The sequence below is a fragment of the Notamacropus eugenii genome, chromosome 4 (genome assembly GCF_028372415.1).
Source record: "Notamacropus eugenii isolate mMacEug1 chromosome 4, mMacEug1.pri_v2, whole genome shotgun sequence".
Lineage (NCBI taxonomy): Eukaryota > Metazoa > Chordata > Mammalia > Diprotodontia > Macropodidae > Notamacropus > Notamacropus eugenii.
Window position 1 is genome coordinate 135,931,087 of NC_092875.1, and position 144,179 is coordinate 136,075,265.

The following is a 144,179-nucleotide window of genomic DNA, read 5'->3' on the forward strand; positions in this document are numbered from 1 at the left end:
CCACCTAGCTGCAATGAAACACATGTGTAGGACATGAAATTAGACTTTCAGCCAATAGAACTAAAGGTGAGGAAGCTAGGTCAGTCTGATTCCATTTGAAGAGTATGTTGCAGCCAGCTGGTAAAATAAATTGGCAAACACTATGAAGAAGGATTTATATTTTTTTTGTTTTATTGATTGTCTAGACAATATGATGGTTTAAATATTAATAATGCAGATTAAACACAAAAATGCATGTTTTTTTTAGTTTTGATTTGCTTTTTTTTCCTTTTGCACCTCTCATTGCTATAATTTATTAGGACATGATTATTGGATTTGGACAAGATTAGACATTCTGCGTCACCCTAGTGTCAATACACACGCACACATATACACCCACACCCACACACACACCCCCCAAACACACACCTTAATACATACAAACTTCACTGTCACAAAATAGAAACCAATTAAATGTTTAGCTTTTTCCAAATAATCTGATCACTACTGTACAAAGACAATTTTGGTAAGAATATGGTAGATGGTTTCGGAAGGATTGTTCTAGAATCTGGGGTTCTTAACCTGAAGTCAATAAACTCAAAAAAAAAAAAAAACCCTGGTAACTTTTTCAAAATATCCAGTTTTCTTTATATATAATTAAGTTAAACATATGACACAAAAAGGATTCCATAGCATTCACAGGGTAGTCAACTGGTTCCATAAAACAAAAATAATTGAGAAGCCCTGGCTGAGATATCTGAAGTCCTTTCTAGTTCTGGTATTCTGAGATTCCATTATTTCACCTTCAGTTTATTCCAGATCAAAACAGCTAATGTTTTCATGTTCAGTCCATGTCTTCTGCCTTTCCTTCACACAGACAATTTTGCTTTGCCCCATATTTTGTATTTTCTAATGTTTCAAATTTATCACTGGTGCTATTACATTGATCCAAATTGTGCTTTGTTCTACTACTGAAGCATTTGGTCTGAATTGAAACTTGATGCCTTGTAGATGCCAAGCTCAGTTTGTTAGTTTGATGAATGACACACAAGCTTTATTGATATTCCTTCCTAATTCTCATAGTAAATCACTTGACCATATGCTTCCATGATAGCAGATTTTAGGGATGGTTATACCTCTGTACTACCAATGTAGTTTTATCATTATGTCCAGCTGGGCTTATTTTGCAACATCTTGCTCAATAACAGAAGAATTGTCAATGCCCCCATGGCTCTCAATAATGAGCTATTTAGCCTTGTAATACAGTATGTGTGTATAAGAATAAAGTCAATATTATCATCAGCCACAACATAGCATTAGTGTGGTGGTTAATTCCTCATTTGAGGAGAGAATATGATTTGAACTATTTAGTAGTTAATGAAGTTTAGCTTCAAGTTTTTATGATGTTGTTCAATATTCCATTGTTTATGGGTCCATTTTTAGATGTTAGGATGGAATAGACAAATTAATTTAGCATGGAATAAAATTCCATGTAATATATTAGGATTTTTAAAATATTAATAATTTAGTATTAATATTTTAATGTTAAATAATTTAACATTATTCAATATTAATATTCAATGTTATTTTAATAATTTAAATATTAATTTTTAATATTAAAAGATGGTGACATTGTATATCCATAAAATCTTTGTGTATGGTTATTGTGTAAGAAGAAAAACATCAATATAATGTTTTTAATTATATGATGAAAATATAATGAAAATATATTTATATAATATATTGAAATATAATGAATATATTTATTCATTATAATATAATATAATGAAAATAAATCAGTAAATCATTATGTAATTAGACATCATTGCATAGCCTAAAATTCCTATGCTTCAGTTATTTTGCCTTTATAAGAAAATTTGTAGCATTTAAAATGAGAAAACTTAGTTAAAGATGAGAGATAGTCAATTCAGTTCAATAAGCATTTTTAAAATTCCTATTATAAACAAGGTTTTGTGAGCACCTGTGACATAAAAAAGTTTAAAATCTATCACGAGTTATAATGTTATGGATAATCATCTGTTTAAACTTCAAAAATTGCATCATGTTGCAATGATAGGAAGTTGCTATTTAATTAAAATTATTTAATATTGCCTTGTAGACAGGTGTCAGGCCTAAAGGCCTAAGGGCTACCCGAGTCTTACCTTACCTATCCCAGGTCTTCGGCTGGCCAAACCGGATAAACGCATGAGAGAAGAGACTTTCCAGAGTCGAACAAGGGTTAAGCTTTATTCAGGGTCTTGGTTACATGTGCAGGGGGAATTCTTCCTTAGGAGAGATGAATCCTCTTCCCAAGGAGGCAAAGATCTTAAGAGAATGGAATTGGAAGTGGAAGTGGAAGAGGGAGAGAGGGAAGAGGGGAGAGGGAAGAGGGGAGAGAGAAGGGAGAGGGGCCTTCTGTCCTCTAAGGGCCCCTCAGTGCTAAGAGCCCTTCAGGCTTTCCTGACCCTACTTAAGCTCTCCCACCCCATAGTTTGCACCTGAATATCGTGCCTGTTAGACAACAATAGGTGTGCTCAGACCCCGGGCCAATCTCGAGGGCGGGGATGATCTCTCCCAGCACGTTTCCCACAGGGAGAGGCGGAAATGCATGAGATAGCCCGGTCTCACACCTCAATTCCCTGCTGTTCCCTGGGGGGCCTCATGAGAACTCTAAGGTTTAGAAGTCCTCACCTTTACCTGCCTGAGACTGTCCACATGGAACTGAGCTTACACCCCCAACAGACAGGTTTTCAAAATCATCTGAACTGCAATATTTTCAGAATCCCCCTTCATTCACTAGGTGCTATGTGATTTGAGCCTTAGGCTGAACACATATTCTCATATCTACTCATTAGCAGAATTATAGAAGGTAGGGATGCAGGGAAATCATTTTCTTATGCACAAGCACATTCACATATCACATCATTTCAAGTTTAGTGCAAGAAAAAACAAAAAGTACCTTGCAAGTTAAATAAAAAAAAAAATAAATCTGGCAAATGTAGTGCAAGGAATTTGTACCTTAGTAATTATAAGTAAGCTATATGTCATGAATTCCACTAGAAGGCAACTGCTGGTGATTTAAACTGAAGTCATGCCCTTCTACAAATTTAGAATAAGAGCATGACCATAGGATGCAATGTACTAGCATGTATCAAGTATGGTTTTTGTCTGGCGCTCTGACATTGCTCCTAGAGATAGAGGTAATTCCCCATGCAACATTCCTAAGCCCTACCCAATAAACATTGAGAAAACAATGTCTGAAAAGGTGTGCATTTGTTTCTCTTGAGGGTTGATACTATCATCAGGAGAAGGAGAATTGGAAGCACTTTTGTTAGGAGGGGACAAGAGAAAAGAAGGAAGCTGGTAAATAAGAAGAAAGAAGTTGTGTCCAATATGTGTTATTCAGGAATTCAAGTGGGTAAGTCACCTCAGACAAGTACCATCCAAGGAGTTAATGAAGAGAGAAGTTTCTAAGGAGGTGAGGAGTGTTCCCTGCAAGAGCTACCAGCAAAAGCAACAAAGGATTTAAGATTATGGAGGACACAAAGATATTTGTAGAGTATGAATCTTTATGGCCAAGAAATTGTTACTTATGCATCTCAAAAAATTGCTTCCCTACTATTCATGCTATCAGGACAAAAGGACACTTAACACAGGCAAAGAAGTTCAATATGAAAATACAGAAGAAAAAAGATATGAAGAGTGAGTCCTGATGACTGTCAGGAGACTAGAAGATGAAAGGAAGCAATACTGAGGAGAGAGAGAAGGACCATTGAACACTTGGAGCTAGTAGACCTAAGATTCTTCTCAAAAAGGAAAGAGCTGGATCCTTAGAGAAGAAAAGAATTTCTGCACTTGTCCTACAAGGAATGATTAGCAGATCAACAGGTGCTATCACATGAAAAGTCATCCAATAAGGGTCAGAAGAAGACATAAAGTAGTGGTGGTTGGTGGTACCCTGATAGTGGATACTGATGCAGCCATTTGGTTGACCTGTCTTCATTTGTCCAGGATGTGACAAATTGCAAAAATTTCTTTAGCTTGAAAATAACTCTGTACCCACTTCTCTTGCCTTTGAACAACTGATACTGTTTTGACTAATCTCATTGCCTTTTAAACTCTTCTTTAAATTGGTTGGTAAAGGAATACAACATATGTGCATTACATAAATTTTAACAAAGCACTTTACAAACCTTCACATGTTATTCTTGTGGAGAAATTGGTCAATTGTGAGCAGAAAATTGTACAGTTAGATGAATTTATAATTTATTGAATGACTGGACCTAATTTGGCAGGATTTCTTGAGCAAAGTGCCCCAGGAATCTATTCTTATCTCAGTGTTGTTTGTTATTTATGTCAATGACTTCTGCAAAGGAATCAATGGCACGTTTACCAAAATTTCAGATGAAGAAAAAGCTGAGTGAGATAGTCAGATACAGAAATATCTTTAAAGGTTGGAAAATTGGTCTGAACCTGGTCAGATAATGTTATATTTCATAGGAAAATAAGTAAAATCTTGGGTTAAAGAAATCAACCTCATAAGTACAAAATGGCAAAGACATGAATAGGCAATAATTTGGAGTGGGGGAAGATTTAGTAATTCAGTGCTCACCAACTTCAATGTGACTCAGCAGTGTAATATAGCAACAAAAACCAAATCTAATCTTAGTCTGCTTTAAGAAAGGTGTAGGGCACAGGAGCTGTGAGGTCATCATCCTGTTGCATTCTGCTCTGGTATTAGTACATCTAGAGTAATGTCTGCTGCAGATATGGACAGAGCATTTAAAGAAGGACATTAGGCTGTGAGCTCTTTGAGAGCAGAGACTTGTTTTGCTTTTCCTTTTATCCCCAAAATTTAGCACAGTTTTTGGCACATAGAAGGTGCTTAATGAATATTAATTCACTGATGAGCCAAAGATCACCCAACGAGTGATTAAAATGATAGAGTTGATCAGTAATGTTTGCTCTATGCTAGGTATTGTTACAGATATCTGCCCAAAGGACAACAAAATAGGCCCCACTCTTAAGGAGTTCACATTTAAATGGGAGACATGCAAATATATAGCTGAACGCTAGGTGGCACAATGGATTGCAAGATGGGTCTGGTGTCAGAAAGACCTGAGTTCCTTACCAACTTTCACCCCTTGCTAGCTTTGTGATCCTAGAGAAGACACTTAACTCTATTTGCCTCAGTTTCCTTATCTGTAAAATGAGTTGGAGAAAGAAATGACAAACCACTCCAGTATCTTTGCCAAGAAAACCCCAAATGGGGTCACAAAGAGTTTGACAAGACTGAAACAACTGAACAACAACAAAAATATATAGATACAAACAAGACACGTACAGAATAGATGCAAGATAATCTGAAAGGAGGAGATAAGAGTTAGATGAACCAGGAAAATCCTTTCTTAAGATCTTCCACTTGAAGCTTTGTTAAAAATTGAGCCAAATATTTCAGTAAGTCAGACAATTAGACCCATTGCCTTTAGAGCAGTAGTTGGAACAGAGCATGCAAGCCACAGCCGATGACTGTCTCCTGAAGCAAGAGTTAGAAAATCCAAGATTTATGTCATTACATTCCATGACACCTGTGCTGGTACTCTGAAGGACTTCTGGCATCCCATTAGCATGAATTCCATTCACAGGATAGTCTGAACAGGGTAAGATGACTCTTAAAATGTATTGTTATTTTTTTTAAACTCATATTGTCATTTAAACTTTCAAATCACATAAAAACACAGATACAATAAATTCTAAGCTGTATGTCTCCTGGTGTCTTATAGACAATAGTAAACACTCAGGAAGCACTTTAAAAATATTTTATTTTCCATTCAGGGAACAAATAAGCATTTCTATAACATAGTGCAATTAAAAAGATGATTGCACATGAAATTGTCAATCTACCATGTACAACTTGCTATTCCCTCCAAATATATAACAGAGTTATCAGGAAAATTTTTTTTTTTCCTTTCCCCCTACCCTGCCCTAGGAATGGCTACCATTAGACACATACATGTATATGCACACACACACATAAGTATAATATATGTATATATATACATCCACCCAACCATGTAAATGTGTGTACATATGTACACACATATATAGAGAGATCTTTATCAATATACCTGGATATAGATCTATAGGTATAGATCTATATCTAGATTTATCTATCTATATATAAGATTATTCTATATATACTTCTATTTATCAGTTCTTACTCTGGATAATTATAGTAAGTGATTTTTTTAAAAATATGAATTCGAGGATTGTTTCTTGCTTAGTAATTGCATTCATGATCTCATTCCATATATTTAAAAGTCAAATGGAAAGAAGGTGATTCTCATCCTTCACCACTATTCTTCCCATGGGCTAGAGAGGTTGAAGTCTAGTACTGAGGGTAATATGAGGGAAAAGGTATAAGGAACAACAGATTGACCTTTCCATATGGACCACTATTCTTACTATCATCCTGCTGTTATTCCTCTAGGTTGGTATCAATTGAAATAAGGTGTGTAAGGAAATGTTGCCAAACAGACCCTGGAGAATAACTCCCACTGTCTCCTCTGTCACCTCTGTTTCTCTCCTGAGGATCTCTGAAATAGAAGTTATAAAAATAGTACAATTGAGCATAGACTCATAAAACAGTGGATTTGCTGATGCCAAAAGCCTCTAGGCAGCAAACCCCAAGAGGCTGTTTTTAGTGAAAGGAGATGGTTCGGATACAGCTTTATTAACTTCAATGCAGTACAAGGCAATTAGTCCCCAAGTGGCTTCCTCCAGGTCATCCCTTTTCAGCTATCAGTCACTGATACCTATTAAAACCTAACTAAGGCAGGTAGCCCTGACCCACAAACTTCCTGCAGAAGAGAAAGACTACAAATGAACCATCATGTCTTCTAGTGAGGACCTTTTCTATCTTCTCTTATCTCTCCCCCAATCTTTTCCCCCTGTCATTGTATCTGGCATCTTGTCCTTCACTTACTGAATCTCAGTTAGTTTGAAAATATTCTAAAAGTTTTTAGACTCTCTTTCTAAGGATGCATTGTATAAGAAAAAAATCACAGTAATGACATTTGAAAGATCTATTTCTATTTTCCTTTGAAATGTGTTACCTGACTTTCCACAGACTCATAATAAGTCTCCAACCATCCTTCTTCTGTCTCCATGTTGCCAGTTGAAAAAGTAAATTGGTTGCTATGGAATTAAGTTGACAGGAGACTGCCTATGGTCTGGTCACTGGCTTGTCAGTTATTGACAGGGAAAGAATGGCTTAAAATGCACAAAATTCCTATTAGACAAAAGACAATTTGTATATAGCATGTAAAAGATGTGTATTACTGGACATGCTTTTGGATGCTGAGAAATATTTGTTATTCAGAAAGCTTTCCCCCTCCTTTCTACTGAAATAAAGAATAAAGAGATAGGAAGTCCTCACATAAGAATATAGGAAACAATCTTTCCAACAGGGATTGATTAGAAAAGATTTTTATTTTATTTGGTCCTGGGCTTCTAAGTTTTTCCACGTATGAAATCATCACAGTTTTTTTCTTGATACAAAGACGTCAATCATGTCTTTGTATTGGATAAATCCTAGATTTATCTAAACTGAAATTGTTGTCTCACAGCTTGACACAAGTATTTGATTTGGAATCATGGATATCTAGATTCAAGTGTCATTTCAAGTACTGACTATTTGACCCTAGGTAAGCAGCTTAACTTGTATGAGACTCAGTTTCTTCATCTCTGAAGTGATAGTAATGAAACCTGTGCCATTTATTTTACCAGATTATGAGAATAAAATGGAATAATGCTTTGTAAACTTTAAAGTGCTCTATATATGTTCACAATTTTTATTATTATCTATCAATCTAAGGATGGATGAAGCATACCCAGAATTTCTCTCTCTTACAGTAATTTGAAGAAGTAATTGACTTTTTAAGAGTCCTTTAATGTTGCCAAACCACTTGATAAGCATTAGGTGATTTGAATCTCACCACAACCCTCTTACATAAGTACTTAGGACATTATTATTCATACTTAATAGATGAAGAACTTGAGATTCAGAGGAAATGGTTCTTGCGCTGAATTGCCTTAAATTCTAATGTGGGGTGGTGGAGATCAAGGAGTGGGGTTCTGCCTCCCAGGCAAAGGTTTGCCAAGACTGGATTTTGTTTAATCTCTGAACAGAAATTAGGTCTTTCAGTTGGGTGAGGTCCCACCCAAGAAAGGAGTGTGTGCCTTGAGGACTAGGAAAATCTCATCAGTCATCCATGCCCTTCAGAGGCTGACTAACTTTTTTCAGGAGCTGGACCTTAGCAGAAATAGGAAGAAAAGGGTAGATCACAAGCTAATATTTAGTTATCAGTATAATAGTATGAGGTTAATTTCTCTCAGGCATTAAGAGATAGTCTCTCCATTGAAAGATTTAATGATTCTAGAGAAACCTGAACTAAGAAACTGGGTTATAGGATGGTCAAGGTATTACAAAATGAGGAAAGGTGAGAGAAGAAAAATAATCAGGATCAAGAGCTGCATTTCTCTCTCTCTCTCTCTCTCTGTCTCTCTCTCTCTGTCTCTCTCCCTCTCATTTTCATTCTCTCTGTTTCTCTCTCACTCTCTTTCCCTCTGTCTCTCTCTCCCTGTCTCTGTCTCTCTCTTTCTTTAAAGTTTATGACACTATAAACAAAATATCTTGACTTCCAGTCAAGACTGAATTTAGTTTTTTTTTTTTTTCTCTTTTTAAAGGTTGAGTTCAATCAAAGGGCTGGAGTGGGAGAGGTCAGGGAGTAAGCTGATCAAGTCTGATTGTCTGCATCATACCAAAAACAGGTTTGAAAGAATACTTCACTATTCATTGTGACAGTGGCTCAGATTTTCTGGTATTTTTTAAAGGTCACCTACTTTAAAATTGTGACTATGTGTTGAATAAAGATATCTTTTCACACTGTCAATTTTTTTTCTCTTTTTTTTTTTTTTTTGCAGAGTAATATTAAGATCTCATGGTAACCCCAAAGTGGACATGTTAGCTAAAATGATACCCATCTGTTGTCCCATGATGCTAACAGACAATTTCTCAGCAGGTATTAAATTTCTTGCAATGTTGTATATAAAGACCATAGGCAGGAAAATGTATTTCATATTCTTTCCACTTGGATTTTTTTTTTAATTGTGACTTAATTGTAGGGAATTTAAACCTTGAAAAAGAATGATTTTACTTTGGGTTCTTTTGAATTGAAACAACGGTTTTGTTTTGAAGTCAATTGTTGACTTAATTATCACTTTCCAGGTCTAGAAATTTCATATTAGGCATTAAAAGGTAATTTTGATATGAGGACATAAGGAGGAAGAATTGGACAGAATGGTAGGAAGAAATAGAGGAAGAAGATGAAACTGTGTCCTCATTGTTCTCAAGTAAGATATATGACCTTGGGCCATGAGAAATGTGTGGAGAAAACCACAGACATCTTCCCTGAAGCAGTTTGGTGCTGGAGTGGATAGAGGCTGGGTCTGAGGAGAGAGGTGGGGCAGCAAGACTTGGAATTGAACCCATGTCTTCAATGCAATGGTAAGAATGTCAGAGTACAGTAAACAAAGTTACCACTTTAGAGTCAGAAGACTCATAGGATTGCTTTGTGAAGAATAAATGGGAAGGCTGAGGCTAATAAGCACATCCTCATTCAAGGTCCCTCGGTATCTCTAAAGACTATAAGAACCAACTCTTCTCCAATCTGATTTCAAATTCAGAGTTAAGACGCTCATTAACTGTGTTACCCTGGTCAAGTCATTTAATCTAGATGTCTCAGTTTCCTCAGCTATAAAATGGGAATAATTATAGCACCTTCCTCCCAGTGTTGTAATAAGGTTAGATTGAGGTAATATTTTTAAAGTGCTTAGCATGGTGCTTGGCATATATTAGGCGTTTATTCCTTTCTCCTCCCATGTTCAGGTTCAGTTTTATAGAATCATAGATTCATAATTTTTTTTAAAGTTGAAAGGAGTCTATGAAGTCATGTAGAGAGCAGAGAGTTTGTCTTATTGGTTTTTAGATTTACCCTACCACTGAGCAGCTCTGTTTAGCACATAGTAGTAACTTGATATTTGTTAAATGAATTAGTAGGTGAATTAAGCCCAAATTTGTATTTAGTTTATGAATCTAAGATATGAATGCAATATTTATTAAGGCAGAAAAACAATCCTAGCCCTCAAGGAACATATAGTTTACAATCTCTATGACAAAGGACAAATCGTTATGTACCTAAATACCTCACTGACTAGAAATTCATTATCAAAGATGCCATTCATTTTATTTTGTGACAGTCTATTAACATTTATTAAGTACCTACTATTTACCAGATCCTATCCTAAACACTGTGGTTACAAAAAAATACCAAAAAAAATCCCTGTGCTCAAGAATCTCATAGTCTAAAAGATGAGACAACATAGAAAGAATTATACACCAAAATGACATATCTGCAAGATACCTTGGGAGTAATTCCTTTCCAGAGGGAAGATATTAAGATTTTAAGATTAAAGAGGAATGGGAAAAGTTTCTTACAGGAGATGGGACTTTAGTTGAGATGACAGAAGCTGGAAAATGTAGGAGGTGGAGATGAGGAAGGGAAAGTTTTTGAGACGTGGGTGACAAAGTGAAAATGTTCTGAAGTTCGCATGTAAAAAGTGTCATGTTTGAGAAATAGCAAGGAGGCCAGTGTCACTGCCTCACAGAGAAAATAATTGAGGGGAATACTGTGGTAAGGGGGCAGCTAGATGGTGCAGTAGACAGAATACTGGGCTTGCAATCAGGAAGATGCAACTTCGTGAGTTCAAATCTCTCTTCCAACTTCTTTTTGTCCTTCTCAAAGAGGACCATGACATCAAGATGATGACATGACTTGCAGTTGACTTTGATTTGAGTGAGGGGCATCTGTGCAAGGTCACCAGCCTCATTTTCTCCTACAGAGCCATCTGGGTCCAGTGGCCAGATATTCATCAGGATGACTAGAGATAGCCCAGGGTGCAAAGGGAGACTTTGGCCATTTTAGGCTAAGGTCTTCTCAGATTCTCACTTTGGGTGAGATACACCTATTCAATGAATAGACCTCTTTAAGTAGTTACTCAAGGGATGATGTCCTTAATAAAAAAAAAAATCAAATCAAACTGGGAAGGGAAGACCCTTAGGGTTCCTGGATAAAAGAGAAACAGTTACTGTTTAGTAGCTACTAAGTACTAAATCTCTTCAAACTCTAGCTATATTATCCTGAGCATGTCACTTAATCCCATTTGCCTCAGTTCCTTATCTGTAAAATGGGCTAGAAAAGAAAATGGCAAACTACTCCAGTACTCTTTCTAAGAAAGTCCCAAGTGGGGTCATGAAAAGTTGGACATCAACAATAAAATCTGGTAAGTCAGTAAGGGATCCAGTTTTAAAGAGTTTTGAAAGTCATAAAGGATTTTATGTTTGATCCTTGAAATAACAATGAGCCACTGGGCTTTACTGAATAGTTTAGATCAATATTTTAGGAAGATCAACTTGACAGCTGAATGGAGGATAGACTGAAGGAAGGAGAAACTTCAAGACATAGAATTCAGCCAGCAGGCTATTTTAATAATCCTGGCTTACTGGGATGAGATGTGTGCCAAAGTAGTTACAGGGAAAGGGTAAAAAATGGATTACATGAGATATGTTACAAAGTTAGAAAAGATAGAAATTGATCAATCATTTAATAGAGAGATGGGAGAGAGCAAGGAGACCAGGATGATAACTAAAATGTAAGCCGGCATGACATGGATTATGATGACATCCTTGACAATAACAGGGCAGTAAAGAAAAGGGGAGGATTTGGAGAGGAAAATAATGTGTTCAGAAATCAAAATTTAGAGTGAAGAGGTCTCTAGTATATCTGGTTCAAGATGTTTAAAAGGAAGTTGGAGTTGCATGAAAGACTGGAGGTAAAGAGAGAGAGGTTAGGACTGGATAAATAGGTATGACATTAATTTTCATAAACATAATAACTGAGTTATAGTTATGGAGAAGTTCCTTCTTATACTAAACCTTTCCTCTTTGCAACTTCAATCAATTGGTTAAAGTTCTTTTCTTTGAAACTATAAAAAACAATTCTAATAATTCTACCTTGAGCCAACACTTTGAATATCTCAAGATAGCTGTCTTTATGGCCTTTACTAATTATATGTACTCCTTGGTGTCATGTGACACAAAATGCTCTCATGAATGCAGTACCATATGCAACTTTACAACAAATTTATGATAATATTTAATGGTGAAAAAATGATACAAATAAGTAGTCAAGACAGATTTAGCTTTGTGGGAGGCAAAATTAATTACTGGAGTGACTTCTGCTATATTGTTTTGTGTTCGTCCTTCATTTTCAAAGAGGACTATGACATCAGAGAAATGAAGATATGACTTGCAGTTAACTTTGTTTTGCGTGAGGGAGGGCTGTGCAAGGTCACCAGTCTCACTTTCTATTCCTCAGCCATCTGGATCCAGTGACCAGATAGATACTCATCAGGATGACTGGAGATGGCCCAGGATGCAATAGGAAACCTTGGCCTTTAAGGCTAAGGACTTTTCAGGTAGTCATTTAAAGTGAGGTAATGTCCATTCAGTGAATAGGCCTCTTTAAAAAGTAGTCAGGGGATGACCCCTTTAAATAGAAAAGAAAAATCAATCAATCAATCAACCAGTCAAGTTGGGAGGAAAAAGAGCCTCAGTATTGTCACTTTGACCAGAAACAGTTACTATTGATATTCACTGTAAGCCAGGAGAGTCCAAAAACAACCATTGTTGTTCAATCTAGGAAGGAAGAAAGGAAGAAAAAGAGAGAAAAAAAAGAAATCTAGCTAGTAAACTCTAAGCTAACTGGGCAGATTTTGGCCCTCAAAATTTGCCTTCTTTTGGAGAAAAGAAGGAAGAGGAGAGGGAGAGGTTGAAAGAGAGGATGAATTGAATTACCCAACTAACTGGGTCCCCATTCAGCACTCTCAGTCTACTCACAGGTTGTGTTCATCCTTTGTTTTTGAAGAGGACCATGACATCAGAGAAATGATGACATGACTTCCACTTGACTTTGTTTTGAGGGAGGGAGGGCTGTGCAAGGTCACCAGTCTCACTTTCTCCTCCTGAGCCATTGATTTGCAGATAAAACTCCCTGAGAAAGCCACCTACAATTGGAGTTTCCACTTTTTTCTTAATTCTCTATAGTCTGGCTTCTGAACTAACCATTCAACTGAAACTATTCTATTCAAAGTTACAAAAATCTCTCAGTTCGCAATCTGATGGCCTTTTTTCAACCCTCCTTCTCTTCAAACTCTGACACTTTCAGTCACCCTCTCTCCTCCTTGATACTCTCCTCTCTAGATTTTCAGGATACTAGTCTTTTTTGGTTCTAAGCAGAGGAACAATGTAATATGTTTTTTCTGTCTTTTACATTCTAGTGCCTTGTGCAAATTCCTATCCACTCTCCTCTAGATTCAGGGCTTGCCTACTTTTAAATTTTCCTTTTCCTCCTTGCTAACATTGTCCCATCCTGTTCTTACATAAAATTACGCAGTTGTAGAGAATTCCTGACAAGCAACATTAATGTGAATATATCTCGGTCTATGTGTTACATCTCTCTATGGCTGTTCAAGGAGAAGACATATTCTCTTTCTCTGTACCTATTCCCTTGGAGGAGAATAATCTTTTAAAAAGACACTGTATATTTTGTTCACTTCCTTTGGAGGATACTGATATTTGACTATGACTGGAATCAATGAATGTGGATGGTCACTGTGGAACCATTATTTTTTCCCTCACTGATATCAGGGGAAATCTGCCTTCCAATTAGAATTTACAGTCATACTGCATTGGTCTGAATTAGGAAATAAGTATTGTGTCTGTCTATTAAAATCTTATCCTATTGTTTCATTGTGACATGGAGGGTGATTCTGGCTAAAGTCCTAGAAGATTTCATAGCTGAAACATTATTAATTCTGGTGGGGTTTATCAAACTGGAAAGACTGTAAATACAAGGCTAGCAAATGATTATATATCTTTTGTTACAGGACCAACCCAGATAACATTGGAGGGTCTAATAACCATCTGGGTTGTAGGGTGATTAATTTCATTCAGCTGCAGTAATTGAACTCTATCTAGTAAGTTAGACAAGGACTGTGACCTGTGTTGGTCAAGGAATACCCATGCTGAAAATATTACAAATTTTTGACATGGTAATTTCTATGTAGTTGTTGAGGAACTTATTTTCAGTTATTTTAATGACTTTAAAAATAGTCAATTAAAGAGTACAAAAATTAAATGTTGGGATAAAAGAAGTCTTCCATTCACTGTTTGCTAATACTGACTATATATCCCATAAAATATTTTTTAAACTAAATGAGGGAAATTAATCATACAACATTAATAGGAAGACTAAAACGTGACTTTGTGTGTTATTGACATTTAAGCCATTAAATTATTGAAATTCAAAAAAAATGGGGACAGGTAGGTGGCATGGTGAACAGAGTCAGGAGGACTTGAGTTCAAACGTGGCCTCAGACACTTGATACCTGGCCAAGTCACTTGACCCCAATTATCCCCTGCCCAAAAAAAAACAATTAACAACCCTCCTAACAATAACAACAACAACAAAAAAACAATTCAAAACTGCATTTTATTTGACATCTACATTTTTAAATAATATATTTAATAAAGTACATTCATATATCATAAAAATAGTCAATCACATTTTTTTATTTCCTCCATGTAAAAAATAACAGTGTTTTACAAACTGCATAGAGTTTTATACACATTGTCTCATTTCATGCTCATAACAATCCTAGGAAGTAAGTGCTACAGTTATTATGCCCATTTTAGAGATTAGCAAATGAGGCCTAAAAAACCGACTTGCCCAGGAAAACCCAGCTAGCCAAGGTCTGTGTTAATTGAACCTAAGCTTTCCTGATTCCAATTCTGGTGCTGTATGAACTATGCCATTCCACCTCTTAAAATGCATGCACATTTGCAGTTTCTAATTCAAAAAGCATTTCAGTGCGTAGTTGTCAGGTATCATGCTGAATATTATGGATACAAATATGAACAAATTCATTTTTGCCACCAGGAAGCAGGCAATCTCTCAGGGAGGGGTGTAGCTATATGGATAAGCAATTATGAAATATATACATGTAGTGCTTTTATCCATACCTCCCGAAGGAGTCACCAAGGAGATTAAGAGAGTGGAGATGGAAATCTGTTGGTTTGATCAGAAACTTCCCAATATGCCAATCACTGATCCCACCTGGGGAAGTTTTTTCTGGTCTTGGGGCTGGCAGAGGATGGAATTTGACCTATAAGCCTGCCTTTCCATCTTTTGGACTTGGGAAATGAAGGAGAGGAACTGAGAAATGAGCAGAAGCAACAAAGAAGATCTGATGTAGGAATACCAAAATCATGAAATAACCATGCATCAAAAAAAACAAAAAATAAAAAACCCGCATCTTAGCATATCTTCTTCTTCAGTAATTTCTAGCTCTTCATGATCCCTTTTGGAGCTTTCTTGGCAAAGACACTGGAGTGGTTTGCTATTTCCTTCTCCAGCTCATTTCAATGGATGAGGAACTGAGGTAGAATTACAACTGTAAAATTGTAAAGCTAGTAAGAAGTGTCCGAGGCTAGATTTGAACTCAGGAAGATGAGTCTTCCTGACTCCATGCCCAGCACTCTATTCACTGTACCACCTAGCTATTTGTCAATGGATCTTACACTGTGGAAATCCACTCAGTTTAGGGGCCAGGGATAATGATCTTCATCTTTCTGCCTTCCCTCAACTGCCACTTTCATTTCCCTCTTTTTTCTTGAGAAGGTCAGTGCCTACTTTTTAGAACAGAGTTTCCTCAGTACTTGGGAGTCATTTACCTTTGTTTCAAAAAATCACTTTCAGTTCTTAAATCAGTAAATGTGAGAAAATTGTTTGTCACAAAGATCTAAGCAGTGTGTTCTCTTCACTGGATGAAGTGTTAAAAGGGGTAATTAGGAACAGCCTGAGAGGTAAGAGATACTTAAAACTGCTGCCTTTGCCAGAGTGAGATATCCTCCAGGGCTTGGAATTAGAGGTAAGGATATTTTTTCTTCTTTTGAATTTCACAGGACAGTAGGAAAAGATTCACCTGAGTTTTCTCTGGGCAAATGAACCAGCAACAGTAACTGGGTAGGTAATGGGCTAGCTATCCAGGTAGGCATTTGATATTACCATGGCCTGCTTTGGAAGGAAAATGATTCACCCAGAAGGGAAGACTGCCAAGGGATTGACCAGAGGAAAATCTGTGCTCCCAAGGGAAGTAGATCAGTCCACCATTGGTGGGGTTTTGGAAGAGCGTCTGATACCCCTTACCAATTGAACATAGAAATCACTACGGCCACAAGTCAGAGGTTATCTAAGGATATTTTTCTCTTAGAAATTTTTTATTTTATCTTTTGAGATTTTTGAATATGATTTTTTCCTTAATATTTCTTTCTAGATTATTTTTTTCCAGCATTATTTCTATGCTTATTGGAGGGCCTGTCTCCTTGAAAATTTTGTTTTAAAAATATTTTACTTTGTTTCATTTTTTTTTGTATTTTGAATTTTCAACCAAATTTAGTTTAGCCTTTCTTTGCAAAAATGGTAGAAGAAATTTTATAATTTTTATTCAGCATTTTTTGAAGCAATTTAGTTCCTTTGTTACTGACGTTTTGCAGCCTTCAAGAAGTTCTTGTTTCTATTTTGGGTTTTCCTCAATATTGGTTTAAGTTTTGTTTTATATTTTTTTTCTAGAGTTCCATAGGTAATTCTCTTTATCCCCTTTCATGTTCTGCATTCCTAAGACAAATATAAATGCCTGCTTTTCAATGCTACTAATTGAATAATTCAATAAGCATTTGCTAAATATACATAATCAATGAAAGGTCTAGAATACGTGAATGAATGATAAAGATAACTCATATCTGAGATATTTCCAAAGAAGTCTGAAATTCCATATGAGGAGAGTATCTACTATGTGTCAGCAACTATGCAAAATACTTTGCAAATATTAGTCAGCACTGAATTTAATTAAATGTAATTTATTAGAAATATTTGCATGGTATTGCATGAATCATGTTATGAGTTGAGACTCCTAATCTGTACACCTTGATCATCTTTGTAGATGTTATAGGAACCTAAAGGAGTTCAGACCAATTGAGAAGAGTGAACATAGAGGCAACATCTTTTCTGCTTAGAATTTCAGTTGACACTCATGTTATACAAAAACCCTCAAGGGAATATTAACAGTGATCAAGTTTGGATTTAGGAATATGAGACTAGAGTTCTGATTATGACTACAATTAGCATTTATATAGCACCTAGTATGTGCCAGGCACTATGTTATGCATTCTAAAAATATTACCTCATTTGTTGCTTATGATAATCCTGGGAAGTAGGTACTATTCTTATCTCCATTTTGAAATTGAGGAAACTGAGGCAAGCAGGTTAATTGTTTTGCTCAATGTCACACAGCTACTGAGTACCTACGGAAAAATTTGTTCTCAGTTCTTCCTGACCCCAAGTCTGGTGTAATATCCAATGTACTGCCTAGCTGCCAATAATGAGTTCATACCAACATCTTACTCTAGTATAAGCACAGAGAGCGTAGTTGGTCAGAAGAAAGCTCAATATGTTCAACCTAACATGCTACTGTAGAGAAAACTGAATACGTTGTTAAATGTAGCCAGATAGCAAAATTAGTATTTGATCATGTAATTTGTCTTTTGAATATACTTACATATTTCATTAATGTACATCCTTATTACTCTGAATTTTGAATATTCTTGTATTTTGTAATTGAGTTGTTGATAGTGATGTGCTAGTATAATGCATGTATATTGATTTGTATATACACTGATCCACAAGACTATTGTGCTGCTGCTTTGTTCTGCTCTTATGTTATTTGTTTGCATTGCGTAAGTATACTTATACTGATGTAAATTATGTTTGTAGTGATACAGCAAGGATTTATAAACTACTTATTGTGTGCTAGCACTGGGTTAATCTCTGAGAAAAGTGCATGTACACACACACACACACACTCCTTGTCCTCTTGAAGGGCATATATTCTAATGAATACTGATACTGAAACAGCCTACTAAAGTGATCATTTATACTCTGCTACACCAAGTGCATGAACTGCTGATGTAAACTGTGAATGTCATTCTGCAATTATTACTTTGGGTATTATGTTAATTCTTCTTCATTTAACTGTTGGTGTTTATTTTGATGTTGTTAAATATTCAAAGATTTCAACTATGCTACAGTTGATTTTGCAAAGGATTGAAATATTTGTGGCACCATTGAAGTATGCTGTGTAGCCTTCATCACATTTCCTGAAAAAGATCAGAAAGTTAGACATGCACTCCTGCTAGTTTGTGTAGAAATTTCCAGGTATCTTCCTCCACTCCTTTCTTTGAGAATTTGGCCATGACCTTGGGACTGCAAGCTTGATACCTTTGACCACTAGTAGTGGGAAGAAGAAGAGTGATTGAAGGGACTCCAGAGTGAAAGTAGTGTGGAAAATCATGCAGGAGAAACGGAAGTTTGAATTTTTATCTGTGTGCTTTTGAAATGTTTACCTTTGTTTTAAAAATTTGCTTTATTTTTTAAACTGACCAGTATGGACAAGCTGCTACTAAATTGTTAAATAATTTGTACTATTATTTAGAAATGCTATAATTTAAAAATTAGGAATATTATTAGAAATGCTATTTTTGACATTTAGAGGGGATAATTAATAATGGCAATAACTTTCAGGGAATTGTGGGTGATGAAGAAATAATGATACCCTAGAGTATCAAACTTCTCTTGGGGTTTATTGAGTTCACTAGCAATGGAGGTCCATCTGCATGGGCAGAGAGTTCCCAAAGTTTACATGGGGCTCGCATACACTTGAGCTAAAAAGGGGAGCGAGGTCTCATGCAAAAGGAGATGGGAGGGGATGTTGCAAGAGCTGACTCATTAGAGAAGATACCCTTACCTGAATGTCCAAGCTGATTCCTGAAATCAGCGAACATTTGAAGTCTCCTTGAACAGATGTTGTCATACAGGATGTTCTTGTGGAGGGATTGTTGGGGTGGGGAACATGGCAAGGAGGGTCTGCAATTGGTGAGCTTGTGCTTAACAGAAGATTGAGGGAGCTGTGCCCAGTTCATCAAGATGAAGGGAGTTGTGTTCAGGTTGTGATTCAAAAAATGTAGATTTAAAACTGTTCCATTCGCCAGAGAAACATCAGCCCGGGGGGCTCAGGGCTAAAAGAATTATTGATTTATTTTTTTTTAACTTCCCAGGGCAAAGAGAATGTTTATCAGGGGTTTTTCCAGGTAAAAGAATCAGCAATAGTGGTAAGATGGCATATTTGCTATTATCACGCTTCTGTTCAAAAGGAAAATCACTCTACTTAAAAGGAAGATTGCCAAGGGAGTGACTAGAAGAAAAGCTCTATCCCAGGAGAAGTAGAATGTCCTGCAACAGGTAGGGGAGAGAGTGTAAATGACTGTCCTATATTTTTACCAGCTCAGCACAGCAAACACCTTATTCATGGTAACTTTGAGACATGAAGCACTGGCCATTTCAGTTCTCAATATCCACATAAGTAAGTTAAAGCTCAAAGAAATCTTTGAAATAATCTCATTCTTGTCATTTAACTAGGTTCTAGGGAGATGAACTAATTTGTATGAGGTCAAATGATTTTATTATATTAGACATGTTCAGGAATAGAACACAGGCCTCTCACTTTCTTCCTTCATATTTGAAAGTCAGGTTTAAATAATACCTCTTCATATTCCTTCCCACCTCAACTAACTCATTTCCATAGTTTGACTTCAACTATCTCTTGAATGATCATTCCTATTACTACTACTATCAGCCTATCTTAAGACTATGTCAACTTCTGTCTTGGACTATTACAATGGCATCCTAAACAGTTTCCATATATCCTTTAATCTAAAATTTCTCTTAATGCTTTTTCTCTTCATACTTTGATGTCATAGTAATATTTGAGAGTGATAATTCTGACTAAGTAACTCCCTTAATCAAAATTGTAAATAGCTCTTTGCTATCCACCAGATAATCTCCAGACTTTTTAGCCAGGTACAAAACATTCAGTTATTCTGTTTCACAACTCTGGAAATGCAGGACTACTCATCATTCCTTAAATTGAATCTACCTTCTGTAACTTTTTTTTTTTACAAATTACCCTTCACTATGAATGGTTTCCCTTGTTGTTCTACTTTCTTTTGTTGAAATCCTAGTCATTCTTCAAGCTCACATTCCTCAAGAAATGACTCCCCTCATCCCTTTAGTAAAAGTGATGGCATTTTTCTCTTTTGAGTTCTTGTTTGTGTATATCTAGTATAATTGTGTGTGTATACGTGTGTGTGCATGCACATGTACACACATATACTTGTCTGCATGGCTTATTTATTTATTTTTAGTTTTCAACATTCACTTCTATAAGATTTTGAATTCTAAATTTTCTTCCACTCTCTCCTTTCCCTCTCCCCAAGATGGCATGCAATCTCATATAGTCTATACATGTACAATCATATAAAAAATATTTTTATATTAGTCATGTTGTAAAGAAGAATTAGAGCCAAAGAGAAAACCACAAGAGAAAAAAAGAAACAAAAGAGAGAAAATAGAATACTTTGATCTGCATTCAGATTCCCTAGTTCTTTTCTGGATGTGGATTTTCCATCATCAGTCTTTAAGAATTGTCTTAGGTCCTTTAAGTCTATCAAAGTTGGTCACTGAACAATGTAACTGTTATTATGTACAATGTTCTCCTGGTTCTGCTCACTTCACTCAGCATCAGTTCATGTAACTCTTTCTAGATTTTTCTGAAATCTACCTGCTCATTATTTCTTATGCAATTTCATTACACTCGTACTACAACTTGTTCAGCCATTCCCTCGTTGATGGGCATACCCTCAATTTCTAATTCTCTGCAACCAAAAAAGAACTGCTGTAAAAATTTTTGTACATGTGGGTCATTTTTATGATCTCTTTGGATGTAGATCTAGAAGTGAGATTGCTGGATCAAAGGGTATGCACAGGTTTATAGTCCTTTAGCAATATTGGCCTCTAGACCAATTGGTCTCTAGAGAGACCTAGAGAGGTTAGATCAGTTCACAATACCAACAATGCAGTAGTGTTCCAATTTTCCCACTTCTCCAATATCCATAATTTTCCCTTTATGGCATAATAGTCAATCTGATAGACATGAGGTGGTACATCAGAGTTGTTTTAATTTGTATTTCTCTAATCAATAGTGATTTAGGACATTTTTCATATGACTATAGATAGCTTTAATTTCTCCATCTGAAAACTGATTATTCATATCCTTTGACCATCGATCAATTGGGGAATGAGTTGTATACTTAAAAATTTGACTCAGTTCTCTATATATTTTAGAAATGAGACCTTTACAAGATACACCGGTTGTAAAAAAATTTTTCCCATCTTTCTGCTTGCTTTTAATCTTGGTTGCAATGGCTTTGTTTGTACAAAATATTTTAATTCAATGCAATCAAATTATCCATTTTGCATTTCCTAATGTTCTCTATCTCATGTTTAGTCATAAATTCTTCCCTTCTCCAAAGAGCTCTGACAGGTAAACTATTCTTTGCTCTCTTAATTTGCTTATAGTATCACCCTTCATGTCTAAATCATGTCCCCATTTTAACTTTATCTTGGTACAGGGTGTAAGATGTTGGTCTATGCCTAGTTTCTGCTATGCTATTTTCTAGTTTTCCCAGTAGTTTTTATCAAACTACTTATTCTAGTGATTTCTTATCCTAGAGGCTAGAGTCTTCAGGTTTATCAAATAGTAGATTACTATGGTTATTGTCTATTGTGATGTGTACCTAACCAATTCCATTGATCCACCACTCTATTTCTTAGTCAGTACCAAGTAGTTTTGATGATTGTTACTTTATAATACAGTTTTAGGTTTGGTATGGCTAGGTCACCTTCCCTTGCATTTATTTCATTAATTTCCTTAATATTCTCTACCTTTTATTCTTCCAGATGAATTTAGTCATCATTTTTTCTTAGCTCTATAAAATAAAATTTTGGTAGTTTAACCAGTAGGGCACTGAAAAAGTACGTTAACTTAGGTAGAATTGTCATTTTTATCATATTAGCTCTGCCTACCCATGAGCAACTGATATTTTTCTGACTTTATTTGTGTTAAAAGTGTTTTGTAATTGTATTCATATAGCTCCCAAATTTATTTTGGCAAGTAGTCTATTGTCTACAGTTACTTTAAGTGGAATCTTTCTTTGTATCTCTTGCTGTATACAAATGCCAGTGGTTTATGTGGGTTGTTTAATATTCTGCAAATTTGCTAAAACTGTTAATTATTTCAAGTAGTTTTTTTTTTTATTTCATTCTGTAGGATTCTCTAAATATACCATTCTCTCTGCAAAGAGAGATAACTTTATTTATTCTTACCTATTCTAATTCCTTCAATTTCTTTTTCTTTTCTTAGTACTAAAGCTAACATTTTCTAGTACACTATTGAATAACAGTGTTGATAATAGACATTCTAGTTTCACTTCTGATCTTATTGAAAATGTTTCTAATTTATCCCCATTGCATATAATGCTTGGATATGGTTTTAGGTAGATACTATTTATCATTTTAATGAAAACTTTATTTATTCCTATACTCTCTAATGTGTTTGATAGGAATAGGTGCTATATTTTGTCAAAAGTATTTTTAGCATGCATTTAGATAATCATATGACTTCTGTTAATTTTGTTATTGATGTGGTCAATTATGCTGATAATTTTCCTAATATTGAATGAGCCCTGTATTCCTGGTGTAAATCCCACCTGGGGGTGTATTGTCCTCAAGATAAGTTGCTGTAATTATTTTGCTAAAATTTTACTTAAAATTTTTTGCATCTATATTCACTAGGGATATTGTTCTGTAGTTTTCTTTCCCTATTTTGACTTTTCCTGATTTAGGGATCAGTGCCATATTTACATTACAAAAAGATTTTGGTAGGCATCCTTCACTTATTTTTCCAAATAATTTATTCTTTAATTTGTTCTTTAAATGTTTGATAGAATTAAATTGTAAATCCATCTGGCCCTGGAGAGTTTTTCTTAGGGATTGCATTGATGGGTAGTTCAGTTTCTTCATCTGAAATGGAGTTAAGTATTTTATTTCCTCTTCTATTAATCTAGGAAATTTATATATATTTTTGTAAATATTCATCCATTTCTCTGATTGTCAAATTTATTGGCATAAATTGGGTTAAAAAAACCCTGATTATGCAAGACTTCTATTAATTTATAAATTCCATGGGGGTGAGGAACTATCTCTTGTTTATCTTTCCATTTCACTCAGTCCTTATAACTATTATATAACCATAGTAGAGAAGCCCTCATTTTTACTGAATTGTGTTAGTTAATTGCTTTATCAACTACAATGGTAGAATAGGCAATCTTGCAATTAAGTTTTGGGTTGTTAAATGAAGAGCATATTCCTTATGCGTCCCATCACATCATTGTCACTGTCTCACTGGATTACTACAATAATTGACGAATACAATTACTCATAACTATAAAATTATTTGTAAGTTGGGGAAAATTATATCATTTTAAACATATGCCACTTAGTCTACACCCCCACTTCTTCCACTACACTTACTCTATGATCCAGTAACATTGACCTACTTACAATTCCTTAGCAAGACATTCCATCTCTTGTTTTACCTGACTTTATATTAGTTGTCCTCCATGCCTGGGATGTTCTCAATTCTTATATCTCACTTATGTCTCCTTTAAGACTCCCTATTTAGCACAGTGCTTGTTACATAGTGAGTTCTTAATAAATTCTTGTTAACTGACCCCATCAATAAACCATGTCTAGCACTTCATAATTTTGGAGATAATAGGGAAAGCCCAATTGCTTGTGATTTAACTGTACTGGTGTCCTCATTCTGGTTTTCAAAATTTATAATGATTCCGTCTATAGTCTTTAAGTTGAGTTTGAATAGAATAAATGGCGTTTTCTATACTTAGATCTTGACTCTTAAATTAATCTCTTGATTCTAATGAGGCATGATTTTATCAGTCCCAGGGTAGAGCACACAATCTACATCTTTTGACCAGTCTACTCAGCTGGGTGAGAATATAATTTAAAATTCTTTCAGGATCTGTTTTATGAAATTATGCCCCTAATGCCTCATGGGGATCGTGTTAAAGTGACTGAATCATGAAGTCCTCTGAGCTCTTAGCAAGGAAAGAGTGGGGAAAGTTAAGTTCAAAACATTATTATTAACAAGCCCAGCAAGGAATAATAAATCTGAAGTAGACATTCATTCTACTTTTCTTAAGGCTGTTGACTATTGTGCAATATACAACTACAACTATCCATTTTCAGCATGTTGTCAGCTGACTTATTTTTGGTTACCTGCAGGGGAAATCCTCAACAACACAGTCTTTGAAATAGCACATTTTGCTCTTAGCTTCTTAAGATAATGGAAGAGAAGAGTCAGCTTTGCTGTGGCCTTAACAATGTCTTTTCATTTCTTTTTTCTTTCTTTTTTTTTCTTTAAGACAGAAATGTAAGATTGCAAGTGGAACTTGGGGACTTTCACTATTCATACTTTTACTATCCATTACTATCCATAATAGAACTAACAAGCTGAAAAGACATACCCAGTGCAACTTTGGTCCAAGCTCTTTAGGAAACTATCTCCACGTATGTTAAGCTGGAAAATAATTTTTGATGTTCTAGCCAGACTGTTAAATATTATTTTTCTCCTCTATCATGTAAGTCTTCAAAAAGGATTTAGAATCATAGGGTCTGGGTTCTAATCCCAGCCTTCCCACTTATTACTTGTTTGGCCTTTGGCAAGTCACTTAACTTCTTTGGTCTCTGCTTTCTCATAAAAATGATGGGGTTGGATTAGATGTCCTATAAGGCTTCTCCTGATTCTATGATCCTACATGATCCTATGATCCTGAAATTAAGGGGCAGCAATTTTTATTCAAAGCACTAGGTCTAAGAATTATTTCTTTTGGTATATAGCTATAAATATGTCTACATCTCACTAGGAACTTCATCAGGGCCAGCTTTACAAATGGGTATAATAGATTGCAATCTTCAGGTCCTTGTGCCTGGAGTTCTTTCACTGTAATCAATTGAAATGGTTCCTTTAGTCTTCCCAGTTAACTTGGATCACCATTTCTTCAAACTATTCACAAGACTTCACTTCTGCTTCCCTTAAACTTTTATGTCCTAATTTGTATTGTGAGCTGCATTTTCATGCGTATATTATTATTGTTTTTTAAAATTTATTTATTTTCAGTTTTTGGCATTCATTTCCACAACATTTTGAGTTGAAAATTTTCTTCCCATCTCTCCCCTCCTCCCACCCCAAGGTACTGTGTGTTCAGATTACCTTTTCCTTCATTCTGCTCTCCCTTCTACCACACCCCTCCCTTCCCCTATCCCCTTCTTCTATCTTTTCTTGTAGGGCAAGATTGATCGCTATATCCTATTACCTTGTATTTCTTATTTCCCAGTTGCATGCAAAAACAATTCTCAACATTCATTCCTAAAACTTTGAGTTCCAACTTCTCTCCCTTCCTCCATTCATACCCATCCCAACTAAGAAGGCAAGCAATTAAACATAGACTATACATGTGTAGTTATGCAAAGGACTTCCATAAAAGTCATGTTGTGAAAGACTAACTATATTTCATTCCATCCTATCATACCCTCCATTTATTCTATTCTCAATGTTGATCTTGTTTTTCCCCAAAAGTGTTTGCTTCTAATTATTCCCTCCTCCCATTTGCCCTCCCTTCTGTCATGCCCCTAAACCCCACTTCTCCCCTTCTCTCCTACTTTCCTATAGTGTAAGATAGATTTTCATACCAAATTGAATGTGCATGTTATTCCCTCCTTAAAACAACTGTGATGTAAGCTTAACTTTTTCCCTCTCACCTCCCCTCTTTTCCCCTCCATTGTAAAATCTTTTTCTTATCTCTTTTATGAGAGATAATTTGCCCCATTCTATTTCTCCCTTTCTCCTCCCAATATATTCTTCTCTCACCTCTTAATTTTTTTTAGATATCATCCCTTTCTATTCAACTCACCTTGTGCCCTCTGTCTATATGTATATAATCCCTCTAACTATCCAAATACTGATAAAAGCCTCAAGAGTTACAAATATTATCTTTCATTGTAGGAATGTAAACAGTTCAACTTTAGTAAGTCCCTTATGATATCTCTTTCCTGCTTACCTTTTCATACTTCTCTTGATTCTTGTGTTCAAAAATCAAATTTTCTATTTAGCTCTGGTCTTTTCATAAAAAATGCTTGAAAGTTCTCTAATTCATTGAATGACTATTTTTCCCCTGAAGTATTATACTCAGTTTTGCTAGGTAGGTGATTCTTGGTTTTAATTCTAGTTCCTTTGACTTCTGGAATATCATATCCCAAGCCCTTTAATCCCTTAATGTTGAAGCTGCTAGATCTTGTGTTGTCCTGATTAAATTTCCACAATACTTGAATTGTTTCTTTCTGGCTGCTTGCAATATTTTCTCCTTGACCTGAAATCTCTGGAATTTGGCTACAATATTCCTAGGAGTTTTTCTTTTCAAATTTCTTTCAGGAGGCGATTGGTGCATTCTTTCAATATTTATTTTACCCTCTGGTTCTAGAATGTCAGGGTAGTTTTCCTTGACAATTTCATGAAAGATAATGTCAAGGCTCTTTTTCTCATCATGGCTTTCAGGTAGTCTCATAATTTTTAAATTGTCTTTTCTGGATCTATTTTCCCATTCAGTTGCTTTTCCAAAGAGATATTTTACATTGTTTTCAATTTTTTTATTCTTTTGCTTTTGTTTTGTAATTTCATGGTTTCTCATAAAGTTTCCATTTGCTCCATTCTAATTTTTAAAAAACTGTTTTCTTCAGTGAGCTTTTGAAGCTCCTTTTCATTTGGCTAATTCTGCTTTTTAAAGCATTCTTCTCCTCATTGGCTTTTTGGACCTCTTTTGCCTTTTGGGTAGTCTATTTTAAGAGGTGTCATTTTCTTCAGTATTTTTTGGTCTCCTTTAGCAAGCTGTTGACTCACTTTTCATGATTTTCTTACATCATTCTCATTTCTTTTCCCAATTTTCCCTCCACCTCTCTTACTTGATTTTCAAAATCTTTTTTTGAGCTCTTTCTTGGTCTGAGGCCACTGCATATTTATTTTGGAGGTTTCGGATATACAAACCTTGACTTTTATGCCTTCCTCTGATGATATTCTTTGTTCTTCCTCATCTGAAAGAATGGAGGAAAATACCTGTTTACCAAGAAAGTAACATTCTTTAGCCTTATTTTTTCCCCCTTTTTTAGGCATTTCCCCAGCCTGTTACTTGACTTTTGAGTCCTTTGTCAAGTGGAGGGTATACCCTAGGGACCTGTAAGTTCTCAGTTCCTCTAAGGTGTTACAATCAAGGGAGAAGAGTAAACTTCTCTCCTGGCCTTCACTCTGGTTTGGGAGCAACCGCAAGCTTTTCTGCCCAGGATCTGTGAGTAAGATTCCCTCTCCAGAGCCTCCACCAGCTCCACTATGCCAGCACTCCTCCTCCCCCAAGGACCTCCACTCAGGGCTGAGACTCTGATCTGTTGCTCGATTCCCCCAGGATCTTTGGGCAGAAAGCTTCAAAAGAGGAAGCTGCTGCAGTGACTTCTGCTGCCCTGGTGCCAGGGCTAGAGTCAGACCCTGCTCCCTTCTCACCCAGGTGAAAGAGCTTCCTTACTGATCTTTGTAGCTATCTTTCACATTTGTGGGTTGAGAAATCTGAGAACCACGGCTACTACCCATGATTCCATGTCTACAGGCCTGCTCCAGTCCTGTCCATGCTGCTCTGCATGGCCAAGGCTGGGCTGTGCTCCATGGACTGGGCTCTGCTCTGAGTTTTGTGCGAGAGACTTTTCTGGTCAGCCTTCCTGGCTGCCTTCGGCTGGAAATCTCTTTCACTCTGTTGATTTGTGGCTTATGCTATTCTAGAATTTGTTTAGAGTCATTTTTTACAGGTATTTTATGGGCTGTGGGGGGAGAGTTTCTATAGGTCCATCCTTCTATTCCACCATCTTGATTCTGGCCCCTTCGGGCATATATTATTTACTTTGCTCTCCAGTAAAATGGGCTTTCTTGTTCTTTCTTACTAATGACTCTTCACCTTCAATCTTCTTGCATTTGTATGTGCTTTTCATAATGCCTGGAATTTGTTCCCTTCTTATATCTACCTTCTTTGAATATCTTATTTCCTTTAAAATTACCTCAATCAATTTAGTTAATGAACATTTGAGTGCCTACTGTTTGCCAGGCACTGTGATAAGCACTGGAGTATCAACACCACATACATGAGGATTTTCCTGATCCTGTATCTTTCTCTCCTGCTCTTAGGAGGGACACATACAGTCTGCATGTGTGCATGTGTGCATGTGTGCATGTGTGCGCGTGTGTGTGTGTGTGTGTGTGTACATATTGTCTTTAGAACAGAATGTAAAGAAGACAAGGACAATTTCTTTGTTATGTTTATATGTCCTAGAGTCATGATTGGCATATAATTGATACATCATTAGTAGTTGAATAATTATTTCTTTACTACTAGATTATTAGTTTTAGGAAATCAAGAATGTTGTCTTGTCTCTTGCTATATTTTCTCTAGTACCTAGTACAGTGTTCTCCTAAGGAATAGATCATTGATTCAAATTTTGTCTGACTTGGATTCATTTTTTGTGCCATGAATTCTATAGAGAACTTTTAGGTTACATGACCAGCAAGATGAAGGACAAGACATTTTCTCTCATGCCCATCACTTCTCAAACCTCTCTGAAACAGAAGTTATTTACCAAAGATAAAGCAACTTCAGCTGTCCACATGGTTTAGGACACAAAGAATCCAAAATAAGGTTAAAACAACAGCAGTTGCTGCAGCAGCAGCAGCAACAATGACAACGACAATTAACTGAGGCCTACCCTGAGCATAAATAGCACCCTCTCCTTTATAACCTACCACGTTATCCAGAGCAAGATTGCACTAGTTTCACTAAAGATCCAGCAAAAAGGCTTGGAGCAAAATTCAAATGGATACCTCTCTTCCTACTAATATATGGGTTTATACTCACCTCTGTAGAAAGTTGTTTGCATTATGATAGTGCTTTAGCAATCCTCTAGGCAGTAGGAGATCACTGGGACCATGATAGAAAGTGCAGCAGTGATCAAAGTTACCTGTACTGCAAAAGTAGTAGAACAGAAGGAATGGGGCAGTATATGTGTTTGGGCTTGAAATAGGACTCAACCTCAGAATTATGGATATGCAAACTACAGAAATCAATGTTGCAGCATCAGCTTGGAAACTCTCTAGATTGTCTTTGCTATACCAAAAATTGAGGAACAGAAGGAGTACAACAGAATATCATGTAAACGAGGAAGAGGTATGTGGCATTCCACTAAGCTAAAGGAAAGAACTCAGAATCCAGTTAGGGCTACTTTTATTCCCCCAAAACTCACTCAGGGAAGATAACTAGCTGGTAAACACTGAATTGCCCAGCGTGGGATAAGACTGAGACTTTGAGATCCAGCACTTTAGGAAACCACCATCAGAAGGAAGTGAGTCAGATAGTGAGCAATAAGGGAAAATAAAAAAGACAACATAAAGGACAACAAAAAGGACAACAACAACAACAACAAAAACTTAAAGACCATGACCATAAGCATATAAATCAACAGGGAAATCACAGCATACTATTCCTGAGTGGCTTAAAGAATAAAGTTGAATTATAAGAGCAGAATTCATAGTCTGAATAGCAAAAGATAATAGACAGAATAGAAAAACTTGGATCTGCAATGTTGTGTCACCAATAAAACAAAAATAATTTGGGATTGCAAATACACAGGAGCAAAGGATGATTTAGGAGAAGCAAAAAATAATAACATTAAAAGAGAGTATGCTCACTTATCTAATCAAAACAAACTGATCTCAAAGACAGGATACATACAGATAACCTAAGGATGGATCGTAGATCTCCCAGAAGGATATGACAAGACAATAAACCTGAACATTGTAAAGCAAAGAATAATAGAAGAGAATTGTCCAGAAGTTTTGAATTTAGAAAATGAAATACAAATTAAAATAATTCATAGATTACCTCCCGAAACACTTTAGAAATGTGATCTATTACTAAAAGGGAACAAAGATATGCCAAAATCTCCCAAATATATTTGCTCTGCTGACTGAAATGTTTTAAGTTCACTTTTTAATTTTCCCCATAATTCCAATTAGAGAATCTTTTGAATTAACAGCTTCTTCTTTTAAAATGTACTCTATTTGACAATCATTTATTAGGTACCTACTTAGTGCTAGACAATAACTCTCTTCTTAATGTGAATCTAATTATTTTCCTACCAATATAATCCAGGTGGGATCAATGACACTAAAGACATGTGGGTTTTACAATGAGGATGAAGGGGATCAAGCAGGAAAGGTGTCTTTTTCTATTCCCTCCCATTATTTTTCTCTTCTAATTCACATATATATTTAGTGCCTACTATGTGCCAGACAGCATGCCAGGTGGTGAGGCTGACTCAAATTATAGTGGATTCCTGTTCACTTGACATCTTTGAGCTGATGACCATTTCTTGAGTGTGTTATAGAAAGGATTCTTGTTTATGGTACAAATTGGTACAATTATAGGGTACAAAATAGATTGACTTTGAAGGTCTACCCAATTCAAGATTTTCTAGAGACGTGGCTTGCTGAAGCCATGACCCAAATTACCATGGGTTACCTGAGTCTATTTCAGGAAACTGATATTTGCTGTCATGTAAAAAGCTCACAAATTTGAATAGAAATATGTTTTGGTATAAATAGATTCAAATAATTTTTCTGATGAACTGTTTCTCATTGCAAATCCAGTTCTATCATGTGATACTACATGTCTAAGAATCAATTTTTTAAAAAAAATTCATTCGTTCAATTGAACTCCAGTTTCTGTGGTTTAAGGTAGTTAATGCCCTCTAAAATACCTTCCACACCAAAAAAGGAAAGTCCCATACTTCCTGGATTATGTTGAATTTTTGTGGCATCTTATCTTTCCTAAAAATGCAATTTGTCATATAGAGAGACAGATAACATTTGAGGTTTGTGAAGCACTTTACACGTGTTAATTTATTTGGTCCTAACAATAGGACTATGAGGTTGGTGTTAATATTATTTCTATTTTACAGATAAAGAAACTGAAGTTGAAAGAATTTAATTGATGCTCCAAGATCATATAGCTCTTTCTACAGGATTTCAACTGAAGCTTTCCCAAATCCAAGTTAAACATTACCTATCAGCTACCTAGTTGTTTATATTTTAATATTTAATTGTTTAGTGTTTTGAGAAAATTAAAATTGATTATACTTGAAGGCAGTGTGGTATAGTATATAGGGAACCAGTCTTAAAAAGGCTGAAACAGGCTAGCAATGTGACTTTGGGTGGGAAAGAGATAAAAAAAAATGAACATTTGTATATCAACTGCCATGGGCCAAGCACTATGAGAAACACATTTTTTACAAACAAATACTCTCTCATTTGATTCTCATATAATGCAGTTGTTATTAATATTCTTATTTTACAATTAAGAGGAATGAGGCAAACAAAGATTAAGTGACTAGCCCAGGTCACATGGCTAACGTGTCTGAGGTTGGATTTGAATTCGAGTTTTCCTAAATGTAGTGCTTTATCTCCTATACCATCAGCTGCCTCTGAGTAACTGAAGTTATTGTACCTCTTAGTTCTATGACCAAGTCTCTCAGATTAAAAATTTCAGAACAGGGCCAAATTTTCTTGGTAGAGGGAATTTTCTCACCGGGGAGTTCCATATATATCAATCTGATCAAAGTTTTTTTTTTTAAAGAAATAAATGTTTTTTAATTTTGCTACATTCCTTTAAATAATTTCAAGAGTCACAGCTATTGTAAAAACCTATGTGCAAGTCTTAAGTAATTAGTGAACATTTAGTTGCTATCAAAGAGAATTTATAACCATTTTTACAGTTACCTTTTATGTCTTTATTCAGCATTGTTAACTATACAGGCTAATGATTCTACAATCAATCAGTCAATCAGTAAACATTTATTAAGCACTACTCTGAGACAGGCATTGTGCCAAAAGCACATTGTACCTTTCACTTTAGCACTCACCATATGTCATTTAAACCTTATTCTCAAAGACTTTGATTCTTTTAACTTCAACATCTAGAGTGTTAAAAGATACATTTTTCCTTGCCTCCTTTATAATATTTTATGATTCAGACAAAATTTCAGATTATCAAGTTTATAAATTACACAAAGTTAGGAGAGATAATATGTTAGATGACAGAATTATAGAATTAAAATTTGAGATTGCCTTTGGGACCAACCTATACATGAAGAAAGTAGTAGTATTGCAACATACCTGACAAGTGATCTTCTAAACCAGTACTTCTTAAACTATGGGTTATGACTTCATATGGAGTTGCAAAAAATTTGACAACAGTTTTTGAACAATGACAAAAAAATCAAATGTGTAATGAATCCGAAGTGTTTCTGATTGTGCAGCTAGGTGATGCAGTGTATAAAGCACCAGTGCAGGAGTCAGGAAGACCTGAGTTCAAATGTCACCTCAGACACTTGACATTCATTAGCTGTGTGACCATGGGCAAGTCACTTAGCCCCAGTTGCCTCATCCTGGGTCATCTCCAGTCATCCTGATGAATATATGGTCCCTGGATTCAGATGACTCTGGAGAAGCTAGTGACCTGCCCAGCCCTCCCTCACTCAAAAAAAAAATGTAAAGTGCAAATCATGTCATTATTCTCTGATGACATAGTCTTCTTCGGCAACAAAGGACAAACATACACCTATGTTGCATCACAAACTTCACAACAGCCTTGGTTTTGAACACAAATCATGTACACTTTCAAAGCACATGTGCTCAGGCCATATAACCTCAATGAATGTAGCTAAAGCAAGAAAAGGGGTCATGACAGGAAAAAGTTTAGGAAGTCCTCATCTAAACTGCTTGAAGACTTCCACTGAAGGGAAACCCATCACTTCTTGAGGGAGAACAATCCAGTTTTGGATACCTCTAATTATTATCATCTTTTCATGACAGATTAGTTAGCTTCTTTGCAGCCTCCATTCATTGCTGTCTTTCAGGTCAAATACAACATGTCCAGCCATTCTTCCACATGAAACCTCTTTGGATATACAAACATAGCTATTTAGATCTCCAGTTTCTTCAACTGATCTTGTATATAATAGATTCAGTGACTATCACCATTTGAATTGCTGTCCTCTGGATATCATCCATTTTGTCAATGTTCTTCTTAAACCATAACACCAAACACTGAATACAGTACTTTACACAAGGTCTGAAAAGTGGGATAATCGCTTCACTAATTCTGGAAACAAGTACTTCTTAATATGATCCTAAATCACTTTAGATTTTTTGGATGCCACACTACTTTAGTGATTCATACTGAGGTTTGTATATTAAAACCCTGTACAATTTTCAGAGAATTCTTTTCTTTCCTTCGTCCCTTTGCAAGCTCCTTAGCAATATATTCTCACCAGTCTTTTTAAGGTGTATTCCATCTCTGCTGTCAGAATCTAGTCAATTCTCAACAGTCTATGATGCTAGACTGATGCTGAGAAGGTGAAATTTAATTGGGGATAAAGTCATATTTATGTTCAGAAATAAATTTCACAAGTACATGGTTGGGATGTGTGACTAGATAGCAGTTCTGCGTTTTTGAGCAGGGGGAAGGTCTGGGGGTTTTAAAGAATTGCAAACTCAATATGAGTCATGTTTTTGTGGTTATAAAATTCAGGAAAGCTATTGAAATCTTGAGCTGCATTCAAACAAACATCAAGAAGAAAATTATCGCACTACTATATTTTACCCCAGATAGACTACTTCTAGAGTAACGCATTACATTATGGATATCACATTTTAGGAAGGACACTGACAAGGTGGAGAGGACAGAGAAGGGGGGAAACAAAATGGTGAAGAGATTTAAGAACATGTAAGATAAGGATCAGTTGAAAGAATTTAAGAATAACTAGAGAAGACTTAAAAGGGACATGCTAAGCGTCTTAAAATAGTTGAAGGATTGTCATATGGAAAAGAGGCTAAACTTACTATGCTGTGTTCAAAAGGCAGAAGCTATGAGCAATATGGTAGAATTTACAAAAAGACAAATTTAGCCTTAATATAAACAAATTTGTCTAACAGACATACTAAATGGAATGGGCTCCTTAAGGAGCTTGTAGATTCCACCTTGGTTGGGAGCAAATGACCTAAAATCATTTATTGGAAATGTTTTGGACAGTAGATTCGGGAGTCAAAAAATTCTCCATTGCCTAGAATAGAATGTAAGAAGATGATATTCATAGGATAAATGCAAAGTCTTAGATTTAGATTTTACAAGTAACCTTCATTATTATAAAATGTAGGAATTATGGCTATTTAGTACGAAAAGAAGATTCTTTTCAGTTATGGTTTGGACTATATAGTTTCTAAATTCAGTGATCCAGTGATATTCTTGGTAATTTAAATGTATCTAGTTCTGCATAGTAGGACCACTTGTGCTAAAAATAAATAAGTAAAATTCCCTGTGAAAGCTGCACAAAATGAAGCCCAGGAGAAAAGCAGAGAGGTGGCTATGACTTAAGATAGATTTAAATTTTCAAATATTTTCATGTTCGAGAAGAAAGACAACAACAAATGTTTTTGTTATTTTTTTTTTGTCACAAGGTAATATTTAGTCTGAAATGGTAGGGTGAGAAATAACTGATGCAAAGATAGAAAGCATCAATAAAATAAAAAGAAAACCCTTTCATATTAGGAAACTAGTTGATATTAAATGTCTATTTCTATACTTTTTCTCTTCATAAGACAAATTTATGTAGTTGTGTAGACTTTTTCAGATGTCAAACTTTTGACTTACAGAATATACCTTTATTGTTATCCAGAAATTTATGTTAGGCCATTCTCAACCTCATCAAGAGATTTCCCAAAAGTTTTGATCATTATATTATGCTTTGACATTCCCTTTCCATAACTTTTGGAAAACAATTATGAGTCCCTCATCACAGACTTCATAGCTATTTATCTGTAGCCCAAACCAAATTATTTATTTAAACAAGTTATATTGAATTCAGTGTCCTAATATTTCCTCCCTCTTTTGGAAATTAATAAATCTCTCATATATAATTCTATAGGTTATTCTTCCAATCCTTCTGAAAAAAAAAAATGCTTTCATCTAAATATCCAAAATGCTACTACTCTCTCATTACTGAACCCCTATGTGCTAGAATAACTCTTTTCCTCTTTATTTCTTTTGTGACTATCGCACCTAATTCCAAAATTGTAGGCTTGGACAGTGATGAGATTGTGGCTTTAAAATACATTTTTTTTTTAATGGGAGAGAGTTAATATGTCAAACTAAATGTCTCAAATAAGGATCAGAAAACTCTATTACTCTAATTAGCACTGTGCTCCACCAGCCCTGATAATTCATTTTTTTCTTTCATCCAAAGGAATTATTTTTTCCTTGCTAATCTTTTCTAGTAACTTTCCATACTGTGGTAATATATCTTAGCAATTTGCATTTTGATACTTTTACTCACAATAGAATAGTGAAAATCAGTTTCTGTGCAAGTTTTTCGTAGGACATAATGCCTAGAACTTAATTTAAAATTGCCCTTGGGCAATAGGTCTTCCCTCCTAGTCCCTAAGACAAATGTCCCTGCCCAGATGGAAGTGCTTGAGCAATTTTAATGGATCAAGTGAATTATGATGTTATTAAGAAAAATATATCAGTTGCTTATTGAAGCAGTGTTCTTTTAAGCTTTCACCTATACATAAGAAAACATCTATTTCAATCAGTCTTTAATGAAAGGAACATAGTAGGTTTGTTTTTGAGGCTTGTTCTTGTCCTTTTGATAACTAAAACATCAATCATTTCCAATTTGCTCTGTGCAATTTCTTGAAAAATGGTTAGCCCAAGGGGTTAGAGGGATTCTTCGGCTAGGATGGAAAGGGGATACTGAAATTAAATTTTGAAAAGGGAAAGCCAGAAACATCCATATATCTGAAGTCAGTAAAACTACTCAGTGATGAATTTTGTGAAGCTGTGGAATATTCCCTCAGAGGAAGTGATGGCTGTGTGAATACAGCCACTTCAAGCTAGACAGGGCAAAACCACTGAAAAAAATATATAGTGCAGAGAATACTTTTGCTTTGGTAGGGATATGGAGAAAATGAGCTAATAGGTCTTTTTTCATTTTGAACTTCCATCATTCTGTGACATGACTGTAAAGGTTTTATAGCCCTGAACCACAGTTGAATTCTTATTTTATTTTCAGCCAGTGAATTTTTCCCCCCCTTTTTTTTATTTGTGTTCAAGGTTCATTCATTCTATAACTCTGCATCCTTCAGTATTTGATCTGGGTGCAGTAGGTGGAAGGTGATAGTCCTTTTATACTCAGGACTAGTTAGACCACATTTGGAATACATTATCCAGTTCGGAATGCCACACTTTAGAAAGGGCATTTACAATGGGAAGAGATTATGGATGAAGAAAGGAGAAGGAATACGTAAGAAGTTTATTTATACAAATGCAAGTGTGTGGCTGCTGACACCTTCTGTCCCACAGGCAAGAACCTGTGGCAATGAAATGGGCAGTGGGATGTCTACCCCAAGTGAAAGTGAAGATCTCTGAGACTTTGCCTTTACATCTGATGATTTTTTATTTTATTTTATTTTTTTGCTGGGCAGATGCACAAGGATCAAGGCAAAGGGAGAGATCTTAGAGGCAGTCAATCAAGTTGCCTGGTCTTTGACCACCCTCTTATCAATCACAGGAGCATTGTGATTAGGAATGTGTGCTCACCTAGCATAATAGGATTATGTAAAGTTTTCTAAAAATGATTGTGATTGGAACAAGAAGCAATAAGAAAAAAAAAGTGGGGAAGTAGATATTTACTTAATGCTTTCCAAAAATAAAACAGACTGTCTCAGTAGGCAGTCTATTTCTCTTCTAGAAAGGGCTATACTTCATGTTTTAGAAGGGATTCAGGTATTGGTTGGGCTAGTACGTATCTGTGTTATTATCTAACCTTGAGTTTCTATTGTAGAGGATATAGTGACTCTTTGACCAATTGGCTTCCAAAATGCTCTTGCTACCCCCTGTCATGTAGTCCGGGGCAGCTAGCAGAGGTAATGAGATATTGATATGTTAACATGAGGATAAACTAACTAAAAACTTTGATAGTGTCCAGTTTTTCTTTTATGAAGTATAAACATGTTGCTTGATTGAATTGGAAGGGTTACTTGTTATTGTCTAGCTGAAAATAGTTCACATCCTTGATGTGCTCAGGATCCCTTCCAGTCTCATCTTTATTCTCTCCTATCTCCTGGTTCTTTCCCAAATGCCAATAAATATGATATAGTCTCCTCTATTTTAAATAAATACATAAATAAAAATCACTTAGTCTTTACATGTCTTCAAGCAATTGTTGCATATCTCTCTTCCTGTCATCACCAACCTCCTAGAAAGAGTAACCTACATTTACCATCTCCACCTTTTTATCATCATTTTCTAATCCCTTCCACTTTGACTCCAACTTCACCATTCTAAAATCTTTCCCGAAGGCTAACAACAATCCCTCATCTGCTGGAATGCATTGATCTCTTTGACTTTCCTATTGGCACTATGGACTACCATGCCCATCTTAAGCATTCAGTCCTTTGGTATCTATGACAAGGCTTTTTCCTGGTTCTCCTCCTGTCGTTCTAAGCACTTCACCATCTATTTTCCAATTCCTAAGCATTGGTGTCCCCTGAAGATAACCATTCCCTCTGTCCTGTAGCATTTATTTTTATTTCTTTATTCTTTCCATTATTGACCTTATCTGCAACGAGTATAGCTACTTACCTCCATGGTGACCCTAAGTTATCCTTATTCTGCATATGTCATTCTCATCTTTGTTTTTTCTTCTAGATTTCATTCCTATGTCTCTAAACTACTGTTTTAATCTCCATTCAGATGTTCTGCCAACATAAAATTCAAAATATCAAAAACATAATTCACCATTTCCCACTTAAAGCTACCTTTTACTTTATACTTCCATAGTCACATTGAATGTATCACTACTCTTTTATTCACTGAAGTTCAAAACTTTTGATTCATTCTTGAGTCTTCCCTCTCTGTCACCTCCCCGTCTCAGCACATCTGAATCCTTTTGATATTACCCCTAAAATGTCTTTCCTTTCCATCTCCTCCTCAACTATACTAGTATCATACTAATTAAATATTTTATCATTGTAATTCAATTGTCATAATGCCTTCTTTTTTTAAAAAAAAGTATATTTCTTTCAATCAGGAAAATCCTGACTTCTCATGCTCCTAACATATGTCTTCAGGTTTTACATATCTGCCAAAACAATCTTCGCAGTCTGTCTAAAGATCTGACTATCTCATTTCCCTCCCTCCATCACCTCCTCTAACTTATAAGATCCTCACCCTGGTTTTTAAGACCCTCCACATGCAACTCAACCTGTCTTTCTAATCAGATTGAATGTTCCTCACTGCCATTCATCCTTTCTTCCAGTCCAACTCAACTATTAGCTATTTCTGCAAACTTAATAGGCTAATTCCTACCTTTTCCAGGTTTCCCAGGTTTCCCACATAGCCAATATAATTCAAGATAATACTTGAATCTAACTGTAAAGTAAATTAAAGTGGAACAGATGTGTCAGTATTTCTATAGTTCTATAAAAAGAGAGGGATACCACCACATCTAGATTCATAAGCTCAGTAATGGATGCTTGATATGTGGAATGGCAATGACATAGAAGTACTTGAAGTCAAAGTGTGGCAGTTTTAGACCAAATGCTTACAAAAGAAACCATTTTATGGGTTTTCAGGGATTGATATTTTAAGGGAAAATTGAACAAAAATGCAAAAGTGCTGTAAGGTGTATTTAACTCCATCAAAGTTGAGCAGATCAGAGTAACAATGTTCAACCTATATGACTTCTTTCTCATCAAAAGAAATCTTTAAGAGAATGAACTCAGTATTTTTTCAAGTAGTATCCTTTGATGAAAATAAGGCATTAGAGAGGCTTTTACAGACAATTTATATTTTCTGTAACATTTCCAAATTGCAAAACTTGAAAGTTCAGAAAACAAGCTTCTACTCTGTCTGTTGTCTTTTTTTGACTTTGTGAAACAAAATGCAAATGCTAAAAGCTAACCTCCAGAAAGGTATCTCATGAATATGTTAAAATTATTTGTAAAAACTCTATAATCTGTAACTATAGAGATAATTGAGTTTAATATTATGTTCAGTATTTATATCAAGGTATAAAACAAAGAAAATTTTTTCAATAGGTTGCTTCTGTAATTAATTTTTTAAAACATATTTTATTTTGATACTGCCATCAGTGTTTGATAAATCATCCTGCATATAACATCTGTCCCAGAAATGCAATTAAAAAATAATTACATGCGGTGTTTCTGACTGATAACATATGGATCTCTATGCTCTTATAGTTTACTAGTTGGAGAAGCAAGTTGTTAGTAACATTGTAAAACTTAGTTTTTGGACTGGAATACAGCAACCTCGCCATGCTGATTATAGCTTTTGGGCCTTTCTTTTGCACAAATGGAGGAGGCATTAATCAAGCAATTCTAATTGCCAAGGTGAATAGGAAGACCAGGGTACATATAGTTGCTTATCAAGATATTTGTATACGCTGAGGGTCACTGTCTGAATAGGGCTGCCAATGGAGCAGATTCTGAATGAGGTGGCTGTGGCTTATTGCTTTTCCGTCCAAGCCCCTGTTCATCCAGGAGATAGAGACAACCTTGGCACTGCATCAAAGTGGACTATATTAGAAGACTTGTAAATGTGTGTCTTTTTTTTTGGTCTTTTATTTTCATAGAAGATACTTTACTGGAGATTAAGGGTTCTTAACCAGGGACTCACACATCTTTTTAAATTAATAGCTATTTAAATACAGTTTATTTCATCTGAAATACTATGTATTTTATTTCATTAAACATATTCTGAGAATGAGTATATAGGTTTCATCAGATTGTTAATGGAAGGGGACAGAAATATTCATGATGTAAAAAATGTTAAGAACCCATACTCCAGATTCTTTTCATTTATCATGATCATAGATATACTTTAGAGGTAGAAGGGATCTCAGAGGTCATTCAGTCCAGTTTTCTCATTGTACAGATGAGTAAACTGAAGCACAGAGAAGTGGTTACTTGCCCGTTGTCACACAGTTAGTAAATGGCAGAGGTAATGTTGGAATTCATACCCCATATCCAAGTCTTTCCACTGAAGCCCTCTGCCTCTTTCCTTTGTCAATCTTTTATTTGCACAGTGTAGTCTCTTATTGTACTTGAGGTGGCTTTTAGAGACAACAGAACTGAGCTGGAATTTTTCCAAATATCCTTTGTAACAAAAGCCCTATGCATTGCTTCTATGTAGGGCAAACTGAACATGTCCAATTCCTCTTCCCAATGAAAGACCTTCAATAACTTATTTTTTTATTTGTTTGTTGAGTTGTGTCTGAGTCTTTGTGATCCCATTTGGAGTTTTCTTGGCAAAGATAGTGGAGTATCATTCTTGTCATTTCTTTCTCCAGTTCATTTTACAGATGATGAACTGAGGCAAACATGTTTAAGTGATTTGTCGTGGGTCACACAGCTAGTAGTAGTGTCCAAGGCTGGATTTAAACTCAAGTCTTCCTGATTCCAGGTGCAGTGTTCCACACTCTGTGCCACCTAGTTTACTAGCTCTGGCTTGGTCGAAAGACTACAGAACTTGGAGTCAGGAAATATGAGTGTTGAAGCCCAGAATTGAGCAACTTTTACTAGATATATTTTGACAAATCACTTCACCTTTCTGATTCACTCTCCACACTTGCAAAATGGGCACAATAATACTTGTAGAATTGTGAGGAAAAATGTTCACTATGTACAGTGCAATAGAAGAGTTCAATGTTGTCATTATAGTTGTCATTATTACTTTTTCTTTATATTTTAATGGGAATGCTCTAAGAAAATTTAACAGCGAAATTGTCATTAAAAAAAATGAAAAATAAGATTGTAGCACCATTCCCTGTTTTATCCCTACCTGGCTATGACTGACATGGAGATATCTAAAGAAATTTATAAGTACACCTTTTAACTCTTAGCTTTTTATTGTACAGAAAGAAGTTACAGCTTGACTTTCTATTTTAGGTTTATGTTCTCATGATTTGAAAAGAACAATAGTGACCTAGAGGCAAGGATTTCTTAGCAGCTAATGCCCAGGTGAATAAAATGCCTTAGGCCAACTAAACTGTCATAAATAAAGCAAAGCATGTGGATGAGATGGAGTGGTCTTCCCAAGTGAATAGCGACCTATTGATTCAGTGTTCTATAATAGTCAAGGAAAAACACAGGCCAAGGTCAGTACAGGCTTCTTTTCCAGCCATCTCATTTTAGTTTAACATATTTCTTGTGTCTACTTAATTGTATATACAGATATGAGTATACATACATCTGGGCAGATCTGTAGAATGAAGGGATTTTAGAACTAAAAGACCTTTAAGGCCACTTAGGTTAGTCTTAATGGCATTATTTTATAGATGCCATGAGGACCAGTTTCACCATCACATATTATTTATTTATGCTCTTTAAAATAAATTTATCATTAATGATGTGAATACTATATAAATATAACCAATAACTTATTTGACACATCATTAACATAAAACAATTAATAATATGTTACTGGTAATATTATTCGTAATAGAAATAGGGACTGGACATCTGATATTATTAGCAGCAATGAGTAAATTCCCATTATAAATACAAGTAAATGCCTTTTTGCCAACTTAGTTTTAGAATTCTTCCTGATGTAGTAGGGGATTAAGTAATTATCCAGAGTCATATAATCAGTATGTATCAGAGGGGGAACTTGAACTCAGATTTTTTTGGCTCTGAAAACAACTCTCTATATTCCTTATGCCAAGCTTCCTTTTCTTGTTAAAATTATAGAATATAGTTTAAATAGTATCAATTGTTTGAAACAATTTTGTTGTTCAGCTATTTCAGTTGTGTCCAATACTCTGTGACTCCATTTGGGGTTTTCTTGGCAAAGATACTGGAGTGGTTTGGCATTTTTTTTCTCCAGTTCATTTTACAGATGAGGAAACTATGACAAATAGGGTTAAGTGACTTGCCCAGGGTCACTCAAGTAGGAAGTATCAGAAGGTATATTTGAACTCAGGAAAATCAGGCCTGGCACTCTATCCACTGTGCCACCTCACGGTCCTTTAGGGCACAAAAGATACTTTCTAATACTCAACCAAGAAAATTCCCTTACACAGAAGACAAAAATTGCATAAATTGCTATCAAAGTAGTAAGGTGGGCCATTTAACATTGACTATATTGTACTATTGACAATTGTAATTAGAGGTTTCTTAAAAAAATTTCTACATGAACTTCATTTATAGTATTGTAATAATTGTGGATATATTGTTGTTTTGATTTTACTCACATTAGAATGTAAGTTCCCTAAGAGTTGGCATTTTTTCAGTCTTTGTGAGCTCAGTATCCAGCAAAGTACAGGGCATGTAGTATGTACTAAATGCTTGATTGATTCACCCTGCAACATTTCAGTGTCTTCCAATGTTTCTCAGAGGTTTTCTTTGTATTAAACATTCCTTATACTACAGTCATTGCCAATTAAATACATATGCTAGTATTTATCCAGATGTTCCCTGATTATCTATATATTTCCCTGACATTTTTTATAATGAAGAATATTATGAATATTTTTGTACAGATTATTCTCTCTATGACATTGAGAATTTCCCTTCAGTTATAGTTATAGGATTATAAAATATAGGTCTAGAGCTGAAAGGGACCTTAGACAATATCTAATACAATCGTCTCATTCTATAGATGAGGAAATTGAGGTACAGGTAGGTTAAATGATTTGTCCAAGGTCATCACAAGATAGGAAATGTCCAAAGTTCTATTAAAGTCCACATCTGTTGAGTCCAGAATCAGTGCTCCTTTCCCTTGTACCATATTATTTCCCAGTAGTGGATTCTCTGGATCAACATGAATATAAACAATTCATAACTAATTAAAAATTCTTTTCTAAAATTTTCAAAACAATTTATAGTTTTACATGTGTCAAATTAGGATGAGAATTGCTTTTTCAAAGGAATGCTACTAAATTGTTGCAGTTACCAGGATGACAAAAAGTATTCAAAAGATGCTACATGCAAATCTGTCAAAGCATCTGTGGATAGTTAACCTGGAAGAACGATATTTAACCTAGAAGTACAATATTTGAAGTGTTGTTATAAAGAAGTTTAGACTAGATTTGCTGAACTTCAGAAGGTAGAACACTGGGTTCAAATTCTAGGGATGTGTAATTAAGCAAATACTTCTTAACTATTAGAATTAGCAGAAAACTAAACCATCCATCCCTAGTAATAACAAATCTTTGTAATAATATGTCTTTAAGAGGTTGTTAGCTAACCGCTTAATCAAGGTTTTGCAGATTAGATTCATGCCAAATTATGTGTTAAGTGACATGAGTTTTCCTCTAAGACTTCAATTTTATAGATAATTTGACTTCTTTGTTAGATATGGAATTTCTTCATTGTGAATATTCTAATAATGGTGGAGACCAATTAATTCATACCTCCTCCTATGAGAATTTGAATTATATCCACCCATAAAGATAGCTAGCAGGCATAATGGATAGAGCACTAGGATTTGAGTCAGAAAGACATGAGTTTAAATATGTCCTCTGAGCAATATTAACTTCTGTCTGCCTCAACTTACCCAACTGTAAAATGGTGATAATAATAGCACCTACCTCCCAGGGTTTGTTGTGCAGATCAAATGAGATAATATTTATGAAGGACTTACCACGGTGCCTGGTGTATATTAGGTGTTTAATAAGTACTTATTCATTAACTTTCTTACTTCCATAAATCATTAATTGTGGGGAGAAGTCATCTAAAATCTGGGATACATCAAGGATTATTAACTTGGAATCCATAACCTTGTTTTTTTAAAATATTTCAATGATTTCCTTTGTTATCCTATGTAATTTACTTTATACATTTAAAAATATTATACTGAGAAGGGGTCCATAGGCTTCACTAGACCACCAAAGAGTTCTATGCCAAAAAAGTTAAGCTATAGATTATCTCATATTACTTGGATACTAATGGAGCAAACAGACTATTCATCAGTTCTTCCTCATTCCTCATCCAGAATTCCTTTTTCATCTATACATCTCTTTGATGATGACTTTGCTGCTGGTTTTCCTGTGAGGTTTTTTATTGATAATGTATTTCAGCCTATATATCACCACCAATCACTTCTCCATTGCCCTCTGGATGACCCACAACTTTAATAATTTGGAGAGTATTCCATGGTTAGCTGCTGTACAATGTTGTGGGAAGAAATTGTAAAGTCAGGTCTATATTTTGAGAGAAGTTTACAATAATTAAAAGCACTTCATAATTTCCATAGATTGATAGATATAAAAAGTATTTTTAATATATTTATCATTTTCCAAGCATGTACTAAGCAATGGCAATATACATACAAGTGTAGCCTAGCCTGCTTTCTTTGTCCTGTCCTGGGCACAGACTACTGTCCTGCAACAGCTGCTTGAGATCTTCTGTATATATGTTTGTGTACACTGATAAAATTACCAGCTCTAGCAAGTCTCTAGTCAACTCTAGGTCTTAGCTTGAACAGGAGGCATTCTCCACCCATTTAGTAGTTAGATTAATGGCTTGAACTTCAGATGAAGAGGAGTAGGAAAATGGAGTGGGCTATTTAAAATAATGCTTACATAAAATGACTTAAAAACTAAACTAGCTGATAAAAGTTTCAAAGAAGGGTCCATAAGGTGAGTTAGACACAATTATTGAACCATCTTGGGAATTCATTATCAAAACTTGATCTCAGATCCTCCTTTCAATGAAGTAACAATAATGTATCCTAGGCCAAAAAAATTATTTTTTCTTCCACATCTGAATTTCCCTGTCACTTTCAATGACAATTATCTACTGCTAATTCAAAGCTAATCATGTTGAAGTCTGACTTTTTCCTCTCCTTTACCTCACTGATTCAGTCTTTTTCTGGGTACCATTATTCTTCCACTATATAGGATTCTTTTTTATACTTCCCAAACCCCTCAAACCTTTGGCCTATGTAAAATACACATGCATATATACATCTGCATATCTATTCATCTACATATATACGTGTGTGTATAAATTTGTGCCTGACTGGGAACAGCTAGCATTCCCCCCCCCACTTTTTTTGCATTAAACTTTGTCATTGCCAATTTCTTTAACCTTATTTCTTCCTGCTCCTTTAGTGATGAAGCATTCCTGCTTGGGCATTCGAACACATTTCATTTTTTTACACATTCTTTATACAATTTAAAGCTGGAAGAGCTTAACTCAATCCCCTTTTTTACACATGAGGAAATTGAGGGCAAGAGAGATTGATTTGTCCAAGCTAACATAGGTAGTAAGTAGCAGACTTGGGATTCTGACTCTAAATTCCTTTTTTTTACCGCATCTTAATTCTTGACACTGTTCTTTTCTTCCTACAGAAACTTAAAAAAAAATCTCAGGAAGTTTAAGAACACACTAATCCCAATGGCTTGGATAAGCTGAATCATTCCACCATTTTACTTTTCATTTCACAGTAATGTCAAACGTGATGATTTCTCTGATTTTACTTCTCTGTTATGTATGTGTTCCTTTTCCAGCATCAGACTATCATCATAGCCATTAGTACTTAACTGAATGCCTTATTCTATTAGGTGTTCCATGCTTTAATGTTCAGAATACCTCATAGAGAAGGTGCTTAATAAGTGTTATTGACTCTCTAACTTCTTTATTTGCAGAAGAAAAAGTAACTTTGGGAAGGAAGAGCATTTATTGAGCTATCACAAAAGAACTTCTGCCCATGGTGAAGGAACAACATTAAAAACCAATTCTTTACTAGAACATTAACATAAAGCAGACAACTATTTCCTCTTATTCAGTTCATTTCATCCTTTCATATTTTTTAATTCAAAAGGACCCACCACAAATTTTTAGGATTATTGTCAATTTACTTATCTCATTTTGAGCCTTGCTAATTTCTACTGATGTTGCTCAGCTTGTTCATTGGTAATTTATTTTATAGAAAGAAGATAATTTTATAGAGAAGCATTCTCTAGAGTGAGGTCTTCACCATGATAGAAGAATGCAAAGAAAATCAAAGTACTGGTATTTTTTCTTGGCAGTGACTTGTTGCAATAAGGAAAAAAAAATCACCTACAATCCTCAGGAATGAACATATTCCACTGGTCATATTTTAAGTGCTTATATACTATGAATCACATGTTCACTGATTTATATGTGATGGAAACCTCAGAAATAAAAATATCACAAGTAATATTCATAATTTAATTGTTTTAAAGAGGGAAATAGTTTTTCCTTCATGTCTAGCTACTGAGGCTTTGTTACTGCTGTTTAATATTAAATATTGTGACAGATCCAGTAAAAGAAAATAGTGTAATTACTACTTAGCACAGAGCACCTAGTAGGTACCATATACATACTTATCCCCCCCTCCCCCATTCCCTATCAAGAATAATTGGAAAATTCTATAATATGATTGCGTACATAGGCATGTTGACTGAGCTATAGATTTTATATATATCATATATTATGGATTATCAAATTTAGAGACATGTTGTGAGCAAACAATTTCAGGGATGTTCTAGAGCTCACTCACCTAAAAGTATGTCATATATGCATTTTTTCCTTCAGAAAGCCATTTACTATTACACCATTATACATAATTTTGCCCAATTTGACATTTGACCATTCAGAAAATTGTCTTCAAAAACTTCAAAAGTTCTTGTAGTGACTTAGGGTCATCTCTATGAAGGTCAATTCTTGTATAAAAGTGAAGGTGACAGATAGTAGAGAAACTGAATTGAATCTGCACTGCTACTAAAACAGTCTCAGATTTCCTCTTCTGAAAAAGGTTTACCATAACTAGTTATTCCCATGGACTAATACAATTTTGTTTATATCAGAGAGACAAGGGTCTTTACTATGTAACTACTGATGACAAAATAATTATATTGCTTTCAGTCTTCATGAGCAAGACAGTCTTTCTGATGCTGGGGACACAAAAAGCACCCCTTTTCATTTACCCTTGCAATTCCTGTCATTTTTATGCCTAAAACTCCAACCTGCACAAGAGTTAGGGTCATTAAAATTATCTTAAAACTTCCATAAATCTTAAGACAACACAAGAAATAGTTCAGGGAGAAAGAACTGTTTCCCCTATTAGCCTCCTTATACTTATAAACTTTCTCTTATAAATTTAAATCATAGAAACTCAATAATAATTGCAAATTAATTTGATTTGAGTTTCTAATTATTATTTTTTCTTTATAATAATGTATTTGGTATATACTGCATTAGTTTTTGTTTCATTGCTAGCTTTCAACTCACATTGTAAATTGTAAATTCATATATAGTTACCTTTATTTAGCTGTCTGTGCTCTAGAGAACCAGGTGTAAAGTGAAAGAGAAGAGAAAAGAGCAGAGAGAAGGGAAGAGAAAATTATGTAAATTAGGTACAGACACAAACATGTATATAAGCCAACCACAAATGATCAGTGGGTTGAATAGTTCATTTTAAGTTCAATTCAATAAACATGTATTATAGATCTACTATATTCCATGGAGTAGCTAGGTGGTACAGTGGGTAGAGTGCCAAGCCTGAAGTCAGGAAAATTCATCTTTATGAGTTCAAATACAGCTCCGATGCTTAGTAACTCTAACCCTGGGCAAGTCACTTAACTCTCTTTATCTCAGTTCCTCATTTGTAAAAATGAACTGGAGAAAGAAATGGCAAACCACTCCAGTATCTTTGCTAAGTAAACCCCAAATACGGTCTGGGCCTTGTATTGATACTTATTCTGACCTTACTCTCCTCTTATGGAACTCAATAAATGAGGGTGGGCGATGGCTCCCTATTGTCTTCAGGATCAAATATTAACACTTTGGCTTTTAAGGCTCTTCAAATCCTGGGCTCTGCATCCCTTTCCGGTATTATGACACTTGACACCTCTGGAAGCACAGTATGGTATAGCTACATTGGCCTCCTTTCAGTTCTTTGAATAAGACTCTCCATCTCTAGTATCTAAATATTTACACTGTCTGTTCCCCCAGGCCTAAAACACTTAATCTTCTCACTTCCCTACTTCTTGCTTCCCTGGCTTCCTTCAAGATTCAGTACAAACCTACCTTCTGCAGGAGGCCTCTCTTGGTCTTCTAACTTCCCTTTGAGTGCTTCCCCTCCACCTGTGTTCTCATATTAATATTTCCCTCTTTCAATCACCCTTGAGTCTATCTTATACGTACCTGGTTCTTTCCATGATATTTTCCACATTATTGGTGGTCTATTTAAGTGCAGAGTTTGTATCTATTTTTCTTTGTGTCTCCATTGCTTAACATATAGAACCTGAAACATACTAAAGCCCTTGATAAATGTTTAAGTGACTGACCTTCCCCTTCTAAATCTGTTATCAATATCTTCAGCAATATCTCCTATGCCACACTAGCCTTAACAAAATATTACCATATACTTATAGGCACTTCTGTTTCTCATGGATATAGTTGTAATTTTATACCCTTATAATCAGAAGGTCCTCTAAATATCTATCACCGAAAAAAATAGTGTTTCTGTCAGGGGTGTACTGGCAAACAGCCAGTTTTAACAGCCAGATTTCAGGGGCGGGAGGGGAATGTTTCAACTATACATTTTCAAGTTTAATCTTAATTATTAGCTTTTCATATTACTTTCTTAAATTGAGGCAATCAACTAAATAACAAATTGAGCCCAGATTTTTAGTGTTTGCTAATTCTCAAGGTTTAAATGCTCACAATGAAAACTCAATAATTGTTTGACTATTCAAGTTGTCTTAAATATCAATCAGATTTGAACCCTATGTTAATTCTAGTATTCTGGAACAGCTCTCTCATGTCATGCATTGATCTTTTCCAGCATCCAATAGAAAGTTATGAAATCTAACAAGATATTAAGTAATAATAATAATAATAATAATAATAATAGATAATTTTATAAAATTTTTTGGATATTATACCCCATTTTTTCCCATGACAACTCTTTGATGTAAGATTATAGGAATTCTTGCCATTATTTAACAGATAAGGAAAATGAGTCTAGCCCATGATCACACAACTATTTTTTAATGGTAGGGTTAGAATTTGAATCCAGGTTTTTATGACACCAAGCAAAGCATGATAGCTACTGGAGTTCTCTTCCTCTCAAAGTAGTCAGGTTATTTACACTAAAGTGATTCCCATTTCAACCCAATTTTTATGAGTTGGCCACACATAGAGGACAGACACCATAATATTATAATAAAAGTGCTTAAAGAAAAAGTGAGCATAAATAGGACAAGGACATACTGAGATAAAGAATAATACATGAAAGCAAAAAGGTTTATTCATTGAAGTATATAATATAAAATTAAAATGCACATGGGAGCCTATAAAATCTCCAGTAGTCATGTTTGTATCTGTCTTTTAAATTGAAGATCATACTCTGGGCTGACCTATCAAGCATGAAAAAGGGAACTTAATATAAATCTGAAACCAATAAATAATTTGCATAATTTCATTTTTGTTCACCTAGGAGTCAATGTTAGTGATTGTACTATGTGTCAGGTTGAGTTTCTAACAAGGATGACTTTTAAAATGTTTATCATTTTCTTTCATCTTAGTGTATTGAAAGTTTATCAGAGGAAAAAAACAATCAATCATGTAATAGCACAGTAACACCAATGAGAAAAGTGATATAGAAGTATGCATTCCTTTAAGATGGGTACATCAAGATTACTAAGCAAGAGTAGGAGATTTCATATCATTCTAGCAAGAACCTTAAAAAGAAAACATTTTACTTCTTCAAAATAAAATTCAAACTAATAGCAAACATGTTAAAATTTTGTCCAAGGCAAATAACAAAATCAATTGAAATCTCTGCCCAATAAACCAATCCTCTTTATATCATTTTTTGAAAATCTCTAGTAATGTTGACCTTTTTAGCCTGACACACAACTGGTAGGTATATACTAAGGGATTAACTCCTTCTGATTTACCTTTGCCTCCTTGATGATAGATCTAGATATCAGATATCTATTAGATGATAAATTTTTGCTTAACCATGTGGTATAGTGTAAAGAACACTAGTTTGGAATGAGAAACCTTACGATCCCAATTCTGAAACTTAACTACATTTTTAAGTCAAGCTATCTAATAGCTCTATGACTCAGCTTCCAAATAGATAAAAGAAGGCAATTGAACTTCTAGATGATCTCTAAGCTTTCTTACAGCTATATCTCATGTGGCTTATTTAGGCCCCTACAAGTTCATATCCTATTCCCCATACTTCTCTGTTTACTGTTTATATCCCAAGTGTCAGAAACAAGAAGAACTTCTATTTACTTTAAAAACCTGGATTATAACAGATCATGATGGGAGGTTTTGTGTTAAGCTCTCAGAAATAATAGCAACTGCTGATTTGGAGGCATTACTATCCACAGATATCTTGAGCAAAATTTTCATTTTGTCACAAACCAGAGAGGTGTTTTCATTTCCTTTTATCATGCTTCACTGATTTCTTGTAAGTGCTAGGATCCTGGATTCTACTTTTCTAATGATAACTAACTACATTTAATCTAAACTAAATGATACCTTTGAGTTTTTAATGATAAGGTAGGTCTAGATTAGTGCAAAGAATGACTCTCTTGAAGGGATTGCATTACTCAAATTTTCACTGCATATTTCAATTGAATTGAAATCAATGACTGTATCTTATATAATTACAACTTGTAATATTGAAAATTCAAATACATGTAAACAATTAAGGGAGTTTATTTTTCTTACCAAGTTTTAATACATATCTCTGATTTCTCTATGTAGGTATACCTTCCATTAATGCACTTTGCAACCCAACCATACTTGTTTTTCCTGTGCAACTCTTGTCTTGTGATTTGGATGACTGATCACATAAAACTGGTGGAACTGGGAAAATTTCATAGTCAGAACTGTTCAGAACCCATTTTTACTGGTGGACCCATATCTTACTATATTCTTTCCACAAATTATTTCTACAGGTAGTCATTTTATGGCAACCTTTGAGGAGGAAAATCTTTTATTAACCCCAAATTGATCAATGTGTTTGACATTCTTTCAAAATTATAGATTTTTGGAGTTAGAAGAGAGCGTCTAATAGAATCTCTTTGTTTAAGGTCATATAGCTATTTAATGACAAAGCTGAGAGGAGAACCCTTAATCCCAATTCCCAGTGAATTTTTCTGTTACTCCACACTACAAATACCAGCTCGCTCTAAAAGGTAAATTGCAGGAATGAATTTTCCAAAATAATATCTTTCATGAAGAACATGCAAGATTCAGGCACGTATTGCACTGCGGACCACTGTTAAATCTTGTTCTAATCTATCTCATTAAGAAACGGGTAAGAACTAAAGATTACTTGACTCATTGTTTAACAAAAAAACCATATTTTGTCCAATACAGCATTAACTTTAATATGCAAATTGGATGCCATTTCATCACCTATTTATCGGTGTCATTGGTCTTGACTTTATTTTTTATATTAAAATATTAAAAAGTTTGACATCATTGCAATATAGATACAATGTGAGCATATAAATATTTGTGAATTTATACAAATTCAACCCATCTTATTTTTTCCTCAAAAAAATATAGCACTTTACATACAACAAAATGTAGAAGCCTGAGAGAGTCTATATATGATTCATGTTGAGAACAAAAATGGAGATAAACGAACAAAAACTACCCTTTGAAGCCTAACAGTTAGATGACAGAAATAGAATGTAAAATAGGATTTTGATTTATTTAGTAGAGATTAAAGCAACATGACTAAGGAAGGAGCTGTTTCACATACAAAACTAAATACATGCACATAGGTATATGGTAAATATCTGTGCTTGCAAATACATTTACAAATGAAATCTATTGTAATTAAAATTTTTTTTTGGTAAATGTAACATTAGCTTTGACAAATATACAATGAAAGGGAATATAAAAAATCCTTTAGGATTTTTAAACACCATCCCTGCCTCTGGGCTGAATTTAGACTACTTCTCCCTTGATGGCTTCTTAAATGTCTTTTACCATGTGTGTCAATCAGGTGAGTTTTCTCGACTTCATTATGCTATCATGTAACCATAGCTCTCACAGTGTAACATCCCAGGCAGCCTGCCCTTACTTGGATATTCAGGCATGTTGATGCAAGTACTTGATGTTGGTAGCAGATTTTGAATGTAGAGCCCAATAGTGACTGTAAAATTTTCCAATCCATTTCCACCCCTGATATTAGCAAAGACACCATGTGGGACCTTGGAACAGCCAGTAACAAATTGCAACAGAAACACTTTTTCTTCTTGAGTTATGCTTTCCACAAATTCCCAAAACCAGTGAACAAATGAATTATCTCTTTCAGAACTACTTGTGTATTCTGCATTTTCTGTCCAATCACTCACATCAATTTGTGGCATACCAAAAAGCAGAAACTCCTCTTCCTATTCATCAAAGAAGTTGCATAAGCTAAGGTGAGATAAACATGTGGAAGCCTTTTAAAAAACCACTGATCTGAGGCAGAATGACTTGTCTTTGGAAGTTCAGTAACAAGCTGGACATACTTGTTGTTTCATTTCTTTTGCTTGTACCCCTAAGGTTTCATAAATACTTCTTCCTTTGCTCCAAACACATCAAGATTCTGCTTGTAGAATGATCTCAAAAAGTAAATGTTGACTATCTGCAGTGGGCAGGTAGGTGATGCAATGGGTAGAACACTGGACTGGGAATCAGGAAGACACATATTCTTGAGTTCAAATCCAGTCTCAGAAACTTACTAACTGTAAGTTAGTATAGGCAAAACACTTAACCCTGTTTACCTTGGTTCCAAATCTGTAAAATGAGTGGGAGAAGGAAATGGCAAACTACTCCAGTATCTTTGCCCAGAAAATCCCAAATGGGGTAAGGACACAAATGAACAATGGGCTACTGTGGTTCAAAGTTAAATCCAAGATAAGTCCAGCAAACTGGAGATAGTTCAAGTGATCAGGATTGACATAAGAGTTGCTATTAGGCTGAAAAGTTGTTCCATTAGTTGACTGAGTGAACAGAGTATAATCAGGGTTAACTTTCTCATTAGATAAAATATCAAACCACTAGAGTACTACACCTGACCCATGCCTTCTCCATGGAAACACACAGCAATCCCCTGTTTTGCTGCTGTTCAGTTAGCTTTGCACAATTTGCTTTAGACACAACTTCATAGCTACTCCTAAAATAGAACCTCTGTGAATCAGCAAGAAATCATTTCCATCCACTGGTCTGTGTACCACATCTAAATCTGATGGCCCTAAATGCAAATGTTTGTAAAACCACTCACAATAATTTTTAAAAGACTGTGGTTTTATGATATACATGAACCTTGATATCAGTTCAGAACACTCAAGGAGGAAGTGAAATAGGTTAAAAAATATATTTGGGGGTTTTAAATCGACTGCATTTTTATTACCTTCATACAGCTCTAAGGGTGAGGGTGCAGAAGAGTTAGTCAGTTAGGTGGTTGAATTTCTCTGATGCTCTCTCCATCTTCCTGCACTTTGTTATCTCTCTCAGTCTCCCAGGCTGGCTTTTGTATCCTAGCTCCTTATATGAATATAGTGAACGATGAAGTGAACGATGAAGCCCATGGCAGGCCAGAGAGGCTGGAGCTCCCCAGCACGTCGAGGGCCATGGTAGTAGCTCTAGCTATTAGTTCTCCAGTACTCCAGAGATCCAGGGTGGGACTAGCAAACAGAACATTCACTTGGGGGAAAGAATAGGAACTGGTCAGCATAGTGAAAGTATGACAACTAGGGATCTGTGTAACTTCAGGGAACAAAAAGTTATTTCTGATTGATTAATGGAGAGGAGCAGGATATTGGATAGTGTTAGGGAGGTGGAAAGAAGACATAAAATTTGTGATGGGATGTTATGTTTGTATACAGTGTGTGATACTGTACCCACATTGCTATAAAATGTAGTATTTCTTTGGATTCATCAATTTTCACAGGACTTCTTGATGCAGGCTCTGGGGAGAAGACAGTCCTACCACAGGATTCTTTTTCCTAAGATGGAAAACTGATTTCTTCTTATGTTCCTCCTCTTTCTGTTTCTCTTCCTCCTTCTTCTCTCCCTCCTCTTTTCCTCTGTTCCTCTTTTCCTTATCCTTTTCTTTCCTTTGTTTTCTCTTTCCTCTCCCCATATCTCTATCTCTGTCTCTTTCTCTTTGGTATTCCCAGAATTCTCATCTGACCACTCCTAGTTATGTATATCCTTGCACATTTCCAGATGTGTTCCACAGATATGTCTTGCTCTACATCCTGGAATTACTATGCCTCAAAAGACAGTTTATATTCATAAATATTAACCAAGTATGTGGCAAAATGCATGAGGCTGTGAAATGTTTTAGGCCAGTTGGTTGTCAACCTTTGTTGGTGTCATGATACCTTTTATAGTCGTAAAAATTATCTGTGACCTCCTTCTCCCAATTGATATTAATCATATTGGAAATTAAATCATCTTGGTATTATCATGAAAAATAATTTTGAACCCATGAAAGACTCTCTGGACTCCCAATGATTCCCATACCTCACTTTGAGAACTATGAATATTCCTAAATCTTGAATCTAAATACTACTCATGAATTCAGAGCTGATAGGGATTGAATCATGATAGACACATTTCTGGTTTTTAATGGCATCAAATAGTTCTGTGTTCTAGAACTTCTTTTTCATCTTTCATGAGCCTATTACTAAAATGTACTATGAAATCATGTTAAAACAAATAGGAACATTTGCATACTCTATATGTTGGCAATTTGGTATTCTTGTCTTTAGCTAGGAGAAATCTTCAGCAGAAGGAGAGTTGTGGACTAGTTATGGTCAGTAGGATTGATTTGGTATCAATTTTTAAGAAAAATCAGTTGCAGTCTCTATGTATCAGAGGTAACACTTAAATCCAACTCTCCATGTTTCTAAGGGTCCCTCTTTCTCCTTTATGCCTCACTGCTTCATAGTTAACTATTTCTTAATCATAATAGTCTCTTATTCCCCATCAAAGTGTTCACAGATCATCCCTATAACAATATATTCAAAAATTTGAACAAGATCTAAGATAAGACATTCCAGTTGATAATTTGAAGAATATAACTGATTTACCTCCCTAAAAACTGGAACAATAGTTGAACACCTCTAGTCTGTAGAACCTATCTCATTTTTCATAATTTTTTTAAAGATTGCTGACAGAAATTTCATCCTTCAGTTCTTCCATTATCTGGGATGGAGTTCATTTGTACCTAGTGATTAAAGTCATTGAAAGTGGTTAAGATTCCCTTTGGCCATTGCCTAACTTATCTTGCCTTTCAATTACTAGTTAAACTCTTTTTTGGTTCTTTTCTTTTCAGTTGAAAGATCCTTCTTATTGAAAGAGAAAATAGGAATAAAATAAAAGTAAAAAGTTCTACCTTTTCATTGTCATCAATCACTATTATTCATTGTATACTCAACATTAATCCAAACCCCACCTTGATTCTTTTCTGGTTCATAACTTAGTTAGCAACTCCATTTTGATCATATCATTGGCCACATCTCAGATTATTTTAGAAGTTTTTCTTCCTGACCTTAGAGAGATGTGTCACTCTTTTGTGTCCTTCTTCAATCATCTATCTTTGCTTCAATTTTCTTTAGATGGATTTTAAAGAAGAGTTACTCAACAAGTTCCATGTTGGCCAATATAATTAAATCCCTCTCCCTTTCTTCATTTGTTTTTATGTAGTCAGGATATATCACTAAGGATGAAATTATTGTGATCAAGGCATATGTTTATGTTTATGAATATTTTTATAGGCTATTTAGTACTATGAGATTGACTTAAAAATGATGAATTTATAATTCTTCAAATAATGGATGAATGGAATCTGTTTCCAAAAACCTGTCATCATTGAGTTTTCATTGCTTTTAATTATTTCTTCATTATGAGGGATATGAGGTGATACTTCCAATTTCTTTTATGTATTTGTTTGTTTGTTGGATAGAACATTTAAGTACTTATTAATTTATATTTCCTCTTCTGAAGATTGTTTTCTTTGACATTCTATCCATTGCTATACCTTCACAGTCTTTAACGTATCTCAAAAGTCATTTCAAAAATGAAAAATCTTTCACCTTTGAAAGCTCTAGATATTCTGCTATTTCCATCATGATAATCCCCATCCTCGGGTTACCATTAAGTTCTCTCTGTTCCTAATTTGAAGTCCAATTGGGGTAATTTATTAAGTAGCTTTTAGTTTGTATGCTACCCAATTGTGTTATCTAGCCTAAAATTAGCCCCTAACACTGCACAATGTTATTTCTCTACATCTTCAAATCATCCCTATCACTCATTCTACAGCTATCATGAACCTTTTCCATTTTTCCTCAAACTAAAGCATTTGAGATTACAGGGAGGAAAAGTGCATAGAAAAGGGCAAAAAAAAAATGTGGCTGTATTTCCATAAACCAAGATAGAATGATACAACTGAATGTCTGAAGGGGCAGAATCTGTGAATAAGCTAACAAGGAGTGCATAGGTATGGGTAATATGCTAAGGGAAGAAAAAAGATCAATGATCATTCAGGAGCTGCCCTTTTGACCCAGTGGCCAGTTGTCTTGGGATCTTGCCACTATTACCAATTTTGTGTAGACACATGTGAGAAGCATAATAGGGCTTCTTAGAAAAGCAATGTAAGGCCAAGGTTTTTATAGAGATTTATTTCCTACCTCTTATATCATAATTGTAGAGGCACCAATAGAAAGATTGCATAGGACACAAAAACTTCTCAAATGGGATGCTTCATCTAGGCAAAAGAAATTCCAGAAAAAGGAGGACATCCCTTACAGATTAAGAGCAATAATATAACCTATTTAAGAAAGGCAGGCTTGTAAAATCAGCAGTTTCTGGACTACTACCACAGGTTTGTTTTTAATTTTAATTTTATTATTTTTTTATTTATTTTAACATTCTTTTTGAAAATGTTGAATTCCAAATTCTCTTCCTCCTTTCAATATTTCCTTACTCACTAAGAAGGCAAGTAGTATGATATGGCATTTTTCATCTTGAGTGCTTCAGAATTGTTTTAGATCATTGTCATGATCAGATTAGCTAAGACTTTCACAGTTGATCACCGTTACATTATTCCTATTGCTATGTACAATGATCTGTTTCTGCTCACTTCACTCTGTATCCTTTATATAGATCTTCCTAGGTTTTTCTGAAATAATTCCTACAGTCATTTCTGATAATACAAGAGGAATTCATCACAATCATATGCCACAACTTGTCATTTCCCAATTGATTGAAATCCCCTCAATTTCCAGTTCTTTGACACCACAGAAAGATCTGCTATAAATATTTTTGTGCAAATAGGTCATAGATCTGTTCCACTGACCTCCTAAATTGTATTTTCTGAACAAATGTCTTGGCTTCCCCTTTTTCTTGGCTAGGCCACTCCAGAAGTAGAATTGAAACATTTTGAAGTTGTTTGGAGGGAAATGTTGGGAAGGTTCACCTGGGTTACTGCCTCTACTCTGCCATCTTAGCTGTGCCCTTACATGGGACTTCTGTGACTTTTGCTTCTTGGTGTTATTTATTCCTGTTTGCTGACTAGAATATTAAGACAATATTAATCATAGAGAATCAAGTAAAACACTACTTGAAATAATAAGCAACTTCAGCAAAGTTGCAGGATATAGAATAAAGCCACATAAATCATCAGAATTTTTACATATTACTAGTAAAGTTGAAAAGCAAAAGATGGAGAAATTCCATTTAAAACTCCTGTAGATATTATAAAACATTTGGGAGTCTACCTGCCAAAACATATCCAGGAAGTATATGAATACAATTACAAAACACTTTTCACACAAATAACGTCAGATCTAAGTAACTGGGGAAAAAAAGCATCAATTGCTCATGGGTAGGTCAAGTTAATACAATAAAAATGACAATTCTGCCTAAATTAACTTACTCATTCAGTACTATACAGATCAAACAACCAAAAAAATTTTCTAGAAATAGAAAAAATAATATCAGAATTCATCTGGAAAAACAAAAGGTCCAGAATATCAAGGGAATTAATGAAAAGAAATACAAGGGAAGGTGGTTTAGCCATACCATATCTTAAATTTTATTATAAAGCAGCAGTTCTCAAAACTACTTGGTACTGACTAAGAAACAGAGTGGTGAGTCAGTGGAATAGGTTAGGTATAGAAGACACTGTCCTCTATGACTATTGCAATATACTATTTGATAAACCTGAACATTCCATCTCCTGGTGTAAGAACTCACTATTTGACAAAAACTGCTAGGGAAATTGGAAAATAGTATAGCAGAAACTAAGCATTGACCAACATCTTTGATCCTATACCAAAATAAATTTAAAATGGATACATGATTTAGATAAAAAAGACTGATACTACAAGCAAATTGGGAAAACAAGGAATAATTTACCTCTCAGATTTATGGAAAATGGAAGAATTTATGACCAAACAAGAGATAGAGAATATTATCAAATGAAAAATGGATAATTTTGATTACATGAAATTGAAAAGTTTTTGCACAAAGCCATACAAGCAAAAGTCTAAAGTATATAGAGAACTGAGTCAAATTTATAAAAACACAAGTCATTCCCCAATTGATAAATGGTCAAAAGTTATGAATAGGAAGGTTTCAGAAGAAGTTAAAGCTATCTATAGTCATATAAAAATGCTCTAAATCACTACTGATTAGAGAAATGCAAATCAAAACGACTCTGGTGTCACATCATACCTATCAGATTGGCTAACATAGCAAAACAGAAAAATGATAAATGTTGAAGATGTGGGAAAATTGGGACACTAATTCATTGTTGGTGGAGTTGTGAACTGATCCAACTATTCTGGAAAGAAATTTGGAATTATGCCCCTGGGACTGTAAAACTATAAATACCCTTAACTAGTGCCAGTATCCCAAAGAGACCATAAAAATGGGAAAAGGACCACGTATACAAAAATATTTAGTTCATCTGTTTTTGTGGAGGGCAGGAATTGGAGACTGAAGGGATTGGAGAATGGCTGAACAAGTTGGGGCATATGAATATAATGGAATATTATTATGGTATAAGAAATGATGAGTAAGCAGACCAGAAAAATCTGGAAATACTTACATGAACTGAAACTAGGTAAAAGGATCAGAACAGAAGAACTTTGCACTTGGTAACAAACACATTGTGTAATGACTAACTTTGGTAAAACTAACTTTTCCCAGCAATGCAAGGATCTCCAAAAGACTCCAAAAGACTTTCAATGGAAAATGCTATCCACATCCAGAGAAAGAACTTTCGAGTCTATATGCAGATGGAAGTATACCTTTTACCATTCTTTTCTTTGGTTGTTTTGTTTTGTTTCTTCTTTCTCCTGGTTCCTCCTATTAGTTCTAATTCTTTATGTCATGACTAATGTGAAAATGTGTTTAACATGAATGCACAAGTAGAGCCTACATCAGAATATACACCATTTTGGGGAGGGATGGAGAGGGAGGCAGAGAAAATTTGAAACTCAAAATCTTACAGAAGTAACTGTTGAAAACTGGAAATTAATTAATTATTTAAAATGATTTTAAAAAAGACAATATTAACAAAGTTCCAACTAATCATATCATGACAGGAATTGACTATGGGATCTCAAAGACTATTCCAGAATAATGGAGGTTCAACCAAGTGAAAAAAAGGCTTTGAGAATGATTCCCTAGAACAGGATCTCTTTATTTTCAGAGAACTAGTCATGTTAAATATGGTGACTTATTGTCATTACATTGATCACTAGGTGATGATTTTTTGCCCATGGGGACATGTCAAAATAAGAAAACAAAAAAAAAAATGCATTCAATTCTGTCCAAGCCCTTTATTTAAGTTTATTTATTTATTTATTTATTTTGGTGATGCTTGGGGAACAGCCCCCAAAAAGCACATGAAGTATGAAAAATTAGATAACTTTTAAAACATCTCAAAATATTAATTTAGTTATTTATATTACATATGTGATGTTCTTTTGAAATGGCCCACAAGTTTACATGCTGCTAAAAGATTCTAAATTATATTACTCCTAAACAAAACTAGAAAACATAATGATGTTTTCGTTAATCAGAAGAATTGCTTGCAGGTCATCTTTGCACAGATACATGTGAGAGTTTGAAGAGTTTGTTTCATTATGTACTAAAAGGAAAAAATAAATTTCATTTGATGGGATATATAGTAATCTCACTTTGTACTGTTCATCATAAGCTAAAAGACTACAAGAATATAATGTCAATTTATTACCATCTTCTTATAAGAATAATGAGGTAGTGAACTTCTAAGATGAACTTCATCGGATTCTCCAAATCAATTACTAACAATTTTTTTATGAAAATGAATGTGGGAAACTGTAAAAAATGTTGGAAATGTGCTACAAAATGAATAAGTGAAAGTGGCCCTAAGTTTATAGGTTATGCAGAAATTTCATGGAGATTTATCATGACTATTTTCATGTGTTCTGAATGATAACATAAAATATGAAATTAATTTCAATAAGCAGAAAATTATTGGTTGCTCTTCTCAGAGTAATTTTCAATGTGCTGTCCACTTATAATTAGACTATTGACTCATACAGCAAAGTTCAAAATTAATAACTAAATAAGAGAATTGGTAAATAGAAAGTAATAACTCTAATCTATTCAGTCAAACACCAATGTAAAAAAATGGGAAATGAAGTAAAAGAAAAAAGTGATAAATTCCATCACTCTTTTAACATAAATCTAATAAATAAAAATCAATAAACATAATATGGAGGCCAAAAGATCCCAGAAACTGACACAGCCAGCAAACCCATATTTTCCTTGTCAATGAAGGAGATATAACCAGTAGAGGTAGCCATGAGTTAGAATATAAAGTAATTTTAAAAGCATTACAAAGGAGGATATTGAATGTTGCTACTCAAACATGGTATTGTGTGCATTCCAGATTTTTAAGGAGTTGTTTTCTTCAGTATTTTCATATCTCTTTAACCCAATTAATTCTCATTTCATAATTTTTTTGAATAATCCTCAATTCTTTTCCAAAATTTTCTTCTGCTGTTTGTTTTTGAACTTTAAAATCTTTTTACTTGGATCAGCAAGAAAGGCTAATTTCACTTGGGTAAAAAAAGGGCACATTCCAGGACAGGAAGTGTTCCAGCAAGCCACCAGCAAGCCCCACCTCAGCAAACCAGCAGGTGATCCTAAACCCCAGTATGGTGGAGCAAACAACTGTCATCAGCAGGAACCCCCATGTGCCTTTACATAGCCAGGAGAACCAGCAGACTCCAGCTCGAAGAAACACCACATGCTTAAGTGCAGGCCAGCAGCCCAGCATGGATAGGTGTGTTCCAATAGCCAGACCTCTATATGCCTCAATGCTTCTAGGACAAATAAGCATCCTCCAGGGACTAGACTTACACATGCTACACAGTATAGCTACAGGAAAATGCAGAAAAAACCCACCTGACCTTAGCATGTGCCAGATACACCATTAGGACCCCAGTTCAGCTTCAGGTAAACTGTAGGAACCTATAGCTACCAGCAGTGAAAGTCACCACCCACCTTATCCCCTCAACACTGCACCAGACATGAGGGTCCCCCATGGGCCTCAGGGCAGCATGGGCATAGCACCAGGTAAACAGCTAGAACCTGCAGCCACTGGCACAAGAAACCTGAGATACAGACTCTTCCATACTGGGAGCAGAGATCAAATTTAAAAGAAAGGGAAAAAGCCAAAAAAAAAAAAAAGAAATGAGCAAAAACCAAAAATGAATCTGACCATAGAAAGTTATCACGGCAACGGAGAAAACCAAAGCACAAACTCAGAAGAAGACAATACTGTCAAAAATCTGTGGGCAAAACTTCAAATAAAAATGGAAAGTGGTTGCAAGCCCAGAAAGAAATCATGGAAGTGCTTTCAAAAGAGCCTAAATATCATATAAGAGAGGTGGAAGTAAGGTGGGGAAAAGAAATGAGAGTGATGCGAGAGAATTATGAAAAAAGATTCAATAGCTTGGAAAAATGCTTAAAAAGTAGAATTGGCCAAATGGAAAAGGAGATACAAAAATCAACTGACAAGAACAACTCCTTAAAAGAGTATAATTGGTCAAATGGAAAAGAAAGCACAAAAGTTAATTGAGGAAAATAGCACTTTAAAAGTTAGAATTGAGCAAGTAGAATCCAATGATTCGATGAGACATTATGAATCAATCAAACAAATTCAAAAGAATGAAGAAATGGAAGAAAATGTAAAATACTCCATGGAAAGAAATAACTGACTTGGAAAACAGAACCAGAAGAAACGATATCGGAATCATTGGATTGCCTTAAAGTCATAATCAAAAGGAGGACCTGGACATTGTCTTTCAAGAAATTATCAAGGAAAACTGCCCTGATATCCTAGAACCAGAGAGCAAAATAGTCATTGAAAAAATCCACCAATCACCTCAGGGAAGAGACTCCAAAATAAAAACCCCAAGGAACACAATAGCCAAATTTCAGAACTATCTGGTGCTTATAGCAATTAAGTGTTGTATTGGATAGAATGCCAGGCCTGGAATCAGGCAAACACATTTTCCTGAGTTCAAGTCTGATCTCAGACACTAATTTGACTTTAAGCAAGTCACTTAATCCTGTTTGCCTCAATTTCTTCATCTGCAAATGAGTTAGAGAAGGAAATGGTAAACCATTCCAAAGGAAAACTTCAAATGGGATCAAGAAGAGTTGACATGACTGAAACAACTGAACAACAGATGATGGTTAAAAGGAGGCAACTGAATACCATTAATGAAGACCTATATAAAAAGTGACATAAAATATATGACAAATGTAAGACTGGAAAAGGAGGTAAGCCAGTGAGTTAATGAGTAAAAAAATGAAACAGATGGACCAAGTATTTCATTGGTACACTTGGAATGTTAAACTGTAGAAAATAGGTTCTTACCCTGGTTTCTGGACATGTAAACTATGTATTATGATAACTATTGCAATAAGATTGGTTTCCTTTGTAATACTATGTATTTATGTTATACATCTAATGGCATTCTTAGAAGGGGTTCATAGGCATAACCAGATGGCCAAAGAGATCCATCACAACCACACACACACACACACACACACACACTCAAAATGTTAAGAACCCCTGACCTAATGGAAGGCCTCCAGTGATTTGGGTAAATCCACTATGTCAGATTTTTTTGGAGAATATTGAATAGATTCTTTTGTAATGAGAAAGAGTCTTTGGATTATGGAATACTTCAATGGAGAGATTACTCACATTGATATTGATACAATCATAGAATAAGAGCTAGAAGGGAATTTAAAGAGCAAATGGTCCTAGAACTCATTTTAAAGATGAAGAAACTGGGTTTCCAACAGGTTAAATAATTTGTTTTAGGCCTTACGTTTAGAATTTGAAATGTAGATGCTCCAATTCCAAACCAGGAACTCATAGCACTGCACCCCATTCCCTTCAAATTTATATACTGTAATACTCAGAAGACAGATTTCCTTGTGACTTTCACTCCTTTATATTTTCAGGAGTCTTTCATACTTTAAAATAGTTTCAAAAATATGCAACAAAATTTTGCCAACTGTTTATGGCAGAAACTAAGTACAATATTTTCAGATATAGGGATGAAGTATGTAACATATATGTTGTATGTAAATAAGGCAAATAAAAAAGAAAATTAACCGTATTATTGACATTTCCCTGCTACAAAGGAAGAAACAAACAAATCATTTTCTGACATGTAGAGAATATTTTTGCTTTTGTTTTTTGCTATTAAATTCTTGGATTCTTTATTAGGACATAAATGAAATTTTCTTTTATTTTTAACTAGTTTTAAAACGACTTTATGTCATTATTTAAACTAGATACTGTTACTAGGACTAATTAAATAAACAATATTTATATTCAAATATTAGCCAAAAATTGTATGCATTTCTTTTAATAGTTTCCTTCATTAATATTTAGGCTTTAATCTTAAATTTGAGGTGATCTATGACTAATAAAAAATGAACATAACTCGTTTGACAGAATCTTATCAGCCTGAACATAAATCTATCAATCAACAGTATTGTGTGTTTCTTACTACAGTACAGATTTTAGGTACAAATTTCATTTCAGCATAAAAAATAAATGTAGAACTACAAAATATTTATCTTATTTACTATATTTTTTGACATTTTGTCTTTTCTGAAAATGGGATTTCCCTTCATTTACTGCTTGTTGCTCAGGTATCTATTGTGTTTCATAGAAAAGGAAATATATTTGAAATGTGCTATCATTTGTGTTTTGTATATTATTCAGTAAGGTGAATGAATACAAACCTGTTTTATATTTTAAGAATAATTGCATGCAGAGCATACTTTTTTACAGGCATCTTTAACCATTATATTCTCTATTTCCATTTTCATGAAAATTTATAATTGATAATTGGATCATTGAATGGAGATTTCTAATCTCTTTTTTAAATTGTGTTGGTATTTTGGTATTATCTTATTTTCTTCAAAGATGACAGTTATACATTTATTAAAAGCTTTACATCCCAAGTCTATTCTCATTATATTATGTGTAATTTAAAATATTAAACATGTAGTTTTCTTTTAAATGAATTTGCTTAGTATACTCATGATACTATAAATATTACTTCATTTTAATTTATTGGCTAAATAAATGTCTTCAATAATCCCTTGAAACAAAAGTATTATCTCGAGTGAAAAATTCCAGATCCACTTAATTATTCATATTTATATGGTAGTAGGATACAAAAAAAATCAAATTTATCAATTAATTTAAATTCATTCTGAGAGTAAAATATTTCAATCTTTGCATTTATATCCTCAGCACCTGACAAAGTGCCTGGAATATAGTTGCTTATTAATGCTAATTGATTGATCAATTGAGGTAACCTTTTACAGTTTTCACTGAGATTATTCAAGTGAAGTAATTTTAAGAATTTAATCTCCTCACCTTTCCGCTACTCGTACCTCATTGATATATTGATTAATAGGATAATATCAGAGAGCAGAAGACAGGTGTAGGTACAATTTAAAGACCACATAATGAGATTATGTTTAATAATGATAAATAGAAAGAAATTATACGATGTATTGTTTAGATGGAACTTACTTTTCAGCTCTGCGCTTTCCACACATAAGAGACTTGACATGTGCTATGTCCATATGTTCTTAAAATTACTTCTTGCTTTGGTGAGTTCTCACCAATGGGTCAATTTATTTGAGTTAAAAGGGAAATCAGACTTAATCTGGCATTGCATAAACAAACAAAAAAGACCCCAACATTTTCCTTTCCTTCATTTCAATTATTGTGACATGACCTAGAAATAGCCTAGAATTCTGAAAAACTGAAAAATAGAGGAGAATAAGAACCTTGCTTAGAGTTTGAAGGATACCAACCTATTATCCTTCTGCTAATGTACTATAATAGAAATTGATAAAATCTCACAAATCTTCTTCATTATTGATCTCTTCTCCTTATTATGACTCATATGATAGAAGCTAACATGAGAAAATGTACTTTTTTTTTACTGCATGCTTATAAGTTTGGCTGAATTCCCAGGTACTACAAGAATATTGGGTACAGAAAATACACTTAGAGGTATAACCATTTTGGGAAGCTATGGGCAAAGTAATCATCTTGAATATTCTGATGTGAGAAAGTGTGATAAATCTGAACATTAAGAGGAAACATTGGAATTATTTTCTGCTTAGATATGTAAACACAGGTATTTTTCTGGAGCGTCAAAACTTTATAAAATAGGATATTTGTTCATTATGATGAAAGGATTCACTAAATTCTAAGACAGTTATATATTAATGGTATAGAAATGTCTCAGATTTCTCAAAAGTTGTGAATATAAAATATGAGCCGTGGGAGAACCTACCAAGTTTCAAAGGGCTTCAGTATGAGGACCACAATGCACTGTGTTATCTATCACTTAATTAAGGAGTTTCATTAAGGTGAGGTTCATCACCAGAGACTTGGCCATCAGTTAATGGTGGTTTACTTTTTCTTTCCATGTTAACACTAACAACCAAGAGACTGAGGATTTATAATCTTCCTGGGTAGAAAAAAAAAAATACTTGTTTCAGTGGAAAGAGCCCTGGATTTTTCACACTGAACTTTGAGTCAGAGCCTGAGTTTAAATTTCACATTTCTGTTACAAGCTTTGTGATCTGGAGTAAGTCACCTAATGCTTTAGATCTCCGTTCTCTCTTTCATAAACTGAGAAGATTGGATTGGGAGATCTCCTAGCTCTCTCTACATATGATCTTATGAATACAGAGACCAATGAAATAGACGGTGCTTACTAAATGTTAATGGATTCATTGTTTTGGGAAACTGACACAAATCTATAACACCAAGAGCTAAATAAGTGTTTGGAGAATGATAGTAGCTTAAACACTAATTAAAGCAATGCTCCAGCTTCACCTTTATCTGTGCACATTGGGGAAAATATTTTTTTAAAGTGATAATAATATTGAGGATCTTTAAGAATACTCTGGTTCACTATTGATGGAATTGTGAAGTACTCACAAATTTTGAATATCAGTTTAGAATTATGCAAGAAAAATGACTGAACTGTTCATATCCTGTAACTCAGCAATCTCATTCCTGGGAGATATACCCAGGCAGAAACAAAGGTTGGATATCATGTAAATATTTATACCGCTCTTTATAGTAGCAAAGAACTGGTAACAGAGAGTACATGTTGTTTACAGAGTTTCTAAAAATATGGATTCAAAACTGAATATTTTAATTCAAAGAATTTGAATATTTTAATTCAAATTCAATTATTCTATGTCAGCCTAAGAAGTCATCAGTGGAGTGGTCACAAAGATCTATACTTGGTCTTAGGCAACTTTCCTTTTTTTTTTTTTTTTTTTTCTTTTTTTTTTGTAAAATCCATTGCTTGTATAAAAGAATAGATGACATACTATACAACATGCCAATGACACAAAGTTAGGTGGTATAGCTGGAATGTGAATGACAAAGGTAAGATTTAAAAAGAACTTTACTGACTGTAACACTAGGCTTAATCTAATCTATATATATATACACATTCACATATAGTCATGTGTACTCATAGAAGATCTCTATAATTTGTACATCAAACTGCTTATCAGAGTCTAGAAATGAAAATTCATCATCAGTTTTGTTTTGTTTTGTTTTGCATTTCCCCCTTTAGATAGTTAGGTCAAAATATGTAGAGTGATTATGGGTATGATGCAGTAAACTCTACAGCCTTACAGGACTCAATGCCACAAGCAAAATGTTACCCAGGATTCAGGGACTCTGGAGGATACTCTGTAGAGCTTTTTCTTCAACATGAATTTTTGAATGAATTTATGTTAAGATTGGGTAACAGTTTTATTGAATGTTATGCCAGGTGCATAGTAGGTATTTTAAAATATTTGTTGATTTAACCTAAGTATTTCTGTTGCAAGCTTCACAAGATATTAACCAACCAAGAGATGTAGAGCAATGTTATCTCTGTTATCTGTTATTTAGTTGTGACATATGCATGAGTACCTTTTTTTGAAGAGAGCCTTTAATGTGGCATTGTCTTCTACTGAAAGGGATTCTTTTCAATAAGTTCATTGGTATATTATATCTTCTATATCTTTCAGTCACTTGGTGTTTAGATAAAGGTGTGCTTTGTTGTGGATTAGTTCATGCAAAAGTTTATCTATTCTCTTTTGATACCATCATCAAAAATGCCTTCAATATCTTTCTGTATTATTTTTATAGAATGGTAAATTAGGTATATGGGTTAATAGTTATTGGCATTCCCTTAGTTGTCTTTTGGGGATAACAAGACCTGATGATGCTGTCCCTTGACATGACTTTGTTGTCCTTCTGTCATCATGATACATTAAAAATTGTCTTTTCAAATCTGTCATGTCCATTACAATCACCTGTTTGTAACTAGTCTAGTTCAACTGCTTACAACATCTCTATTTTCTTCAGTGTCATTTTTATTTCATCTCCAAGAAAGTCTATGACTATGATATTAGTATCTCAATATGCTCCTTGGTAATAGGGACTATTTTTTTTTCCTTTCTTGGTATCCCCAGCACTTACCACAATGCCTCAAAAATAGTAAACATTTAATAATTGTTTATTTATTTTGACAGTTAAAAGGTTTGTTGCAATAACTTTTGTAGATATTTTCCATCTTTCTTCTGATGGTTGTTGTTACAGTTTCTTCCCTAAATGCCTTTGAAATGTCTTTGCTTATTTTGGTCTCCTGTGAGGTTTTCTTTAAATTTGTTTTTATCACCCCTGCTTTTCACTCTTGCATGAGACAGTACTTCCCAGAATATTTCATCATTCTTCTCCATAAGTTATTTTACAAATGATATTATGTTGTAAAAAGATTGTATGATGGCTACTGTGTATCTCCCAATGGCTAAATGAAAAGCACTTATTAAGTGTTGACTCTATACTAAGCATTGTGCTAAGTATAGAAATAGGAAAATGAAATACCCCTTGTCTTTAAGGAGCTTAATTTCTTTCCTTTTGGGGAACAATCAGGAGTAAATGACTTGGGCCAGGATCACACAGTTGATAAGCTACTGAGATCAGATGTAAACTCAGGTCCTCCTGACTCAAGGGCAGGTGCACCACCTTGTCTAATTCTTATGAATGTTGCCCAAAGAATGGCATTTTTGTCAGAATTCACAGCAATGATGAGTAGAACTATATGAAAGTGACAGGTTGGACCTTTTATAGGTCATTATGACTTTATCACCTATAGTCATAGTGACTTGACTATGGCTCCCAGAGCAAGAGGCATCAAGTGGTGTTCTACCAATCATAACTGTACTGAACCCCCTCCCCACCACCACCACTCTGAGTTATTGAGTTAAATTCACCAAGGAATGGTCTTATGTGGTCCACTTTCATTTGAATGATGCTTTATCAGGGTAGCTAGCAAGAAGATGGCCAGGGCAGGTGGCTGAATGAGATTTGAAGCACAGTCTTGTTAGTTACCTGAAAAATAAGGATTTGAAACTACTTGAATATTTGGAGAATTCCATGCCAACTTAGAAGGAGGTTGTAAGTAGAGTGACATGTCTAGAAATAGTGCAATAGGTGAGTTTGTTCTTACTTTCTCACCAATCAAGACAGTGTATTCCCAGGGGAAAAGATCCAAATGAAGACAAATGGAATAAGTCCACCCAGTCATGGTCCTTGGTGGTCTAGAGGGTACAGTAATTGCATGAGTAGCTGGAAAGAAGACTTGACAATTAGGTAACGTGATTTGTGCTAGAGATGTTTTGGCTTTTCATTCTATTAATTGATTTACATTAGTTTTAAACTTTCATCTACTCTGTATGTGTCCTGTAAATAACTAGATAAATACGTCTTCCCTCATTAGGTCCCATGTTCCTTAAGGGTAAGGACTACTTTTTTTTTTACTTTCTTTGTAAGTCCAACACTTGGCATGATAAATGGTATGTGTTAGGGGGTAATAAATACTTACTTGTTTACTTAGCATGTATTAAATTACTACAGTCGGTGATAATGTCCTTTCCTTCATTCATTTTTAATCTTTTCAACTTATCACTTGTTTAAATAGAGCAGGTTGAAACTAGTCTAAAAGTTTACCATATATTTTCCTCGCTTTTAAAATCTTCATTCTAGCTTTCTATTGCTATTGCTTTTTTTATTCAAAAAGTTAATGCTCTGACTATACACAGACTATTTAGGCAGATTGATTCCTACATTAGTAACCAGTTGGTTTCTGTCCATTAAAGTGTTATCATTCTCCTTAGATTTTATGTTGATTATATCCAGTGCCTTCCATTATTTTTCTAAAAGAATGGATAAGCATTAATCTTCTATATAGTCTATAATTCTTTAGCTTCCTTCTCTCTTTCTTCCTAGACCCTGTTTTCCACTATTTTCCTCCATATTCTCTAATGTCCTGCTCTGCATTTAAGTCATCAAATAACCAAGTTTATGATCAAATTTGAAGATCTTACCATGCTTTTAGTAGACTTTCTTAATACTTTAAAACAGAAATTGGCACATAAGCTACAATTATTTTCATATTAATCTTAGGAGATTAGCTACTATTCATGCTACTTAGGAGAACTGAAATATGAAATTACCAACTATCCCATGAAATAATGTTTTTTAATTGTATTTTATGCATGACTAAACTAACTTTTCTAACTCCATTATTTGGCTCTTAAGCACAACTTATGAGTCATCCTTCTATTTGACTACAATGTCCTTCTGTTTTCTCTTTCAATTTCTAGCAAGATTGAGGTACTAAGAAGCCAGCAGTAGCCATGCCAGTAGAACCAGTAACAACATACCCAAAAGTTACACCACAGTTAGTGGGGATGAGAACTGGTGAGAGCAGCATGATAACAGTTCCAGAAGACATCAGTGGTACTGGAACAATAGAAGTGTTCTAGTTTCAAATGCCTTCTACCTATGTACCCATCATGCATTATCACTATGTATGCTTACTGTCCTCACTGATGGTGAGTAAATTTGGGGGATACCAAAGTTTTATGCTTGGGGAGGATTGTACATTTGTGAATGTTATTATTATGTTATTCATTGAATGTCTTATCTTTGAATTAATTGTGAACTCTAAGTAGAGGAAAAATAAACACATTGGTGGGAGCTCATGAACTATGGATCTGATTTGATATAGACTCCAACTAAATACTTTGAACCTGGGAAGGCTACTTTGGGGGAGCCTATGTGTGAGAAGGGGAAGTCCAGTATCACATCATTTATTGATTATTATCAGCCTCTATCCCTTTTTCTCTCACCTTGCCATAGTTACCATAGAAATGGAAAAAGATCATACAGCACTGAGGATTATTATAGATTTGTTTCTTTGTTTCATGGATTTCCAAAGAAATCATTACCAAGTGGTGAGAGGAAACTCCCCATAATATTTAGGCTGGTTGTCAGAAAGGAGACAGAATCTATCTCTGTTACAATGCTCAAAGCCTTTCTGGCATGGTAAGCCTACAAAGACAGGGAATAAGGTGGCAAGGTGGATGGAGTACCATGCCTGAAGTCAGGAGGACCTGAGTTCAAATCCATCCTTAGACACTTATTAATTGTGTGACCCCTGTTTGCCTCAGTTTCCTCAACTATGAAATTGGGACCCTGGAGAAGAAAATGGCAAACCTTGCAGTATCTTCACCAAGAAAATCCTACAAGGGTCATGAAGAGTCAGATATGACTAAAAACAACTTAACAACGACAACAGCAGCAGTAAGCTATTAAGCCTATGAAAGTAATGTTCCAAAATCATAGCCTTTGAAAACCTAGCTTATTTCCCTGCCACAGTGAGGGATTAAAGAAGACTTTGCGAAAAACAATGAGGAGGTGAAGATCAAACTAGGAGGAGAACAAGTATCAACCAGAATTCAAATCAGGTTGGTACCAAAGAGTCTTGAGCACTAGATGATGTCTAATTTGGTCTTTAGTGTCAGGAGATATTTTACCATTATTTAGTAAACTGGTTTAATTAGCTCATCCTTGCTAAGACTAAACTATAGGAAATGATCATTCCTGAAAACATTTAAACTATTCCTGTCTATTTTCCATCAACCCTGTGGGGAATGGTTCAGAGAAAGTTTTCTTAGGAACATAGTATGTGCTGATCCTTATAACGTCTTATTTATTATGACTCTCTTCTCCCTAAGTGTGGTTGTCTAGGTTCTTGGGTTACATTAGTTTGGTTCTGAGTCTCAACGAATGGAAAAAATGGTCACACGCATTTCTAGTTTGACTCCAGAATTTATTAATAACATGTAAACCACTTACTAATGACACACAAATTCTGGCAAAAAAGTGTATGAGGAGAGATATCCTTCCAGCCTAGCTCAACCTTGAATATTGCTTTAGTTTGAGGGAAATGAAAGTATGTTTGTATCCCTAGGAAATTGACTCTTTTCAGTCCGTGGACTAATTTGGAGCTTTCTAAGGCAGGTAAAGACTTAGTAGTTTCACAGTGTTGTAGACAAAAGAATACTGGAGATTTTATGAACTTAGCAATCTAAAATAAGTAGGCCCATTTTAAATACATCATTCTTGAGTAATTGAACTAATCAAAAGCACCTTTTCTGGTAAAAATCCTGTACTTTTGAACTGCTTATTCTGGCTTTTTCTATGTGTGCTACCTCCTAACTGTAGGAGAGGGGCTAAATCTTATCTATCCTGAATAATATTTAAGATATAAGGATTCTTTCTGGGTCTGAGTATAAGTTTCATTTAAGTTGTATAAGGTTCCTTCTTTCTTCAATCTGTTAACCTCTTGGTCTATTTCCTCTTTCCTGTTCTTACTCAACCTCTCTCTCTTTTCTTTCTCCACTGGCTATCATTAAATTGCACGTTAAACAATGACACACTGGTTTCTTCCCTCTACCTAAAGATCCCCTGCTATGGGATAAAATTGGAGGAAGTGATACTATGACAAGACCACATCTTGCCCCATCTACTTGATCTCCATATCAGTCCATAGACTACAGGGAATTAATCTGAGATGATCCCAGGGAAGACATCAACTCATATCCTGAAGACTTCAACCCACATCCTTGTGCTTCTTTTGCCTCACAACACCTCCATGTTTTTCTCTGACATTTTTATGATGATCAACTCTGCTAATGGCAATTTTATGAAAAGTCTCAGTGGCAATTCTAAAGTAGCATCTCTCTGAGTTGTCTTGGCCATGTTACATATACTCAGGAGAGACTATGACATGTTTAGCAAAAAATCTGAGGGACAGTTTGAGATGTTTCTGTTGTGTTGACAAAGTCTGAGTTCTGTATTTTAAAGGCACATATTTCTGGTGTCCATTTTCAGCTGTTTTATTTTCCCTGAAGAAATATCCCTCAACTACAGTGTTAGCTTGCAAAATTAACATGATATGATGGTATTCTTTAGGGCAGGAAAAAAATATAGCAGAAATAAACATTTATATATTATCTACTATATTCCAGGTACTATGTTTAGTACTTATATGAATATTATACTTCATAAACCCTACTCCGTCAATTCTCTCCAAAATATGAAATAACTTTTTTATTATTACATACCTGTGTCAATATGAAAAAGATTGAGCTTTTTATAGTAATTGACCTTTTTAATTTATTATTCTTCTGTATTTTATTATATTTTTGTATTTCAGTTTCAGACCTCCACAACCCCTCTCCAGGAACACAGTTCTCCCATCTCCCTAGAGATATTGAAAAATGACAGAAGGAACAGAGATGACTGAAAGGAGGAGATTGAAAATAATAATGATAACTAGCATTTATACGTTGCTTTGAGATTTGCAAAGCACTTTATAAATATTATCTCATTTTTCCTTAAAAGAAATGCAATCATGTATGTATCACCTATTAGGTTGCAGGCAGTGTGATAAGTGTCTACCCTCCACCCCCCAAAACTAGTATCTCATTTAAGACTCAAAACAACCCTGTGAAGTAGTAACTGACATTATTCCTATTTTAAAACTGAGGAAACTGAAGTAAACAAAAGCTCAGGGATTTTCTCAGGGTTGTCCAACAAGTAAGTATCTGGGACCTGATTTGAACTGAGGTCTTCCAGACTTCAGACCCACTGAGCCACCTAGCTGCCTCTACAATAACCTTAAAAAGTAGACAGGGTTGTGCTGATAAATGTTTAACAACTAGATCCTGATTCTCTTTAATTTATATATTAACATTTTCTGGATCACTTTCTTTAGTCTATGTAATCAATAGAACAATAAGCTGATTTTTAGGGTAGTATAAGAAGATTTCTGAAGTTTAGATGTTTATATTGAAAATTTAACAATTGCCACATAGAAGCAAGTGCCAGCACTCTACTGAAGGTAGTTGGTGCTACTGTTATTTTCATTCTACAGATGAGGAGACTGAGGCAGGAAGAGCTTGTTACTTGTCAAGAGTTATGTAAGGATCTAAAGTACGGAAATGGTTCTAAAGCAACTGGGTGGGGGCAATAGGCAAATGCTTAGAAACTTCAGGATAAGTTTCTTGATCACCATAGTTACAGAATGGAAGAAGTACTGAACTTAGACACAAGAGAAAACTGGATTCAAATACCAACTCTGACATTTAGTAGCTGCATGATCATCACCAAATAATTTAACTTCTCTAATACCAACTTCTTCATCTGGAAAATATGAATAATTATATCTATGGTACCTACCTCACAAAGTTATTACAACGAGTAGATGAGATGATAGATACAAAATGATTTTTAAACTTTAAGGGCCAATGAAAATTTTAGTTATTAATATTATTCATTTGGATATGTGATTTCATCAACTTGAGAAGCTTCTTTTTCACTGATGCATATCACAACCCAAGTCACCAATCTCATTGACCATTGTCTTTGTCTTCTATAAGGGCAACACAAGGTGTTTACCCAACATATTGGGTGGCTTTTCTTGTTTTCTTCTGACATCAGTAAGGCATAAGTATAGTAATCAGAAATCCTCATTACTTTGACCCACTCATTTTTTCTTCCTGTTATATGAGTCCCTGATGGCATCTTTTACTCCTGTCCTTCATGGTTTCTCATTGGTTTTATGTTGCAGATCACACCCAACATATTGACTGAATGAATGAAAAAAAAAATATATGCCAGATACTATGCTAGTTGCTGGGAATATAAGCAGAAAAAGTGAGACAATCTGCTCCCAAGAAATTTTGAAGGAGTTAGGGGAGACAAAACAACCACAAACACAACCACCACCACAACAGTTCAGTTAGAAGGTGATGAAAAGGCTTGGAAGTCCTAAGGAGGCAGTGTTAGGGTGGCTGACAAGACTAGGAGTCTGTAAGTTGTATCATTGGTTCAGTGCTAGAAATGTGGAGGGCATGGAAGCAACTGAGTGGATAAGGTTTGAAGGATCTTAGGACACAATGGTAAGACAGATGGTAAAGCTCTGACTGGTGCTCCATCTCACTGGAGAGAGGAAAGCAATAGCTAATGACTCCTATCTTATCCAAATTATATGAACAATCAGGAATTCTGGGTGGGTTCTGGTAGGCCTCAGCTCTGCAGAGGCGGAGAGAGGAAGGCAAAAGGAAGAGGGAATACCGGGTAGTAGCAGTTTTCCCAGCTTCTGTAATGGCAAGCAAAGTAGGATCTGTTGCTCTTTTTGTTTTAGTATAATCAAGTGCCTCTGATTGAATCTTGCCTTTGTCAACCAAGAGTTCTTTACTAGGAGTAAAGTATAGAAACAAGAGTTTCTTTAACTAGAAAAAGTATAGATATTTGTATTGTTAATTATTTTAATGTGATTAAAGATCTTCCCCAGTCATTTATGGGCCTGGAAAGATTTCTAGGAAGGCCCACACCTTTTGTTAATGAGGCACTGGTTCTCAAGGGTTGTGAAATCCTTTGGCTCTAAAAAATGTATAGATACTCTGAGGGTGCATTTGGTTTTACTTTGGGAGTTACTGACTCAAAGTGTTTTGTGTGGCTAGATGAGACTCTGGGAAGCCTCTAAGGAACCACTCCCTCCTTTGAAAACCCAGATGTTGGTGCTTCCCTCTCTGGTGACTATGTGTGTATGATCACAGTTATCCGTTGATCTGTGATGTATGTATGTCAGACAATCTGGAAGTACTGTCTGTTGATTTATATTTCTCCGTATTTTCTCTGAAGTTCAGGGTGCTGACTTTGTTCCCTGAACTAATTGAATGATACATGTGCTTGATTAAAGGAGATTGTTAACCCCTCAAAATTTGCCTTTCCTTTTATAAATGCAGCTCTAAAAACCTTTAATAGCAGGTCCCCCGTATATGTTGGGATGCTTACTGATAGTTTCCTGGATGGCAGAGATGGGCTCTGAACAGCCCAGGGCCAGATTTCCTTAATCCCTCAGAATTACTTTCAGTTTCTTTGAAACCTTAGGAACATCATTTCTTTGGGTCCAAGATTGTTATCTGCCAAATATCACCCAGGTTCCAGATTGAACAATTCACTTCAATTCATTAGCAAGTATTTGGTAAGCACCTACCATGGTCCAGACATATATTAGGCACCAAGATACAAAAAAAAAGAAAGAAAAAATCCTCACCAGGAAAACAACATGTATAAAGATAAATGAATTCAAAATTAAATCAGGGGAACACTGACACCTGACCAATAAAAAAAGTTGTGGAAAGTTGAAGATGAGCTAAGGACACATTATCCCCCCAAAAGGAAACACAATGATAAAAGGTCTATGTACACAGCCCCATATTCCCTTTTATCTTGCCCTCTTCTATACCATAAGAATGGTGAAAGCTGGGACTAATGATAGCAATAATAAAACTTTTATTTATATGATGTTTTATTGCTACAAAGTGCTTCCTCATGAATTAATCTGACCAAAGAAAAATATTTGAATGTTTCATCTTTCTTACTATGAAAGTCAAGAGAATAAATTGACAAAAATTAAAGAGGTTAGGAACCCAAACTGTTTCTGAAATCCATATAAATTTGTCTACCAGGAAAATAACATAAAATTTACCAGTTATATTAAAATCATAGTAATTTATGCTGTGATGAAAACAAACATAAGTTTTACCTATCAGGCATTTAAAAATATGCTTATATACCTCAGTAATCTATTTTTTCCTACAAATACTGAAATTCATAAAAACAAAAAATCTCATATGCCTTTATTTTTTTCTATTCAATTGGATGTTTCACAATTGCTATTTTTTCAACTTCATTCCATTATTTTGCTCATAAACTGAATGCTTTAATAGGTTTTTCTCACTTATTTCTGAGCCATTAGCTACCCATTTTAATTTATTTTCAATTGGAAATGCTGGAAATATGATTTTAATTTCTTATAGGTTGACTATTAGTCACAGTGGATGGAGTGCTAGACCTGTTGTTTGGAAGATCTGAGTTCAAATGTGACTCAGACACTTACTAGCTCTCTGAATCTGGAAAGATCACAACTTTTGTCTGCCTTATTTTCCTCATCTGTGAAATGAAGATAATAATAGTAACTGCTTCATAGAGTAGTTGTATGGATAAAATGAGACGTTATTTGTAAAGTACTTTGCCAGTCAGTCAATAAAAATTTATTAAATGCCTGCTATGTACCAGGCTCTGTGCTAAGTGCTGGGGACACAAAAACAGTCAAAATTTGTCCCTTCCCTCAAGCTTACCATTTGATGGGGGGAAATAACACAGAAACAAATGTATACAAAAAGACCTATGTACATAATGCTAGGATAAATATGAAATAATTAGCAGAAGGAAGCACAAGAATTAAGAAAGGTTAGAGAAGGCACCTTGTAAAAGATGAGATTTCAGCTGGTATTTAAAGGAAGCCAGGGAGGTTTGTAATCAAGAGGAGGAAGGAGACCATTCCAGGCATGACGGACAGATGGAGAAGAAATGACTGGGACCAAGAGGTAGAGTATCTTTATAACAACAAAGAGTCCAGAGTTTGAGACTAAAGGCTACGTAAGTGATGGGAAGTAAGATTTAAGAAGATTGGAATGGTAGTAGGGGGTTAGGTTAAGAAGGACTTTGAATGGTAAACACTATGTTGTAATTGATCTTGAAGGCAATAAATAGGAAGCTACTAGAATTTTTTGAGTGAGGGTAAGCAGGTGACATGATCAGACCTGTATTTAAAAATAATCACTGTAGAGGGTGAATAGAGGATGAATTAGAGTAGCAAGAAACTTGTAGTAGGCTGATTCAATAACAGGCTATTGCAGTAATTCAGGCACGAGGCAATGAGGGCCAACACTATAGTGGTGACAGTGTCAGAGAAAACAAGGGATGTATATGGAGGTGCTGCAAAGGTTAAATTAACCAGCCTTGACAATAGATGGAACATGGGAGGGTGACAGAGAGAGAGAGAGAGTAAAAAATTAAGAACAACTTCAAGGTTTGGGCCTGAGGATCTGGGAAGATAGTGTTAACATCTACAGTAAAAGAGAAGACAGGAGGAAGGAAAGTTTTAGGGGAGAAGACAATTACTTTAGTTTTGGATATATTGAATTTTAGATGTCTTCTACTGGATATACAGTTTGAGATGTTTGAAAGGCAATTGGAGATGGAAGATTGGAGGTGAGCAGAGAGATTAGTCTGGATAAGCAAATTTGAGAGTCACCTGCATAGAAATGGTAATTAAATCTTTAGAAAATGATGAGAGTACCAAGTGAATTCATATAGAAGGTAAAAGGAAGTGGGTCTAGGACTGAACGCTAAGGAATACTTATGCTGAGAATGCACAGTCTTTGCAAACTTCAAAGCTAAAAATACAAGCTATTAAGATATTGTTGGTGTCTTTGCAGTCAATGTGAAATCAAAGGGACTATGAAATCCCTGATGTGAAATCAAGTAATTATTCAAATAATTGAAGAAAAGTTGTGAGAAACAAGTTTTGAATTCACTTATCTAGAATGACTACCGACTAAATTAATTGAATATTATTAAACTCTCTACTTAACTGCCTATGGTGATAGTGAAAGGAAATGTACCACTGGTATCTTTTATGTGGAACGATGCTTATCTGAAATCATTCCAATAATATTTATTTTGAAATTGTTTTTTGCAGAAATGCTATATTTATGTAATTTTGGTATACACTGAACTATAATAACCTAATTAAAAGTGTCTAAGAAAGTAAACTGTCCGTTCCAAATGCCCATAACAGCCTAATGTAAGCATTTGGCAATGAAAAACATGTCTATGATATGGCCAATAAAACAAAACGTGTATACAAGATGAAAACAATATTCAACAAGCCTTAAATTAAGTAATCTATATGAAAAGGCTTTTTAATTCTCTAAAGGTTACATATTTCTATGGCTAATTGAACTTACTTTATTACTAGGAGTCAGATTTATTTCCCTATCTGTGATGGCTTTAATATGACTGTAATAATAAAATGAAGCACATGATTTTATTATATAATCTTAAAATTAGAAAAAGATGCTTACTAATATGACAACTGGACAAGTTATTTAACCTCTGCCTGCATCAATTTCCTTATCTGCAAAATGGGGAGAGTAAAAGTAGAGGGTTGCTATGAGAATCTAATGAGACAAAATTGCTAAAATACCAAAATGATATATAAATGTTGCTATTGTTCTTATGATTTCAGAAGCAAGCTTTTGTTATTAGCTAGATAGGCCTGACCAACTATACCTTTGACCTTGAGACCAGACCAAGTCTCAGAGTGAAAGTGACAAGAAGAGAAGTTTCAAGCAACAAGGTTAAAGGGAACAGGGCAATTAGATTATGAATCAGAGTGGTTCCTTAATTTGGATAGTTGTTAGCAGGAACTGATCTATTTCTAATGATAACTTGTGTGCAAGAAGATCATCAGTATATATGATAAAAAAAGGATATAGGTCATGTGATAATTGATAATAAAAGGTGAGAATTTGTAGATAAATTCCAACTAGCACTTGCAAAAAGGGTTTGCATGCTCATGTGATTCTGGGTTCACTGAAATAATGGGTATTAATAAATAATCAAGTCATATTTGAATAGGATGTCAGAAGCCTATATATTTCATTAGTGGCAGGACAGGGCAGTAGAAGCCTAGGTCAAGAATAAATCATTGTTTTGGGGAAAAGGAAGCCAGAGGAAAATAGAACAAAGTCAAGGACCAGAGAATCCTGGCAAAACTGGGAGAAAAAAAGTTATTGAGGTAGGATTTTGGAAGTATTAGAGTAATGAAACAAAGTAATCAGGGTAGGAGAGAGAGAATAACTCCTTGGCACCATCAGTGACTATCAGAACTTAGGGAAAACAAATAAAATAATGGATTAATAAGTCTGGTCAGAAATCAAAGTCTGGGTATATATATACATACATGAATGCATGCATACATACTACATATATATACACACACAAACTTATATACATATAGACACTAAACAGTTTACATAAATATTAAAACTTTACAAATAGTATTTCCTTTGATCACTCTGGGATCTGACAGTTCTGGAAATGGACAATAGATGGAGAGCCCCACAGATGAACAAAATGTGGCATTGCTGGGTTCCAGAAGCATGCAAGTGACAGAGGTCTAGGTATGAAAATAATTGGTATTAGAAAAACTGGAAACAAATGTTGGGGATATAGGCATAGGTCTGGGGACAGGAAAGCTGTCTGAGGAATGACAATGCCTGATGTGGGTTGGGGAGCAAGGAAAAATAGCCAGTCTCGAAGAAATTTGAGCATTGGCCACATGACAAAAGCAGAGATATAGGCAAAAGATGATGAGATAGGACTCTGTGACAGAAACTGGGTTACAATATTAATGAATGGTCACAGCAGCAATAAGACTGTACCCTAGTTACTGGAATTAGAGAATAATTCAAGGCTAGAACTCTTTATATCCATCAGCTGAGAGATAAGGAAAGGAGAGGGAGAATTAGCTACATGCAACCAACAAGCTAGATATCAAAGAGATTAGTGACTAGGATATAGGATGAAAAATATCATAATAGTACAATAGTAGCTCAGAAAAAGCAATGTCCAAGAAAAGGGGCCATAATTAACCTCATAGCATTACCTTTTGTAGGTAAAGCCACAGAATACGGGTAATAGACAAGACAAACTCGGTATCTTAATGCAAACAATTAGCTTCATGAGTATCACTGAGAATTGGTTGAATAAAAATAATGTTACTAATTAGAATAATGCTATAGAAGACTAGGGGGCAGCTAGAAAACAGGTTCTGGAGACATGAAGACACATCTTCTAGAGTTCAAATCTGGCCTGAGACACTTGCTAGCTGTGTGTCCCTGGGCAAATAACAACCTCATTGGCCCCAGTTTCCTCATCTGCAAAATGAGCTGGAGAAGGCAATCACAAACCATTTCTATATTTTTGTCAAGAAAACCCCAAATGAGGTCACAAAGAGTCAGATGTTACTAAAAATGACAGAATAACAAGAAAATAGGACTATTCTTTATTCCAAAGGACAGAATAGATTTTAAAAGTACAAAGTGGTATTTTATTATTATATATTTTACATACATACATATATATATTATATGAGGAAATTCATGTAATGAGGGTATAGCAGGATTGGGAGAACATTTGGGTGACAACAAGTAAGTGATGGGAGAAAAACAAATGATAGTATGGAAAGATGTTGTGACAGTTCACCTCAAAAAGAGAATAAAAGATGATGCACTGGTGAAACCAACTGCAAACCTTGCAGACTAGAAGTATTTGCCAGAGATTGGGCACCTCAGCTCTCTAGATATTTGCTGAAATAAAACATTCTTTTTTTCAATTTCTTTTTATTATTATTGTTATTTTATTTATTTTCAGTGTTCTACAATCACTACCATATAACTTAGATTTTTTTTTCCTCCTTCTCCCTCTTTCCGCCTTACTTCCCCCCTCCCTCCCTGAGACAGCATGTATTTTTATATAGGTTCTACATATACATTCCTATTAAATACACTTTCACCATAGTCATGTTGCATAGAAGAATTAAAATGAATGGGAGAAATCATAAAAGAAACCAAAACTTAATACAAAAGAAAATAATCTGCTATATTCTGCGATTCAATTCCCTAGTTCTTTCTCTGAATGGGGAAGGCATTTTGCCTTAAAAACCACTGGGAATTTTTTAAGTCCTTGCATTGTAGTGAAGTTCTAAGCCCACCAGAAAAAATTCTCCCACACTGTGGTTGTCGCTGTGTACAAAGTTTTCCTGGTTCTGCTCCTTTTGCTCAGCATCAGGTCATGTAAGTCTTTCCAGGCTTCTCTGAAGTCTTCCTGTTCATCATTTCTTATAGCACAATAGTATTCTATTACATTCATATACCACAGTTTATTCAGCCATTCCCCAATTGATAGGCATCCCCTTGATTTCCAGCTTTTGGTCACCACAAAGAGTGCTACTATAAATATTTTTGTACATGTGAGACCCTTTCCCATTTTTATGATCTCTTGGGGACACAGTCCTAGAAGCAGTATTGCTGGACCAAAGGGAAATAAAACATTCTTTAAAGCAGAGGTACTGATATAATCTTGGCTTATCTTAGTGATAACCTTATTCTTCCAAAGGAAGAATAAAATTATTACATATCACATAAGTTTGACTAATAGAAGGAACAATTTACTGAAATAGAAATGATAGGGACCAGAAACTATTTCATATCACCCAGACAGGGAACCAAGTGAACGCAAAGCATATGGAGGGTAAAAATGGATAAAAAATGAATATTATCCATTGTAATAAATAATAATCCAATAATTGGATTTCTACTTGTATAAAGTTTCTATTTGCACCTGTTATGCTAAAGACAGGTAGCAATGTATTAACTCTCAATTTAAGGCAGCTCTTAGCTATTGAAAAAGAGCTTAGAACCAGAGCTAGAGATTTTTATTTATTTATTTTTTATTATTATTAAATTTATTTATTTAACTTTTAACATTCATTTTCACAAAATTTTGGGTTACAAATTTTCTCCCCTTTTATCCCCTCCCCCCCCAAACACCAAGCATTCTAATTGCCCCTATGACCAATTTGCTCTCTCTTCTATCATCCCTCACTGCCCTTGTCTCCATCTTCTCTTTTGTCCTGTAGGGGCAGATAGCTTTCTATACCCCTTTACCTGTTTTTCTTATTTCCTGGTGGCAAGAACATTACTCGACAGTTGATCCTAACACTTTGAGTTCCAACTTCTCTTCCTCCCTCCCTCCCCACCCCTTCCCTTTGGAAGGCAAGCAATTCAATATAGGCCATATCTGTGTAGTTTTGCAAATGACTGCCATAATAGTTGTGTTGTATAGGACTAACTATATTTCCCTCCATCCTATCCTGTCCCCCATTACTTCTATTCTCTTTTGATCCTATCCCTCCCCATGAGTGTCGACCTCGAATTGCACTCTCCTCCTCATGCCCTCCCTTCTATCATCCCCCCCACCCTGCTTGTCCCCTTATCCCCCACTTTCCTGTATTGTGAGATAGGTTTTCCTACCAAAATGAGTGTGCACTTTATTCTTTTCTTTAGTGGAATGTGATGAGAGTAGACTTCATGTTTTTCTCTCACCTCCCCTCTTTATCCCTCCACTAATGAGTCTTTTGATTGCCTCTTTTATGAGAGATAACCTGCCCCATTCAATTTCTCCCTTTCTCCTCTCAATATATTTCTCTCTCACTGCTTGATTTCATCTTGTTTTAAAGATATGATCCCATCCTATTCAATTCACTCTGTGCACTCTGTCTCTATGTATGTGAGTGTGTGTGCATGTGTAATCCCACCCAGTACCCAGATACTGAAATGTTTCAAGAGTTACAAATATTGTCTTTCCATGTAGGAATGTAAACAGTTCAGCTTTAGTAAGTCCCTTATGACTTCACTTTGCTGTTCACCTTTTCATGGTTCTCTTCATTCTTGTGTTTGAAAGTCAAATTTTCTTTTCAGCTCTGGTCTTTTCATCAAGAATACTTGAAAATCCTCTATTTCATTGAAAGACCATTTTTTCCCCTGAAGTATTATAGTCAGTTTTGCTGGGTAGGTGATTCTTGGTTTTAGTCCTAGTTCCTTTGACTTCTGGAATATACTGTTCCATGCCCTTCGATCCCTTAATGTAGAGGCTGCTAGATCTTGTGTTATCCTGATTGTATTTCCACAATACTTGAATTGTTTCTTTCTAGCTGTTTGCAATATTTTCTCCTTGACCTGGGAACTCTGGAATTTGGCCACAATGTTCCTAGGAGTTTCTCTTTTTGGATCTCTTTCAGGCGGTGTTCTGTGGATTCCTTGAATATTTATTTTGCCCTCTGGTTCTAGAATCTCAGGGCAGTTTTCCTTGATAATTTCATGAAAGATGATGTCTAGGCTCTTCTTTTGATCATGGCTTTCAGGTAGTCCCATAATTTTTAAATTGTCTCTCCTGGATCTATTTTCCAGGTCTGTTGTTTTTCCAATGAGATATTTCACATTATCTTCCATTTTTCCATTCTTCTCTCTTTGTTCTGTGATTTCTTGGTTTTGCATAAAGTCATTAGCCTCCATCTGTGCCATTCTAATTTTGAAAGAACTATTTTCTTCAGTGAGCTTTTGAATCTCCTTTTCCATTTGGCTAATTCTGCTTTTGAAAGCATTCTTCTCCTCATTGGCTTTTTGAACCTCTTTTGCCAATTGAGTTAGGCTAGTTTTCAAGGTGTTAATTTCTTCAACATTTTTTTGGGTCTCCCTTAGCAGGGAGCTGATCTGCTGTTCATGCTTTGACTTCATGTCTCTCATTTCTCTTCCCAGCTTTTCCTCCACCTCTCTAACTTGATTTTCAAAATTCTTTTTGAGCTCTTCCATGGCCTGAGCCCATTGGGTAGGCTGGGACACAGAAGCCTTGATTTCTGTGTCTTTGCCTGATGGTAAGCATTGTTCTTCCTCATCAGAAAGGAAGGGAGGAAATGCCTGTTCGCCAAGAAAGTAACCTTCTATAGTCTTATTTCTTTTCCCTTTTCTGGGCATTTTCCCAGCCAGTGACTTGACCTCTGAATATTTTCCTCACACCCACCTCACCTCCTGATCCTCCCAGCCAGTGTTTGTGGTCTGAGATTCAAATGCTGCTTCCAGCCTCAGGGCTTTTGGCGGGGGCAGGGCTGCTATTCAGTATGAGATTATGATCTGGTGCTGAGATCGGGGCAGGGCCACCTCTCAGGCTCAGTTCCCTCAGGGGGTTTATGCACAGACCTTCTGCAATGGATTCAGGCTCCCGCCCGCTTGGGGAGCCCCTGTCTGCAGCCGCCTCTCAGCTTCTACCTCCCGGGGGGGGGGGGGGGGCTGTATTATGGGGGCACCCCACTCCCCTCTCGACCCGCCAAAGAGACTCTCTCACCCACCCCTGTCACCTGTGGGTGGAGGGACTTGTGCGGCCGCTGGAGATCCCGTCCCTGAAGCCTGCTCGGATCTGTTTCTCTCGGTGCCGCAGCCGTGGCCGCAGCAGGTCTGGGCTGGGCTTTGTGTCTGCAGCGCGACGGACCTTTTGCGAGAGGTTTGCAGATCCCTCTGTGGGTGGAGGGACCCGCGTGGCCGCTGGAGATCCTGTCTGTGAAGCCTGCTCGGATCTTTTCCTCTCGGTGCCGCGGCCGCGGCAGGGCTGCACTCAGCTCCCAGTCCCGGCGCCCAGTCCGCAGCGCGAAGGACCCCCCGCGAGAGGTTTGCAGGTCCCTCTGGAACAGAAATCTCCCTCGCTCCAATGTTCCGTGGCCTCTGGGTGCGGAATTCGCCGTGAGTTACTTCCCTGTAGCCATTCTATGGGTTGTGGGTTCAGAGCTATGTGTATGTGCGTCTTTCTACTCCGCCATCTTGGCTCCGCCTTTCCGCTAGAGATTTTTATTCAGATAATATGAATGAAAAGAATAGATGAATATTGCCTGGCTCTTGAGGACAAAACTAGGAACAATGAATAGAAGTTTCATAGAGGTAGATTTAGGCTTGAAATGTAAATGTAGAAATCCTCTGGACTTCTCAACCAGAATTGAACATGCAAAGACATATATTAGGTGTGAACAAGACCTAGATATCTGTATAAAATCAAATATCCTGGATTGCTTTAGGTTACCAAGATAAGTTTGTCAACATATATCAGTACACCTTTCCTAAATCAATCAAAGGCATTTCAACTAGGTGCAACAGGATATATATTGGGATTGGTCGAGGAGACTCAGTAATTCCTTGCAGAGCATATATAAATTTGCAAGCTAATTCCCCTTTTATCATTCAAGTGTCAAGCAGATTAGAAGAAGGAAACATTTCAGCCAAGTTCCTGAGAATAAATTCATTAGGAATGAAACTTCAAACACACCTCAAGCTCCTCTCTATCTCCTTGACCAAAAGAAAACCTTGTGAACTTAAGAGGATTGGATAATTCAGACTTCTCATTGGGGTCCTAGTAATATATCCAGAATGACAATGACTGGTAGCTCTGATAACAATGGGAACCAGACACATCAAGGAAAGACCTTTGCCATCCATGACTTCTTAGTTTGAGCCCTCTGGACTCTATGTATACTTGTTCAAGAATGTATCACAAACTTTTAAGAAAATGTTTTGCACCAACTAACCATATTATGCCACCTTATTAAATGTTTCATTGTAATAGTGAAATTATTCTGGCTTACTAATTGATAATCATTGGATGGAAACACATTGGTGGTGGCTCATGTTACAGAACTTGAAGACTAACCTCTGTTCCTCAGGGTCCTCTGGAATCCTGAGAAAGAAGTAGCAGCTGAGTCCTAGGATCCCATCTTGATTTTACAAGGGAAGTTAGTTTAATAAGTATAGGACCTCTGCTACAGATATAAGAATAAATTTCCTAACAATTACAGTCATCCTAAAATGGAAAGTACTAATTGAAGAAGTGAGGTTTTACCTTCAGCAGAGGTTTTCAAACAAAGACTGAGTAATTACTTATACTTTATACAATAGAAGATATTCTTATTTAGATATAGTTTCAACTTAATTATTATTCATCATTTCTGGCATGTGTGACACTTTGTGAACCCATTTAGGGTTTTTTTGGCAAAGGTAATGGAGTAGTTTGTCATTTTCTCTTCTAGCTCATTTTAGAGGTGGGGAAACTGAGGCAAACAGGATTAAATGACTTGCCCAGGGTGACAGAGCAAGTAAGTGTCGAGACTAGATTTAAAATCAGGTCTTCCAAACTAAGCCTGGTACTCCGTCCATTGGCCACCTAGTTTCAACTAGACAACCTCTAAAAATCTCTGAGATCGTTTAGTTTAATCAGTATATGGACAAGAAATACCTACCAAGAAAGCCACCAAAATGAATATAGGGATTCATGATGATGCTACATATATCACAGAGCAGCTAAGTGGTGTAGTGGATAGAGCCACCAATGCAGGAGTCAGGAGGACCTGAGTTCAAATCTTACCTCAGGCACTTGACACTCATTACCTGTGTGACCTTGGGAAAGTCACTTAACCCCAGTTACCTCATCTTGGATCATCTCTAGTCATCCTGATGAATATCTGGTCACTAGATTCAAATGGCTCTGGAGGAGAAGTGAGGTTGGTGACCTACACAGCCCTCCCTCACTCAAAACAAAGTCAAGTGCAAGTCATGTCATTATTTATCTGATGGCGTAGTTTTCTTTGGCGATGAAGGATGGACACACACACAAATATCACAATGAAAATTTCATAATCATATAGAATACTTAGTGTTGTTTCTAGAAGTACCAAAAAATGCTTATATGTTATGCAGATGATATATATTTTTAAAGTGCTGCTCAGAGCATCAGAAATTTAGACTTGAAAGGGACCTCAGCACAGAGATCATTTGGTCTAAACTCTTCATTTTATAGATGAGGACCCAGAGGGGTTGTAATTTACCGAAGATCATAGATTTATTTAATGGTAGAGTCTAGAATTGAACCCAGGCACACAGCATATTTTCCATTGCTTGACCATGTCACTTCTCTGTAGTAGACTGGTCATTGGAGAGAGAACAATTCCAGGAGAAATGCAAATCAATATGAATTTGTTAATCACAAAAATCTTAGGAAAGGTAAACAAGCTTGAGAAAAACAATAACATTGCATCATCAGATACCAGAATATGATTTGTAAATAAATAAATGAAAAAGGTTAGAAATACTAAATGTTTAAGTTGCAGATGATAATGAAATAAAACATCATAAATAATATGAAGGCTACGAACAAATATTAAATAAAATTTATTGAGCATTATACTTAAATTTTAAATTTAAAAAGAGAAAAGATCATTGAAATGAGTATGTAACTAAGAAAAGACAGCAACGGAATAATCTGAAAACAAGTACAAAAGTAAAAATTTTGAAAATCAAAGAAGAAATACAGAAAAGAAAATCTATATTGAGCTGAAAAATGGCATAAGTAATTGTTCATTGAAAGATATTATGTCATGATATCATTAAGCCACTGTTAACTTTATCAAGAAAAGAAAAAAATACCAAAATAAAAAATGAGGCAATTTGTCTTTGAAAGAAAATGGATACATAATATATATCCATATATATGCATATATGTATATAAATATACACATATATATATATATACACACACACACACATACACACATATCAGAAACTACCACAATTATATTCCCAAAATGAAATTAAAGAAAATAAATCTTCATACATATACGTATATTCAAGTGAATTAAGTGATCTTATGGAGTGTGAAGTCTCCTACAGTAAAACAGATTATACTCCATCCTTGCCTACCAATCCTACGCAGTTCTGTCTCGTCAAGTCAATAGGTGCCATGCTCTCCAGAAAAGTTCACCAAAGGTAGTCCAATCAGTCAATAAATATTTATTAAGTGCCACTATATTCTAGGCACTGTAGTAAACTGGGGATTAAAAAAAGAAGCAAAAGACGGTACCTGTCCTCAAGGAGTTTACAATCTGATGCAATGGTATAAGCCTTAGTCCTTTTGCAGTAACATTTTCTAAAATAAAATACGGTAGAACCTTGGTTTATGAATTCAGTTTGTTTCAAGATTCTGTTCATCATGTGATTGGTTCATGTTGCAAAGTGAATTTTCCCATAGAAAATAGTGTAAAGTCAGATGATCAGTACCACATATCCAAAAATATTCATATAAAATAATTATTTATAATTTTAAATGTTTTTTTGTCCCTAATGCACCTGAAATACAATAACAGTGATTAGTACACAATGCAAACTGAAAATACAATAAATTAACCTACACTTTACCTTTAAGAAGAGTCATGGCTGACATGAGGGAGGTGAGAGGAAGGAGGAGGAGGAAGGGTTATTACTTGGAAGAATCTCCTATGAGAATATCGGGGATTTCAATGTCAGGAATGTTCTCTTTTATGCTACTTTCACTAAAAATAAGACTAACACTACTGCTTGCACTAATTTTTGTTTTTTAGAATCACTTTCATGTTTTGACTCATTGATTTTTTTGTCTATACATTTACTTCTGGCTATCTGTTTAAAGACACCTGTTTTGATGGGGTTTTTTAAAACTAATTTTCAGTTTTCAACAATAACTTGCACAAGTTTAAAATTTTCTTCCCCATCCTGCCTCCCTCCCTGAAATGGCATGCAATCTTATATGGGTTCAAAAAAATAAACATTGCCCTAATTAAGCATCATTCCTTTGTGAGCCATTCAAGTCCAAACATGATGTTCATACTGTGAATTTTTGTTGGTACCACAAGACAAATTTTGCAAAAAATTTTTCCTCCTCCAGCAAAGCATGCCTCAACCATGTTACTTGTAAACTGAGCTTCTACTGCACAAGGAGGAAAAGAAGGAAGAAGAGCAGGAGGAGAAGCAACCTAGCAAACTCTTTCTAGAAGAAAAATATTCTTCTAATAGTGGGGCCATTTCTACTCTACATCTGGCCACTGGACCTAGCTGAAACCTAGCAAAACATTTTGGAGTTTACAAACTAGATTTCTTTCTTAAAGACCATGCTTTAAACTCCATTCAGTCTGGCCCTCGTTGATTGAGCAACAATGGTTGATTGGTTGGTTGGCCAATAATAGGTCCCAGTCCAATCCCTTTTAGTAGTCATTGTTTGGGCCCAAATGACTCAGAGTGATTGTAAGTAGGAACTGCTTCTGTTTTGCCCAAAAATTCTAAGGGTCTTTCCCTTCCTAAATTGATTTTTCTTTCCCTAGTCTTAAACCCTGAATGGGACTTACCTCAGTCAAAGTGAGAACTAGGAAAGACGTTAGCTTAAGAAAACCAAGATTTACATATGAGAATCATGGTCCTTTTCTGGAATGAAAGGCAAACAGCAACAACTATCCTTCTAATAATTATATGAAAAAAGAAAAATATAAAAAGAAATATAGACTAATATTACTATGAATATTGATGAAATATTAAAAAATGTTAAAATAAAAGCGAAAGCAACATATTTTGAATATTTATTATACTTAGGGAGGTTGAATTTATAGCAGATATATAAGGAAGACTCAATATTTGAAAAATTATGAGGAAAATTTGTGTAGATCAGTAATATCATCAATTTCAGCAAATCACAGTTTTTATTTTTCTTTATTTCACCTGGAATATAACAAATTACCTTTGAAAAAGTACCCAATGTGGTCAAAAGAATCCATTAAAATCCACAAAATAGAATAGTTTGTAATGGAATAATACTGCAAGTTTCCCCAGTATGAACAGGAGCGATGCTAGAATAACCTCTGCCTTTTGTATTGACAGGGTGCTAGAATTACTAGCTAAAAGAGATAAGACATGAATACATTGATAGAATAATTAACAGGCATATCTCTACTTGCAGTTAAGATGACAATTGAGAACCCCGGAAAACTAGAAAAAAATGGAAGAAATTTGTATCATTAATAAAGTAGTAGTACGGAAAATAAATGAATAAACATAATCAAATTTTTTATATTTTATTTAAAAAATCTAAGAGGAAGAGAGAAGAGATTTTTTTCTAGAATTATACAGAATGAGTACAGCATTCCCACGTTTGCTAAAACTAAGAATATAAATTATTGTATAAGGGCTTTTATTCAATAAGAACTGTTGAAAAACTGGAAATCAATCTTCTAAAAGCAGTCTTAGATCAGTATCTTATAACTTATTATAAATTCCAAGTATGTAAATGATCTAAGTATTTGAAAAAGAAACCATAAAAATGAGAGGATTATTAAAAGTTTTATTTTTCACAAGTATTGCTAGAGGGAAATGTAAAAGTAGAGATAGAACAGAAGAAATCTGAAAAGACAAAATAGACCATTTTGATTATTCAAGTTTAATTTTAATTTAGCCTGAGTCAGAACAAAAGACACAGATTTCAGAGTGGATAGAGCACTGGACCTGGAGTCAGACAGACCTGGATTCAATTCTATTCAGAGATATTTATTAGTTGTGTGACTCTAGGCAAATCACTTAAATGATGCCTACCTTAGTTTCCTAATTTATAAAGCAGAGAAAACAATAGCACTTACATCCCAGATCTGTTGTGAGAAGAACATAAGTTATTATTTGTGAAGCATTTTTCCAACTTTAGAGTGCTATAAAAATACTATCATTATTATTATTAAAAATCTGACATCTAAAATCCATTCGGAATTTGAAGAACCAAGTTAGATAAGGATCTATTTCAAAATGAAGCATGACCAATGCAGATGATTCATTGGTTTTTAAAAGAAGAAATAGAAATAACTATCTGGAAAAAAAATTGTGAATCCTTAATAACAAAGTAATAAGATAAAAGCTACTATGGGGCTTTAATCTCACACATATAAAACCTAGCAAAGCTGCTAAAACATGTTACCTGTGATCATAAAAAACTGGAAACACATGTGACCAAAAGTTAGAAAAAGGCTGAAAAAAGTATCATCTATTAAGAATTCAGAGGAAGAAAAAAAGACTTCTATGATGTGATATAGTGCCAAAAGTATGTATGCAATGTCTCAAGCAAAGTGCATCAGGTAAGTATTTAGAGGCAGCAATACTTTGGACAAGTACTCTCTCTGGTCAATATTAGTGTCATCCTGTCAAAGTTAAAAGAACCATCCTTTCCTATTAAGAGGAAACAAATTAACATTTTTTTTTTCATGAATTTAAAGGAGACTGGGTGTTTGTTAGGAAATAATTGTTCTGTCAAAACAAGACTTGTCAATGCATAAAAAATAAGCAAAATCCCTAGTTGCATGATATTTTCAAGGAGTAAAAGCTGTGAAAATGTTCTATTTTGAAGTCTGAGTTGTGTTTTGGGGTCCTAAACCAAGGTGTTGTTGGAGCTATACAGCATTAGAGGCTGACAAGTTAAATTCTAAGATTAATAGATAGATTATTAAAGTGGCATCACAGTACATAATGGTTCCCCATAAGTATATTTGAATTAAAGCAGGTAGGTAGTTTTAAACATTTCAGTAAAATGAACTAAGAAGTGCCTCTATTTCTGGCCCAATGGTCATTGACTAGGCCATAGGTTTCAAGAGAAAATATAATTAAGAAATACTCATCTTCTGAAGGAGTATTTCAAAGTTCACCATGGGATCACAAAATGAGATGGATCCGTTGAAAAATAGTAAGCTGATAACAAAGCTGTAGATAAATGTTACATTGCTTTCTTTAAATAGGGATTAGCTTGGAAATGAATTCACACATGTCAGTGGGCTCATAATGGTGCAAATTTTGTCCTTCCAAAAAACTACAAATTATGTAAACTAGGAGGTCATCTGTGAGTTATCTAAGAGTAATTCTTCAATGCACAATAAAAGTGCATTAAAGACTTTTCTGCCCCTCCTCCCCAAAAAATTGAGAGTATAGAAAAATGTAAATTATTGTGTTAGTACAAAATGCAACCCAAGTTTCCATTTGGAAACTCTGTATGTGGGATTATCCTCTGAATTGCCCCAATCTAGTTAGGATAATACTCTGTAATTCCTGTTTTTCTTCCCGTAGTCACAACCTAGTGCTTAAGCTTTAATCTTATGTGATCTTATGATAAAAATAAATGAGTCCTCCTTCGATAAATAAGTACTTAAAAATAGATTCTGCTCAAATCTGACTTCATAAGAAGGTATTTGTAAAGGTCATAGTTAAAATTTACCTTAAGACAATCTAGTCCAACTCCTTAATTTATAGATGAGGGAAATTAAGCCCAGAATTGACTTGCCCAAGTTTATGCACATATTTAGCATATCACCAATTCATACAGGTTGTGTTCTCTGGGTAATGAATACTCTAGATTTAAGGAGCTCTGTACATCTACACTTCTAAAACTCCATTCATAAGTTGCCACTGATGTTTTTTATCTTTTTATAGTCAATCAGGGGACTCAGTTAACTCACAGTAAAATCATTTATTGAAATGATATACTAAAAAAAAATAGCAAGATAAGTTTTCCATAAAACTCAGTTAGACTTTTCCATAAATAGTCCCAACCTTCATTAGGAAATTGAATATCTATAGAGTTGACCAGTGGGGAGACATGCACTTAAAAAACATAGGTGGACAAATTTACTGAAACCTGTGGCTTGTTGGGACCTCCCAGGGTCCAGTTGTGATATCCTCACGCTGCTGTTCTTGGGACAAGGTATCTCTGTTAGGCAAGTTGCTCCATTGGGCACCCTGGGATGGCTTCTTGATGAAAATATATGTATCTTTCCAACCTGGCTATGGTAAACTCTATCTCTAGCTTTGGATTTCAGTAGAAATCCTGAGTGAAGATACTTCTGAGCTTCTTTTGAGGAAAAGAAATGGAACTCATATCCTAGGGCCAATGGGAGTCTTCAAGGGTCCTCTACTTCTTGATCAGCATTCAGAGTCCAGGTTCTAGACTATTGACTCCTATCACCAAATTGATAACTTTACCACTGGTTCCCTTTCACAGAAAGTTAGGGTTCAAGTAGTATGGCAATCTTTTGATCATGTACTTCTACTGAAAGATGTTATTGCTCATGGAAGGAGAGGGCTGAAAACTCCTTTCTTCACCTCCCCATATTTTGTATTACTTTACCAGCTATGTGATTCTTTGCAAGTCACTTCTCAGAAGTTAAAAGCTCCTAGACTTAGAGCTAGAAATCTCCTTAGCATCAAATTCAATGTTCTCATTTCTCAAATAAGGAAAACTGTGGCACAGAGAGGTTGTGATGCGAAACGACACAGTAAGTGACTGAGGCAGAATGTGAGTCTTCCTGATTTCAAGTGCAATGCTCTAGCCATGGTGTAACCTTCTTCCAAACCTCAGTTATCCCATCTATATATTAGAGATGATGATAATATCTACCTTTCTCACAGAGTTGATATGAAATTTAAATAAAACAAAGCTTATAAAGACTCTTGCATGCACTTATTTGTCTTGATGATCAGATCAGTTCCCATGAATTCACTTAGCATATTTATACTGATGATTGTCAATTGAAAAAAATGAAAATATACTACTTCATCACCATTTTCTTTATATTTTAAGGTATAAAAGTATAGAACTCTTAAAAGTTATGTTCTTAGCTAAAAATCTTTGAAATGATTTTTGTTATAGGTAATGTGAATTGCTTCTCACATTGACTATAAATGATCAAAGTAAAATGAAGAATTGTAGTTGCCAAGGGAATCTGTATTTTTAAAATAACTGAATTTTTTCGATAATTCAGTACTCTAAAACCTGACAGTGTTCTTTCAAATGAAATTGTCTTGTTCTTTTTTCAGTTTATTGAAAGTACTCTTTTCTTCCAAAAACCTTCTAATATTTTCTTCAAATAATGTTGTACATTATTTTCCAGTGGTAAATAGAATGCAAAACCAAAATCTGTTTTCAAACAATCATGTTTCCTAAAAGCCTCATATAGAGAAGCAACACTTAGTCAAATTATACTATTCCAAAATTGTAGTCTTTTTAAAAAAAATGTGGCTAATTGAAATCCTGACAATATCTTAGCTTTACCTACAGAAATGATTTTGCAATGATTATAATTATTCCCTACTTCATAAAATAAATTAATTAGCAGTGCTAAGATGTAAGTCCTTTATGTAGTTAATTAAAAGTCTTGTGCTCATCACCCAAAACTCTTTCTTAGTTCCTCTGACTAAAATAAAAACAACCTCCAAATAAGTAATTATTTCTTAATATTTTACAAATTGCATTCATCCAAAATAAATATGCAAAATTGCATTTTGTATAGCACGGTATGAAAATAAAATAAACAAAGTCCTGCCTCACTTCAAGTAATGTACTTAAAACATGTGCTCATATGAAATTTAACCAGGCACAAGGTAATTTTTTTTTACACCTCCCTAATCAACTCTATCCAATCACAACAGTGACTTTTTTAAACCTTTTCATCCTTCAAAATTCCTATTATTTCCCCCACCCTTCCTCTCAAGTGAGAACCTGGCCACAGAAAAAATAACAAAAAACTGAAGGTTTCTTTTTTTTTTTTTTGAGTTCCCTCTTCTTCCATCCTCCTGGTCTCATGTAATCACATGCCTTTTGTGATACTTCTATTTCCTTTCCTCTTAATTTCTTCTCACCTCTCTACAATCTGGTTTCAAATGACCTCATTATTCAACTAAAACTATTCTTTCCAAAGTTATCAGTGATCTTTTATTTGCCAAATAAAATGACCTTTTCTCAATCTTCATCCTTCCTGACCTATCTGCAGCTTTGACATGGTCAATTATCCTTTTCTCCTTAATATTCTCCTCTCTCTAGGATTTTGTGCTGTATGACTCTCCTGATTCTCCTCCTACCTGTCCTCTCCTCATTCTTCTTGGGATGCCTCTTGGGCCCTTTTCTATTTTTATCAATACTATTTCACTTGATGATCTGATAAACTCCCATGAATTCAATTAGTGTATTTATACTTATGATTCTCAGTTCTGCTTATCTAGCCCTAACCTCCCTCCTATATCTAAAATCACCATTTAACTGCCTATTGGACCGCTCAAATTCAACATTCCCTTAACTGAACTCATTCATGTTTACTCACAAACTCTCCTCTTTCCACCTTCCCTATTACTGTGAATTACCCAAGTTTGCAACCTTCTAATTCTCTCTCGATTCCCATATCCAAAAGATTTCTAAGTCCTATCAATTTTGTCTTCCTAACATCTCTCATATTGTCTCCCCTCTTTTCTCCTTTGACCCTCTCAGTACCTTAGTTAAGGATTTTATCACCTTACATATAAACCATTGCAGTAACATTTTTTTCCTGTCTCAAATCTTGCCCTACTCCAATCTATCCTCTACTTAGTTATCAAATTGATCTTCCTAAGTGAAATTTGAACCATGTCATCTTCTTATTCAATAAACTCTAATGAATCCATATTACTATTCTAAGTTGTTTTTCTGTAGTGTCCAATTCTTTGTGACCATATTTGGGGTTTTCTTTGCAAAAATATGGAGTAGTTTGCCATTTCCTTCTCCAGCTCATTTTCTAGATAAGGAAACAAAGCAAACAGAGTTAAGTGACTTGCCCAGGGTCACACAGATATTAAATATCTGAGGCTGGTTTTGAACTCACAAAGGGAAGTCTTCCTGACTCCAGACCCTGCATTTTATCCACTGCACCACCTAACTGCCTATATGTATTTTATCCAAGATCAAATATGAAATCCTTGATTTGGCATTCAAAGACCATTATAACCTGCCCCCCTCCTATCTTTCCAGCCTTGTTAAATCATTCTCTTCTCCTGTATACTCTGCGATCCAGTAACATAGACCTCCTTTATGATCTACATCAAGACAGTCTATTCCCCTACACTAGATATTTTTCTGATTGTCTCCTATGCCTAGAAGACTCTCCCCTCTCATCCTTGTATCCTAGCTTCCTTCAAGTCCCTGCTAAAATCCCATCTTCTATAGTAAGCTTTTTCCACTACCAATTAATGCTAGTGCCTTCCTTCTGTTCATTATTTCCATTTTAGCCCTATATACAGAAAAGCCAAAAATGTCTTAGTTCAGTATTAAACTAAAAGCTTATTAAGACTTTTTAAGACATCATATATACCTTGTTTGTAATAGTACTTTGTATAAAATCACTCCCTCCACCCTTTTAGTCTGTGAGATCCATGAGAGCAAGGACTGTCTTTTTCTTTTCTTTTATCTCCAACACTTAGCAGTCTGGCACATAATAGGTGTTTAATAAGTGCTCATTGACTGAGTTATTAGGTTGGTTATATGAATCATGTCATACCATTACCCTAATGTCTTATCCTTGGATTTATCTTATTGCAGTATCCACTCATACTCTACTCAGTTTCTACTTTGATGCTTTATTGATCCATTATTCATATTTTGTTTAATTGTTTCTTGATCTCTTATAATTTCACTGGCTTCACTTTGCCCAATTGTAATTTTTTTTTCAATTCACAATAACTTCATTTTACATAAAGGAAGGAGCTTACCATTAGGAAAAAATTCAGTAGAAAACAGATCTCCTGCTTTTGATCTTGTTTACTCAAAAGTAGAATCCGCTTGTTAGTGAAAACTGCAGTAAAAACAGAGAATCTTGTAAGAAAACATCCTTGCAGAGGGCAGAGCCAAAATGGTGGAGTAGAAAGACATAGATATGGAGGGTCTCCCCACACAGCCCATAAAAACTTGTAGAGAGGGACTCTCAACAAATTGTGGAGCAGCAGAAGTGGAGAACAACAGAGTGGAGGAGATTTCCAGCCCAGGGTGACCTGAAAGGCCCACAGGAAATGTCTCTTACATGGGACTCGGAGCGGAGCCCAGCCCAGCCTTGGCTGAGAGGCATGGCTAGAGAACAGCCCTAGGGGGTGGAATCTTCAGTCCTGGAATCCCCAGTCCCAGCAGCAGCAGTTCCCAGATCCCTCAAACCACAGGCGCCAAAGTTCAGTGACAGGGTTTTTTCAACTGGCCAGCAAGGGAGAAGGGCCTTCCCATAACTCCGGCAGCAAGCAACTGCCACAGAGACTGCACAGCAGCTTGTACAGACTGGTTCATTTTGGAGTGTAAAAACCCCTGGGGGCACTGAACAGCTGAGTCTTACCTCAGCCCTGAGTAGAGGCCCTGAGGCAGCTGGTCTTTGTCTTGCACTCAATGGCGGCCCTGCCCATCCAGCTTATCTGAAAATCAGCCCCTAGTGCTGACTTAGTGCAACTGGAGGCCAGGTGGATGTAGAGGTAAAACTCTGCTAAGATTCTGGGCACTAAAATTCCTCTCTGCACTCAGACCAGTACACGCTTGATTGTGCAACCTTGGAGGAACTGAGACCTTACAGATTCCCAGAGAATACCCTAGTCTTGACAAAGGACCCAAAAGTCAAGTAACTGGTTGGGAAAATGCCTAAAAAAGGGAAAGACCATAGAAGGCTACTTTCTTGGTGAACAGATACCCTCTCCCATCCTTTGAGATGAGGAAGAACAATGCTTGCCATTAGGGAAAGACACAAAAAATCAAGGCTTCTGGATCCCAAACATCCAAAATAAATATTCAATGGGCTCAGGCCATGGAAGAGCTCAAAAAGGATTTTGAAAATCAAGTTAGAGAGGTGGAGGAAAAATTGGGAAGAGAAATGAGAGAGATGCAAGAAAAGCATGAAAAGCAGGTCAACACCTTGCTAAAGGAGACCCCAAAAAATGCTAAAGAAAATAACACCTTGAAAAATAGGCTAACTCAATTGGCAAAAGAGGTTCAAAAAGCCAATGAGGAGAAGAATGCTTTAAAAAGCAGAACTAGCCAAATGGAAAAGGAGTGTCAAAAACTCACTGAAGAAAATAGTTCTTCAAAAATTAGAATGGAACAGATGGAGGCTAATGACTTTATGAGAAACCAAGAACTCACAAAACAAAACCAAAAGAATGAAAAAATGGAAGATAATGTGAAATATCTCATTGGAAAAACAACTGACCTGGAAAATACATCCAGGAGAGACAATTTAAAAATTATGGGACTACCTGAAAGCCTTGACCAAAACAAGAGCCTAGACATCATCTTTCATGAAATGATCAAGGAAAACTGCCCTGATATTCTAGAACCAGGGGGCAAAATAAATATTGAAAGGATCCACTGATCACCTTCTGAAAGAGATTCAAAAAGAGAAACTCCTAGGAACATTGTGGCCAAATTCCAGAGTTCCCAGGTCAAGGGGAAAATATTGCAAGCAACTAAAAGGAAACAACTCAAGTATTATGGAAATACAATACAAGATCTAGCAGCTTTTACATAAAGGGATTGAAGGGCGTGGAATATGATATTCCAGAAGTGAAAGGAACTAGGACTAAAACCAAGAATCACCTACCCAGCAAAGCTGAGTATAATATTTCAGGGGAAAAAATGGTCTTTCAATGAAATTGAGGACTTTCAAGCATTCTTGATGAAAAGACCAGACCTGAATAGAAAATATGACTTTCAAAAACAGGAATGAAGAGAAGCATGAAAAGGTGAACAGCAAAGAGAAGTCATAAGGGATTTACTAAAGTTGAACTATTGACTTTCCTACAGGGAAAGGCAATATTTGTAAGTCTTGAAACTTTTTTCAGTTTCTGGGTAGTTGGTGGGATTACACACACACACACACACACATACACACACACACATCCAGAGAGAGAGAGAGAGAGAGAGAGACAGACAGACAGAGAGCACAGGGTGAATTGAATAGGAAGGGATCATATCTTCAAATAATGAAATTAAGCAGTGAGAGAAAAATATATTGGGAGGAGAAAGGGAGAAATGGAATGGGGCAAATTATCTCTCATAAAAGAGGCAAGTAAAAGACTTTTCAATGGAGGGAAAAAGTGGGGAGGTGAGAGAAAAAACATGAAGCTTACTCTCATCACATTCGACTAAAGGAAGGAATAAAATGCACACTCATTTTGGTATGAAAACCTATCTTAGTATACAGGATAGTGGGGGAGAAAGGGAGAAGCAGGGTGGGGGGGATAATGGAAGGGAAGGCAGTGGGAGGAGGGAGCACTCTTGGAGAGGGATAGGATCAAAAGATAGAATAGAAGAAACGGGGGGGGGCAGGATAAGATGGAGGGAAATATAGTTAGTCTTACACAACACAACTATTATGGGAGTCATTCGCAAAACTACACAGATATGGCCTATATTGACTTGCTTGCCTTCCCAAAGGGAATGGGTGAGGAGGGAGGGATGAAGAGAAGTTGGAACTCAAAAGTTTTAGGAACAACTGTTCTTGCAACTAGGAAATAAGAAACACAAGCAATGGGGTATAGAAATTTATCTTGCCTTACAAGACAAAAGTGAAAATGAGGATAAGGGAAGGGAGGGATGTTAGAAGGGAGGACAGATGGATGATAGGGGTAATTAGAATGCTCAGTGTTTAGGGGTGGGGGGAGGGGAGAAATGGGGAGAAAATTTGGAACCCAAAATTTTGTGGAAATGAATTTTGAAAACTGAAATAAATAAATTTAAGTTAAAAAGAAAAGAAAAGAAAACATCCTTGGCACGAAGTAAAAAGCTCTTATCACCAAATCTGAAACAATTAAAAATTTACCATGCAACATTATTGGCAAAAAAGTCTAGTTCCGATGGCTAGTGGTTTCTGAATCTCTTTTAAGGCATTAACATGTAAGACACTTAAACTTGCTTTACATAGTTAATGATTTATAAATATTACCTCATAACTGGGAGTCTGGATAGAGGTTTCCACTGAGCTGAGCAGTTCAAAGTAAGCAACTGGTACTTTGCCTTTTGGATTTCTCCTTTCACCGATCAGCCAGTCTGAAACCACAGCACAGATACTGTATATTGTGATCACCTCATCTGTGAAAAGTGATAATTCACTACTGTTTGCAGCATCATAATCATAGAGAACTCTGGCTTTCCTACTTCCACTAGATTCCTTCAAGTCACTGAGGGAGGGCATAACAATGGTGTTACTTGTTGAAGGCAACAGAGAAGAGGTAACTGGGGATGATGACAAAGTAGAAGTGTTTGACACGGAAGCTGTGGAAACCTGATGGCTGTTAGATATGATGGCAGATGGAAAACTCCCAAGTTATTTGGTGCATTCAGCTTTGCTAAGAAAGTTCTCTAAGTGAGAGTCCAATTCAGTCTTCTGTGCGTGATTAAGCTTTTCTTCGGTTAACTGCACCTGCGGCTGAGGAAAGTGCCCAACCCTCGGTTTCTTCACTTGGAAGTCCATGATGCTTACGCAGAGCCGGGCTAGAGAGGAGCCCCGCAATTCTAATGTTCAGGGTATCATTTTCTTCCTTAAGATTCTGGATCTCCTTTTCTAATTGGTGGACTTTCCTCTCAGAACCTTCTTGTTTTTCTTGAATTATTCTTACTTTATTTTAGTTTTTCCTCCATCTCTGTCATTTGATTTTTAAGTCTTTTTTAAGATCTTCTATAAATTCTTTTTGGGCAAGTGATCATTTGATGTTACTCTTGGGGGTTTCTTTGCTTCAATATCCTCTTCTGAAGATGTTCCCAGGTTATCTCTATTTCCATAACAGCTTTCTATGGTTGGATTCCTTCTCCTTTGCCTGCACATTTTTTTTTTTTGTGGTAGTAGTTTAATTTTTGTAATCACCCCTAGCCTTGGGGTATGGGAAATGGTGCCTCTGGACCCAGACCTTCAGTTTTCCCCTCTAGTTTGGAACCAAAGCCAGACTTCCAACCTCCTGTAAGTGCCCTCAGCCAGGGGTTTTCTGCCCCATGGCTTCTGCACTCACTGGGTGTGCGCTGGTTCCTTCTTGCCTGGCCACACTCTTCCCAGCACAGCTGAGTATGGCGTTCTTATCAGCAGAGGTTCGCTTACTCTTCCTAGGCTCAAATGCCCAACTTCCCCCATTATTGGAGTAAAAGTTCCTATTGCTGGGGTCAATGCAGCTCCCCAAACCAAAAAACCCTAGGGCTTGATGCTTGTGTTGTTAAAACTGCTTGCAACTTGTTATCAAAACAGAACCTAGCCTGAAGGTATTTGCTCTTCACTGAGCCAAACCACATTCTAACATTTTCTTCTGATCTTGAATTGTCCCAGAAAGACCCCTCTTGTGCCACTATTCTTATTTATCGCCACCCAATTTGTTTGCCTTAAGGTGCTATTTTAACTTTTTGGGGGGCAAGTCTTGAGAGCTTGGAATTTTCTGACCTCCTTCATCTTCCCAGAATCCTCTCTGATGCTTTATTGAGATGCAGAGGTGATGCTGTTTCTTCAACACTATACCAAAAGAGCTCTTGGACAGAGAATATTATAATAACAATTGCCATTCATATAGCACCTACAGTGTTCCAGGCACTGTGCTAGAATCTGGAGATACAATGATGAAAATGAAACAATTCTCACTCTTAGGGTGTTTACATTCTATGGGAGATGAAATGGGAAATTTTATGCAGGAGAAAGAAAAGGACAAACTTTGTTGTTGTTGTTCAGTTATTTTCAATTTTGTCCAACTCTTCATGACCTGATTTGGTATTTTGCAAAGATATTGGAGTGGTTTGCCATTTCCTTCTCCAGTTCATTTTATAGCATAAATAGCCATATACAAATATACACAAGATAAATATAAGGTAATTTGATGAGGGAAGACAAGTATCAGTTTCAGAGGGATCAAGAAAATCTTCATGTAAAAAGCTGATCTTGGAAATATTTATTTATAGTTAATAATACTTTTAAATAAAAACATTAGCCCTCAAATAGGAAAGAAGAAAGTGATGGGCTTACTAGAAAGTCCTTGGTTTAAACCCTGGAGGGGCTGATAGAATTGCCATCAGGGGCAGTACTACTCAGTTTCCATAGAAAAACTCCCTGGTCATATTTTTCCAGATCATGAGCAAGTGAACTAATTCCTACTGCAAACCCCACTGCAAAACCTACAGAGGCCAGGAGAGGGCATATATTCTAGTTGTGATCACGTTCTGATAAGGAAAGAAAGGTAATGAGTCCAAGGTTTGGAATTGAAAGTCAAATAACTGGTAGTCTTTCTGACTAATTTAAGCACCACCATTGTTCCAGAATAAAATTACTACTACTACTACTACTACTACTACTACTACTACTACTACTACTACTACTACTACTACAAATAATAATAATAATAATAATAATATTAGCAGTAATCATGTTAATTCAATCTTAGGCTGAATGGAGAGATGTATATATGGCTAGGTAGATGGCAGCATCATTGTTCTGTGCCAGATCAAATACCATGGTGCTTGCTTCTCATACAGTAAGCACAATGTAAATGTTTATTTTCTTCCTTCCTCTTCTTCTTCTCCAGCTATATGTGAATTATTGTGTTCAGTTCTCAGCACTACATTTTAGACTAGTTATTCAGAATCTAGAGAGTGTATAGAGGATGGCAATGTGCATGATGAAGACTTTTGAGATCTTGCCACAGGAGCTTCAGTTGAAGTCAGGGGATGTTTGACCTAGAGAAAGGAAAATTATAATTGGAAAAATGAAAAAGAGATGGACTTTAATTGACTAGTGCTTTTGAATGTATCCTAATTCCTTCTCTGCAGTCAAATGAAGTTACTAGTGGACTAAAAGCAGTTACAGTATATCAATAGTACATCTACAGTATAACATACTCCAAAGTCCATGGAGGGATTGTATTACCTGATCATTTTCTACATGCTCATGAGGACTGGACTCATTGAGCAGTCTCCTATTACAAGAGTATTATAGTTTTATAGGAATATAGATTATGTGAAGGGTAGTATTATGAGATGAGGATATAAAGTAGGGATGGAGTGAGCCTGAGGAGGGTCTTGAATATCAAGCTAGGGATTGTAGACTATTCTTTAAACAATAAGAAGCCATTGAAAATTTTGGAGCAGGGACTAAATTGATCAGGTTTATCATCTAAAAGATCAATGCTATAGCAGGTTATAAAATGGATTGGAGGGAAAACAGAGAATACAACCAAAATGATTGATTACATCTTTGTTAGAATTCAGATGAGAAGTCATAAAGACCTGAGTGAGAGTAGTAAGCAATAGAAATGGGAAGAATGAGTGGAGACAGCAAATATGGTGGAATAAAGGCAGGGACACACCTGAGCTCTCCCCTATACTTCTCCAAATACCTTTAAATAAAGACTCTAAACAAATTGTAGGAGGACAGAACCCACAAGAAGATGAAGTGAAATAATTTTATGGCTTAAGACTATTTAGAATTTCAGCAGGAAAGGTCCATTGCATCAGGCTGAGAGGGGTGAGCAGTCCAATGCATATTGGGCCCCAGTAAACCAGGGTCAGGTTAGGGGCAACTGAATCACTGGCAGCAGTGGTATTTTCCAGACCTCTCTGCCCATAGATGATAAGGGGTCAGGTAAGAGGTGAGAGTAAGATTTACAGGGGTCTTTATGCTGGAAATAGGAGCAGGATTCTGTTGCATCATCTATTCATGAATCTGAGTCAAAATCTTAGTCCAAGTGTGAAGAGGAACACTAGCACAACAGAACTTGCAGCTGCAGGAGAGTAGGGAACCTGGACAGAGTTACAGGGTTGAAAAGAGTGGTTATCACAAACCACTGTAGAGTAGTAAACATACCTTACTTTGGATCCTACCCTTGGAACAGCCAAAAACTTACAGGTTCCCAGAATAACCTCTGAAAACAACTGCACAAAAAATATAAATGTTGGCATAATGCCCCTTCCACTTGGGAAGTAAAGTCCCACAAGCATAGAATTAAAAGTCACAAAATAGGCTGGAAAATGAGAAACAATAGAAAAAATTCTGAGAAGAGAAAGTTACTGTGGTGACAAGGAAGATCAAAACACACAGAAGAAAACAAAGACAAAATTCCTGCAATTGAAGCCTCCAAGAAAAATATGAATTGGTCTCAGACCAACGGAAAGTTCAAAAAGGATTTTAAAAGTCAAATATAAGAGAGGTAGAGGAAGAATTGGGAAGAAAAATGTGAATGTTGTGAGAAAATCATGAAAAAAGAAAGAGTTAACATCTTTGTAAATAGGACAGGAAAAATACTGAAGAAAAAAAACACCTTAAAAATCAAATTAGGCCACATGGTAAAAGAACCACAAAAAGCTAATGAGGTGAAGAATGCCTTGAAAAGCAGGATTGGCCAAATGGAAAAATACATGCAAAAATTCACTGAAAAGAACTTAAAAAATGAAAATGGCCAAATGGAAAAGAAGGTTCAAAAACTCACTGAAGAAAATAATTCCTTAAAAGTTAGAACTGGGCAAGTGAAAGCCAATGACTATGGGACATCAAGAAACAATCAAACAAAATCAAAAGAATGAAAAAAAAGAAGAAAATGTAAAATATCTCATTGGAGAAAACAGGTGACCTCAAAAATAGATCCAAGAGAGATAATTTAAGAATTATTGGACTATCTAAAAGCCACGATAAAAAAACAAAAAAGCTTAGACATCATTTTTTAAGAAATTATCAATACTGATTATCAATATTGATATATATCAAGCCCTGATATTCTAGAACAGAGTGAAAAATAGAAATGGAAAGAATCCACTGACCACCTCTTGAAAGAGATCCCAAAATAAAATCTCCCAGGAATATTATAGCCAAATTCTAGGTCTCCCAGGTCAAGGAGAAAATACTATAAGCAGTCAAAAACAAACAATTCAAATAATGTGGAGCCAAAGTCAGAATAACACAAGATTTAGCAGCATCTACTTTAAAAGATTGGAGGATTTGGAATATGATATTCCAGAGGGCACAGGAATTAGGATTACAACCAAGAATCACCTACCCTGCAAAACTGACTATAATCATTCTGGGAGAAATTGTATATTCAGTGAAATAGAGGACTTTCAAACTTTCAAATGTAAGATGCAAAAGAAACTTAAAAGGTAAACAGGAAAGAAGTCATAAGAGCATCAGTAAGGTTAAACTATGTATATCCCTACATAGGTCAATGATGTTTATAACTCCTAAAAGCTGTCTCATTATTAGGGTAGTTAGAAAGAGTATACATAGACAGAAAGCAGATGAATGAGTTGAATGTGATGGTATGATTTTCTAAAATATAACAAAATTAAGGGATGAGAAAGAAGAATGCATTGGGAGAAGGGAGAAGGAAAAGGTAGAATGGTATAAATTATCTGACATAGAAACTTGAAAGTGATTTTATACAGGAGAGGAAAATAAGAGAAGCAGGGAGGGGAGCACATGAATCTTATTCTCATAAGAATTTTCTCGAAGACAGAATAATATAAATACTAAGCTGGGTGTAGAAATCCATCTTTTCATACAGGAAAATAGGAAGGGAAGAGCATAAGATAAAGGGGACAGAAGGGACGGAAATTTGGGGGAGGTAATAGTCAGAAACAAAACACTTTTGAAAATGAACACAGTAAAACGAGAGGGAGAGTAAGATAAAAAGGAAGAAATAGGATGGAGGGAAATACATAGATGCTAATCATTAATGTGAAAAAAGTTGCAGTGAGTTTCTCTGATTGTAATGGTAATTTAAATGGGAAGATTTTTCCTATCTGTTCATAGACTCATGTGACCTACCTGGGTCACATGGAAGTCTGAGTCAGACAGAGCCTATGGTGGGAGTAGTTTGCTGAACAGGTAGAACATGAAGTGAATCAGAGCAGTCAGAGCTGGAAAGCGAGAACAGGCAGCAATTAGCATAAGTGGGAGAGCTTGTTTGTGATTTTGCTTAAGGGAGCCTGTTTGTGATTTAAAGAAGTTGGTTTATGAGAAGCCTAACAGAGGGGAAGGCTTGGGGATGATAGTGACCCCTGGATTGTTATTGTGTATAGATTTCTTTGTTGCTATGATGGATTTGGTTTTTCGATGTTGAGATTTGGCTTTCTGGTGTTTGAATAAATGTTTTGGTTCTGTTTTCCATGTGAATAGTCTGTTATATTTTGTAGTTCAGAACTGTACTGACCATAGGCACTGTGAATGTTGAATTGGTGTTACACTGTCAAAGGCTTCATTTCTCAAATTTATAAAAAAAAACAAAAACTGAATCAAGTTTATAGAAAAAAGAACCATTCCTCATTTGATAAATGGTCAAAGGATATGAACAGGCAGTTTTCAGATAAAATAAACAAAGCTATCTATAGCCATATGAAAAATACTCTAAATAAATCTTGGTGAGAGAAATGCTAAATGAAACAACTCTGAGCTACTATCTCACATCTGTCAGACTGACAAATCTTAGAAGCATGTGGGAAAATTATAATACTAATATACTGTTGGTGAAGTTGTATACTGATCCAACCATTCTGGAGAACATTTTGGAAATATGCCCAAAGGGCTATAAAACCATGCATATTCTTTGAATAAGCAATACCACTACTAGGATTGTATGCCAATGAGGTAAAAAACAACAAAGAAAAGAACCTATATGTGCAAAAATATTTGTAGCATCTCTTTCAGTGGTGGCAAAGAATTGGAAATAGAGGAGATGTCCATCAATTGGGGAATGCCTGAATACAGATCTAAGATATTTTATTTTTACTTTCTTGTTTTTCTTGGTTTTTCTCTGTCTGATTTCATTCACAGAATAACTTACATGGAAATGTGTTTTATGTGGCTACACATATATAATCTATGTCAAATTGCTTGCCTTCTCAATTAGATGGGGAGGAGAAGGGAATGGAAGGAAAGAATTTGAAATTCAAAACTATGAAAAAAGTTTAAATTATTTTTACATGTAATTGGGGAAAAATTAAGTAATAAAAAAAGAAATAGGAAGGATGACAAAAATATAAGGGTCAGTACAAAGGAAAAGTTGAGCAAACTTTTCTCTAAAAAAAGAGAAGATAAAAGAGATAAAGATATAATATGAAAATGCATGATAATAAATGTAACTCTTGGTGAGTATGCCTATGCAGAGTTTTTTTAAAAAGTGGTCCACGTTTATAGTAATTATGCCATTAGAAATATAACTACCAAATGGCTCATGATGTTGCCCTGAGTTATTGAGTAAAAGTGCAGAAAAACGGGATTGAGATCTAAGCTCTAAGCTAGGAAAGATAACCCTCATGGGTCTCCAAAAGTTGTACCATACCTTCAAGCTTCTGATACCTCCAGGAAACAAACCAAACATATGACCAACCAAAAGTACTGACAGAAATAATTTTAAATCTATAAATAGTCTTTAGCATATTAAAGAAAAAGCAGAATTAGAAACAGAATTAGGCAAGAGACAGTGACTGAGAGTTCCTCCTGCCTATTTTTTTTTTCTTATTTGTTCCAGGTATCAAAGGGAACACTGATGATAAAAACCAAACCAAACCAAACCTCTCATGATCTCCAGTGTAGGCTTTGGGTTAAAAGAAAGAGAATATGGAAATCAATGTAACAAGTTCTGGCAGTTCTCCTGCTATAAGTGTGTGTATGTGTGTGTGTGTGTGTGTGTGTGTGTGTGTGTGTGTATATGTGTGCACACGCATGTTTTATGAGTCTCCAACACCTCTCTTTTCACCTCTCCTTGTCCTGTCCTCTCTCTTCCCTTTCTCTCAAGAGATCTTTAAAACTCTCTTTGTATTGGTAGAAGTCTTGTCCTTCCACCTTGATCTTAAGTTAACATCCAGTTAGATCCCCTGTTTCCAAGCTGGAAAGAAATACAACTTTCAGAATTGTTTGAAGGGACGTTTCACAAATATATGTATGTGCTTATAAATTGTATTAACAAATATTGAATTTTTACTCTGTGCCCTGGAAAATATTTGCTCACTCCTCATTCTTACATCCCTCAGTTTAAATCTCACTCTTTAGATCTTTCTCACTCTATTATGAATCCTGTCTCTAGATAAAGGACACAAAGAGCTTGATAGAACTTTCTCAAGGGCCTAGCACCAAGGATGTCTTGTAAACTTTCTTGCTCTGATGGAGGTAGCTCAGTTTTTATGACTGAATTCTGTTTCTATATTCCTTTTCCCAAATCACTGAGTCTTATCATTGTCCTATAATTCCTAAATGACTAAAATCCTGATGAACTTTTGAGTTTCTCAGTAACTGCTTTCTATGTTATTTTTTGGCCTCCTTCTCTCTCCTTCCTTCTGCATCCCACACCCATTCCCATATAATTCAGTTCTTGTCTCATATCCTAGCTCTAAAACCTTTTCCCTTTATTCCTATTTGCCCAGTGTTACAAGTGACTTTGTAGATATACTACTTTAGGCCCCCCAACCAATTTCTCATTATTTGGGTCTTGATAAGGGCTTCTAAGCCATTTGGAATACTTTAGCCCTCATTACTTCTGTGAATTTCTTACCATTATGACTTCAATCCTTCTTGGCTCTTTGACCAAGTTTGGATATTTGTCTGATGGTACCCATGTTTTGGTTGCTTTTCTTTCAGTGGAGTTCTTTATTAATTTTGTTGTTTCTTTTGAATTCTCATAATATTGTTCCTGTGCTAGAATTACAGGCATGTGTCTTATTTTCTCTAACTGACATCCCTAGGCTTAGCTGATGTTCCAATCCCTACTTTTTTCCTATCTAGTCTATCCTGTTGTCTCTTAAACTCTGGTTATGACATATGGATATACCCAGCAGGAAACAAAAAGCATGTTTGCAAGGCATGAATGGCCCCTGACCTCAAGAAGCTTGTTATACACCTGTAAAGGTAAGATCTACTTAGGGAACTAATTTCTATGTTTGTGGATTTTAAAAATAAAGTATGAAATGTGTTGGCTTATTGTGCCTTTTTAAATTTCTCTAATATTAAATGAAAACATTCTGACAGCATTTGTTCATTTTTCAATATGGAAAAAAATGAAACATTTAATTACTTATTATTAGTGACCTTTCATAAAATGTTGAAATAAAAAAATTAGTTTCCATGCTACTTGGATTTTGAAGGAAATTTTAGGAAGACAGAAAGCAATTAATCAAAGTGGTTTAGACACTGAATGGTTACATTATGGGCAATGTCAAGAGATCTAACAGAAGACCTGCAGAATATTGCAGGGCTTTTCTGAAGTTTCTCTTGAAGGGCACAGAAAAGAGCCACACATAATTTTATAGCACCGTTGAGTTATAATATAAATTGCCAATAAGGAGTATCCGTAATGATAAAATCACAGGTCCATCAAAATATGAAATATTGTAGTATTCAAATCAAATAGTGTGCCATGATTCTCTTCAGGCAAAGACTGATTCTGTTAGTATTTAAAGATTATTGGAAGTAGAGGGTATTTAGAATAGGGTAGAATGAATAGGAAATGAACTAATAAGGGAGAAAAATATGACAAAATGACAAAATGAAATTAAATACAGACAGTAAAGAAGTTGTGTGTGTGTATGTGTGTGTGTGCATGTGTATGTGCCATGAGCATTAATTTTCTTTATTCATTGCCATTATATTCTTATTTTATTTAGGGCACTGTTGCATTTTTATCCTATTTGATTGAAACCAACGTTCTAGCATTGGGCAGCTAAGTGCTTCAGTGAATAGAGGGTCAGAATTGGACCCTAAAAAGTGTATGTATACTTTGAGGTGAGGTTTTACTTCAGGGCTTTTTTTAAGTAAAAATTTAGTGTATTTGTCTTTGGACAACATAGGACACAAGAAGTGAAGTGTTTCACATCAGAGATTTCACTTCCATTCCCTTGGAATGTTAATTCCTTTGGCTAAGGAGAAAACTTGAAGATAGACAAGGAATACATACATGACTAAAAAAGTACAAGAAAGTAAATAACATCACCCTAATAAGTACCAATACAAGTTACTGTTAGTTGCAAGTTACCACAAGTTGATTTTCTAAAATTATGAGGACAAGAGCAGAAAACATTGTTTCTGGCAATTAGAACTGCTTTGGTTATTTCTTTCCTCATGACTTTTAGTCATCTCCTACACAAATATAGGAGTGCTTTCTGGTAGTCTCCTTTTGTGTCTTGCTGGATGAAGTAATACAGAGATTTCTCATACTTCTTCTTTAATTCAGGTCTAAATTTCAGCATGTCTACCTCACTGTGGGAGATTGTGACCTTGTCACGGGTGCCTTGCCCTTCATGAAATCATAAAGTCAATCAGCAAAATATAGGGGCTCGTTCTGAATGCTTTGGACCAGATTGAGGAAGACATTTTCAAGATCTCCTTTGACCTCATTCTTGATACTTTACAACGTCATAAGGACTGCAACTCTTGTACCTTTCAAAAACTTTGTGGAGGTGACACACATTTCTTTCAGTCATAATACTGATTCATTTAGGGACATCAGTTCCCTTACTCTTTACTTCTACATCATAGAGTTCCTGAGCATCTTTGTCGTCTTAGCTCATGATCAATCACACAGCCATCTTCTGCTTGCCTTTCCTTTGCCAGGGCAACCATCAATTTGCAGAAGTCACCAGATGTGTCTGAAATAATGTCCTTCTCCAACTCTGCCTTATACATTTCTATGTACACTTTGTTAATTTCATAGAGCTCCTGGTTTATCCATGAGCAGATGATCTCAATGAGGGAATCTTCATCAGTACTCAGGCCTTTCATGGAGGCTTTCATGTCTGAAGCATCATACTGAGCAGGAGTCTTCAAAAGGCCCAAAATGAGTGTCTCCAGGTGGCCAGATAAGGCAGATTTCAGTGCTGATGAAAGTTCCTTTGTAGTCTTTCTCTGACAAGTGAAGCAAACGTCCTGCCTCTGTTCATTGCTGTGATTTGTCAAACTGTTGATGATGGTGACTTCATCCATCCATTTGGTCTTGATGGCCGCCTCAATGTTTATAGCATCCCTCATGACATCAAAATTGCAGTAAGACTTGATGGAGGCATATACACTTGCAGGTGTAGAATGATCACCCTCTGAATTAAGTGTGCACAAAAATTCTTGAATTATAGACATATTCAAAGACGGTGTACCAGGCACTGACAGAGCAGAGAGCTGGTTGGACTTTAGGTAGATCTGGGATCTCTTGGGTGGAGTTTTTATGCTCTGCTACATCCTCACGAGGAGTTTGGGGCTTATTTTTTGGAAGAAGGTTTGTGTGCCAGAGGAGACTCTGTCTAGCCATTAAGGAGTTCCTAGTTTTGAAAACCTAGATGCTATTGCTTCTTTCTCTGGTAATGATGTATGTATTGTCTATGGTCAGACAGTTGGAAGCCGTGTCTGTTGGTCTTTCTGTTCATAATTTCTGCTTATAATTTCTGTTTATAATTTCTGTGAAGTTCAGGCTGCTGACTTTTTCTCATGAACTAAGTGAAAGTTATATGTTCTTGATTAAAGTAAATTGTTGACCCTTCAAAAGTTGCTTTCCTTTTAGAATAGCAGATCTAAGAACCATTACAACAGACTCTTTTGTGTATATTGGGGTCCTTGCTGTTACATGGAGTAAAATGTATGTGAAGACACTATACAAAAGAATCTGTGTAAAAAAGGAAAAATACAGTCTGGTTCTTAATATGTAACTTTACAAATGAGTTAAGTGTGAAAAATTCTGCACTTGATGATAATGCATTAAGATGCTCCCCTGATCTGCCTCTCTTTCTTCGTAATTTTCAACCTCTCTTTTGTACATGATCCTATTTCTTCTTCCAAATGTGCCCAGATCTCCCCCAGGCTTAAATGACCCTCAAGGTATCTTGCCATATCTCACCTTCTTTTCACAGCTAAAGTCCTTGGGGGAAAAAAGTGGTTTCCTCTACTTTTTTATGTCCCATTCACTGCTTAATTTCTCAATCTGAAAATTAATCTTACTCTTTTTAATATTCCTTAATCTGGCTTCTGTACCCCTTATTCAAGGAAACCTACTGTAAAAAGTTCAACAATAATCTGTTTAAACCAATTTATAAAATAAATTAATGTTTCTTTGATTCTTAATGTTTGACATTGCTGATCACCCTTCCCCTTTCCAAGTCTCCCATTTTGGATAGTTTTTCCCTCCCTGGATTTTAGTGACATTGTTTTTTTTTTATAGTTCTCTTCCTACCTATCAAACCAATCCTCAGTTTCTATAGCAAGACCATCATCTTTCTAATACCCCCTATTTTTGATGGGGTATCTTGGCCTCTCTCTTGGGCTTTTCTCTATCCTCTTCTTCTACGCTCCAAGAACAGACACATAACTAACCATCTGTTGTACATTTACAAGTGGATATATCTTAAGATATCTCAAACTCAATATTATATATATATATATTATATATATATAATATATATATATATATATATAATATATATAAGAATTCAGCCTTTTTCTCCTAACATCACCCTTCTTCAGAAGTTCTCTAGTACTCAAGCATAAAAACATTTTTGGGGACACTCAGATTCACTACTTAGGGGGTGACCAGCTTAAGTCTCCTATAATGTGTTTATTCCCACCTTACCTCATACTTTATCCACCTTACCTCATATTTTAATTTAAAAAATTGGGGAGCAGAACCAAGACTGTGGAGTAACAGCACACACTTTCTAGAGCACTCCCACTAAGTTCAGTCAAATATCTGTAAAAAAAATGGCTCTAAACAAATTCTGGAACTCACAAAGTAATAGAATGAAGCAAATCTCCAGCTCAAGACAGTCTAGAAGGTCACTGGGAAGTATTTATTAATGCATGCGTGGAACAGAATGCAGTCCAGTGTGGGTTGTGTGTGCAAAGAGGATACCTGAGCAGACCTTAGGGAGACTGAATCTCTCATACCTGTGGTGGTGCCCAGGCTTCATGAACCCAAAATGCTGAGGACGAGTTGGAAGGTCATGGAAAAAGCCTGTCCAACCAGTTCGAGAGAGTAGAGTGGTCTGGTCCCAGACCCAGGGCAGCAGAGGCAGGGAAGAGGCAGAGGAACCCATGGCAGTCAGCTTCTAAGCCTAGAGATTAGGGGGGGATCATGCAGCTGACAGTATATTCCCACCCTCGTTGGAAGCAGAGAACTACCTTGACAAAGAGCTCGAAAGTCAAGTAAATGGCTGGGGAAATGAGCAAAAACAAGAAAAAGAATGAGACTATAGAATCTTACTTTGGGACAAGGAATATCAAAATTTGCAAACAGAAGAAAACAGTCAAAGTTTCTCCATCCAAAGCGTCCAAGAAAAATATGAAGGCCATGGAAGACCTCAAAAAGGATTTTGAAAATCGAGTAAGAGAAATAGAGAAAAAGTTGGGAAGAAAAATGAGAGTGATGCAAGAAAATCATGAAAAATGAGTCAACTTCTTACTAAAGGAGACCCAAAAAAATGCTGAAGAAAATAACACTTTAAAAAATAGACTAGCCCAAATGACAAAAGAGATCCAAAAAGCCAATAAGGAGAAGAATGCCCTAAAAAGCAGAATTGGTTAGATGGAAAAGGAGGTCCAAAACCTCACTGAAGAAAATAATTATTTAAAAATTAGAATGGAGCAGATGGAAACTAATGACTTTATGAAAAATCAAGAAAATATAAAACACAACCAAAGGAAAGAAAAAAATAGCAGGTAATGTGACATATCTCATTGGAAAAACAACTGACCTGGAAAATAGATCCAGGAGAGACAGTTTTAAAATTATGAAAACCATGATCAAAAAAAGAACCTAGACATCAACTTTCATGAAATTATCAAGGAAAACCACCCTGATATTCTAGAACTGGAGGGTAAAATAGATATTGGAAGGATATACAATCACCTCCTGAAAGAGATCCCAAAAAGAATACTCTTACGAATATTCCAGTCAAATTCCAGAATTCCCAGGTCAGGGAAAAAATATTGTAAGCAGCCAGAAAAAAAAAACATTGGAGTGTTGTGGAAATACAATCAGGATAACACAAGACCAAGCAGCTTCTCCACTGAAGGATCAAAGGGCTTGGAATATGATATTCCAGAAGTCAAAGAACTATAATTAAAACCAAGAATCACCCACCCAGCAAAACTCAGCATAATACTTCAGGGAGCAAAATGGTCATTCAATGAAATAGAGGATTTTCAAGCATCCTTGATGAAAAACCATAGCTGAATAGAAAATTTGATTTCCAAACACAAAAATCAAGAGACTCATGAGAAGGTAAACAGAAAATGAAATCATAAGGGACTTACTAAAGTTGAACTGTTTACATTCCTACATGGAAAGATAAAATTTGTAACTCTTGAGACTTTTCTCAGTATTTGGGTAGTCGGAGGGATTATGTACATATAGACAGAGGGCACAGAGTGAGTTAAATAGGGATCATATTTAAAAGTAAAATTAAGGGGTGAGAAAGGAATATATTGGGAGGAGAAAAGGAGAAATAGAATGGGGCAAATTATCTCTCATAAAAGAGGCAAGAAAAAGCTTTTTTAATGGAGGGGAAAAGGGGGTAGATGAGAAGGGAAAAGGTAAAGCTTACTCTCTTCACATTTGGCTTAAGGAGGGAATAACATTCACACTCAATCTGGTATGAAAATCTATCTTACACTACAGGAAAATAGGGGAGAAGGGGATAAGTGGGATGTGGGGGGGTGATAGAGGGAGGGCAAGTGGGGGGAGGGAGTAATTAGAAGTAAACACTTTTGGGAGGGATAAGCTCTAAAGAGAGAATAGAATAAATGGGAGGCAGGATAGGATGGAGGGAAGTATGGTTAGTCTTTCAAAACATGACTTTTATGGAAGTCTTTTGCATAACTACACATGTATAACCTATATTGAGTTGCTTGCCTTCTTAGTGGGAATGGGTGGGGAGGGAGGAAGGGAGAGAAGTTGGAACTCAAAGTTGTAAAAACTAATGTGAAAAATTGTTTTTCTATGCAACTGGGAAATAAGATATACAGACAATGGGGTACAGAAGTGAGGTGTGATAGATGGGAGGGCAGATTGGGGGAAGAGATAATCAGAATGCATGATGTTTTGGTGTCGGGGGAGGGAAGAGATGCAGGAGAAAATTTGGAACTCAAAATCCTGTGGAAATGAATGTTTAAAACTAAAAGCAAATAAATTTTTTAAAATATCTAAATTATTATCTCAGATCTCCCTTTGTTCCTCCCCCACCTCCTCTCGCAACCCCTTGAAATTATCCCAAAATATTTCTCACTTTACTTCAGCCATTGATGAAATACTCCTTCTAGTAAAAGAAAATCTCTCTATGTGTACCCTTGATCTCACCAACTTCCCCCACCTGCACCATTAACATTTTATTTTACTTCCTCGTTTTTTGATCTCTCTCTATCTTCTGGCTCCTTTATTACTCCTTACTGACATTTCCAGACCCTCTCTTTACAAAAACAAGAAAACAACCAATTTTTTCTTGGATTATTTCTGCTAAATACTGCCCTATATCTCTCTTTGCTTTCTTGGCTAATCAATTTGAGAAAACTCTGTACAGTAGGTGCCTCCATTTCTTTTCTCAATCACTTATTAATCTTCTGAAATATGATGTCTGACCTCATCAGTCAACTAACTCTCCAGAGTTTCCATGATCTCTTAATTGTCAAATCCAATACCCTTTTCTCACTCCTCAGCTTTCTGGACTTCTTCACAGCTTTTCGCATCTTTGATCATTTTCCCTTTCTGAATATTTTCTCCTCTCTAAGTTTTCATGATATTGTTCTCTCCTATTTTTTCCTTCACTTGTCTGATTGCTTTTTTTTCTTTGCATGATCATCATCCATGATATGCTCATTAAACAAGAGTGTCCCTCAAGGATCTAGTCTGGGTCCTTTTCACTTTCCTGTTTATACTAGCATACTTAGTATGCTAGCATACCTAGGGGCAGCTAGATGGTGCAGTGGATAGAGCACCAGTTCAGGAGTCAGGAGGACCTGAGTTCAAATCTCACCTCAAGACACTTGACATTCACTAGCTGTGTGACCTTGGGCAAGTCACTTAACCCCAATTGCCTCATCCTGGGTCATCTCCAGTCTTCCTGATAAATATCTGGTCACTGGATTCAAATGGCTCTGCACAAGAAGTGAGGCTATTGACCTACACAGCCATCCCTCACTCCAAACAAAGTCAAATGCAAGTCATGTCATTATTTCTCTGATGGCATGGCCTTCTTGGGCAAGGAAGGAACACACACAGCATACTTAGTGATCTCATCAGGTTCCATGGACTCAGTTATTTTTTCTATGCTCATGATTCACAGATTTGTATATGTACCCCTCTTTATCCTGGGCTCCATTCCCATGTCACCAACTAAGGTTTGGGAATCTCAAACTTGAAGTCCATTAGGTATGTTAAACTCAACATATTCAAAATGGAACTCATTGTCTCTTCCCCAGAAACTCTCTTTCAACTTCATTGTTACAATTAAATGTGCTACCATACTCCTAGTCACCCAAGTTTACAAACTTGGTATCACACTTGAATTTTCACTCTCACTCCTCCCCATATAGTTACCAAATCTTGTTACTACTTTCACAATATCTCTATTATGTGTCCCCTTCTCTCAATTTACAAAGCCATCACTCTAATGCAGGCCTTCACCACCTGTCTTTTAGACTGTTGAAATAGACTTTTAATTTGTCTCTCTGTCAAAGTCATTTTTTTAACCTTAGGTCTGACAATGTCATTCCTAGTTAACAAACTCCAGAAGTGTCTTGTTTCAACCAGGATAAAATATAAGCCTCTTTTTGGCATTTAAAGCTCTTTATAACCTCAGCCCCTTCCTACTTTTTACTTTACTTGTACTTACTACTCTTATGCATTAAATTGCAGGATTTTCAGCCTACTTGCTTATCTTTTCATATGACACTCCACTTCCCAATGAACTGGTTTACCCACTTCTCTCACTCTTCACCTCTGCCTCTTAGTTTCCCATACTTTTTTAAAGATTCAACTCAAATACCAGGAGGTTTATTTTGATCTTCCACCTTCTAGTACCTTCCCCTCTTGGATTATTTTCCATCAACTCTGTACATTTCTTGCCTGCACTTATATATTTCTATGTTTGTCTCCTCCATTAGAATATGAGTTATTTTAGAGGATATCTCCCCCCTCCCTTTCTTTGTATTCCTATAACTTAGCATGGTGGCTCAGTGCCTGGAACATAGTAAATAGTACTCAAGTAAAGTTTATTTACTCGATAATTGATGTTTCCTTGGCTTTTCTCTCTACTAGAACCCCTGCTCCTAACCATTCTCCGTAAAACTGTCAAACGGATTTTCCTAAAGTGCAGGTCTAACTGTACTACTCCTCTGCTCAATAAACTCCTAAGTTTAACATTTAAAATTTGACATTTAAAATTGCCCTCTTCCCACATTTCCAATCTTCTTACACCTGACTCCCCTCCAGGTGTTTAATGATCCAGCCATCCTAAACTCCTTGCTGTATAAACAATACTCCATTTCTTTGTCTGTGCCTTTACACTGGCTGTTCCCCATGCCTAGACGGTACTCCCTCCCCATCTCTGACTCTTGCTATACACTGGTTTCCTTGATGGCTGAGCTTAATTACTACTTTCGTAAAACATTTTTTGATTCCCCACCTAACAGAATTGCCTTCCCTAAAACAACTTCAATTTTTAAAAAATTATACAATATATAATTTTGTTATCCATATCTCTATGGAAAGCGATTGCATTTAAAACAAAAGTTCACACACTAATTTCCAAGGGAATTGTCCTTTATCCAAAATATTTTTTTAAAGTGAGACAGGGTGGCATAATAAATACAGTCAGCCTTAGTGAAGTAAACCTGGGTTCAAATATCTTCTTTGAGACATACTTGCTGTGTAATCTACCACAACTCATTTGATCTCTCAATGTTCCTAATTAATACCATATAAATACAAGCATCAAAGACATTTGAGATCAGCATTGTTAAAGTGCTTCCTCATTGAGTGTTTCATTATATTTTTGCTTTTGACCTTTGATCTCATTGCGACTGTAACTCCCAATGATAAAATTCATTTTGCCAATTCAGATTGGCGTATGTTTTGTAATACATAGTTTTGTAGAGTTACCTGGGACCATGAGAGGTTAAATCACTAGCTAGAGTCAAACAACCATGATGTGTGAGAGGGGAGGCTTGAATTAGGTTTTTTTGTTTGCTTTGCTTTTTTGCCTCTGAGACCATGATAGCTCTCTCTATTTTTCCATATTTGAAAATAAAATGATATAGTATGTCTTCATTAGGTTGTTTTTCTTTTATTATAAATACCATTGTTAGGAAATGTGCAAGCAAATGTCAAAACTTTATAGAGATAGAAGAAATCAAATATAAGATTAGAACCTCAGAACCTTTTTTGAAGAAAAGAAAATGATTTTTTTTTACTTGACTTGAATAAACTGAAAAATTAAGACTCAATCCAGATACTCTAATTCATCACTGGATTTGTGGGAATATCCTCCGTTGAAGCGGATGTCCTCTTTTCGTACTTTCTCAGCCTATATGAGTCTTGTCCACTTTTCCCTTATAAATCTGCCATAGGGCATCCATACAATGTACTAGAAACTTTCTCTTGCCTTTTCCTTGACAAAGATGTTTATTTCCCAAGGAGGAGGTTTAAGACAATGCCAGAAGGAGAGATTTTTCCAAGAGATAAAGATGTCCTCTAGGTTCTTCTGTTTGTGAATGACATTGCACTTGCTCAGTCTTCTAATTGCTATCCATAATCAGTCTATTATGAGATTAAATATACAATTGTTCTTTATAGAGAGAAAACATGGTGTAGTGAATAGAGGCTTCTCTTTGGGGGTCAGGAAGGTTTGAGTTCAAATTCTGACAAATATGTACTGGCTATGCAAATCGCTAATGTAAATCGATAAATCACTAAACCTTTAATTGGCAGAGACAATTCTCCAGGATTATAAATTCCTGCTAAGTTGCCAATGCACATTGGTAAGTGAAGTTCTTCACTGGGAGAATTTTAATCCTAAGAAATCAGAGTTCTGATAAAAAAAAAACCCTATGGTATTTAGTAATATGACATTTGTAGTGCTTTATAGTTTGCAAAGCATTGTACATATGTTGTTTCATTTGAAAATTATAATAGTTCTTTGAGGAATGTACTATAGATATCATCCCTATGTTATAGATAGGGAAACAGAAGTGGATTGAATGCCAGGCCTGAAGGCAGGAAGACCAGGAAGATGAGTCAGTTGGAGTTCAAATCTGGCCTTAGATACTTATAGCCCTTTGATCCTGGGCAAGTCACTTAATCCTGTTTCCCTCAGTTCCTTATCCATAAAATAACCTGAAGAAAGAAATGACAAATCATTCCAATACCTCTGCCAGAACAATCCCAAATGACATCAGAAAGAGTCATACATGATTGAAACAACTGACCAATAAAATGGAGCTACAATGGTACTGGTGTAATGTCTGTTTTTATAAGAATAAGTACATAAACATATATTTATTTGTAGGGGAAATGTTTCCCGATTCAGGTCTTAAAGATACTGAAGTAATATTCTAGTGATCATACCACTCAATTATATATCCCTACAATTTGTGGTTAGACCAATGCTTTCCTATGTGTCTAGCTAAATTAAAGTCACTTCAAAAAAATATACTCTGTGTATTCAGAAAGTTACTCCATTTCTCTTAAGGAACTTGTAACTGTGTCAGCATGAAAACGTTCTCTTTCCTAAGAGCTTTTTGACTTTGTATTTGTATTTTTGTGTTCTCTCTGGTGGAGATGAAATTGTTTGGAATTATCATAATTTACAGCATACATATAAATGAATTTTGCTTTGCTGTACATAGGCGGCCTTCTTTTTGTGGCTTTAATTGTATGTCTTCTCAGCAGTTTTCCTTTTTAGCATGCATTTGCTTTTGCATGAGTGATAATTAGACATTTTTGTTTCCCAGGAAGCATATGGAATCATTCCAAATAATCAGATATTACCATAATTCATTTTACTACAGATTATCCAGGTTCTCTCTGTAAATTTTATCCTGGAACTAAGTTAAGGACCTTTTGAAAGTGAATTAACTTTGTCTTAACACTCTTTCAGCTTCCCAATATTCCAATGCTTGTTGGCCCCCAGGTCACCAATTTTTCTTTGTCAGCTCTGTTAGAAGTTCTCCGCTATTCAAGCAACATGGCATATTGTTTCTTTAATTCTATTCTTCTTCTGGCAAGGGAATAATTCTTTACCTCAATTCTTGAGATAGGAATGAAAACAAAGCAAAAATGTCTATACATGGTGCCTCTACTTTCCTTACTACTCACTCTTTCCTCAGTTTCTTCTGATCTGACTTTTGCTTTTCACTTTATGGCAGCTGCTCTTCTATGAATTACCAATAAGAAATCTAATCTTCTTTTCCCCTATCACCATCTTCCTTAGACTCTTTGATCATGTAGCACAGTTAACCATCTGCTTTTGGATGTAATCTATTCTAGTGGTTACAAGACACTGGATTCAAATGCCTCTCTGTGCTCTTACTATATGTTCTTTGCTCCCTTTTCTTCTTCTCTCTTTCAGGTTGACCCTTTACACTCTCCCTTAGCAAACTCCTATTACTACCATCATTTCAACTGTCATCAGTATTTTATCTAAAAAAGTCTCAAATTGCTTCTGATTTATTTCTGCATCTGATAAGAGTCTAGTACATTTCTTTGGTCATGGTTTTTCATCTAGTACTACAATTACTAGGACTATACTTCAAAGAATCTGAAGAAAAGAGGAAAAGGAACTTTCATATTCATAACAACTCATTTGGGGGAGGTGGTAATTAGAGGGGTGCCAAACTATTGGCCAACTATGGTATATTAATGTAGTGGAATACAATTGCACCCTAAGAAATAATAAAGATAACTCTTTTAGAGAAACCTGGGAATATTTATATGAACTGTTGGAGACTGAAGTCCCTCTATTTCTAAGTAACTCTCTATTTTCCATCAGCAGCTCTGCCTGATTTTCACTACATGGAACAATATCCCCCTACACTGGACAACCTGTGCTCCATTCCCTACTCTCCCTCTCCTGTCATTTTCAGCTGCCTTTTGTGTATTGTCTTCTCTATTGATGAATATCTGGCCATTGAACCCAAATGGCTCAGAAGGAGAAAGTGAGGCTGGTGATTTTGCACAGCCCTCCCCCACTCAAAATAAAGTCAAGTGCAAGTCATGTCATCATTTTTCTGATGTCATGGACTTCTTTGAAAATGAAGGACAAACACAACAATTTCTAAACTTCTTAGAGGCAAGGATTATCTTTGTTTTTCTTATTTGTATTTCCAGTGTTTTGTATGGTGTTTGATATGTAGTAGACAATAAATGTTTATTGAATTGAATTGAATCTATCTATACCTTATATTGAAAAACTAAGCTTATTATATTTTCCCCAAACTAGCTCTTCATTATATTTATTGATTTTGTTACTTTAGCTTTATTTTCATATTCAAAACCTTGGCATTTTTTTTTTACTTCTACCTCTCATTGTTTATTTCCAATCAGCTACCCAATCTTGTCAATTCTACCTCTAAAATATCATTTACATTCACCATTTTTTCTTTCTTTCTTCCACTATAACATCTGTTACCACTTCCTGGAGTCTTTCAATTGTCTCTGAATAGGTAATCTTAAGCAATTAAATAAATATTTATTAAACATTATCAACCAATTAATCAACAAGCATTTATTGAATAACTTCTATAATACATAGTGAAGACAAAGAGATACAATGGAGAGATCACTGAATTAGGAATCACAGGAACTCAGTTTGAATCTCAGTTCTGTATGACCTTTGGCAAGTCACTTAAGCTCTCTGGGTCTCAGTCTCCCTATCTGCCAAATAAAGGCATTCAGCTAGATGAACTTTGAGAGCTTTTAAATCTTTAGATCATGATTGTATAAACACTATACTAGGTGTTTAGCATTAATATCAATTAAAACATAAATTAATTAAAATATAAAAGTGAACTAGTCCCTGCCCTCAATGAGGCTATATTCTACTATATGTAAGTAACTGTACTAGATAATGTGAAAAGAAAAACAAAGTCAGTCTCTGCAGTAAATTATATTCTACTAGGGTGCTTATAGCATGTCTACAAATAAATTTAATAAGAAGATAATTTGTAGGTGGAGATAATACTATCAATGAGGGGAGAGGAACCATAAATACTTCAAATAAAATGTAGTACTTAAGCTGAACTTTGAAGAATGCTCCAAAGTCGATGTGACAATGTAGTGCAGTCTATGAATGGATCAATAACCTTTGCAAAGGTATAGAGTTGGAAGACATAATACTGAGTCAAAAGAATATCTAGTTATCCAATTTGGTGGAATTGTAGAGTACATAATAGGGAATAACATGAAAAAAACTTGTAAAAATAAGCCAGGGTCCTGATTGTGTAAACTTTTTAATAGTTGGCTGAGGAATTTTTACCTTATGATAGAGAGAATAGAGGATTATTGGAGATTTTTGAGCAGGTGATCAATGTGATCATATCCAGGAATAATAGGAATATTCCTTTGATAGCTGAATCAAGATGTATTCTTGTTTTCTCTCTTTCCCTTCCCCCCTCCTTAATCTATCTTTTATACTTCTGCTGGAATAATGTCCCTCAAATACTGACCTGAACATATTCTTGCTCTGTTCAAAATTTTTGAATTTTTCCTCATTCACCATGTAGTACAATTAAGAATAATCAACTTGGCAGTCAAAGCTCTAAACAATTTGACCAAACTTCCAGTTTTCTCTCTTCTAAGTACTCTATAGTCAAACTGGACTACATTGACTCTGCCACTTCTGTTAATTTATTGAAGTCATTTAACTTCTTTGTGTTAAAATTTTGTCCTTTGTTAAATTAGGTAGTGGCTGTTGTTTATCCTTCATTCTCGAAGAGGACCATGACATCAGAGAGATGATACCATGACATGCAAGTGGATTGGATGTGCAAAGCCACCAGCCTCACTTCCTCTTCCAGAGCCATCTGGGTCCAGTGGCAAATAAAGATCTGGATGACTGGAATTGACCCTAGATGCAGTAGGAGTCTTTGGTCTTTTTAATATAAGGTCTTTAACAGGTATCAATTTGAGTGAGACACTGCCCAGTCAGCGACTAAGGTTAGGTAAAAAATTGAGGCAGAGAATGGCCTTTTTGACTTTGTCAGAATTCAGTTTGGAAGGGGAAGGCTTCTGACCAAAACAGAAACAATTGCTGTTTCCATTCACTCTGAGCCAATCAGGGAAGGGAAAGGAAGGGAAGGGAAGAGAAGGGAAGGGAAGGGAAGGGAAGGGAAGGGAAGGGAAGGGAAGGGATGGGAAGGGAAGGGAAGGGAAGGGGAAGTTAGACTACATGACATATCACTAAAGTCTTTTCTAAATCCAAAATCTCCAATCCTCCTTGATGTTTCCAGAGTATACAAATGTACAGTATATATCATGTCTATACATTTTTTTCCTATATCTCTACTAACCCTCACCCCCCACTCCCAACATACATACATTTGACTACTGAATTCTTACACCTTTTATAACCTACCTCAAATGCCATCTTTTTCATGAAACTTTTCTTGATCCTCAGTAGTCATTAAGTCATTTGCCTTCTGGACAAAAAGCTTTGCTAAGACCCCTTTTCACTCTCTGAGTATATTACTTGTGTTATTTATATTAGCATTAGTTCTTTGGTTTGTTTCTTATTATACTACTGGATTATAACTTTAATAAGGGCAGCCATGTTTCCTCTAATCTTTGCATCTCTTTGGACCTAAAACAATGTTCTGCACCAAAAAAAATATTTAATCCATTTTGCCTTTTGAATTTACTTCTCCTGTGTGCTATATTCCTTTAGGACCAACACATAGGATATGATGAAAATTAGCTTATGTTCTCTTGAGACAAGAACATTTATGAAAGTACAAATAGGAAGTAAGCAATGTACAAATTGAATGGGGGAACTCATGACAATAGTGATACCATTTGGTCAGGCAGTGAAGAGACAGGGGAAAAAGAGTAGGCAGGGAGTAACTAAAATATGTCCCACTGCATGGCAAACAGATACATGTAAGTAAACATCAAATTCTATGAGGCAGATCACTCCCCAAGTGGGTTACTGAACCAGATTAGAGCTTCAATTTCTCATTACTATATTTAGTTCAAGATATTATAAACATTCATTGCAGTGTGCTTATTTCTGGTATGTGCCCACCCTGACCCTCTCTCTTCTCCACTAGGAACAAAATTGTAGATTTCTCGTGTGCTATGTGGCTTCCACCTCCCGTGATGCTTCAATCCTTCCTTCAAACTGGGCAAAACTACACTTCCCATCAACTCCCTTGCTAAGAAAGAAATTGCACACCTTAATGAGGTAGCAGATTAAACTAAGTACTTGGGTATTACAATTTAATGTTCCTTGGTCTTTGTAATAGTCCTATCCTGCCATTTGATAATATGATGTAGTATTAAGAGGGCATTAGAAGAACCACTTTGAAAGAACACTAGACAACTGACAGCATGGTACAGTGAAAATATCATTGATTCTGGAATCAGAAACCCTGGGTCCAAATCCTTCCTCTCATGCTTAATATCTGTGTGTTCTTCGGAAAATCATTTACTCTTCTCAGGTGGATCTCAGTTTCCTCATTTGTAAAATGAAGGGGGTTGAACTAGATGACCTCTAAGGTCTCTTCCATGTCTAGACCTATCATCCTAAGATATTCAGTTCCCAAATCTTGAAGCCTTTCTCAAATTTCAATAATCTGCCTCTAAAAATTGAAGCTACTGTTTCAGTAATGACCCCTCTCTTTTGTACTCCTTAAAGACTGGACTTTTAAACTCTTATTATTAACTATAAGGATAATACTTCAGTTTTTGGCTTTTACTTTGAAATATATCCATTGACCATGATAAGAATAACTACCATAAAGCATCAATAATTTAGAGCATGCTATTGCAGAAAGTCTAGTAATTTGGACAATGTTTGACTGAAGATCACCTTGACAGAGTTTAAAAATAAAGATGCTAAGAAAATTAATAAGTTAAATGCCATTATAGGAGGGGCACAGCCTACTTTTGAATTAACAAACTTGTCAAATGCTTGAAGTGAACCTACATGTTACAATGAATTAATTAGATATGATTTCAATCTGGTTACCAGAACAGTGTTGGCAGAGTATTTAGTGTTACTCTGTTAGTCAAATGTGCATGCAATATGTTTTTGAAAGAATATAAATATAAGCCCTCTGACATTTAATAATTCAGATTTTTACACATTATTTTAAATTTGTGAGGTATGACATAAGTTACAACTGTTCAAACAGTACATTGTTAAATATATGCAAATTACAGATATAATTCAAAGAAGCCAGTTTATATTAGTCTGATATCTCAAAACAAATTATTCAATACCTATTATGTGCTCAGATACTTTATAGATATACTTCTCTGATCCTAAAATGGTTTTAGAGACACAACATCTTAAAATCCTAGACTTGGAAGGATCATTAAAACTTATCTCATCCCATCCTTGTTCATTAAATTTCAATAATCAATTCAATTCAATAAATGTTTACTTAAGTACTTACTATATGCCAGGTACTGTGCTGAGCACTGGGGACATAGGTAAAATTACTACTCTCAAGGAACTTACAATCACACACAAACCAAAGCTGAAAAGAGAGTAGGGAATGCCAAGGGGTATCCAGCATAGGAGTATGATGTTCTGTGGAGGTGAAACCCAGCAAAGCCACTGAGGGAAAATGAAGAGTAATCTGTAAAATTTCAAGCCTTCTGTAAAGGAAGACTTTCACAAGAATTTTTTTTTTTTTTTGCTTCACTCTCTTCATCTCTCCAATCAGAGGGTAAAGACAACTGTTGGTATTAGGTATGAAAAACTGAGTCAATCTCCCTAATGATGAGATTTCAGTTGATCAGTTGTTCAGTTACCTGTGAGAAGGCATGATGTTCCATAGAAAACAATCAGAACTGCTAGAAGATGGGGTGGGGTCCATATATAGATCTTATCCCTGCCTTCTCTCTTAAATACTCACAAGTTTTCATCCTGTCTTTGCTAGGAAATTCACTGCCTGTTGGCATTGCCTACTTGGTGATAGCTCCATTTCTCAGAAAGTTCCTTTCTTATGTTGAGTCACAATCTGTCTGTCTTGCTTCTAGAGTCAAACATAATCCTTCTTACACCTGACAACTCCTTAGACAACTGCAAACAGAGTTACATTTATCATATTGAGTGGAATAGGTTTAGTGAAGACTTCTCAGATTGTAATTCTTCTCCCAGGGGTGAAGTAAGACCAAGAGGCTCAAGATTACAATATTTTTAGAGTGGAATAATTCCATATAAACATGTAAAACTGTGTAGTACATTAGGATCTCAATGATTGGATAAAACTTACATAATTCTTCAATGTCTTCATTTCTTTTTTTTTTTATATTTTTATTTTGTAATGTTTAACAATCACTGCCATACAATTGCGATTTTATCCCTCCCCACCTATTCCCCACTACCCCCCTCCCTCCCCATGACTGCATACAATTCTGTATAGATTCTACATATACTTTGCTACTGAGTATATTTTCACTATAGTCATGCTATGTAGTCAGACTAAGATAAATGAAAGAAATCATTGAACAAATCAGAACATGATACACAAACACATACACATACACAAACATGATCTGCTACAATATGTGAGTGACTTCCATATTTCTCTCTCTGAGTGTGGCAGGCATTTTGCCTTGAGATCCTCCATTGGGATTTTTTTTTTTTTTTGGTAAGAAGTTCTTGTGTTATTACAAAAATCTAAGTCTACCAGAAAAAACTCTCACACACTGTGGTTGTTGCTGTGCATAAAGTTCTCCTGGTTCTGCTCCTTTCACTCAGCATCAGGTCATATAAGTCCTTCCAGGCCTCTCTGAAGTCTTCTTGTTCATCATTTCTTATGGCACAATAGTACTCCATTACATTCATATACCATAATTTATTCAGCCATTCCCCAATTGATGGACATCCCCTTGACTTCCAGTTTTTGGCAACTACATAGAGTGCTGCTATAAATATTTTTGTACATGTGGGACCCTTTCCCATTTTTATGATCTCTTGGGGATATAGTCTTAGTAGCGATACTGCTGGGTCAAAGGGTATGCACATTTTTGTAGCTCTTTGGGCATAGTTCCAAATTGCTCTCCAGAATGGTTGGATGCACTCGCAGCTCCACCAACAATGAATTAGTGTTCCAACTTTCCCACATCCTCTCCAGCATTTATCATTTTCTTGTTCTGTCATGTTTGCCAATCTTATAGATGTGATGTGGTACCTCAGAGTTGTTTTCATTTGCATCTCTCTAACCAATAGTGATTTAGAGCATTTTTTTATATGATTATAGATAGCTTTAACTTCTTCCTCTGAAAATAGCCTGTTCATATCCTTTGACCATTTATCAATTGGGGAATGACTTGTATGATTATACATTTGGGTCAGTTCTCTATATATTCTAGAAATGAGGCCTTTATCCCCAAGCTTAGCTGTAAAAATTCTTTCCCAATTTACTACATCCCTCCGGATTTTGATTGCATTGGGTTTGGTTGTGCAAAAACTTCTCAGTTTAATGTAATCAAAGTTATCCATTTTGCATTTCATAATGCATTCTATCTCTCCTTTAGTAAAGAATTCTTCCCTTCTCCATAGATCTGATAAATACACTATTCCTTGCTTCTCCAGTTTATTCATGGTATCAATCTTTATACCTAAATCATGTACCCATTTGGACTTTATTCTTGTGTACAGTGTCAGGTATGGGTCTATGCCTAATTTCCGCCACACTGTTATCCAGTTTTCCCAGCAATTTTTGTCAAACAATGAGTTCTTATCCCAGAAGCTGGGGTCCTTGGGTTTATCAAACAGAAGGTTGCTATATTCCTTGCCTACTGCATCTTGAGTGCCAAGTCTATTCCACTTGTCTACCTCTCTGTTTCTTAGCCAATACCAAGTGGTTTTGATAATTGCTGCTTTATAGTACAGTTTGAGGTCTGGTAGCGCTAGGCCACCTTCCCAAGCATTTCTTTTCATTAGTCCCTTTGATATTCTGGACCTTTTGTTTTTCCAAATGAATTTTGATATTATTTTGTCCAGCTCTAGAAAGTAATTGTCTGATAGTTTAATTGGTATGGCACTAAATAAGTATATTAATTTGGGTAGAATTGTCATTTTTATTATATTAGCACGGCCTACCCATGAGCAACTAATGTTTTTCCACTTACTTAAATCTGACTTTATTTGTGCAAAAAGTGTCTTGTAATTGTGTTCATATAATCCCTGGGTTTGTTTTGGCAGGTAGACTCCTAAGTATTTTATACTGTCTACCCTAACTTTAAATGGGATTTCTCTTTCTATCTCTTGCTGTTGGACTTTGTTGCTAATATATAGGAATGCAGAAGATTTGTGTGGGTTTATTTTGTACCCTGCAACTTTGCCAAAGTTGTTTATTAATTCTAGTAATTTTTTACTTGAATCTCTGGGATTCTCTAGGTAAATCATCATATCATCTGCAAAGAGTGATAACTTAGTTTCTTCTTTGGCTATTTTAATTCCTTGGATATCTTTATCTTGTCTAATTGCTACAGCTAACATTTCTAGTACCATATTAAATAATAGTGGTGATAATGGACAACCTTGTTTCACCCCTGATCTTATTGGGAATGCATCTAGCTTATCCCCATTGCATATAATGCTTGCTGAGGGTTTTAGATAGATACTGCTTATTATTTTATGGAAAGTTCCCTTTATTCCTACATTCTCCAATGTTTTTAGTAGGAATGGATGTTGTATTTTGTCAAAAGCTTTTTCTGCATCTATTGAGATAATCATGTGGTTTTTGTTAGCTTTGTTGTTGATGTGATCGATAATGCTAATAGTTTTCCTAATATTGAACCAGCCCTGTAGTCCTGGTATGAATCATACCTGATCATAATGTATTAATCTCATGATAAGGTGCTGTATTCGTTTTGCTAGAATCTTATTTAAAATTTTTGCATCTATATTCATTAGGGAAATTGGTCTATAATTTTCTTTCTCTGTTTTGTCTCTTCCTGGTTTGGGTATCAAAATCATATTTGTATCATAGAAAGAATTTGGGAGGACTCCTTCTTCCCCAATTTTCAAGAATAGTGTATGTAGTATTGGAATTAACTGTTCTTTAAATGTTTGATAGAATTCACTTGTGAATCCATCTGGCCCTGGAGATTTTTTCCTAGGGAGTTCGTTGATGGCTTGTTCAATTTCTTTTTCTGAGATGGGGTTGTTTAAGTATTCAACTTCCTCTTCTGTTAATCTGGGCAATTTGTATTTTTTAAAATATTCATCCATCTCGTTTAGATTATCGAATTTGTGGGCATAAAGTTGGGCAAAGTAGTTTCTAATTATTGTTTTAATTTCCTCCTCATTGGAGGTGAGTTCACCCCTTTCATTTTTAATATTAGTAATTGGATTTTCTTCTTTCTTTTTTTTAATCAGATTGACCAAAGGTTTATCAATTTTATTAGTTTTTTCATAAAACCAACTATTGGTTGTATTTATTAATTCAATAGTTTTCTTAATTTCAATTTTATTAATCTCTCCTTTGGTTTTCAGTATTTCTAATTTGGTATTTACTTGGGGATTTTCAATTTGTTCTTTTTCTAGCTTTTTCAACTGCAAGCCTAAGTCATTGATCTCCTCTTTCTCTATTTTATTTATGTAAGCATTCAGAGATATAAAACTTCCCCTAATAACTGCTTTTGCAGTATCCCATAAGTTTTGGTATGTTGTCTCACTATTGTCATTCTCTCGAATGAAATTGTTGGTTGTTTCTATGATTTCTTCTTTAACCCAACCCTTCTTTAGAATTAGATTATTTAGTTTCCAATTGATTTTTGGTTTCTCTTTCCATGGCCTTTTATTACATGTAATTTTTAATGCATTATGATCTGAAAAGGATGCATTGATTATCTCTACCTTTCTGCACTGGATTGTGAGATTTTTATGTCCTAGTACATGGTCAATTTTTGTAAATGTTCCATGTACCGCTGAGAAAAAAGTATATTCCTTTCTATTCCCATTTAATTTTCTCCAAAGATCTATCATATCTACCTTATCCAGAGTTTTATTTACCTCCTTAACCTCTTTCTTGTTTATTTTGAGGTTGGATTTATCGAGTTCAGAGAGGGGGAGGTTGAGGTCCCCCACTAGTATAGTTTTGCTGTCAATTTCTTCCTTCAACTCCCCCAACCTCTCCTCTAAGAATCTGGATGCTATACCACTTGGAGCATACATGTTTAGTAATGATATTGCTTCATTGTCTATGGTGCCTTTTAGCAGGATATAGTTTCCATCCTTATCCCTTTTCATTAGATCTATTTCTGCTTTTGCTTTGTCTGAGATTAGGATTGCTACTCCTGCCTTTCTTACATGAGCTGAAGCACAATATATTCTGCTCCATCCTTTGACCTTTATCCTATGTGTATCCCCTCATTTCAAATGTGTTTCTTGTAAGCAGCATATTGTTGGATTATGGCTTTTAATCCATTCTGCTATCCGTCTCCGTTTTATGGGAGAGTTCATTCCATTCACATTCACAGTTATGATTACAATCTGTGTATTTCCCTCCAACCTCTTTCCCACCATTTGTGCTTTTAGCTCTCCCATCTCCCTTCCCCTCCTCAATAGTATTCACTTTTCTCCCCCTCCTCTTGCAGCCTTCCCCTCCTTCTTTTGACCCCCCTCCCTTTTAGTCCCCTTTACTCTTATTGCTTCTTTCCTCCTTTTTAGTCACCCTCCCCTTTCTTCCCCCTTCCCCTCCTACTACCTATAGAGCTAGTTAGGCTTATCTACTTAAGATTATTGTTCCCTCCTTTAAACAAATCAGATGAGAGTACCTCTCAAACAATGCTCATCTCCCTCTCCTCCTTCCCTCTACTATAGTTTTGTACTTCTTCCTGTGATATAATTTGCCATTTTCTGCTTCCCCCTTTCCACACCTCCTATTACATTCCCTTCTCATACTTAAATCATATTTTTGACATGACATCATTTACTTTATGCCCGTTCCCTGTACATATATCCCTTTTATCATAATAGCTGCACAGTTCTCAAGATTAACAGGTATCATCTTCCCTTATAGGGAGGTAAACAGTTTGCCCTAATTGAGTAGCAAGTTTTTGTTTTTGATTTTTCCCCTCTGTTTACCTTTTTATGATTCTCTGGAGACCTGCATTTGAAGATCAAATTGTCTATTGAGTTCTGGTGTTTTGGTCAGGAAGCTCTGGAAATCCCTTATTTCGTTGAATGACTTTCTCCTTGCCTGAAATGTTATGCTGAACTTTGCTGGGTAGTTGATCCTTGGTTGAAGTCCCAACTTCTTTGCCTTACGGAATATTGGGTTCCAATTCTTTCGATCTTTTAATGTAGAAGCTGCAAGGTCCTGTGTGATCCTGACTGTGTGTCCTTGATATTTGAATTGTTTCTTTCTGGCTGCTTGTAGTATTTTCTCCTTCACTTGATAGCTTTGGAATTTGGCAACTATATTTCTTGGGGTTTTGAGTTTGGGATCCCTTTCGGGAGGGGAACAGTGGATTCTTTCGATGACTATTTTGCCCTCTGAGTCTAGTACTTCTGGACAGTTTTCCTTGATGATTTCCTGGAAGATATTGTCCAGACTCTTTTCTTCATCATGGGTTTCTGGCAGGCCAATAATTCTTAGATTTTCTCTCCTGGATCTATTTTCCAGGTCAGTTGTTTTTCCAATTAAATATTTTACATTTTCTTCTATCTTTTCATTCTTTAGATTTTGTTTGACTGATTCTTGTTGCCTCATTGAGTCATTAGTTTCTACTTGCCCAAATCTAATCTTCATTGTAGTGTTTTCTTCAGTTAGCTTTTCCATCTCCTTTTCCATCTGACCAATTTTTCCCTTTTAAGGAGCTATTTTCTCCATTTAATTTTTGTACTTCTTTTTCCATTCGACCAATTTTCCCAGTTAGGTTTTGGGTTTCCTTTTCCATCTGATCAATTTTCCCAATTAGGTTTTGGGTTTCCTTTTCCATTTGATTAGCTCTTCCTTTTAGGGAATTATTCTCTCCAGTTAATTTTTGAACTTCCTTTTCCATTTCTTCAATTTTCTTTTTCAGGGTGATGTTCTCATCAGTGAATTCTTTTTTTATAGTTTTAAAATCATTGGCCAGTTTTTCTTTTATATCCTTCTTCAGACGTTCCAGGTAATCTAGTTGTGCTTGCGAGAAATTCATAGTCCCATCTGAGGTTTCAGATGGAAGTACAGTCTCAGCTCTAACCTCTTTGGTGTTTGTGTTTTGGTCCTTATCCCCATAGAAAGATTCTATGGTTTTTTCACTTTTCGTCTGCTTTTTCCGATTCATGATGTTGGCTGAGTGTTGTAGCTTTTGGTTCTTTCAGTCAGAAGGTACAGATCTTTAAGTTGAGCTGATGTGTGTCTAGGCTAAAAGCAGGCTTTTGTTTTTTGTTTCCCCGATCAACCCTGGGGTTAGCTTGTTAGGTGTGTGGGAGGTGTGGTCTGGTCTCAGGATATCTCCTCAGCTGACTTGAGGCAAAGGCAAGGTCAGGGGATGGTGATCCCAGCTTCCCTATTGTCTTCCCTTTTCCCCTGGAGGGCTGGGGCACGTCTAGAAGCTAACGCGTGTTCCCGCCCCTCCTGGGGCTCGTCTCCCGGCTCTGAGGCTTGCCTGGGTCTCAGTGCGAATTTTCTCTGCCCTGGGTCGTCTGTCCCTCCAGATCACCTCCACCACAGTAGGAAGAATCCCCCTTTGCCACTTTTCCAGCCTCTGGTGTTATGAGACCACCCGCCCCCTTCTGCTGTTCCCACTGATCCAGGATTAATCTGGGGAAGAATTTTATGGTTCCCTCAGGGTCATCAGGGGGGAGGAGAGAGCACTTACTGATCACTCTGCCATCCCAGTTCCTGGAAGTTCAAGTAGTGACCCACCGAAGTCCGTCTTCAGGCTGAAGATTTCAGGGGCTGCTGCGCTGATGTCTGGCACTCAGCGGCTCTCACCGGCTCGGCCTGGCTTATCTCCTGCTCCGCTGGTCTCGCCGGCCACTCTCGGGCTCCCTCTGGTCCCCTCCGCCCTGCCGCGCTGACCGCGCTGCGCTGTGCGCCGGGGTCTTACCCCCGCGGAACAGATCCCTCCCGTGGACCCTCCGGTCCAGCCTGGGCTCCAAATCCATCAAAGTCTGTCACCCACTGGATTCTACACCTCCAAAGTCTGGTCAGACTCTCCCCCCAGAGATATCCAGAGGAGTTTTTCCAGGAGCTGAGGTGAGTCGTTGCTTTCACTCCGCCATCTTGGCTCCACCCCCAATGTCTTCATTTCAAAAGGGATTGGTTAAATTTCACATCTAGAATGTAAGATTATATTCTTAGCTAATGAGAATAATGGTCAGTGGTGGGGGAGGGACTTGCATTAGGGTCTATATAAATCACTGCCTTTTCTTTGTCTTCAGCTTTTTTCTGTTCCAGGTGAACTGATACAGGAACTGCCCCACTTCTCGAGAACTGAATAAATAAACTTTCTGTCATCACTTTGAGAGGCCTCTGAGTAATTAATTAAATAGGAATCTGAGCCATCCCACATATTATCATGGTCTCAGTTGTCAATGTTCCTCCTAAAATGTGGCTACCAGCACCACACAAAATAACTAAATATGCTCTGACCAAGGAAGAACCCAACAACAGTATTATCTCCATCACTCTTTGAAACTATGCCTTGTTAATGAAACCCAAGATCTTTAAACAATCTGGCTTCCACATCACATAGCTGATATGCACTGAGCATATAGTCCATAAAAATGAGGTAGGGAGATAAAACATTACATACACATAGGAAATTGTCTTAAGAGAGATATCAAGTAGTCTGGCAGAGAAAAGTGAAAAAGAGATTGAGATCACATTCATGTTTTAGAATAATGAATGTTTTAATGAAGGTGATCATTGTTGTTTCAGTTGTTTTTCAGTCTTGGCCAACTCTTTGTGACCCCCATTGGGATTTCCTTGGCAAAGATACTGGAGTTGTTTGCCATTTCCTTCTCCAATTCCTTTTACAGTTAAGGAAATTGAGACAAACAGGGTTAAGTGACTTGCCAAGGGTCACACAGTTAGTTAATGTCTGAGAGCAAATTTGAACTCAGGAAAATAAGTCTTCCTGACTCCAGGCCCAAAGTATATCCAATGTATCCCCTAGCTGTCCTTGAAAGAGGTCATACTTAAGCTATTTTTTTTTCAAAATAGGTAGAATTCAGAGAGGAAGAAATGCAGGAGGAAGACATTCTAAATAGGTACTTAGCTAATATCAGCTCTGCAAGGTGCACAGTGCAAGTATTATCTTCATTTTACAGGTAAAGGAAGCACAAAGAGGTTATTAGTTGACCATGGTCACAGAGCTAATAAAAGGAATAAACAAATCAGTACTGAAATACTTTCATGGTTATGGGAATTGAAAGAAATAATGGATTTCAAACAATTTGTAAACTCTAATGCCTATACGAGGTAAGATTATTATCACATAATCAGTTATTCCCTTCATTCCCCCAGTTTTTGGTGGGAATATACATACATATATTCAATTATCTATGTAAATATTCCTCTTAATACCACGTAAACTCCTTAAGGGTAGGGACTCCAGTTGTTTTTTTTTTTCAATTTTGTATTCTTAACACTTAGCATATCCCTGTAAGCACTTAGTAAACACTTAATAAGTGGTTACTAAATTGAAATGACACAACAGTAGACATTAGTATTTGCTTGAAAGCACAATTTACTAGAAAATATTTGGGGAACTGTGAGTATTCTAATTTGGCTGTAGCATGGATTATAATTCAGTGATATTGATAGAAAAGTTACTTAAATATTGAGGCCACAGTATAAAGGGTCATAAATGCCAGACTGAAAATTTTGTCATTTTTGTAGAAAGAGGTGGAAAGCATTTGTCTTGTTTTGGTTATTTTTTAACAGAAATTATACAGTTGGATCATGGAAAATTAATCTGGTAACTCTGTACATGATGCAGTAGAGAAGGGAAAGACTAGAGGCCAAGTGAAAAGGTGATAATCTATTGTAATAGTCCATGACAATGATTCAAATACATGAGCTAAGTTGGTTGTAGGGACAATGAGGAGGAAGAAGCATGCATGGGACAATATGGAAGTGGGATCCACTGAATAATTAATAAAATTTGAAGGCAATTGGATAGAAACAAATCACAGATTACTCCAATATATTGAACTGAATAAATGAAAGAAGGGTAGCCTAATAAATGTAAATAGAGATATAAGGAGGAGGATCTGGTCTGGGGTAGGTAATAATAAGTTATAGGTTAGGCATATTGAATTAGGTCAATGGGATCTTCAGACAAAAACATTCACCAAGCAGGTAGAAATAAAGGACAGAATCTTGTGAAGTTTAAGAGTATTAAATAGGTATGTGGAAATGGCAAAGGAGAAGGAATAAGAAGGACCCATTTGAGGAAGAAAGAGACTTAGGACAGTATAGTCACAGAAGTGAGGAACCTGCAGCCTCAAGGCCACATGCTACCTTCTAGGTCTTTGGGTGCAGCCTTTTGACTGAGTCTAAGTTTCACAGAACAAATCCTTTTATTAAAGGGATTTGTTCTGTGAAGTTTGAGGACCTAGTGGGCCACTTGTGACCTCATGGTTGCAGGTTCTCTAACCTTGCAAGTAGCCACAAGATCAACGGAGGAGAGAGTAAAAACAAAGGTGTTACAAAATTATGTCAAAACCTGTAGAAAATTTTGGAGGAATGATGACTCAGAAAAGGCATTAAAGGAAATTCTGAATTAAAAAGGTTTTTTTTAAGTGAAAACAAAAGAGGCACAATGCTAACTTGATTTTTATGTTCACATTAAATCTACCAACTTGACAGAAAAAATATATTTTGATTTACAATATTTAGAATCTTTGACATGGAAGCCATGGAAATGTGATAAATATTTTTGTCACCCTGTCATTTTTTATAGTAATTTCTTTGATTATAACTGTTCTTTAAATCATCAGGCAATATTTAACTAACTGCTTGTCAGATTATAAATTTGTATTTGTTTAATTAGATCTATTTCCTAAATGCATTTACAAAGTGTGAAAGGTGTTTAATTGATTACATGGGAGAATATATTTTCATTATTCACTAAATTTAATAATTCCTAGCATTATTTATAGCATTAATATGGTGAGTACTAAAAAATGTGTGAGGTGCTGTCTATAAGACATTTAACTTAGGGGAAAAATCTTCCTAGTGAATTTATCAACTAAATAAATTAATTACTCTGAACATGAGCACAAAGCAAACATATTTCTATTAGTTCTTTTCAGTTTGACTCCTTGTCTAGCAAAGAAAGGAATTTAATTATTATCTACTCATAGTTAGCCCTCCTAGGCTAGAAAAACGATCTTTCTTCTAGTCACTAGAAAGATTATGTATTAGTAGTTCTATATTTTCAAAAAAACTCTCAACTGTATACTTCAATGCATCCATGGGATTATAGTTTTAGAAACTGAAGGAAATTTGTAGGTCATACAATTGAGTCCTTAAACAGTTTCTGAAAGGTCATTAACATAGTGACAGAAGCAGAATTTGAACACAGGTCCTTACTTTGGAGTCACTGGTCTTTCTACTATCCTATAATGCATCTCTTTTTGCTGTTATTATCAAAAATATGATAATTAGAATGTATTTATTTTGCATATATTCTGTGCATGCATACACATACATCAATTATTTCCCCTCCCAGATTATAAGGTCCTTGACAGCTCCACATTTCCTGGCTCCTTCTCTGACCCCTGATGCTTACAAACATATCCAAATTGTACATTCTTCAAAAATCTGAATTAGATCTTAATATCTCTGTCATCTTATGTCTCTCCTTTTCTCAGCCAAACACCCTGAAAAGTCTGGTACTTCTGCTTCCTCTCCTTTCTCTTTCATTCTCTTTTAAATTCTGTGTCATTAACTTCTAATATTTGAGTTAAACTCCACTCTGCAAAATTACCATTGATCTTGTTGCCAAATCTAATGGCCTCTTCTCACTTCTTATCCTTATTGACATTTCTGTATATTTTTATAATATTGACTATCCCCTCCTCCTGGATAGTCTCTCTCTGTTTTTTTATGACATTTTTAATGTTGTGGTGATTTGTTTAATGACCTATTTCTCCAGGTTCTCTTCTTATTGAATGATTATTCCTTCTCATTCTCCTTCTCTTATCATCATTCATATTATTGCCATCTATAAGGTTCTTTCCTGTCCTTTCTCTGTATTCTTCACTTGGTTACCTCATCCAAAAACATAGACTTAATTACCATGACCCCAAGCGCTATATTTCTTGCCCTCATGTCACTGGAAAGGGTATGTCAATTGACTTCCATATTCTTTTCACCTTCTTTATGACTTCCTAGACTGCATGCAACCCCTTTCCTGTGCCCCTACTACACTACATGTCTTATTGTGGAAGTAGAGAAGAAAAAAAAAAAACTTTACTTAACAGACAGAGATGAAGTGGTGGTGAAGGGAATTCATTCCGTAGAGAGATAGTAGGCAAAGGCATGGAAATTGGATGAGAAAAGATGGATGACAGCTAGGAAGGAAAGAACTCCACTTTGATTAGAATGAATTTTATGGCAGTCAAGAGGTTAAAATGCAGAGAAAAGAAGGTCTGGACAAGAACTTGAACAAGTACAAGGATGTAAAGACAGACCTATTGACTAGACAGAAACTTTGAGAACGGGTCTTCTTCCTCCTTGATCCATTCTTAGTAGGGGATATAGCAACATTCTAAGGGTTCATTCCTAGCTATGTGGGAACTCTGTTAAAGCAGAGGAGGACAGACACAATAATTAAGAATTATAGTTACCACTAAGACATAAAAATAAGTTGACTTCTTCAGAATAAAGGAACAATATGAGAGCAAAATGTACTATAATGACCTTAATGATTAGTCTATACATGTGGTGGGGTCTTTCCTTTATAATATGGCATAGGTTGTTTGTGAGGTATGACAGAGAGAAAGAATGGGTGAAATGAGATGAATTATGGGGAGGGAAAGTAGGAGTTCTTGTGTGGCCATTGAAAAGCTGAGTTTTGTTATGAGAATATAGCCTTCCTTGTTTTTGTGACTGAGTTGAATCTCGAGGAACAAAAAGTGCTATAGATATACTTTTGAAAGTCTAAATCACTATGTTAGCTTATGACTCAAACTTTCAAAGAGAAGTAGTAGAGAAAAGCAATGAATGAAACATGGATGTAAGGGCTTACAGAATATAGAGAACATGAACATGCAGCTCAGGGGGGCAGAAGGTGTTGGGCCCAGATTCAGGAATTGGTATTATTGATTTTTCAGTCTTGTTTCACTCTTTGTGACCCCATTTGGGATTTTCTTGGCAAAGATACTGGAGTTGTTTGTCATTTCCTTCTCCAGCTTATTTTATAGGTGAGAAAACTGAGGCAACCAGGGTGAAGTGACTTGCCCAGTGTCACACAGCTAGTAAGTGTCTGAGGCCAGATTTGAATTCAGAAAGATGAGTCTTTCTGACTCTAGGTCAGCAATCTATCCACTATCTAGTTGCCCTCCGGCCTCAGAACAAGACTGGCAAGTCACTTAACATATGTGTGCCTCACCTGCAAAATGAGAATCATAGTTCTTTCTTCTCAGGGTTATTGTGAAGATAAAATGAGATGATAATTGTAAAGTGTTTTACCAACCTTGAAATGCAATATAAATGGCATGAAGTTGATAATGATGAACAAGCGTAATATAAAGTCAACCTGAAAATGTAGGGGAAAGGCATATTTTAGAGGCCTAGAATGTTGGTCACAATGTTAAGGACTCAAAAGATTCCATGATTTATAAGTGATACTTCATCAAAGTTTACAAAGAACTTTTCTCATAAAAAAAAATTTGTGAGGGAGGTAATATATGCATTATTGTGTTCATTTTACAGACGAGGATGCCAAGATTTTGATGGTTTCAATGACTTTCCCAAAATTGTACAACTTGTCAGTGATAAAGCCAGAGTTTAAGTTCAGGGCTCTTCTAAATACATATCTTGGGCTTTTTCTCCCCACACTATGCAACTTCTAACTGGAAAGAACACTGAATTCAGCAAATTTGGAATCTACTATTGCTATCTGTGTGTGTGTGTATACATATATACATATACTATATATATATGCATATACATATATATACTGTATATACATATACATGTAACATACTTCACTTTGTAAGAGTTCATATCATTCTTCTCATCTTGGTATTCATCATCTCTTACACCACAATATTATTTCATTACATCCATGTAATGCAACTCATGTATCTATTTTCCAATTTATTAGTATTTTGTATATCAACTTCCATGAGAGATACTTGAAAAAAAAATTATCTTTTTTCTATATGCATCCTTTCTTTTCCTAGATTCATTAGTTTTTTACTTTGAAGAGACTTTTAAATTTCATGCAATAAAGTTACTTTTTATCTTATGTAATCATGACTATCCATTCTTTTGTTAAGGATTTCCCCTACAGACATAAATTTGAAAGGTACATTTCTATTTTATGTATGGAATTCATTTTCTTATTTCATAACATACCCATTTTGAGTTTGTTGTGATATATGATGTTAGATGATGTTCTAAATCTAATTCTTGCCACACTACTTTGTAATTTCCCCTGAAATTTTTGTCAAATATGTAAGTTTTTTATTTAAATCATGCAATTTATTACTTTGGGTTTAGCACACATGGAATAAAATCATATGCATGACTAGAAAAAGAAGAAATCTGATCATGTAACAGAAATGAGAAATAGAATTATTGTTACGCAGCTGAAATCTACAGTGTAAGTTTAAAACCACCACAACTTTTATTAACAAACATTGGATGAGAAGTGAATTTCATTATTTTATATGGCTCATCAATTATATTGAAAGCAAAATAAAAATCAAACACTACATTTCCTTTTTCACCATTAGAACAAATGTGGATTATTATAGGCATAAGGAGTATGTAATTGTTGTAACAACTTAAAAATGGAATTTTAGCTTAAATTTTATATTGGTGACTGAATATGAACTTTAAAGAGACTTTTCTCACAGAAATTAAAATATTACTTTTGATATAATATGTACCAGGTGAATGTGATAGGCACTCACACTCTTTCACACTTATCTCAGACACCTACTTATGCTTTAGAGAGTGTTATTTTGCTCCAATGAGTAAAGTTTCACAGAGAAAGATCATCATCATGTATTCACACTCAAAACTTTCTCAAGGTACTAAAGTAACCCTGAGGTAAGAGAATATGATATCCCTATATTCACCTCTTTAGCTCTTAAACCTCCAGGGTATACTTTTATTCATAAAACCCACTACTCATTTTTTGATAATTTACATAGTAATGAGTTAAAATAATAACAGCAATGATAATAGCTAACATTTATAAAACATCTACTATGTACCAGGTACTCTGTCAAACTCTATACAAATGTTTTTTCGTTTGATTGTCACAGCCACTCGGCTACGTAGGTGCTTATTTTAAATGCATTTTTACAGTTGAGGAAATGGAGGAAAGGGTCAGATGACTTACTCAGGGGCATATAGCTAGAAAGTATCTGAGCATAAACTTGAACTGACTGTCAGGATAAATTTACCTGACTCAAAGCCCAGTGCTGTAACCACAGTGCCACCAAGCTGCATGAAAAAAGATATAATATCACAGGTACTTATAAAAAACAGAAAAAAGGAAGTGCAGAATAACAAATATATTACAAACTGCACATAATCCAACACAGCACTCTGTAGCTATAGAAAAGACTACTTACAGTTAGAGTCATGTGGCAGGGAAGCTAATTGGTCCATTAAGGAACATCAGCACCACCCAAACCTATCTCTCTGCTAACTGCTTTTCTACTGGTCATCTGTACTCTCCAGCTGGGTAAGTATTCTTTTCACTTATTCTAGAATCGGTGAGCAAATTGCAAGCTCTCTTTAACTTGTAGCCACATTTAAAAGGCCTTTGGGAAAATGTTATACTCTTAATTTACCTAGCATTTCCCATTAAGAAAGACGACTTCCAAGCCCATCAGATTCCTTCTCTCTCCCATAATTGTGCATTCACAAAGATTTTGCATCATTCAATAAAATTTCAGTCTCTTCCTATACAGTGAAGAAGGCATAGAAAATTTCTCTTTTTGCTTTTCTCCTTTGCAATAATCAAGGGCAACAAAGTACAATCAGGTGCTGTTGATAAATTTTAGCACTCAATCTCTAATTGCAATCGAAGACTAATAGTAGGAGTGAAACTCTACTCTAACAGTCTCCACACTTTTTTTCAGATAATAAGGGACTGTCATCTGAAGCCTTTTTTTTGTCAGCAAATTATTTATATTGCTTTTTAACCCCTTCCTGCTCCTCCGTCTTTTCCCTGGTTCTTCAGTCTCTTCACCAGACCTTGAGTGACCTTCTGGTACTCTGGTGACTCACTTTTGCCTTATGATATAAAAACTCACTAAATTTTATCTAGGAAAGACAGTCACTATATAGTCATTCTTTAGACTATAAACCATTATATGATTTCTAATTTTCTGATTTTTTTCCTCTTAAATCTTATTACAATTTCATGAAAATGAAGGACCAAGATGTCTGTTCTCAAAATTATCCTCCACCCCAATCTTTGTCCATAAAAATTATGTTTTTATACTTATATTCTGTCAGTCTTAATAAAAAAATCTGCTCCCTTTAAAACTATCTAACTTTGAATACAAATAAGGCATCATCCTACATCCTTCACATTCAAATGAGTTAATTGTAATAGCACTCTGTACAGTACCTGGCAACTAGAAGGCATTCTGTATATGCTTGCTCTCTTTCCTTCCCCCTTTAAAAGTGATTTTAGCCTTCATATTTATGTCATTTTCTATCTCAAACTGCTCAGATACCATTTAATGATTACCATATTTTAGAAATGTTTTAAAAATTAACCCAAATTTATTTTTCTAGTTTTTTTCAGTCAATAAATTGTTGAATTATAAAAAGGCAGGATTTACATCATGAACCAGTTTATTTTTAAGCAAATTTTTTGTTCCTTTAGTAACTAATTGCTTAATGTAAAAAGGCAATACTTTAAAGACACTACATTGGATCATAGATAACCATTTAATATTAATTTTCTAGAAGTGTTTTCCCAAGATTAAGTTTTAGGTAAGTTGCTGGTCTGCACAATATGGAGTGTTTCCATACTAAAAGTTCCGTATATGAATGGAAATAAAGATCTAGAACAATCAGCACTGTGACTTCTATAATACTCATTATTTTCATTATCCATCACTTTGCTTTTCTCACAGCAACCCTGTGAGGAATGTAGTAAAAGTATATTTTCCTTTCCCATTTTAAAGACAATTTAGGATTCAGAATATTTAAGTGACCTGCCTGAGGTGATACATCTTGTGTCAGAATCAGAAATCAGTTTGAGAATGAGAGTAGTTCACAGGATCACAGATTTTGAAGAAGAGCCTCCAGAGGTCATCTATATATTTTTATCAGAGATTGAATAATTGAATATAATCTTTAAAAAGATATTTTTTAAGGAAATGAAAATGTGACCTTTCCTATAATATCAGTCAATGAAAACCATTTAATTGTCATCTTTATCATCATCATCATCATCATCATCATCATCATTATCAGCTCTATTGTTCATCTTCATCAGTGTAGGGAGTTTCCAAACTAGGGGTTCTATACCAAAATTAAATTACAAGTCTTCATTTTACAAGTGAAGAAACTAAGGGGTTAAATGAGTTACCTCAGGTTCATGGTTCACAATTCTCTAAGGTATAATTTGAACCTTACCTAACTCTAAGTGCAAAATCTATCCATCCTGTCACGCTGCCTCTGAAATCATTCTCTGAATAATTATAACTATTGAAAGCATTATCTGCAGAGGCAACTTAGGTGAAATTTTAAAATTCAGGAGATTATCAGAGTTTTGCTCATATCTCTCATTTGAGATGAACGTATTATTCTAACATTTATGATGGACTAAGAATGTTATTAACATTACAGTCTCCAAGTAGGAAGGGACCTCAGGGGTCATTTAGTCTATCCTTGAACTGTGATTAAAATTCAAAAACATGAAACTTTGTACAAGCTCTATGGTTATAATAAGTTACTATTGATACTCCAATGGATGCTATGGCACCACCTGTTCCTATTTAGAAGAAAGGAATAAGGGCTGTTAACCCAACATTCATCTAGAGCTGTCACGTGCACTATCTTACATGAAAATGAGTTTAGCAGTATCAGCCAAAGCTCTTGGGGCTGCGCTTAGATGCTATGGTCACTACTATCACTCAGATCTTTCACTTCAGTCCTTGTGAGTGGTGGGATATATTTTTCTGATAGTCTAAGATATTGTGGTTTATTTAATCATAGCTTTCATCTGTATGGGAAAACCCTGCCCCATGTCCTGACCTTACTACATGTAGAGGTTACTTTCAGAATCAGAAACATACACAGCTT

General features: G+C 35.6%; 3 pseudogenes; all 3 read right to left on the reverse strand.

Moving 5' to 3' along the window:
- Positions 1-7,148, reverse strand: part of LOC140502337 (V-type proton ATPase subunit F pseudogene) — an 8,987-nt pseudogene extending 1,839 nt beyond the window's left edge.
- A 45,294-nt stretch (positions 7,149-52,442) lies between these two features.
- Positions 52,443-101,693, reverse strand: LOC140502338 (E3 ubiquitin-protein ligase HACE1-like; annotated as a pseudogene).
- An 8,954-nt stretch (positions 101,694-110,647) lies between these two features.
- On the reverse strand, positions 110,648-111,647 carry LOC140502339 (annexin A2-like; annotated as a pseudogene).
- Between the last annotated feature and the right edge of the window lie 32,532 nt (positions 111,648-144,179).